The following is a 144,179-nucleotide window of genomic DNA, read 5'->3' as shown; positions in this document are numbered from 1 at the left end:
AAAACATTTATTCAATTTATTTACAAATCTCAGATACATTTAATACTATACAAATGTAGCCAAAAATTATTTTACGATCTCTTACCACCAGAGTATGCTTTAAATACAATAACACTTTGGTAACACCATGTAAGCGTCCTCTTTCCAACAACAAACAGTCATCAAAATTCCTTGGAAATTATATGAAAACGTTTATCAAATAGAATATTCAGGTGTTATTTAGATCTATATCCTTTACACGATCACCTTAGGTTATAATTAATTGGGTCCTAAATAAAATAACCCGACTAATCTATGAAATCTTTCAAAATTGCGATAGGTGGATGCTCTTCCTTGTGATATCACCCGGTTTATTCATTAAAAAGCTATGTGTGGAAAGTAATAAATATGCAGAGAGAATAGAACCTGAACTTTCCACAGACGATAAAAGTAGTACATCTATTTGAAAATTATTCATCATGCGAAAGGTTCAGGTTCTAGAAAGATAAATATTAAATTTGTAAATAGAAAATTAGAACGTAAACTTGCTATATTTTTCAAATGGCTAATTATTAAATAAGTTTTATTTAGAGATTAATTGTATAATTCAAATCTAGTTTGTGAAAGGTAAGAGAGAGAATGAGAGGGAGAGAGAGTGAGCTCAGGGCACGTCAGGGTAATCCCGAAGTTGACGGCGATCACGTCTAGTGGACAGATTGGAATTGGATTCTACTAATCCATCCTTCACTTACAGAAGAAACTCGGTTGAGTTTGAATTAGAGGATTAGATTTAGCAAAAAGCGCAGGACTAGAATATTGTTTCTTGTTTGTTTCTTTTGAATGTACAGTAGTTAAAAAGAGGACGTTGTAACAAATTTGTATTATTGTGACTATTTATTTCAGTTCTATTAATTTACCAATAGTTATTGCGCTGTGGAATATCAAATATCGGCAGAGGAAAGTATTAATCCGTTTCTATAGGTAAATTCGCTGAGTTTAAGAGATACAACTGGCTTTAGTAATCACTCATATACAATATCAAAACAAATTAGATTTGTCTATGTATTATTATACCTTGTTCATGCGGTGATTAATTAGTCAATCAATATGGGTATATGCTTTTGTTACTTTCCATTTCTTAAAATTTAAACTTTCCAGCGTCTGTAAATGGTAGTGATGGGCTTAGATGAGGGAGTTCCCATGACATGGAAATCCGCCTTATGGAAAGATGTATCAAGCACTACAGTCCTACTCTGAAAAGGGAGCAGATACATTCATTAACACATTGACAACTAAAGCTGCATCTACTGCGCCAGCTATCCTCAAATTGGAACGTGTCTTGTGACGCACAGAAGACGTTGCGTTCCAAAACTTTTTTGCAATATTTGTTCATTAAAGAAAGACGCTTTATTCACTATTTCTATCCTAGAGCGTTTGCCCCTTTATTAATCCATAAAATCACTTGACATAGTATGTAAAGGACCTTTTCTGTTACCTTATCAGTGTAGTTGAGCATTGTTTTTACTTTCAAAGCATTCAGTATCAAGCCTGGGCTAAGCAAAAATACAACGAATATCCACAACAATTTTGCTATTTTTTAATAACAATAAATACCATATACTATAAAATGAAGTGAAATATTCAATCTTTTGCTAACTATTATCTCTAAAACACTACGGCTGGTACACAAACGTACTAAGGAGTACACGCTATTTTGTCACATTTTAGTAAAATTTAGCTCTCAATTTTTTGAACTACAACTAGCTTCTTTAGAACTCCTCATTACATAATACTACTAAAACAATTAACTATTTTCAATATTTTCTTGGTAACGAATACGAAATCAAATATACGAAAACTCATAGTTTTGTTGATATGAGTTACAGAATAGGTTAGAGTATCTGCCATTAGAACGGAAATTGTTGAATTCACTGCCAGTTAGTGAGACGGCTCTGTTTGCTGTCAAACCAGAGGGAACAAATGAATCATTAAAAAAAGCAATGGAATGAGACTGTCGGTGCGGGAAGGGGAGGTTGCCAATTAGTTACTAACGGATGGAACAATATCTGCTCTGCATGAGATCATTAATTGCAAATTAATTTAAATTACTGCATACTGGTAGTGACGTCTATTTAGGCGAGTCGCTTAACATTTGAACTACTGGAGAAGTTTAATAACATTACATCATAAAACGACTACAAGATCAAACTTAGTGAAAATACCGTATTAGAAATTCAACCTATAAGTGTAAATATACCTGCTATCAATATTCACGTGGGGCTCGTATAAATTTTAAAAAAGTGTAATTTTTTAATGTTTTGTTTATGACAAATAAATGTTTGTATAAATAAAAATATATTAATCCCTACAATTAACTTTCACGTTCTTATCTTCACCATTTATCTCTTTGGGTCTGATTATAACATATCCCAAAATAGATTCAAAAAATAGACTGCTAGACATGCACGTTCATATATATCGTTCAAAATCAATACACTGATGGGCATACACGTTCATCGAAATCATTCTTGTCTATAATAAATTATGTTTCATATCAAATTTAAAGTTTGCAGATTATATCGATTTCGAAATATCCTGCTAATAATTATGCTATGTAAATTGCTCAGCTTAATTCCGTAGAGGGACATATCAATCATTAAACAGGCGTTGCCTAAGTATAAATGACGTTGTTTATGCGAGATTCTAGACCCACCTGAGATAATGTTCGGATACAGCAAATTTCACCGTGTAACTTCAAATTACATTAGGTATCTTGGAGTCTTTTCTCGATAAAGGGATGAGGATGATTTTTGTCTCTTAAACATACCATAATTGCTAAATATTTAGTAACATGGACTCTTAGTACTTAGCCTTTGTTGAAGCAATAATGAAAATGAGACAGGAAAAGGAGTATTGACGCAATTTCAGAAAAGTTTTAAAACTCAATGACTCCCAAGCAACTTGCACAGGACGGTATTGTCCTGTTATAACAAATGAACAAAAGGACCTCAGTGATATTTTTCTCCTCACAAGAGATCGCTTTTTAAACTGTTTATAATCTCGCCCACATTAAGAGCAGCTTTCGCATAGGTCTACGGACGTCACACTTAATTGGGCATATCTCCGTTCCTCATAATACTCATAAAATAACATATTTTGTCCTAGGCGACAGGTGCGCTAGTGAAACAGCTGATCATCATTATTATTACAGTTTCCTCGTAATTGCTTATAAACTAAAACTGTTTATATAACGTAAATCTGACCGCACCTTTTTTAAAGGAATTTTTAAAACAAAATATCACGCTTTACATGCAGGGGGAAAGGAACTGTGTACAGTAAAAAAAAAAGTTGTGTATGTCATGAAATATACAAGTTTTCAAATGCAGCAATAAGAAGAATCCAATTCATACTAAAACTAAATGTGCATATTCCCCGACAAAACATTAGGATGGTAGTAACATCTCTCAGCTATAATTTCAGCTCTACTGCATTCACTGTTAACAGGAAATTGCTGCCCTGATATCCTTTCTCTACGAGAATGAAATTCTTGCGAGCGCTCTAGTATCTTTTTGTTGTAATGATTTGTTTTCGCTTTCATCAAAGAATGAATTTTTCCACTCTTACTGAAAATACGTATTATAACCCAAGGTTACAAATTCAAATACTTGATTTTTAAAATAAAGATAATATTAATTACATTTTAAATGCCTAGGAAACAATCTTTTTTTAATTAATGTTGTTGTTTTCACATTATTAAACCCCCTGCCTAACAAGAAACATATCCGTGAGGTTTTGTTACTGGTCACTGAAACACCTTATGGTGACAACCAACACAAAATCCTGTAGTATCCTCTTTCAGACTCGTACCAAAAAAACTGACTCTACGTTGGATTTTAAATAAAATCAATAGTGCACTTTTTTATAACATAATAAAAATCTGCTTGCTTTTTTAAGTATCTAAATCCTTTTAAGACAGGTTATACAAGTAAGTGTGCCAATAATAGTAGGCAAAATATACATACATTAAAACCCACTTAGCCGGATTGATTTACCGTATGTGATCCGGATTAACGAAAATCCGGGTATTCCGAGATGTAAAACAAAACGTTTCAGATGAAAAGCAATTTATTTGTTATATATATAAAACTGCAAAAGAGAGCTGATTCATTATTTCGTGTTTACAGAAACTAATTGTAAGGTAAATCAATGAAATGCTTAATATACAAGGAATAGTTGTTTACTGTTCCATAAATTTCCTAGTCCCTCTTTAATACGAATGAAATGTTCAAATGAACTATGTTTATGCTGAACTAACAAATATAAACACATTTAATAATACGTTACCATACAATAGCATAAACATTACGAATAAATTATTTATTTTTACCTTAAAATTTTTTGTATTTGTACAAAGTTTTCTTATGAATGCGTTCTTACCAAGCGTGTTTAGTTTCCATAAATATTAGAAATTTACAAATGCATGCATTAACTATGGGGGGTGGGGGGGGGGGGGGGTGGGGGGGGGGGGGGGTGGGGGGGGGGGGGGGTGGGGGGGGGGGGGGGTGGGGGGGGGGGGGGGTGGGGGGGGGGGGAAAGTAGTTTTATACCTTATTTATTTTAAGTATAAACCAAAATTTATGGTAATTCTTCGTCCGTCAACTATAACAGTTCAAGATTGGCAATTACCTAATCTGTAATTATTCATAATTATGTTTATTTTATTACAATATTTCATAAGGATACTTTACAACTAATAAGATTGTATCATTAAAAATTGTTTTTTATGTATGGTTTATGAAAAGAGGTATGTTGTTATTAATAATCCAATAGTTCGCGTCATATCTTATTTTCGTGTATAACAGGTATTTGGTAATTAAGTTTCAAAATATCATTAAATATCAGTTTTAACTTAGAGCATATACGTATGTTTGTATCTATACAGAAAAAATGAAGTGTGCTTACAATATTCATTTATGTTTCGAAACCTTTAACAAATTTCAAGCGTCCACAAGATTTAATTAATCATAAGTTTAATTGTAATTTTTACTTAATGATTACCCTACTTGCGACATCTTAAATAAGGAAATGACAATAAAAGATCTAATTTGTAAATTTAGTGGCCGAATTAAATAACAATTAAAAATTCCTTATTTGAATGGCTGTGATTCAAGTATTATCTGAAGGTTTGTTAAGGATATTTGGAAATTCTTTATGAGAACCAACTAAAATAATTTTAGTCAAAGCATACATTTCAAGTATTATCTGAAGGGTTGTCTAAGAATATATTAGGAAATTCTTATATGTCCGACCAACTAAAATATTTTATGTCACAAAGATACATTAATGATTCAGTAAAATATTCTATTCACTTACATCGATATATTCAGCTTCTCTACACCATGTAATTTGTATTATATTAAATTATTTGTAATATTACGACATAACAAATGGTCAACTAAACCCCTTTTTGAAAATTAAATTTTATTTCAAACACTTTGGGGTTTCAATCTTATAAGCCATCACCAGAGTGAACATTAACCTCTAATTTAAATAATAAACAATACCAACAACTAAATATACACATGTGGACCATTTAAACAGATGTCAAAATTATATGACACATTTGTAATTTTCGATAAGTATTCTGGTATTAAATATTTTCATATTTTTTTTCAATGATAGGGTTTGCCTTATTTTTTTAGATTGCTGTTTAAAAATTTGTTGTGAGGATCATTGTTATAATTTACATAAATATGTGATTCTTCCTTTGTGTTTAATTTATATCTTATATAATGTTAATAACATAACATATTTTGTAGTATATATTACAATACTTTAGACAGGGACGTAACAATGCTGAGAACGTGACTTAGGAGTTCCTAAACACTACAACCTACCTAAACCTTTGTTTTGAATATTAAAATATTTTGATGAAATAATATCAAACTAATTTGAAACTCCTACTAGTTCTTCAATTTGTTAGCTTCTTTTTAGAGTTTGTTCTTAATGTTACTATAGTTTCTGCCTTAACATAATCTTTAAAAAATGAAGATAATTTAAAAAATGCTAAAATCATCAACAAATCAAATTCATATATGGAATTAGTAGGAAGGTTGATTCATCTTTGTTTCGATGACTCGAATTACTTGATTAAATGTATCATGTAATTATGGTACTTAACTAGAGTGAATATATTGAACATTGTATTTTTAATTATTCTCTAAATGCTACATACAATATTACTGACTAAAAAATTTCAATTAAGTTGTGAACACATAAATTTAATTAACCACCACTTTAAAATAATGATGTACTAAAAACACTGCAACTTTTTGAGGGTATAGAACATATTTAATCTTTCTCCGTGACCCCTCCAGATAAATGAGGTGTTCGTGGAAAGTTTTTTTAGAAATATAAACTAAGTGGCTTATTATTTTTTTGTAAGTTTTCAGTAAAACGACATAAATGATAAAAATTTAATTTAAACAATTCTTACTTAATTTACAACCATTGTATTATTATTTAGATATTAATTTAATAGTTTATTCATTTTTTTAATAATGACGTTGACAAAAATTATGAGTAAAAAATTACTGCACAATTGGGAGTCTTTTATCTTATCAACAGGTATCTAGTTTTCTTTTTTAGAAGACACAATTTCTAACCAATATTTTAGAGCTTTTAATGCAATAAATAACTTCTTTTTTTACATTACGTTTTATAAATAAAAACAATGTAAAAAAAAAAATGAGAAGCCTTACTTATTATGTTCGACAGAAAATTTAATGAACTTGGAAATACGCTTCTTAAAATTCCAAATTGCAGTTGGAAATACGCGTCCTTAAAACTCAAATTGCAGTTGGAAATACGCGTCTCAAAATCCAAATTGCAGTTGGAAAATACGCGTCTTAAAATTCAAATTGCAGTTGTACGCGTCCTAAAATTCAAATTGCAGTTGGAAATACGCGTCTTAAAATTCAAATTGCAGTTGGAAATACGCGTCTTAAAATTCAAATTGCAGTTGCTCAAACCATGTAAAGCCTAACTTTACTCAGTTTAAACATTTCCCGTATGTCATAGGCAAATTAAAAATTACCAATTAAATAAAAAGTAGTTCTTGGATTTTATGTTGATATAAAAACTTACTTGTGGTAGAGCCAAATCCTCCCAGAAAATTCGGTCCATGATATTGGCAGAACTGTATTCAAAAGGAATCGTTGAAGATAGACTCCGAACGGCTCAATGTTGTAGAAGAGGGTTTCGTTAATCCTGTATAAGGAACGCGAGATGGAGTTTTATTGGATACAACATCAAAGCCCCTATCATCTCATCAAAGCCTGGTCAATCCTTTACTAGTGGTTTCAGTTTAAATGTGCAATGTCCATTACAGTTTCTATAAACCTCTAAACGATATCCATGTAGAAGGCTGTGATCAAAGTGGGGAGACTTTAATAAGCGCGGCCTACACTTGCTATTCGGTTGTTTTATCGAATGTTTCGATGATTTTATCCTATGAATAATTTAATTGTACTTTATAATTTAATCTGATTATTTTTTCACGCTTTTAATAATCTAATCACGCCTACTTTATAATCTAATGTGATTATTTTCTTGCATGATTAATCGTACTCTATGATTTTACACCTGAAGAAGACAGGAAATACCAGACCACGAAAGGTCGTGTTTTCAGTTGTGTAATAATAACTAGGGTAGGTATCCTTTAATCATCTTGTCCTTAATCATCCATCATAAATATTAAAGTTTAAACCAACTACGTGATAAGTTTAAAATAAATAGGTTCATATTTTGGTACCACACTCTACTGGTTCTAAAAACTTTATTTTTAATGCTCTTTTGAATATGGATTTTTTACATTCTGGAATACACTACATGTTTTGTGTAATAATCAGCTCAATAAACCAATACGTACTCTGCGACATACGCCTAAATAATGTATTTTGAATGAACCAATACAACTAAGTATTGAAGGGTCTGACTGAATGTAACGAGAGGATTATCGCACAGACAGACAATAGGACAGAACGCCCTTTGACCTTTGACCCCAAAATCAATAGAGCTCTAACTTCAACTAAAAGGAACTTAAGTACCAAGTTTCAAGTCTCTAGGACCTTTCTATCCAGAGTTATTCCGTAGACGAACAGACAGATGGATATACAAACGATCTTCCGATCCCTAATAGTTCCTAATAATAATGTGCATTTACTATTTATACAAAATAATAAAATATTCAGATTTGTTTGTTAGAGTTTGTTTTATTATTCAATGAAAGAAAGAACTATTAAATTTCTTTAAAAATAAAGGTAGCTTTCGGATTGTACTTAGTTAAGTAAAAGGACTATTGGAACGAGACGTGACGCATAACTTGAGACATTTCATTAGTAAATGAACAAATAAACAGTAACTGCCTTTATAGGTTAAGGGTTGCTTTAGGAATGCACAGGGGTAAGTAAAAGGACTATTGGGCCGAGACATGACGCATAACTTGAGACATTTCATTAGTAAATGAACAAATAAACAGTAACTGCCTTTATAGGTTAGGGCTATTTAGGAGTGTACAGGGGTAAGTAAAAGGACTATTGGGCCGAGACATGACGCATAACTTGAGACATTTCATTAGTAAATGAACAAATAAACAGTAACTGCCTTTATAGGTTAGGGTTGCTTTAGGAATGTACAGGGGGTAAGTAAAAGGACTATTGGAACGAGACGTGACGCATAACTTGAGACATTTCATTAGTAAATGAACAAAAATAAACAGTAACTGCCTTTATAGGTTAGGGCTACTTTAGGAATGCACGGGTTTAAGTAAAAGGACTATTGGAACGAGACGTGACGCATGACTTGAGACATTTAATTAGACGTTATGTTATAATTTAATAGTCTATTAATAGTGAATAGTACATTTTGAATATTGAAATTCCGGTATATTCACTTGAAATTGATTGAACCTGAGGCGTCCACTTGGTGGAAAACAATTTGGACCCTAAAAGGTTAAAGAGTAAGTATTGTAATTCACCCCACTACCAGAGACTTCTTGAACGTCTATAATTAGCTGTGAGATGTGATAGCACTGCTCTTAAGTTTCAATTGGTTGTTTATAAACAAAAAGCTAAATTTTATTTCACATAACAGAAGCAGCAACGCTGATATTTAGCGTGTGAAAATATTTCAGCACTATTAATTCGACATTTTCTGTTAATTAAACGTTGGAACAAACGAAATGTAAATTGGACTTTAAATGTTGTATGGCGTGCGCAATTAATACTATCTCTTAAACTGTCAAATGGCGATTTTAATATAACTAAGAAATCTGGTAGTGGGTTTTAGTGAACGATCTTCAGCTTTTACCCAATGAGAAAATGTTAAACTTAACTTTTAAGGTTCAAAATGTGTTTTGGGTTATAAAATGTTCTGAATAAACTTAAGACAGTCACTGGTACAAACAGCCTTAAGAAAACTAATTTTTTAACTATAAACGCGATTTTAGCGATAAAAATTATGGATCTATTATCGAAAAGAATTTTATGACAAGCCTACATGTTGGTTTTATAAAAATATTATTTATGTACTTGTTCTTATGATTTCCGATAACGTTACATAAATAAGAATAACGTCAAGTTTTTTGTAAAAAAAACTATTTGGAAAGTGTGATTTGTGGTATTATCTTTAACTTTTCAAAAAAAAAACAATATAAAACAAACTTTTGAAAGTTCTACATCAATTATGATACAAATTACTTTACTATTCAAGATGTCAAAAAATGCACGGAATTTATTACAATATTTGAGAGAAATCCGCTTTTTGGTAATTTATACGGCCGAGTACATACATAAAATTCATTGCGTACACATCATTGTTAAAAAGTTTTCATTTTTTGCATCCTAAAATACATTTTCTTAACACAATTTATAAAACTCTATTTTGACGAAAACAACGCGGAGTTTACTTACCATATATTTTATGGAGAGAAAGAAAATGATTGTTCAGTATCTGCAATAAGTGTTGAAGGGTGCTGTAAGTGTGGTATTAATTAAAATACCTATGTATTATATCATTTGGTCACTGTATCTACACCGTAGAGTAGGAATCCATTTTATGTTCATTTGTCTATGACTAACATAAGGTATCGTGGGTAGCATGCCTTGAAGAGGATTTCTGAGATTGAAATTGTCACATGTCACGAATTCACGTTCATTTTTCTATCACTAACATAAGGTATCGTGGGTAGTATGCCTTAAAGAGGATTTCTAAGACTGAAATTGTCACATGTCACGAATTCATGTTCATTTTTCTATCACTAACATAAGGTATCGTGGGTAGTACGCCTTAAAGAGGATTTCTAAGACTGAAATTGTCACATGTCACGAATGTGTGTTCATTTTTCCATAACTAACATAAGGTACCGTGGGCAGTATGCCTTAAATAGCATTTCTGAGATTGAAATTGTCACATGTCACGAATTGATGTTCTTTTGTCCATCACTAACATAAGGTATCGTGGGTAGTATGCCTTGAAGAAGATTTTTGAGATTGAATTTGTCATATTTCACGAATTGATGTTCTTTTGCTTATCACTAACATAAGTTTTCGTGGTTAGTATGCATTGAAGAGTATTTCTGAGGCTGAAATTGTCACATTTCACGAATTTATGTTATGTTATGATATTTTAGTTCGTGCAATCAGTAATAAAAATCTTATTGACATTCTACGGAACTAATTGTTGAATACTGAATACAAACAATACTAGATAAAGTTTATTGTATTTTTATGACGTCTCTAAAATAATTATCGTATACCATGAGCCTCTAAATAAATCACAAGATCAAAACACTGAACTAGTAGTTTAAAAAATCTAATTTGGTATAATCTATTTGTGCAGAGTTTCTCAAATAAAGAAACCGTAAGCTCACTTCCCCAGCGAAGCGTAGGTGCAGGGCTCGGTTGATTATGGCCTGAGGCAAGTCAACATGACACGGGTCCTAATTTGTTATTTCTGCCCTGCCCTGCCGGAGTGGCATAGTCGCTCATACTCGTACACGGGATATAGCGGTCTTTATAAATCAGCTATTTCTGTCTCGTTTCCTAGTAAATGAGTTATCAAATGTTATTTTTTAACTCGGTATTGATTTATTTATATAGTTTTAAAAAATAATATAATAAATCATGGGATTTTCAATTCATAGAATTAACACTTAAGTGATTTACTGACGGGTTTACATAGTAATAATAATTCTTAATAATAAAACATCTCTTCTTCAGGTGTAAAAATCATAAAGTACGATTAAGCTTGCAAGAAATTATCAGATAAAACACATTGCGATGTAGACACTAAAGTTGAAGAAAAGTGTATACCAGATTTACTGGTACGTCATAACAGTGAAATGCAATCATAGTTCCAAGCTAGTTAAAGCGCAAACTAGACACTACTATAGTGTACAGCACAAAATAATGTAGCACACTCGTGTGAAAACACGTTGACGTATAATAAAAGATATTGATATTACGATACAAGCGCTGTAACAGGTAAATTACGATTACTGTGCCAATTTGTTTACTTTTTTCTTGCACACGTTTTTTTTATAAATTTACACCTGAAGAGAAGGGTAGATACTAGTTTTCGAAACGTTGCATTTTTGTCATAACTACAGCGAATGTACGTAATCCTGTTATTCCTTTACTAGTAGTTTTAAAATTAGTCGCAATTTATTTCCTGTTTGTTGTATATCCACAAACATAAATGATAAAATCTATAAATAGAAATTCTATGATGGCACATATTTAGCATGATAATTGTAATGGTAAAATATCATTTGACGAGGTTATAATACCATGCAAAGATTAGGTTACACAAGCTTATCCATTTTACTATTTTTATGACGAAAATACATCACAGCCTTCTACTTGGATATCGTTTAGAGATTTCTGGAAACTGTAATGGACATTGCACATTTAAACAGAAACCACTAGTAAAGGATTGACCAGGCTTTGATGAGATGATAGGGGCTTTGATGTTGTATCCAATAAAACTCCATCTCGCGTTCCTTATACGGGATTAACGAAACCCTCTTCTACAACATTGAGCCGTTCAGAGTCTATCTTCAACGATTCCTTTTGAATACAGTTCTGCCAATATCATGGACCGAATTTTGTGGGAGAATTTGGTTCTACCAGAAGTAAGAGTTAAGTTATAATTATGTATGTTTTGTGCTTTACTGATGGTTTTCCATATAAATGGTGAGTGAAGCTCTTGGATGAGGATTTGTACTTGAACCTTTATACTTTAAAATGAGTTAAAGCAGTCGAGTGCATGATCATCTTTTGAATTACATTCCCTCTTGAAAATTTTAAATTTTAGACTTTTTTATCCATTTTAAATTCTTTTTCTACAGTTATTTTTTTAACAATGAATGTTTGAAGGCATACCAATCTTTTTAAGAAAGTGCTTGTATTATGGGTAAAACATTGGGGTGTGCCTCGTTTCGAAAACAGTAGTCTAATATGGTCTAACATTCCTTCAGGTGAAAAACAAGAACCGCAGTTTACAAAACACACAAGTAAACGATAAGAAAATACTGCAAAGTATTGACAACTAGCATATATGTGTAGAGTCTATAATTCTGGATAGTTGTTATTTGTTGTAAAAAAATATTAGCCTATTATAAAATGTATTGGTTTGTGTTTAAAATGTAAATAATGTTCTGTTCAGTCAATGGGTGGATCTAACTGTAAAAGATACTAATACGTTATTTCCAATAATTTAATATAAGGAAATATTAATGAATAGTCTCAGAATGTACACTTAACTTTTTTATATTTCTCTTCTGTTTGATCAAACCTGGCGTTTTTTACAGAAAACTTTAAAATTCCTCAATCACTTATGAATTATTTTTTTGGCAATATTCTGGCACAGTGATGTTTATGAAACCTTATTATGCTGATCTCTTCCACAATTTTTATCATTTTATGATGTGTGTAATTGAAAAATGTCTATATACAACAAAAAATCGCCTAGTTAAAATTGTTATAATTTTATAAACCACAATGATGGGTTTTATTGACTAATAACAATATCTACGTACCTTCGTCAAACAGTTCAAACTGTAGTTATACATTAATATAGTGTCGACTTTTAATAAGTCATACTCTGGTGTTGGTGTCAATAAATATTAAAAGCGATGATGATTATCCATCTAAAGTGTCATAGTTTAAAACTCACGAACACAGTACAAACACAACGAATAAATAATTAGTACGAGAAACACAACATTTGATAGGCCTATCACACGCGAATATTAAACATGATAAAACATCACGGCCGGCAGAAGACAGGACAACTAGGTCATTTATTGACACTAGGGTTTTACTGATTTCGCTGTCGCGTAAAATTTTTAAATCGTAACAAAATATGTTATTTTTGGTGCGCGAAAACTAACCTATGATACGTAAGTCAAACTAATTTAATTTGATACTTGTCCAAAACGAGTTAGGATGAAGTCCAGGTCTAGGCCAACCCTACATGGTACTGAAGGTTGTTGTTCAGCCTCGTCGTCATCTAAATCACGATCAATTAGTACACTTTCGTCCTCAGAAATAGCAAAATCAGGATCAATATCAGCATTGTCACTATCAAAATCAAACAGTACGTCCTTAATGTTTTCATCGTTCAAAACAATTGCACTCGCCACGAATCGTTGGCGCCATTTTAGTTCATAATGAAAACTCACTTTACATGTTTCTTATTGACAACCAAATAATCATAATACATCTGTATATATTCCTAAGCGAACGAATTCAAAACAAATGTCAGCTGAAAATAAACACTATGCAGGTTTCCAACTACGCATCGTAATAATGCCGAAAGTAACAACATAGAGGAAGATAACTTGTCTGGTTATTTAAACCTCTTTCACAAGATCTAGAGACGTTACATCAAAAAAATATGGGTCCTATATGATATTTTTTTTGTTAGATATTCACGTTGCAACAGATGTCAGACTGAGTTCGCTTATGGACGACCCCAAAAGGTTAAGGAAAATAATAATTTCTCTGTCCTCTTTAGGTAATATTTGATTGTGTTTCGATTAATTTATATTTCACTCTTACACGCTGTTAAAATTAACTATTTTACAAGTTCAGCTATTAAACAATTAAATTAATTCGTTGGATATAAAATTACAAAATTGTATTTTAACAAACTAAACAAAAGTAAATCGGGTAAATACACACATTTTGTTGCTATTTGAATAAGATATCGTTTGCCTTTATAAGCAAAAAGTATTACTTTACCGAATTCACTTCCTCACTACGCTTTGTTTATAATTAATTAACGGAATTAATTCAGTTTTCGTAACTGATGGATCTACTTGGAGTATCTCCTGCTATGACGGTATTACAACATCGTAATTATTTGGTTTTTTCATAGGACTTATAAAATACATTTATCAAAACCAAACAGCCTAGAAGTAGCTCATCTGATAAAAAAAATTCCAAGACTATCTAGCCATAATAAAAGGTTTAAACTGTATATGTATTTCAAAAGTAAACTAACTTTCAATAAATCCTGACAAGTTAGTTACTATGAACTCTCGTAGTAGTTTCTTTGAACCACCGAAAACATAAAACACACGCTTCACTGGAACACTGTTTACAGTGCGATCTTACGGCGAGACGAGGAACTAGTATTTACTGCAGCGCTATATTAGCGAATTCTATCGACTGATTCCGGTTACTAATACCAATGAGACGTCTAGTTGTATCGTCTACACGTTTGACTTTTAAAATTGTTTCTTTTTTAAAAGAAGAAGTAAGTAATTTTTAATCTAAACTGTTGTCATAAAAAGACAAAAAGTACGCCACAACGCGTGTCCGAAGGTTCGCAAAGGCTGCATGCAAAATTTTAAGTCTATAGCTGCTAGCGTTACTACGTCACACGTTAAAATGTGATATGATAGTTCTCCGTTTGTTTAGAAATTTATTTACTGTGTGATTTTTTCGTTGCCATTTTGGTTACCCATAACACCAATGTAAAAGTGTTCACTAACGACCAGCCAAATAACATGGAGTGGTTATGTATGCACAAACATCGAAGATATATTTACTGATCGATGATAAATAGAAATTAAGCTGCACGCAAAATCATAAGTCTATAGGTCAGTTCTTTCTCGAGATGGACAGATAAAAATTAAAAGTTTTGCAAGCCTCTCAAGTGGTAGGAAGAATAAATCGAGTCCAAAAAGTATGTTTTGTGAAAATTTTCTCACATAAACACTTTTGAGTTTCAAATTTTATTCAAATCACAAATACAGCTAGCTATACAAAAATAAAATTATATTTGGACATTGATTTTGGAACGTTTTGTTATGTCCCACTTTTTAACCTAACCTAACCTAATATTTACCTATCTATCAGTTAGGGGCTTATTGTAAACGATAAATTTAGTTCACTTTTATATTTACGAGCACCTAAACCTATCACCTTGTTATTTACAGTAATGAATAAGAGAGTTTTTAAGTTGTTTGAAAACTTTCATTATTGTACTTCATTATTATTTAAATGCCTAGTTAAGAGGATAAAAAGGCTACATATACTTCACTCTTAGAATATGGGACAAATTGTTTAAATGTATAATGAATTTACGTCAATAGATTATACAATAATGCATTTATAGTCATAAAGGATAAATAGTTATAACAAGTTGTTGAACTGTTTGATATAAAATTTAATAGAAAGAAGTGCATGCAATGAGAAAGGAGCATCTATAATGTATTCAAGAGTATTTGTTTTATTGAACAGAATTATATTTCGCTGAGACTTTACTTTCATTTCATCGCCACAAGGCATACACTGCGGTTGACGTGTTAGTATATTGTACAAAGACAACTCCGTGACCTCATTGGATCTAATCAAAATAATATAGCTCTAGTTCAAAGTAATTATTACTTTGTGCGTGTTCTTAAAATTTAACATAATTCTAGCATACGTCAGAGAAAACGTCAAAGGGTCGCCATAGAAACCGTTCAGTAAAATAATGTTGTTCAAGTGGTAAACATAACCTTAATGTTCTAATTCACTTCTGTTTCTCGTAACGAAGTCTCGAGTTCTCTTCTTCTGCTACTTCCGCTACTATTGCTAGGAACGTTCAAGTAGGCAAATATTGGTAGCGTATAAGATTAGCGAAGTCTAACAAATAAAACACTGCAATATTCGTTGCATTTTACTCAAGATGTTTACAAACTCTGTGGTGACTTTTTTTTTTTTATATTTGAAAAGAAGGTGAACTGTAGGTCATATAGCATTATGGGTTGGCGTCGTTGGTAACAATTGATATACCTATATCGACCCCAAGTAATCAATAATCATATTTTAATTGTTTTCAAACAACTTTACATTGCATTTGCAAACGTCAATAAATAAAGCTAAAACTCTTACAGTTCACGCATTCGTTGCACGCATGCATACATTAAATTACATTCTCACATTCATAAATGGCTTCAGTATCGGTACTTAGTTACGAAAATTAGTGGTCCTAGCGGCGTAACATGAACTTATCTACAGAGTAAAACATTTGAGACACCAAAAGGTCCTTTAATCGAGCTTAAAACAGGGTAGATTATTGCTTTCAGGTAGATTATTAATGAATCTGACACCAGCTTTGTGGAGGAAGTTGTTCAAATGCCAGTGTTCTATGATGTTGCATTCTTGTAGCTGTCTCCACCTCTAGTATCATACCTGTGGACGTCTCTGGCTCGCACTAACTCATATCTGAACAGCAGCAGAACAGTCTGAGTGTGACCACATCAAGGTCTGGATTTCCCGGGAGGGTGTCCCATACCCGGAAACTGCAGATACCTAGGGGACTGTAGGGACTCTAGGGCCCTAGCAAACATCACTGACCCATCGGCTGCCCATCCCACCTGATCCCACTCTTTCAAGCAAATATTCGAACAATTAGTCTTCCTCGCCAGCCCTACTGTACAAAAGCTCCCTGTGAGCTAGGAGCACTATCTGTCCTGCAGCCATTGGTGTTATTTCCCAGAAACTGCCTAAAGAGGGGGTTAACATCCCCGTCGACTTGTCTGGAGTCTGGAGTGCTACTCAGATATAAAGCTTTATGGAGAAACTTGATTGATGAGAATCTTCTGTTTATATTCAGATATAATAGTGTATTTATAGGATGATATTTTATTTTGGATATTCTTCCATTGTTTTCACAGTTCAGGACAAAAATGGAGGGGTCGGGTCACTTTTAGATTTAACAGATTTAAAAATCTTTCAATGAATTTAGAATTCAACAAAACAACATTAAATCAATTGAGATAATTAAATTGTAATTAAACCTCATAATTAAGGTGGAAACAGAATAAAAGTACTCAGTCATCTAAAAATTAAGCACATATGATAAATAGTATATGATCTGAATTATCCAAATCCGACTACTATTTCGGAAGTTTAAAGTTGAAAAGAAACATAACATTCCATTGTATACACGTTTTAGCGAAGGGTTGTTGTGGTTCGATGGATGCCGATTATCCTAAATTGTTATAAATCCAGGTACAAAATAGATCGGAATGGATGCAGATTATTTCAAATTTCCCTAAGTCCAGGTACAAAGTAGATTACAATAGGTTTGATGGGTGCAGATTATCCCAAAATTGTCCTAAGTCAGCTACAAAATAGATCGCAATGGGTTCGATGCATGCAGATTATCCCAAATTGTCCTAAGTCAGGCACAAAAATAGATCGGAATAGGTTCGATGGATACAGATTATCCCAAATTGTCCTACGTCAGGCACAAAATAGATCGGAATAGGTTCGATGGATACAGATTATCCCAAATTGTCCTAATTCAGGCACAAAATAGATCGGAATAGGTTCGATGGATACAGATTATCCCAAATTGTCCTAAGTCAGGCACAAAATAGACCGGAATGGATTCGATCGATGCAGATTATCCCCAAATTGTCCTAAGTCCAGGCACAAAATAGATCGGAATAGGTTTCGATGGATACAGATTATCCCAAATTGTCCTAGCAGTCAGGCACAAAATAGACCGGAATGGATTTCGATCGATGCAGATTATCCCAAATTGTCTAATTCAGGCACAAAATAGATCGGAATAGGTTCGATGGATACAGATTATCCCAAATTGTCCTAAGTCAGGCACAAAATAGATCGGAATAGATTCGATGGATTACAGATTATCCCAAATTGTCCTAAATCAGGCACAAAATAAACCGGAATGGATTCGATCGATGCAGATTATCCCAAATTGTCCTAAGTCAGGCACAAAATAGACCGGAATGGATTCGATCGATGCAGATTATCCCAAATTTGTCCTAATTCAGGCACAAAATAGATCGGAATAGGTTCGATGGATACAGATTATCCCAAATTGTCCTAAGTCAGGCACAAAATAGATCGGAATAGATTCGATGGATACAGATTATCCCCAAATTGTCCTAAATCAGGCACAAAAATAAACCGGAATGGATTCGATCGATGCAGATTATCCCAAATTGTCCTAAGTCCAGGCACAAAAATAGACGGAATGGATTCGATCGATGCAGATTATCCCAAATTAACCTAAGTCCAGGCACAAATAGATCGGAATAGGTTCGATGGATACAGATTATCCCAAATTGTCCTAAGTCAGGCACAAAATAGATCGGAATAGGTTCGATGGATACAGATTATCCCAAATTGTCCTAAGTCTGGCACAAAATAGATCGGAATAGGTTCGATGGATACAGATTATCCCAAATTGTCCTAAGTCAGGCACAAAAATAGACGGAATGGATTCGATCGATGCAGATTATCCCAAAATTAACACTAAAGTCCAGGCACCAAAATAGATCGGAATAGGTTCGATGGATACAGATTATCCAAATTGTCCTAAGTCAGGCACAAAATAGATCGGAATAGGTTCGATGGATACAGATTATCCCAAATTGTCCTAAGTCTGGCACAAAATAGAATCGGAATAGGTTCGATGGATACAGATTATCCCAAATTGTCCTAAGTCAGGCAACAAAATAGACCGGAATGGATTCGATCGATGCAGATTATCCCAAATTAACCTAAGTCCAGGCACAAAATAGATCGGAATAGGTTCGATGGATACAGATTATCCCAAATTGTCCTAAGTCAGGCACAAAATAGATCGAATAGGTTCGATGGATACAGATTATCCCCAAACTGTCCTAAAGTCAGGCACAAAATAGATCGGAATAGGTTCGATGGATACAGATTATCCCAAATTGTCCTAAGTCAGGCACAAAATAGACCGGAATGGATTCGATCGATGGGGCAGATTTATCCCAAATTGTCCTAAGTCAGGCACAAAATAGACGGAATGGATTCGATCGATGCAGATTATCCCAAATTGTCCTAAGTCAGGCACAAAATAGACCGGAATGGATTCGATCGATGCAGATTATCCCAAATTGTCCTAAGTCAGGGCACAAATAGATCGGAATAGGTTCGATGGATACAGATTATCCCAAATTGTCCTAAAGTCAGGCACAAAATAGACCGGAATGGATTCGATCGATGCAGATTATCCCAAATTGTCCTAAGTCGGGCACAAAATAGACCGGAATGGATTCGATCGATGCAGATTATCCCAAATTTTTCCTAAGTCAGGCACAAAATAGACCGGAATGGATTCGATCGATGCAGATTATCCCAAATTTAACCTAAGTCCAGGCACAAAAATAGATCGCAGTATCCAGATTTAAATATCTATTAGATTGTTTGGTGGTGAAAATGTAAAGCCCTTTTTAGGGGTGTTCTATTAAAAAAGCATATTAAAATTGCATTTAGAATAAAACGTTTGGTGAAATATTTTCGTTTGAGGCAAAGTCCTTGGACGCGGTACAAGTATTGGTTTACCACTTGGATGTGACATAAACATGAAATGAGAACTAAAGAGCTTAACACATCAAAGCAACCTTTTAACCTGGAACTGGCAACATAAAACGATTCAATGTGTTTCTACCTTGGCGTTCTCTATATCAATCGAAGCTTACGCGACTTTTCAGTTTTGCGTTTTGCTTCTTTTAAGATGTCAGTGAAACTCAATTCTAGGACACACCCTCTTTTATGACACGTTTAATTCGCGCATCTGTCCTCTGTTATAACGACAGTATCTTCTAGACACGTACGTATAGGATTAGTTGCGTATTCGGTATTTACGTATTGGCCAAACTCATCATCTTACGTACAGAGAGGGAAAGGCAGGGTTATATCGATCTATTCCTTTTTTAATACACTAATTTAAAGATACGATGTGTTTACAGAGTGGGAGAAAATTATTAATTAACGGATTGAATCAAGCGCTTTGTTCAGTATCTGTGTGTGACATATTTTCATCAATATTTATCAATTATCCCTAGATTGCTTGAACCATATCTATAACCATACTTTTAGTTAATAACCAAACCAATTAAAGCTTCGCTGATGTAAATTTGCAATTTTATTTTCTTAACTATAACCCAAGAGAAAATTTGTTAAAAATTGAATTTTTGTATTGTATATTTATAAACTCGTAGTCAATGAAAGGGTAACAGGATTTGGAACATTTGCCATCGTTATAGGTTAATAAAAAGTAAAACACTTTGCCAGCGTTCAAAGTTTTAGTAATTTTATCTTTGTACGTCACTGTGTCTAGTACGACAGTAGCGTTTCCTTTGTCTGATGGTAAGATTTTGACTGTATAATCTTTCCCAAGGATCGATACAGCCCTGAGTTCCTCCTTATTGAGATTGGGATTTTTGGAAGGAATTTTGTTGAGTAAGAAACTGGTATCGCATCGAAGTAGGTCACCCTGTTCCTCAGATAGCTGGGAAACAGCCAACTCGATTTCAATAATTGATTAATTATTACGAAATTAAGAGCTTTTGAAGACTTATGGGCCACGGAAAAGTTTTATTATTTAGATAAAACAGCAGTTTCTGTTGGACTTATTACCCTAAATGACAGATTTTTTACATTTTCTGTATTTTTGCATCCGCGTTTTTGTTGTTGAGAGATAAATTCTTTGTTGGTCTGAGTTTTTCGAGTTTAGAAATTTTCTTTTTCTTATGTGAATCTGAAAATTTTACATCTGTTTTGGATGCTCTGAAGGATGTTAGTAAATTCACCGTCAATTAAATTTGTGAGGAGTTTTGTTTTAACTTCAATACTAGTTTGGAGGATGTTTTTTTCCAGGTGGTGATGAAATTCTTTTTTAAGTGAGGATTTAGACGCATGTACGTTATTTTCATAGCTTTCTTTCTGGAAAAAGGCGCTTTGAGAGAGAAACCCTTAGGCATTAGATTTTTATTTCTACATTTATGTAAAAAGGTTAAATGGTTGGAATGCTTAGTTGACTTGAGGTGCAAGTTTTCAAGTTCACTGATTTGTTTACTGGTTCCGAGTCCGTACCGAGAATCAATTTTTTGTTTAAAGTTTGTTATTTACGATGGAAGGTTTGAAAGGATAACAGGATTTTGGACATTTGCCATCGTTATAGTTTATAAAATGTATGACACTAAAAAATCGTAGTCAATATTTACCCGTATAGCAAATACAGTCTTTTCTAGAAGAGGATAGTACTGGAATTTTCCTTTACCAATCTATATTTTCTTAGATTAACGATCTGAATATCTAACCTAATGTAACAATTTACCACAATACTTCATGGTAGGTTGGAACTGTTTGTTTGTTTGCAAAAATGCCAGGCATGAGCCGGAACACTACAGATCTTGTAGTCTGTGTAGTGATAATCTAAGCTGAACTGGCTTACTTTTTACGGCATTTCCCCTATTTTTTGGTTAAGAAAAACTATAATTAGTTGTGGGGATCTTCTAAATCTGGTTCATTTAGGTCGATACACTCTCTCTACAAAATTCAAAGCAATGAATGAATTTAACTTAATTAATTAACAATAATTTTGTGTTATTTAATTATTAAAAGGTTTTGATTAAAACGTGTTTCTAACCATATAAATAAATTGGTTACAGTTTAAATAACTATTGCTCTGACATTACATTTAATTACCGCAATCCGCAGCGCACCGTGACGTCGAACCAATCAGAACACTATCTTAGAGCTTATTGTTATGGTCATAGGGTTGGTGCAAACAAGTAATTAAAATTTATAATTCCTAAAGACACAGGTTTGATGTTATTTCAATTTTTACAGTGTGCTTTGAAAGAAAAATTATTTTTGTCAGAGGGCTTTCTGTTGTTTCTTCGTTTCGGGTAGTCCGCTTCTCACCGGATCTTCCTGTAAATACACAACTGCTTAGCTAGGATTCCTATCTCAGATCAAGGAGTTTGAATTTGAAGCTCATTTGAAGGAGCTTGTTTAAGCTTCTTACGGAAATTACTACTAGAGTTCTTCGAAGTAGACTCATGAGAACGTTAGTAAGTGGAAGAGGACGAGTACTAGCGCTGCAGTGTTGAAAAGAGCAAGGGAGTACATCTTATCACTGCATGCATTGGATTAGAGTAAATATTAAAAGACGCAGCGTCGTGGTTATGAGTGTCTTTCTTATCTCTTAGCTTATTTTTGTTGATATCAACTTGTTGTCGTTCGTTCCCTTCTACAAGTATCTGGGATTTATATTTTTTATTGTTGTCTTCTTACAAACTGTAACAAGTAAATTACTTTACTTAAATCACTGTAGTTGTGAATTTTGCAATTGGTAACGAAACAAATTACTCCTGAATTTATGCAATAAACAGTAGCTGCAATTTATGCATATGCATATTTCTAGTTTAATTGAATACAGAGAGGAAATAAAACAGCCACAGCCTGAATCCCCTAGCTTTCATCATAGTCCCCTGCATTCACAAATTTATATTAGAGACTAAAATGTGTTTTAATATTTTAAGTGATGTTTTCAAAAAGATATTGTTTATCTAAAATGTTTTATTAACATATCACTTACTTTGGAGTACTTTGATTTTTCTCACAGCATTTTCAATGAATACTTTTAAGCCATTACCTTTAACCAGCTCATGATTTTAAAATAGACTTAAGGACTATGGTTCAGTGTGGCAAATTGTGGAGTGAAAATTTCAGAAATAAAAACAAAAATAAAGCTTGAAAAGTGATCAATTAATGTATTAAGAGGGATCTTTTAAAACATAGCGAAATGTTGCGCTGAAACACAGTAAGCTAGCTCTATTTATTATCATAGCTCAAATTAAAGTGGCCTCTTGTTGGAGTTTGATAATTATCCTTCTGCTGCGTAGTGTACACTATAGTAAAGTATAATATGTAGTGCCACCGATGAAACATGAATCGACTTGACATCCGCGATTATGGTGCAGATTGATGAAAATGTCGTACAGAAGGATGTACATGTTCATTCAACATGTAACCATTGAAACAATCTCCATTACACCCTACAAGCTGTGCGATTATCGCACAGATTTCTGAATTATGCTAAACCAATGCACCGATCTCTACCTCAATTGCATATTTTGTACCTTGACTCATATCACCAATCCTGTTACCATTGTTACAATGGCCACAACTATAATTAATATAACTGATTTGATTATAAATTTAATAATCTACTTTTGTATCCTGTCTGTGTGAACTAATGTCTGCCAGTAGAGTGCTACCATGTTGGCTAAACGGTTCATATACTATACAGGTACCAGAGTTTAATATACTATAGAGGTACCAGAGTATCCTATACAGTAATGTAGGTTAAACTGTTGTCATGCAATATTATAAAACTCACATAATCATATAATGTATTACTAAAGACAATTACCAGTGTTCTACATGGGTACCAGTAGGACAATGTGGGTTAAACTGTTGTTGTGTACTATTAGAAATCACATCAACCTATAATGTATTATTAGACACGGGGGCGTTATTGGAATAGCCCATGGGTGGTATATTTTCAAATCCACCTCTGCCTCTATGAGTTCTTATTCTGACTCATTAGAGCACTAGATTTTTAGGTGTACTCGTATGCTTGATTTTGATTTTGACGTACAATTTATCATCACCCTCTATTAATTTTATTTATCTCCCATTTTTGTGCATATTTAACCTTATTTCTTGTTTAAGGTTAAACGCCCGGAAAAAGGATAGATTCGTTTATATTGTAAGGAAGCATAAATCAGAACTAGTCTTTCAATATTACCTAACTTAATAACTGTTCTTAATTTTTGCTTTCTCTATTTTCTTAGTTACTAGATTTTATAACATTATATAAAACAAATGTATGCGTAGGTAATTGCTTCTGATATTCATTAGTACAATCTCTTCCCGTGGGGGACTGGCATCCTCATCGGCATCAGCCACTGTCCCAGATGGGATCGTGGGTGATGTACCATCCTCGTCTTGTGCTGCAACTTCTAAGGGAGTGGCAGGGCAAGGGGAGGAAGCCACCTTCCCTTATCACTATTCCAGTGACAAGGGTAGACAAGGGTAGAAAACCTTTCCCCCCTCTTGGTTTGGCCCTGAAATTGAGAGCAGTTACCTATCCCTTCCTTTCCTGATGTTCCCACCCCTACTTTACCAACAACCCCAGACTAAGGTGTTATGCGACCCGTGCTGAGAGTCTCGTGGCACTGGGGGTATATTCAGTGTCTTCAACGGACACCCAGTCGTAATTACCCTTATCTTCCTAATCGGGTCACTGGGAAGATGGACTGCAAACACCCGGTTCTCGTGGGAACAGAATGGAGAATGAAAAAGAAAATAAAAACAAAACTGAAACACAAGAGGTAAGCGAAACTCAACTAGAAGAGCTACCAATTGAGCAATTAAGAGTGTCTGAGATGACCCCAAAGGAGGAAGACAGACTTCTCTTGTCATAAGGCGAAGTTCGGCCGGAAGAGCCAAAAAAGAAGAGGTGGGAAGAGGAAAACCGAGCTCTGATAAAACCACACAACGAAGCCGGTTCCTCAAAAGGGAACTTGGTTGGTGTCGGGGCCCCAGAGCAAGGGAAAACTCATTCCGTACCAGCCCGCAGGGAGGTAACGACCAATAGAGGATGACAGCGGTGCTCCAGATAAACCTACACCACAGCAGAGCAGCTACGACAACACTCTGCCAGAAGATCCTGGCTGACGACATAGGCGTGGTCCTGATCCAAGAACCATGGACCGTTGGCTCATCCCCGTCGTGTGATGGGGATGAGCACCGCTAAAGGTAATTTGATATACGATTCTGGCAGTAACAACCCTAGAGCATGTATATATGTCAGTAACAAAATCAAATCACTAAAAATGGCACAAATGTGTTCTAGAGACACAGCCGTGACAGAGGTTCACTTGCAGACAGATGATGGCAACATCAGAATCCTGTTTGCAGCGGTTTACCTCCCATACGATTCTCCAGAACCACCGCCAACTGCGGAGATGAGGCGGATTGTGGAGTTCGGAACCCTTACGCGGAGGCACCTGATTGTCGGTTGTGATGCGAATGCCCACCACACCGCTTGGGGGAGCAGCAACATCAACAATCGGGGAGAGTGCCTCTTGAATTTTATAGTAGAATCTAACTTAGTTATTATGAATCAAGGCCGTAAACCAACTTTTGTACAAAGAAGAGGTACAGGGGTAAGAGAAGAGGTCTTAGATATAACTCTGGCTAGCAACTATATTGCAACTAAAGTTTTAAAGTGGAGTGTGCTAGATGAAGCATCTGCTTCAGATCATAGGTATATCACCTTTGACATTAGGTCGTACAAAATAAATGAGACCTATAGAAACCCAAAGAAAACAGATTGGGTAGCTTTCAATGCAGAGCTAAAAAGCAATCTAGTAAGGGAAAATGGGTATCAGGGGCAAGGGGTCGAGGACATGGCGAACTCTTTGCAAAACGCCATGAAAGAATCGTACCACAAAGCCTGCCCCGTGATAGAAAAAAACTCAAGGAAAAAAGCATGTTGGTGGAACCAGGGGCTGGAAACCTTGAGGAAAAACCTTCGCAGAGCATATAATACATGCAAACGTGCAGGGAACTGGGATAGGTACTCTGCTTCCCTAACAGAGTACAATAAAGAGGTGAGAAGAGCTAAGAGAAACTCGTGGAGAGAATTCTGTCAGAGTATTGATAAGGTACCTGACTGTGCAAAACTCCAAAAAGTCCTAGCTCGAAGCCCCATAAATGTGGTGGGTACTATACTTAGGGAAGATGGGACTCACACCAAGGATCCTGAGGAGACTCTTCAGTGTTTACTGAATACACACTTCCCAGGATCTTTTCAAGCCAGTGAAACAGTTGTTAGTGAATGGCGGCGAGAACCTAGAGATAGCTCGTCTAAGGAGGACTGGAACTGTGCAAAGACTGTTATCAACTACTTAGGGATAAAACGGGCCCTGGAGTCTTTTAAGCCGTTCAAATCACCAGGTACCGATGGCATTTTTCCTGCTTTACTGCAGGAAAGTGGGGACTTGGTGATACCTCTGCTTCTACGACTGTTTAGAACTAGTCTAGCGACAGGAGTCATACCCTCATCCTGGAGGACCTCTAGGGTTATATTTATTCCGAAGCCAGGTAAACCCTCCTATGAGGTTGCAAAAGGCTTATAGACCAATAAGCCTAACATCCTTCTTCGTCAAGACCATGGAGAAGGTTCTGGATAGGCATTTAAGGGACACAGTCCTCATCAACCGTCCCTTACATCCAAATCAACATGCCTATCAGAAAGGTAAATCTTGTGAAACAGCCCTACACTGTCTGGTTGGCAAGATTGAGCAAGCTATTGAACAAAAGGAAATAGCTTTAGCAGTATTCCTGGATATAGAAGGAGCTTTTGATAATACGAGTATTCACTCTATAGTGTCTAAGCTTACATCCAGGGGTACGGAGAAAACTGTTGTTAGATGGATAAATAACATGCTTAAGAGCAGAAGAGCACAGGCATCTCTGTGCGGAATCACAAGAGAGGTCAAAACGCAGCGAGGATGTCCACAAGGAGGTGTATTATCACCAAGCCTGTGGAACATAGTTGTGGATGACTTACTCTGGACTCTGAATGAACAGGGTATGTATGCTCAAGGCTATGCAGATGATGTTGTCATACTCATAAGAGGCAAGCATATGGTTACGTGTCTGGAAATGATGCAGAGAGCACTGGCCATTGTGGAGCGATGGTGTGACGAAGAAGGACTTGCAGTGAATCCTTCGAAGACCGTCATGATACCATTTACAAGTAGGAGGAAACTGGAAATCACACAGCCAGTCCTATGTGGGGGCCAGATACAGATAAGCAGGGAGTTCAAATATCTAGGAGTCAAACTAGATGATAAACTTCTAGTGGTAGAGAGGACTTTTAAGTCCTAACTTCGCCTCTGTAAATAAAGTCATTTTTCATTTTTCATTTTTTTTAAACTCACTTGGAATAGTCATCTGGAATACATAATCAGCCGATCTCAGACTACATTGATGATGGTGAGACGTGCGGTAGGATGCACATGGGGGCTTAGACCCGACATGTCACATTGGCTGTACACCAGAGTCATCAGACCAATGATGGTGTATGGCTCAGTGGTATGGTGGCCAAAAGTCCAACAGGTGACTGCCGCAAAAAACCTGTCAAAGGTACAGCGGTTGGCATGCTTGGGGACAATGGGCGCCATGAGAGGAACACCAACCGCTGCTATGGAAGTAGTGCTAAACCTCCCACCCCTAGACATATTCGTCATAGGAGAGGCTAGGATGGCTGCCTACAGACTGAAGTGCAATGGGAACTGGCATCATCACCTTGCTAGTAAGCACTCCAAGATCGTTGACATTCTCAAACTGAATATTCTAGAAATGATGTCTGACAGAATGGCAAAGGTTACGGACTGGGAAAAACCATTTCAAGTCAACATTGTTGAAAGGAAGGAATGGTCAAAAGGTGAGCCTGACGACATGAAGAAGGCTCTAACCTGGTACACGGACGGGTCAAAGACTCTGAAGGGTACTGGGGCAGGGGTCTGGGGAGTCAGACCTAGTGTTAACTTAAGCTTTAGCCTAGGTAAACTGGCAACTGTCTTTCAGGCTGAAGTTACAGCCCTTGCAGAATGTGCAAGAGTTAATGTGGAAAGGGGCTACAAAGGCAAAACCATCTACATTAGCTCGGACAGCAGGGCTGCTCTGCAGGCCTTGGGCAACCATGACTGTAATTCGAAGACAGTCTGGGAATGCCATAAGGTCATGAAATTGCTGGCGAAAACCAATAAAGTTATTCTAACTTGGGTGCCTGGACATAGAGTAATCACAGGCAATGAAGGGGCAGACAGTTGTGCTAACTTGGGAGCCAACTGTCCTCTTACCGGTCCTGAACCAACGTGTGGGGTCTCATATAACTTAGCACGTAGATCAGTTACCAAGTGGATGGTTAACAAACACCTACAACATTGGAGAAATACTGAGGGGAATGTACAAGCAAAGCGGATGCTCAAGGGACCATCAAGGAACATTGCAGCAGATGCCCTTAGAATGAGTAGAACGGAGATCCGAAACTGGTTCCAATGACTGGTTTTATTACAGGTCATTGGATATTCCGAAGTCACCTGAACAGAATAGGTATTCCAGTTCAGGAAACACTGTGCAGGAAATGTGGCGAGGCTGACGAAACAGCCAATCATGTCATATTTGAATGTCCGGCATTACAGAGCAAACGCTCAAGATCCCTAGGTGTTCTTATGCATACGGAAGAGGGGTTGGAACAGGAAAGCATTGTTCAGAAGATCTCATGGTTTTGTAAAGGCCTGGGATTTGATACAGCTTAAACCTGGGAGAGGGTGCACAATAAGCCGGATGGCTGAGAGGCAACTACCAGGCCTAGGAAACCTGGCCCTCTGTTACAAAAAAAAAAAAAAACTCTTCTTAAGTTTTGCTTTCTCTATTTTCTTAGTTACTAGATTTTATAACATTATATAAAACAAATGTATGCGTAGGTAATTGCTTCTGATATTCATTAGTACAATTCGTTTTTTTCTGTTAACTAAATTTATCAAGATTGTTAATCCAAGGATTCCCTTTCTTAAGTTTGTTTCAGTTCATTGGCATTGCTAATTGATGTACTAGGTTTTGTTTTACATCAGTATTATTTCTAATATGGTAAATGTTTTTAAACGGTTATTGCGTCATCTATTGTAAAAATTATACAGTAATTGTGTCACTTTCAGACTATATTGATGAAACACATGATAATAATATTTTTAAATGTCTTTCAACTAAAATCTTCAATTTTATTATCAATTTTAACTTTTTTACAATTATAAAATGATGGAATGGTTGAATTTATGAGTATTTCAATTTAAAACCTTTTATATAAACAGTTTTCAGCCTATCTCCGTGCGTTTAAATAGGAAAATTTCAAATTCAACTTTGAAAATTCACTGAAAAACTTTTTATGCAAGATAGGTTCAAGTGTACTGTGTTTTTAGTATGTAATTTTGAATATTTTAATTATATGAATAATTTTTTTTATCAAATTACCATGTTATCAATACTTGTCCGGGTGGTTCAACAAGTTGAACCACATGGGGCAAATAAGGCTAAAAAAAGGGACCAACCTCTACTTAAAAAATGTTTAGCTCTTGAGATTATATGACGGACATAGTGAGTTGGAAACGTGTGACTATACCATATCCAATATACAATATCTGTTATTTTGCGTTACGTGAAGAAAAACGGGTCAGGCCCAATATCTCCCTGCTATGTGGTTTTAAATATTCGTGATGGCTCGTAGGCGTCATTAAACAAAGTTGAGTTCAAGTTACCAAAATAGATTTTTAAAACGTCAAAAACGTCACTTATAACGTCATTTTCTGTAAACCGTTGGCTTTACATTATTAATATGTGTAAAAATCTTTAAAGGTCTTGAAGGTTTTGTAGTATAATTTGTTAATTACGTATTTCTAAAAAAACCTGTTTGCGTTTTATAAATGGTGTTTGCGTTTAGTGTTTTCTTCGGGTTAGCAAGTATTCTCTCTGAATTCTCTATACCACTGGATATTCTTTCCTAATTAGGAAGTTCATTAATGCTCACCGAAATTGTTTTAAACTTGTATGCTAATCATTGGAACTCAGAAAACCACAAGACGCATTGTACGGTTAAGCAGATTTAAGTACAAAGATCTACTTATCACTGCCTATAAGTACACGTGTGTCTTTGCAAATATAGTCAATCACTAAAAAGAAGTAATATACCACCCCCCCCCACCCCCCAACACATACTGCCCAACTCTGGTACTGATGACGGCATATTATGGATTGATCTACCCACAACTTTCTTACGGACTAACATTGTGGGGGGGGGGTGATGAAAAGGATGAAAACTTTTCTAGAATTTTCATCCTTCAAAAAAAGCAGTTCGAACAATTGCAAAACTGCGATGGAGAGAGTCGTGCAGGCTAGCTTTCAAAAGTCTGAAACTACATTACCTTGCCTCTACATCTTGGATACGTCTTTTTTCAAATGCAAATGCGAACACGTAAGAGGTAGTTATTTACACCTTTAAGTATGCTACTAGAGGCAGGGACGACTGCCGAACTGGGAGACACAGGACAATGGTAGCTCACGAGCGTTTGCCTTCTCAGGCAAGAGTTCGAATTGTCAACAACTTTCCGAACTCGATTAAATGTGCCCCTTATGCTGAAGGCATTCAAAGCTCGTCTAAAAACAACATTGATTATACACGCGTTCTACAGCATAGACGAGTTTATGGCACACAATTGGGAGGCTTCTCAATTGGTTGACTGACCGGGGAAGTAGTGGATAAATTCGAATGAATGAGAGAGAGTGAACCGAAAAATTGTACGTTTATATGGACTTCGATGCTAGAACGAATGGACAATTTAGCTAAAAAAACTGAACGATTGCTATAACATTTTGTATGTTTTGCCCAATAATAATAATATTTATTATTATTCCATAAAGATCCACAGATTTACCAATCTTAGGAAAACATATTAAAGCAGTAATAATAATTTCTAGATATACACGCAACAAGGGTATTCATACTGATCGCAGCTAACCAAACATCAAGAAACGACACAATATGGTCCTTATAATTAAAAGTATTATTTCAACTATGCAAATATAACAGTTTTCTCAACAATGGAATTAACTTTGTTGCCATGAAAATAACGGTTTCACATTAGTAAGACTTTTGTTATACATTTCAGTGGCTCCTTGAAACGTAATAAAGAATAATGCTCCCTGACAAGAAGATGCTTCAAGTTACCACAAGCTGCGAGCTCTGGCGCTGGATATGCTTCACACAACTACTGGACCTCGGACCTGCGTCACAGATGGTCGGTTTGGCTGGGACACTCTCCAGAACGATAAGTCCAAACAATATACTCTAGTGTGATTTATATGTAGTAAATAATATAGACTACAATGGATGCCGTCTTTCTATTGCTGCTGAGAAGTCTTGAGTGTGTGCGAGTGGAACTTGGCAAAAATAGGACTTGTATTCCGTTGCAAAGTATATACATACTAATACTTGTATGTATGTATTTAGAATCGAAATATTATTGCAATACAATGAAGATATGTGACATGTGATATGTATATCTCTACACATGCGGTTTTTAGGGTTGATTATTTTGTGTTGACCTATTTTGGCCTATATTATGTGGTTCATTTTTTATAAACTAGTGATAGTTTTATTAAGTGATGTTTTAAAGACAGCTGACACAAAACATGTTTATAGGCATTCCTGACGTATGAGTGTCATAATTCTCTAGTACAATGTTTCTATCTTAACCTAGATTTTAGTTACACTAGGTTGGTATAGGTAAGGATAGCCTAGGTTAGGTTAAGTATAAGGCCATGATCCACCTGATGCTCTTTTATACTTATAACCTGTTTTCTGTAGACGCTCTTACTATAATGGTTTGCAATATGGGTTATCTATTTACTCTACTCCCCTGACTGCCTAGCCTGTTTCCTATGACGGTTTACTAAAATGATTTATACCACTGTACCTTACAAACTCATTCCCCCAGACAGCCTATCTGTTTCTATAGACGCGTTTACAACTAAAATTATTTATAACAACCTGGTACCTACTGACTCTACTCCTGTGACAAGCCTAACCTGTTAGTATGGACGAGTTTAGTAAATTATTTATACGTACTGGTACCGGTACTGACTTCCTAACTACCTTTGACAGCCTAACCTGTTTCCTATGGACGAGTTTAGTAAATAATTTATTACCCACTGGTACCTAACTGACTCTACACCCCCGACTGCCTAATCCTGTTTCCCTATTGGACGAGTTTAGTAAAGTGATTTATACCACTGGTATCCTACTGGGGGACCTCGACTCCTGTTACAGCCTAACCTGTTTCCTATGGACGAGTATTAGGTAAATAATTTATACCACTTGGTACCATACTTGACTCCTACTTTCCCCCGACTGCCCTAACCTGGTTTCCTATGGACGAGTTTACTAAACTTATTTATACCATGGTTAAATACTGGCTGTACTCCCCTGACTTCGCTAGTCCTGTTTTCCTATAGACGCTTTTACTACAATTATTTATACCACTGGTATAACATACTGACTCAGCATTGTTTGTGCCTGACTGCCTAGTCCCTGTTTCCTGTAGACGCGTTTACAAAATTGTTTATACCACTGTTAAATACTGACACAGGCACCCATGACTGCCTTAGTCGGTTTCCAATAGACGCGTTACTAAAAATATTTATATCGACTGGTTAAAATACTGACTCTACTCCCTGAGTTGCCTAGTCTGTTTCCTATAGACCCGTTATACTAAAATTAATTATACCACTGGTTAAATACTGACTCTACGACCGCCCTGAGTGCCTAGTCTGTTTTCTAAGAACTCGTTTAGTAAAATATTATACCAACAAGTTAAATACAGGCTGTACTCCCCTGAACTGCCTAGTCAGTTTCCTATATACGCGTTTACTAAAATCATTTATACCACTATTTAAAATACTGGCTTACAACTCTACTTCTCCTCTACTACTTCTCTTACTGTACTACTGTTCTCTACTCTTCCATTACTTTACTATTTTTTACTTTTCCTGAATTTGCTTACTTTCTCTCTCTCTACTACTGTAACTGCTACTTACTCTTTACTTTTGCACTTCTCTTGTTACTTTTTTAGCTCCTACTACTGGCTGTTCACTCGCTTACTTCTTTTACTTTACTACACTACATGTTACCATAACATACTACTTACTCCTTACTTTTTACTACTTACTTTATCTGGACTTACTCTCTTAAGCTGTACTTTTTCCACTGCTAACTTTACTTTCTACTGCTCTCTCTCTACTTGAACATGGCTGTACTTTCGATACAATCTCTGACTCTCTGACTCCTGTTACTAACTCTAATCTTACCTCCTCTGTACTTTACATATTCTGCTACTCACTTTACTCTACTACTCTTACTTAAGTGCATCTCTCTCTTAATCTCTACCTTAACTCTTCTCTTCTATCTCCTCTTCTGCTACTTACTACTTACTCTTTTCTCTCTACTTCTACTCTTTACTTCTACTTCTCTCTGCTTTCTCACTAATACTTACTTCTTTTGCACTCATTTTAACTCGTACTGTTCTCTCTCTATACTCTTTACTCTCATCTTCTTACTTAACCTCTTCTTCTGTTACATATTCTCTCTCTGTGACTCTAACTTTACTTGTTCTTCTCTGCTCTCTCACGCCTGGACTGCCTAGTCTGTTTCCTATAGACGCGTTTACTAAAATTATTTAACCACTAGTTAAATACAGGCTGTACTCCCCCTGAGTGCCTAGTCTGTTTCCTATAGAAGCGTTTTACTAAAGAATTTAATACCACTGGTACCTTACTGACTCTACTCCCCCGACTGCTAACCTTTTCCTATGGACGAGATTTTTACTAAAATTATTTATACCACTGGATTAAATACTGGCTGTATACTCCCCTGACTGCCTATTCTGTTCCTATAGACGCTTTTTACTAAAATTAATTTATACGCACTGGTTTAAATACTGACTCAGCTCCCTGAACTGCCTAGTATGTTTTCCTGTAGACGCGTATACCTAAAAATTGTTTCTACCACTGGTTAAAAACTGACATCAGCTCCTCTGACTGCCTAGTCTGTTTTTCCAATAGACTCCGTTTACTAAAATTATTTATACCACTGGTCTAAATACTGACCTCTACTATCCCCTGATGCCTAGTCTGTTTTCCTATAGACACGTTACTAAAATTATTTATACCACTAGTTTAAATACTCATACGTGGCTGTACTGTCCCCCTGACTGCCGTATTCTGTTTCCTATAGACGCGTTTAAATAAAATTATTTATACCCCACTACCGTTAAATACTGGGCTGTACTCCCCTGACTGCTAGTCTGTTCCCTATAGACGCCGTTTTCACTAAAATTTATTTAACCACTAGTTAAATACTGGGTCTGTACTCCCCCTGAATGCCTAGTCTGTATCTATAGACGCCCTTTAACAAACAATGTATTTAAACCACTAGTTAAATACTGGCTGTACTCCCCTGAGTGCCTAGTCTGTTTCCTATAGACGCGTTTACCTAAAATTATTTATACCACTGGTTAATATACTAGACTACTGCTACCTCCCCTTGAGTGCCTAGTCTGTTTCCTATATACGCGTTTACTAAAAATTATTTATACCGACTTTTAGTTAATATTGACTGGCTGAACCCCTGACCTGCCGTAGTTCCTGTTTCCTGTAGACGCATTATACTATAATTGTTTTATACCACTGTTTAAATACTGACGCAGCTCCCCTGACAGCCTAGACTGTTTCCAATAGACGCCGTTTACAAAAATAATTATACCACTGGGTTAAATACTTAACTCTACTCCCCTGAGTGCCTAGTCTGTTTCCTATAGACGCGTTTACTAAAATTAATTTAGACCCACTAGTTAAATACTGGCTGTACTCCCCTGACCTGCCTAGTCTTGTCTTCCTATAGTATGCGTTTGACAAAAATTATTTAAACCACTAGTTTAAATACTGCTTACTCCCCTGAGACATGCCTAGTCCCCTGTTTCCTATAGACGCGTTTACTAAATTATTAATTACCACTAGTTAAACACTGGACTTACTCCCCTGACTGCCTAGTCTGTTTCCTATAGACGCGTTTACTAAAATTATTTTATACCACTAGTTAACAATCTGGCTGTAACTCCCCCTGACTGCCTAGTCTGTTCCTATTAGACGCGATTACTAAAATTATTTATACCACTATTAAACACTGGCTGTACTCTCCCTGACTGTCTAGTCTGGTTTTCCTATAGACGCGTTTACTAAAATTTTATATTTATACCACTATTTTAAATACTGGCTGTACTCCCCTTAGTGCCTAGTCTGTTTTCCCTATAGACGCGATTACTAAAATAATTTATACCACTTGGACCTACTGACTCTACTCCCCCCACCGCCTAAACTGTTTTTTCCTATGGACGAGTTTTACTAAAATTGATTTATACCACTTGGTTAAATACTGGCTGTACTCCCACTGACAGTCTATCTGATTTCCTATAACGCGTTTACGTAAAATATTTATACCCACTGGTTAAATACTCGACTCTCTCCCCGTGTGTCCTAGTCTGTTTCCCTATAGACGCGATTACTAAAATTATTTTATACCACTAGTTAAATACTGGCCTGTACTACCTCATGTCTGCCTAGTCCTGTATTTCCATATAACGCCGTTTTACTAAAATTATTTATACCACTAGTTAAATACTGGCTGTACTCCCCCTGACTGCCTAGTCCTGTTTCCTATAGACGATCTGTTTACTAAAATTATTTATACCACTATTAAATAATACTGGCTGTACTCCCCAGACTGCCTAGTCTGTTTCATAAATACGCGTTTCTAAAATTATTTATACCACAGTACCGTGACGACTCTACTCCCCCGACTGCCCTAACCTGTTTCCTATGGACGAGTTTACTAAAATTATTTATACCACTGGTTAAATACTGGCTGTACTCCCCTGAAGTGCCTAGTCTGTTGCACTATAGACGCTTTTTACTAAAATATTTATAAACCACTGGTTAAAATACTGACTCAGCTCCCCTGACTGCCCAGTCTGTTTTCCTGTAGAAGCGATTTACTAAAAATTGTTTATACCACTGGTTAAATACTGACTCATCACCCCTGACTTGCCTAGTCTGTTTCCAATAGACGCGTTTACAATAAATGATTTATACCACTGAAAAATACATGACTCCTACTCCCCTGAGGTGCCTAGACTGTTTCCTATAGACGCGTTACTACAATAATTATACCACTAGTTAAATACTGGCTGACTCCCCTGACTGCCTAGTCTGTTCCTATTAGACGCGTTTACTAAAATTATTGTATACCACTAGTTAAAAACTGCTGTACTCCCCTGACTGCCTATCTGTTTCCTATAGACGCGATTACTAAAATTATTTATACCACTAATAAATACTGGCTGTACCTGCCCCTCGACTGCCTAGTCCTGTATTCCTATAGACCGCAGTTTTACTAGAAAAAATTCATTTATACCCACTAGTTAAATACTGTGCGTACTCCCCTGAGTGCCTAGTCTGGTTTCGCTGTAGACGCGTTTACTAAATTATTTATACCACTGGTTTAAATACGGACTCTACTCCCCTGAGTGCTAGTCTGTTCCTATAGACGCGTTTACTAATATTATTTAAACCACTATGTTAAATACTGGCTTTACTCCCCTGACTGCCTAGTCTGATTCCTATAGACGCTTTTACTAAAATTATTTATACCACTGGTTAACTACTGACGTCAGCTCCCACTGACTGCCTATCTGTTTCCTATAGACGCGTTTATACTAAAATTATTTATACACAAGTTAAATACTGCTGTACTTGCCCCGAGTTGCCAAGTCTGTTTCCTGTAGACGCGTTTTACTAAAATTGTTTATCCACTGGTTAAATACTGACTCAGCTCCCCTGACTGGCCTAGTCTGTTTCCTGTAGACGCGTTTTACTAAAATTATTTATACCCCTGGTTAAATACTGACTCTACTCCCCTGAGTGCCTAGTCTGTTTCCTATAGACGCGTTTACTAAACTTTTATATAACCACTAGTTAATACTGACTCAGCTCCCCTGACTGCCTAGCTCCTGTTTCCAATAGACGCGTTTACTAAAATATTTATACCACTGGTTAAATACTGGACTCTACTCCCCTGACTGCCTAGTCTGTTTCCTATAGACGCGTTTACTAAAATTATTTATACCACTGGTTAAATACTGACTCAGCTCCCCTGACTGCCTAGTCTGTTTCCTACAGACGCGTTTACTAAAATGATTTATACCACGGGTTACGTACTGACTGTAGTTCACTGTCCGTCCTACCTGTTTCCTCTAGTAGCGTTTACTGTATTTTTTGTAACACTGATGTAAATCACTGTAGCTTACTTGTCTCAAAAGATTGAGTGAGTGTCTTGAGGGGCTAACATGGAGAGGTTCCTTTCTTACTCTAATATTTCTAGTTCTCTGTACCTAGAAATAGGATTATCGGTATCTGACTGTTTACCTACGTACGGCGAAGGGTTATATGCAATCGGAAAATGATTAGCTATGGTTTTTAATCACATGTCTAGTGTTAGGTATGATGGAATATCGTTATATCTATTTTGATATTTTTGTTCGTACACTCTTAATTACTTTTATTTTCAAAGAAAAGTAATGTGAATGCATGCTGGCCATCAGCCACATATGTGCAATATAGGTTGACCTGAATTGTGGAATAGTGTTCCTGATAAAATATTTTGGATACCTAAAATTTGACGAAACTGTTTTTAACTAATATTTAAGTTCACATTTCGATCGGTGTGAACTTGAAATTTTTAATTATAGCTAAAATGAAAGCTGCGTAAAACTAACAACTTTATTACTTACTGAAAGAAGTAGGATTAATTTAAAAAATGCCCTAACGACAGTTACTGAAGTTTTTGTTATCTATATAATTACAAGTGGAAGCTTGCCCATCGGTCCATGTACTGGTACGATAATTTGGTCACTTTTTACCAGTCCCATCGACATTGTACCGTATCGTCTCTCCACTTATTCTGTTTGACAAGATCCTCGCACAGGGCCAGTGGCTCATGAGACTGGGCTGAATGAGGCTTAAATAGAAATCGGTCTATCATAAAAAAAATCATTTCTGATCAGAGAAGTCTGTCTATTTTAATTTTCGGCTTTGTCAGATCGTTAGCGTATAATAAGCCCTGTACAAAGAAGTAAATTTACTCTTTAATACTCGAACCATCAATTTTTTTTTAATTTCTTAATTATGTAACTGGTAGTTTCTTAAGTGTTGGTTGGAATAGAATCCTTCACTTTCTAAAAAGTTAATATTACCTCCTAAAAAAACTAGTTCTCATGAGAAGGGTTTATATTTTATGTTTCGGTTTTTTCAGATCGCTGGCATATAATAAAAACTGTGCCCAGAAAGAAAGTCAGTGTTTAATACTAGAACCATCAATTTTTAAAACTTTCTTATTTAGGTAACTGGTAGTTACTTAAGTGTTAGTTAGAAGAAAATCCTTCTCTTTTTCTAAAAAAATGAATACTGCATCCTTAAAAACTAGTTTTGATGACATGGATTTCTATTGTATGTTTGGGATTTTAGCCAGATCGCTGGCATATAAAGAACGATCTAACTTATGTCAGTAATTGAAATAAGTTTTTTTTTTAATTTTCAGGCTTTTGAGATTTTTTGCTGGTTTATAATACTTCTATGTATAACATCCCAGAGGCTGATATCAGAAATTATCGCGTTTATATTATAAGCAGCCCTGAATGCTGAATGACTATATAGTTTAGCAGTATCTGAGTAATTTAGTGTACTAGTGGCCGGAGGCGCCACCGAAGCCCGCACTGATGATGACCAGGGCATTTCCGATCCGTATTTTCCTGAACTCAGATCACCTGCCAGATCGCCCAACGCTAAGATGACCTGAGAGCAAGTAGAGGTTATCTTTACGTTTGGTATTGCTAGAAACATACTTATGATAACCTAATCTAAACCTACTTATATCGCATAATAACAAGAAGTAGATAGGGAGTGACCTACTTCGCGCCGACATCGCTTCCTTTTGGGGTGGGGGGCCGAAAACAAAAACTGATCGTCACAATGACATGTCATTTTTTTATTTTAGGTCCCCAGTAAAAAAAAACTGTTCCAAAAATAGTGGTATCCGAATAATACCAAAGTACCGAAATGGTCTTATGGGATTTACATGTAACCAATATCCCTCTTTGGGACAGTTATAGTTTCTACAAGCGGCCTTATATAGTATATAGAACAAATCTATCCTTAATAAACCCAAATTCAGTAAATGACTAAGTTTTATAAATTAAATTAAGGAAAAGTTTGTTCTTATCTCTTTTCCAAATCAAATCATTACATGAAGTTCCTTTAGAATTAGGAGACTGAAGAAGCTGTATGAGATGTATTGAGTACGTACTATATAATGTAATAGATAATAGAGGAAAATCTACCAGTAAGTACTTTATATAATATACTATAATAGATAATAGAGGAAGATCTACCAGTAAGTACTTTATATAATATATATATATATATATATATATATATATATATATATATATATATATATATATATATATACATATACATAGGTTTAAATAGATAAGAGGAAAATTTAAAAAAATAGTTGTCAACTGTGACATGTTTGGCATCTCGGCTTATGTAAACGTATCTGTTAAATGGTCGTGCTCGCTTATGCGTTGACGGAATTTGTTAAAATAAGTACCGTTGGAATTGTTATAAAATTGAAAAATAATTGTATCTTGTAAAATTTTCTAACTTATATAAAACAGCTGACGCCTATGAAAAAACAAAGTGTTTGTTACTCTCGGCTTGTGCAAGCGAACCTTTAATGTTATCTTGCTCGCTTATGCACTTACAGATGTCGTTGAAACAAGTACCGTTGGAATTGTAATGATATTTCTTAAATAGTTGGTATTGGGTACATTTTTTATAACTATACAGGGTATGTTTTTCTTATTTTATTTTAATTATTTTCAACAGACGCCATTTGCTAATATTAAAAAAGAACAATTGGTTTTGTTTTACTTTTCTCTTATCTATTCAAACCTATGTGCCAAAATTGGTTTCCTTAACTTAAATAATTCTAGAGATAATAACTTTTTTACAAAAAATACTGTACATTGGTGGCTAGCGGCTCTACGAGACTTGACGTGTATATAGAAAATAATGAAATGATTATTACTATCAGCCACCGAACTTTGTGACACCCTTTTGTGCACACCCTATATATATCAATGACTGACCGACTGGTTTATCAACTCGCCAATACCATGAAAGATAGAGACATGAAATTTGTTACATAATTTATCTTGTTTCCCAGAGAGGAACATATATTAAAATTTTGAACGGGAGCTCTGCGATCACGTTCGGTTAAGTTATGCACAATGTTCGGTAAGTGCTTCAATGAGGACAATTGCAATACGATGACTTTGTATACAAAATCTACCTAAAACTTCTAGTATGCGTATATCCTAGCTACGCGTACACGTAAATGCTAGCTGATCCAGTTTATTCAGTACCCGCAAGTTTCAAAAGGTTTTGAAGTTTTATTGACAAGGAGCTTTTACTTTGCACTAAAGTTACAATATTTTGCAGTGTATTTTCGTAAAATAATACATTTACAGTTCCCAAATAGTTTTTGAAATAATGAATTTTTTATTCAATAATTAATGAATAAGAAGTAGTCTAAATTACGTTTCACTTATCAACGATAGTTAAGTTTCAAACAATAAATATACTACGAATAAACATGAACATAATAAATACTGATAATTACAACTATAAGACATTAATAATTTGTTACGCATATATTTCACTGTACAGTTCAAATTATAATTAAGATATAACTTTCATAATGTTCATTTCAACTATTTCAAGTAACTTTATACCCTGATAAAAAAACAGGGTTTTTAACTATTGAACTTCTTCTATTCTATCTATTTACCAAACTACGTACTTTTTGGGCTGCTTTCATATTTTCTAAACTTAAATTCTGCAAATTAATCTGAAAGTACCGGTATGATCATTTATTTATACGCAAAGCTCTTGAACTGTGTTTTGCGACGGACGAAGAATTACAGAGTAAGATTTATCCTACAATGTTTTTGTACTTCAGATTGGACGGAGCCTAGAACCCACAACTAGTACTCTGGCAGAGGATCCTTGCTCAGCTGCACATACAAATTCATCTGCAATTTCCCATTTCATCTGAAAATCCCACATTCATCTGGAAATCCCAATTTTGATCTTCGTATCCCAATTCCTAATCTTCCATATTTCAATCAGGCCGTTTATACTCCAGAGTCCCACAGCCTAATGATTAGTAGGTGTTTGTCTTCATCCCTCCCCCCCATTCTTGTTCCTACACTGAAACATATTTTCGTCACCTTCTCTTTGACCTATCAATCTCAATTAAAGAGTCATCAATATCGATTCATTTTTCAAATATTAAACATCCATTCACTTTTTAATATTTTTTTATCTTTATGTACATTTCCTAAAACCAACGATTCTGGATATTTCTTCTCTAATCTTCATCACAGCTACTCAAAATCCCTTCTATACATCCCCTGATATACATCCAATATCATCTTTGATATTTATATCTTTAGCTACTTTTCCTGAAAACCTACATTTCTGGATTCCTCATGCCTAATCTTCATCACAACTATTTAAAATTCCATTTAAATTGCGCCAAAAATCATTTTTAAAATTTGTTTATGTTTAGTTACGTTTCCTAAAACCTACATTTCTGGATTCCTCATGCCAAATTTTCACCACACCTATTTAAAATTCTATCTAAATTGCGCCAAAAATCATTTTTAAAATTTGTTTATGTTTAGTTACGTTTCCTAAAACCTACATTTCTGGATTCCTCATGCCTAATCTTCATCACAACTATTTAAAATTCCATTTAAATTGCGCCAAAAATCATTTTTTAAATTTGTTTATGTTTAGTTACGTTTCCTAAAACCTACATTTCTGGATTCCTCATGCCTAATCTTCACCACACCTATTTAAAATTCCATCTAAATTGCGCCAAAAATCATTTTTAAAATTTGTTTATGTTTAGTTACGTTTCCTAAAACCTACATTTCTGGATTCCTCATGCCTAATCTTCACCACATCTATTCAAAATTCCATTTAAATTGCGCCAAAAATCATTTTAAAAATTTGTTTATGTTTAGTTACGTTTCCTAAAACCTACATTTCTGGATTCCTCATGCCTAATCTTCACCACACCTATTTAAAATTCCATCTAAATTGCGCCAAAAATCATTTTTAAAATTTGTTTATGTTTAGTTACGTTTCCTAAAACCTACATTTCTGGATTCCTCATGCCTAATCTTCATCACAACTATTTAAAATTCCATTTAAATTGCGCCAAAAATCATTTTTAAAATTTGTTTATGTTTAGTTACGTTTCCTAAAACCTACATTTCTGGATTCCTCATGCCAAATCTTCACCACACCTATTTAAAATTCTATCTAAATTGCGCCAAAAATCATTTTTAAAATTTGTTTATGTTTAGTTACGTTTCCTAAAACCTACATTTCTGGATTCCTCATGCCTAATCTTCATCACAACTATTTAAAATTCCATTTAAATTGCGCCAAAAATCATTTTTTAAATTTGTTTATGTTTAGTTACGTTTCCTAAAACCTACATTTCTGGATTCCTCATGCCTAATCTTCATCACAACTATTTAAAATTCCATTTAAATTGCGCCAAAAATCATTTTTTAAATTTGTTTATGTTTAGTTACGTTTCCTAAAACCTACATTTCTGGATTCCTCATGCCAAATCTTCACCACACCTATTTAAAATTCTATCTAAATTGCGCCAAAAATCATTTTTAAAATTTGTTTATGTTTAGTTACGTTTCCTAAAACCTACATTTCTGGATTCCTCATGCCTAATCTTCACCACATCTATTCAAAATTCCATTTAAATTGCGCCAAAAATCATTTTTAAAATTTGTTTATGTTTAGTTACGTTTCCTAAAACCTACATTTCTGGATTCCTCATGCCTAATCTTCACCACACCTATTTAAAATTCCATTTAAATTGCGCCAAAAATCATTTTTAAAATTTGTTTATGTTTAGTTACGTTTCCTAAAACCTACATTTCTGGATTCCTCATGCCTAATCTTCATCACAACTATTTAAAATTCCATTTAAATTGCGCCAAAAATCATTTTTAAAATTTGTTTATGTTTAGTTACGTTTCCTAAAACCTACATTTCTGGATTCCTCATGCCTAATCTTCACCACACCTATTTAAAATTCTATCTAAATTGCGCCAAAAATCATTTTTAAAATTTGTTTATGTTTAGTTACGTTTCCTAAAACCTACATTTCTGGATTCCTCATGCCTAATCTTCATCACAACTATTTAAAATTCCATTTAAATTGCGCCAAAAATCATTTTTAAAATTTGTTTATGTTTAGTTACGTTTCCTAAAACCTACATTTCTGGATTCCTCATGCCTAATCTTCACCACATCTATTCAAAATTCCATTTAAATTGCGCCAAAAATCATTTTTAAAATTTGTTTATGTTTAGTTACGTTTCCTAAAACCTACATTTCTGGATTCCTCATGCCTAATCTTCATCACATCTATTCAAAATTCCATTTAAATTGCGCCAAAAATCATTTTTAAAATTTGTTTATGTTTAGTTACGTTTCCTAAAACCTACATTTCTGGATTCCTCATGCCTAATCTTCACCACAACTATTTAAAATTCCATTTAAATTGCGCCAAAAATCATTTTTAAAATTTGTTTATGTTTAGTTACGTTTCCTAAAACCTACATTTCTGGATTCCTCATGCCTAATCTTCACCACACCTATTTAAAAATTCCATCTAAATTGCGCCAAAAATCATTTTTTAAAATTTGTTTATGTTTAGTTACGTTTCCTAAAACCTACATTTCTGGATTCCTCATGCCTAATCTTCACCACACTATTTAAAATTCCATTTAAATTGCGCCAAAAAATCATTTTTAAAATTTGTTTATGTTTAGTTACGTTTCCTAAAACCTACATTTCTGGATTCCTCATGCCTAATCTTCACCACACCTATTTAAAATTCCATCTAAATTGCGCCAAAAATCATTTTTAAAATTTGTTTATGTTTAGCTACGTTTCCTAAAACCTACATTTCTGGATTCCTCATGCCTAATCTTCACCACACCTATTTAAAATTCCATCTAAATTGCGCCAAAAATCATTTTTTTTAATTTTTTTTATGTTTAGCTACGATTCCTAAAACCTACATTTCTGGATTCCTCATGCCTAATCTTCACCACACCTATTCAAAACCCCATCTATATCACACCCAATTTCATCTTTCCCTTCTTAATCTCCAATAAAATCTATATCTAGAGTGCTCCTGTTTCCAATTAACATTTATCTTCAACCACCTATCGGATTTCTCATAATTTTTTATTATCATCTGAATACATTTCCTGTTTTGTTTCAATCATTCCCATTACTATCCCATCCGTATAAATGCTGTATTGTCCCCAACTATCTATTCCCCCCTGGGTGGCCGGTAGTTTCTAATCACCGTATAAAAAAAATCCCCTTTCCAAGTCACATTATCATTTTTTTATTGTTCTTGTTTCAGACCACTGTCTTTCAGTGTTTATAACCAATATTTCCATCTTCTTCGATCCAAATTCACTCTTAATTATTACGTTCTTAAACACATTGTGTTCATGCTATTGTTTCTGATCCATAAAATATTTATCACTTTTTCTGTATATGTTTGATAAAACAATTTGAGGGCATTTCCTTACCATCCTTACCCCTTCATAAGACACCTCCCACCCTATCCAAACATTGCAATTATCTAAGCTTTTTGCGTAACTGATCCATTCCCAACTTTAGTCTTTCTCTTGGTCCCTCCTAACACTTCAGTTTCATATTCTATTTATTCACACTTTCTGTTTCTTCGATCATTTCTTCTCTATCATCTTTTAGAAGCCACAATTTAGAATCTTCTTTTCAACAGTTCATTTTCCGTTTCTTTCCGATTATCATTTCAGGCCACTCTCTAATCTTTGTTTTTTGTACATTTTTGTCCGCACTCCGTATACATTTCATAGTTTTTTGTACAACAATTCATTTGTCATCATCATTTCAGGCCACTCTTAATCTTTGTTTTTTTACATTTTTGTCCGTATACATTTCATAGTTTTACAATTTAAAATCTTCTTTTTCAACAATTCATTTTCCGTTTTCTTTCCGATCATCATTTCAGGCCACTCTCTAATCTTTGTTTTTTTATACATTTTTGTCCCGCACTCCGTATACATTTCATAGTTTTACAATTTAAAATCTTCTTTTCAACAATTCATTTTCCGTTTCTTTCCGATCATCATTTCAGGCCACTCTCTAATCTTTGTTTTTTTGTACATTTTTTGTCCCGCACTCCGTATACATTTCATAGTTTTACAATTTAAAATCTTCTTTTCAACAATTCATTTTCCGTTTCTTTCCGATCATCATTTCAGGCCACTCTCTAATCTTTGTTTTTTGTACATTTTTGTCCCGCACTCCGTATACATTTCATAGTTTTTTCGTAACCACTCACATAACATATCTTTGCTATCTCTTCCGTAAATGTGTTATAGTTTTTCCACGTAACCACATCCATAACATATTTTATCCCCTATCAACTTCCTCTTGTATTAGATACCTACTTCTTATAACATACTTTTAAAATGTTCTTACCACAACTTAACAAATTTTCACTCTTGTCCATGACCTCCTACATCACTTTTTCTAATTCTTCTTACTAGAACTACTTTTGGCCACTCACTTTTACGTTTTAAAGTTTTTTATCACTTTTCCCAATTTTTTTCCGACTAGTTTTTCGTACTTTCTTACCATTCGCATGCCATATGTCATCTATCCACACTCTTTATAGCGCTGTGCTTGTTTCCTGCGCCATACACCTATTTAACATTTTTTCCATTTCCCGTTTCGGAAATTCACCTGTTAGGATCACTCTACTTTACCTCCTTTGCCTACTTTTCCAATCTTCCCTGTAAACCTGCTCTTGCTGTTTGTTTCATAGCACTTCACTTCCCCTGTTTTATTGTTCCTGTAGTTTCTTCTTCATATCACTCATAATTTGATAACTCTTCCTTTTTAAAATCCTGTTACATTTTATCTTTCTCAATCCTCGGACTACTTTACATCATCCATGTTCTCACATTCTGTTACCTATTTCTGCCATTTTGCGATACATTTTCCTAATTTTATATTCATCCACATATTCTGTTATATTCGGCCTGTGTTTTAATTTCCATAACATATTTTTGAAGTATTCCTTCCCCCGATTAAAACCTTTCCTTTCAAAACATACCTTTACATCCATTTTCTAATTCTTATTTCTATGATCATTCAATCATTCACTGTGCTGTATTTCTATACTTTTTTCACTTACTCCTTCCAACCAGCTTGGATGCCTTCTTTATTTTGTTTATCTTTTCTCCAATGTTTCTTTAATTATAAAAGATCTTCTATGACATTTTTTTATTACCCTTTACCCTTTATTTCACAATTCTTATCATATTCCTTGGTCTTCACAGTGTTTCCAGTTCGTATTCCGCAATTTCTGGTTATATTCCACTTCGCTCCCATTCTTCATTTTATCAAACGTCTTCTCTATATCCTGTTTTCGTATTTTCAAAACCTTTTTCAGCATTACCTCATTTTTCCATAAGGTGCTTTCCTGATCATTCCACCAGCAGTTAACCCTCTTCGAAATCTCTGTCTTCCAATATATCGCCATTAAGGAGCTGGACAATTCTTAACAGGTAATTGTATAACAGTTATTTACTGTAAAGTAGTTTTATACTTATTTATTTTAAGTAAACAAATTTATGGTAATTCTTCGTCCGTCACTATACAGTTCAAGATTGGCAATTACCTAATGTGTAATTATTCATAATTATGTTTATTTTATTACAATATTTCATAAGGATACTTTACAACTAATAAGATTGTATCATTAAAAATGTTTTTTATGTATGGTTTATGAAAAGAGGTATGTTTTATTAATAATCCAATAGTTCGCGTCATATCTTTTCGTGTATAACAGGTATTGGTAATTAAGTTTCAAAATATCATTAAATATCAGTTTTAACTTAGAGCATATACGTATGTTTGTATCTATACAAAAATGAAGGTGCTTACATATTCATTTATGTTCGAAACCTTTACAAATTTCAAGAGTCCACAAGATTAATCATAGTTTAATTGTAATTTTACTTAATGATTACCCTACTTACGACATCTTACGACTTACTACTTACTTAGGGTCGACTTACGACCCTACATAAAGATGGACATGACAATAAAAGATCGAATTTGTAAATTTAGTGGCCGAATTAAATAACAATTAAAAATTCCTTTTAATGGCTGTGATTCAAGTATTATCTGAAGGGTTGTTAAGGATATTTGGGAAATTCTTTATGTAACCAACTAAAATATTTTAGTCAAAGATACATTTCAAAGTATTATCTGAAGGTTGTTAAGGATATTTGGAAATTCTTTATGTGACCAACTAAAATATTTTAGTCAAAGATACATTTCAAGTATGATCTGAAGGGTTGTTAAGGATATTTGGGAAATTCTTTAATGTAACCAACTAAAATATTTTAGTCAAAGATACAAGTCAAGTATTATCTGAAGGTTTGTTAAGGATATTTTGGAAATTCTTTATGTAACCAACTAAAATATTTTAGTCAAAGATACATTAATGATCAGTAAAATATGTCTATTCACTTACATCGATATATTCAGCTTCTCTACACCATGTAATTTGTATTAGATTAAATTATTTGTAATATTACGATAACAAATGGTCAACTAAAACCCTTTTTGAAAATTAATTTATTTCAAACACGTGTTTCAGTCTTAAACCATCACCAGAGTGAACATTAACCTCTAATTAAATAATAAACAATAAACAACTAAATATACACATGTGGACCATTTAAACAGATGTCAAATTTATATGACACATTTGTAATTTTGATAAGTATTCTGTATTAAATGTTTTCATTTTTTTTCGAAGGTAGGGTTTGCCTTATTTTTTAGATTGCTGTTTAATATGTTGTGAGGATCTTTTTTATAATTTACATAAATATGTGGTTCTTCTTTTGTGTTTTAATATAATATATAATGTAAATAATATAACATATTTTGTAGTATATATTACAATACTTTAGACAGGGACGTACATGCTGAGAACGTGATTTAGGAGTTCCTAAACACTATTTTAACCTTTGTTTTGAATAATAAAATATTTTGATGAAATAATTCAAACTAATTTGAAACCCCTACAGTTCTTCAAGTTGTTAGCTTCTTTTTAGTGTTTTATTAATTTTAGTATAGTTTCTGCCTTAACATAATCTCATAATAAAAAATGACAATAATTTAAAAAATGCCAAAATCATCAACAAATCAAATTCATACATGGAATTAGTAGGAAGGTTGATTCATCTTTGTTCGATGACTCGAATTACTTGATTAAATGTAGCATGTCATTATGGTACTTAACTAGAGTGAATATATTGAACATTGTTTTTAATTATCCTCCAAATGCTACATACATATTACTGACTATGAAATTTCAATTAAGTTGTGAACACATAATTTAATTAACACCACTTAAAAATATGATGTACTAAAAACACTGCAACTTTTTGAGGGTATAGACATATTTAATCTTTCCGTGACCCTCCAGATAAATGAGGAGTTCGTGGAAAGTTTTTTTAGAAATATAAACTAAGTGGCTTATTATTTTTTGTAAGTTTTCAGTAAAACGACATAAATGATAACAATTTAATTTAAACAATTCTTACTTAATTTACAACCATTGTATTATTATTTAGATATTAATTAATAGTTTATTCATTTTTTTAATAATGTCGTTGACAAAATTATGAGTAAAAACTTGCTGCACATTGGGAGTCTTTTATCTTATAAACAGGTATCTAGTTTTCTTTTTAGAAGACACAATTTCTACCAATATTTTAGAGCTTTTAATGCAATAAATAACTTATTACGTTTTTACATCTTTGCGTTTATAAATAAAACAATGTAAAAAAATGAGAAGCCTTACTTATTATGTTCGACAGAAAATTTAATGAACTTGGAAATGCGCGTCTTAAAATTCAAATTGCAGTTGGAAATACTGCGTCTTAAAACTCAAATTGCAGTTGGAAATACGCGTCTTAAAACTCAAATTGCAGTTGGAAATACGCGTCTTAAAACTCAAATTGCAGTTGGAAATACGCGTCTTAAAATTCAAATTGCAGTTGGAAATACGCGTCTTAAAATTCAAATTGCAGTTGGAAATACGCGTCCTTAAAATTCAAATTGCAGTTGGAAATACGCGTCTTAAAATTCCAAATTGCTGTTGGAAATACGCGTCTTAAAATTCAAATTGCAGTTGGAAATACGCGTCTTAAAATTCAAATTGCAGTTGCTCAAACTATGTAAAGCCTAACTATACTCAGTTTAAACATTTCCCGTATGTCATAGGCAAATTATGAATTACTAATTAAATAAAAAGTAGTTCTTGGATTTTATGTTGATATAAAAACTTACTTGTGGTAGAGCCAAATCCTCCCAGAAAATTCGGTCCATGATATTGGCAGAACTGTATTCAAAAGGAATCGTTGAAGATAGACTCCGAACGGCTCAATGTTGTAGAAGAGGGTTTCGTTAATCCTGTATAAGGAACGCGAGATGGAGTTTTATTGGATACAACATCAAAGCCCCTATCATCTCATCAAAGCCTGGTCAATCCTTTACTAGTGGTTTCAGTTTAAATGTGCAATGTCCATTACAGTTTCTATAAACCTCTAAACGATATCCATGTAGAAGGCTGTGATCAAAGTGGGGAGACTTTAATAAGCGCGGCCTACACTTGCTATTCGGTTGTTTTATCGAATGTTTCGATGATTTTATCCTATGAATAATTTAATTGTACTTTATAATTTAATCTGATTATTTTTCACGCTTTAATCCGTAGCCTACTTTACGGATTTAATATAATTATTTTTTCAAGCTTTAATCGTAGCCTACTTTATAATCTAATCTGATTATTTTCTTGCATGATTAATCGTACTCTATGATTTTACACCTGAAGAAGACAGGAAATACCAGTCCACGAAACTTCGTGTTTCAGTTGTTGTAATATATAACTAGGGTAAATATCCTTAATCCTCTTGTCCTTAATCATCCATCATAAATAATAAAGTTTAAACCAATTACCTGATAAGTTTAAAATAAATAGGTTCATATTTTGGTATCACACTCTACTGGTTCTAAAAATTTTATTTTTAATGCTCTTTTGAATATGGATTTTTTACATTCTGGAATACACTACATGTTTTGTGTAATAATCAGCTCAATAAACCAATACCTACTCTGCGACATACGCCTAAATAATGTATTTTGAATAAACCAATACAACTAAGTATTGAAGGGTCTGACTGAATGTAACGAAAGGATTATCGCACAGACAGACAATAGGACAGAACGCCCTTTGACCTTTGACCCCAAAATCAATAGAGCTCTAACTTCAACTAAAAGGAACTTAAGTACCAAGTTTCAAGTCTCTAGGACCTTTCTATCCAGAGTTATTCCGTAGACGAACAGACAGATGGATATACAAACGATCTTCCGATCCCTAATAGTTCCTAATAATAATGTGCATTTACTATTTATACAAAATAATAAAATATTCAGATTTGTTTGTTAGAGTTTGTTTTATTATTCAATGAAAGAAAGAACTATTAAATTTCTTTAAAAATAAAGGTAGCTTTCGGATTGTACTTAGTTAAGTAAAAGGACTATTGGAACGAGACGTGACGCATAACTTGTGACATTTCATTAGTAAATGAACAAATAAACAGTAACTGCCTTTATAGGTTAGGGCTACTTTAGGAATGTACAGGGGTAAGTAAAAGGACTATTGGGCCGAGACATGACGCATAACTTGAGACATTTCATTAGTAAATGAACAAATAAACAGTAACTGCCTTTATAGGTTAGGGTTGCTTTAGGAGTGTACAGGGGTAAGTAAAAGGACTATTGGGCCGAGACATGACGCATAACTTGAGACATTTCATTAGTAAATGAACAAATAAACAGTAACTGCCTTTATAGGTTAGGGTTGCTTTAGGAATGTACAGGGGTAAGTAAAAGGACTATTGGGCCGAGACATGACGCATAACTTGAGACATTTCATTAGTAAATGAACAAATAAACAGTAACTGCCTTTATAGGTTAGGGTTGCTTTAGGAATGTACAGGGGTAAGTAAAAGGACTATTGGAACGAGACGTGACGCATAACTTGAGACATTTCATTAGTAAATGAACAAATAAACAGTAACTGCCTTTATAGGTTAGGGTTATTTACGAGTGTACAGGGGTAAGTAAAAGGACTATTGGAACGAGACGTGACGCATAACTTGAGACATTTCATTATTAGTAAATGAACAAATAAACAGTAACTGCCTTTATAGATTAGGGTTGCTTTAGGAATGTACAGGGGTAAGTAAAAGGACTATTGGAACGAGACGTGACGCATGACTTGAGACATTTCATTAGTAAATGAACAAATAAACAGTAACTGCCTTTATAGGTTAGGGTTATTTAGGAATGTACAGGGGTAAGTAAAAGGACTATTGGGCCGAGACATGACGCATAACTTGAGACATTTCATTAGTAAATGAACAAATAAACAGTAACTGCCTTTATAGGTTAGGGTTGCTTTAGGAATGTACAGGGGTAAGTAAAAGGACTATTGGAACGAGACGTGACGCATGACTTGAGACATTTCATTAGTAAATGAACAAATAAACAGTAACTGCCTTTATAGGTTAGGGCTAGCTACTTTAGGAATGCACGGGTTTAAGTAAAAGGACTATTGGAACGAGACGTGACGCATGACTTGAGACATTTAATTAGACGTTATGTTATAATTTAATGGTCTATAGTGAATAGTACATTTTGAATATTGAAATTCCGGTATAATTCACTTGAAATTGATTGAACCTGAGGCGTCCACTTGGTGGAAAACAATTTGGACCCTAAAAGGTTAAAGAGTAAGTATTGTAATTCACCCCACTACCAGAGACTTCTTGGACGTCTTATAATTAGCTGGGAGATGTGATAGCACTGCTCTTAAGTTTCAATTGGTTGTTTATAAACAAAAAGCTAAATTTTATTTCACATAACAGAAGCAGCAACGCTGATATTTAGCGTACGAAAATATTTCAGCACTATTAATTCGACATTTTCTGTTAATTAAACGTTGGAAACAAACGAAATGTAAATTGGACTTTAAATTTTGTATGACGTGCGCAATTAATACTATTAAGAGATACTGTCAAATGGCGATTTTAATATAACTAAGAAATCTGTTAGTGGGTTTAGTGAACGATCTTCAGCTTTTACCCAATGAGAAAATGTAAAACTTAACTTTTAAGGTTCAAATGTGTTTTGGGTTATAAAATGTTCTGAATAAACTTAAGACAGTCACTGGTACAAACAGCCTTAAGAAAACTAATTTTTTTAACTATAAACGCGATTTTAATGATAAAAATTATGGATCAATTATCGAAAAGAATTTTATGACAAGCCTACATGTTGGTTTTATAAAAATATTATTTATGTACTTGTTCTTATGATTCCGATAACGTTACATAAATAAGAATAACGTCAAGTTTTTTGTAAAAAAAACTATTTGGGAAGTGTGATTTGTGGCATTTTCTTTAACGTTTCATTAAAAAAAACAATATAAAACAAACTTTTGAAAGTTCTACATCAGTTATGATACAAATTACTTTACTATTCAAGATGTCAAAAAAATGCACGGAATTTATTACAATATTTGAGAGAAATCCGCTTTTTGGTAATTTATACGGCCGAGTACATACACAAAATTCATTGCGTACACATCATTGTTAAAAATTTTCATTTTTTGCATCCTAAAATACATTCTCTTAACACAATTTATAAAACTCTATTTTGACGAAAACAACGCGGAGTTTACTTACCATATATTTTATGGAGAGAAAGAAAATTATCGTTCAGTATCTGCAATAAGCGTTGAAGGGTGCTGTCAGTGTGGTATTAATTAAAATACCTATATCATTTGGTCACTGTATCTACACCATAGAGTAGGAATCCATTTTATGTTCATTTGTCCATGACTAACATAAGGTATCGTGGGTAGTATGCCTTAAAGTGAAATTCTGAGATTGAAATTGTCACATGTCACGAATGTATGTTCATTTTGTCCATGACTAACATAAGGTATCGTGGGTAGTATGCCTTGAAGAGGATTTTTGAGATTGAAATTGTCACATGTCACGAATTCATGTTCATTTTTCTATCACTAACATAAGGTATCGTGGGTAGTATGACTTGAAGAGGGTTTTTGAGATTTAAATTGTCACATGTCACGAATTCATGTTCATTTTTCTATCACTAACATAAGGTATCGTGGGGAGTATGCCTTAAAAGTGAAATTTCTGAAGATTGAAATTGTCACATGTCACGAATTCATGTTCATTTTTGTCTATCACTAACATAAGGTATCGTGGGTAGTATGCCTTAAAGAGGATTTTTTAAGATTTAAATTGTCACATGTCACGAATTCATGTTCATTTTTCTATCACTAACATAAGGTACCGTGGGTAGTATGCCTTAAATAGCATTTCTGAGATTGAAATTGTCACATGTCACGAATTGATGTTCTTTTGCTTATCACTATAACTAACATAAGTTATCGTGGGTAGTATGCCTTGAAGAAGATTTTCTGAGATTGAAATTGTCATATTTCACGAATTGATGTTCTTTTGCTTATCACTAACATAAGGTTTCGTGGTTAGTATGCATTGAAGAGTATTACTAAGGCTGAAATTGTCACATTTCACGAATTTATGTTATGTTATGATATTTTAGTTCATTCAATCAGTAATAAAAATCTTATTGACATTCTACGGAACTAATTGTTGAATACTGAATACAAACAATACTAGATAAAGTTTATTGTATTTTTATGACGTCTCTAAAATAATTATTGTATACCATGAGCCTCTAAATAAATCACAAGATCAAAACACTGAACTAGTTTAAAAAAATCTAATTTGGTATAATCTATTTGTGCAGAGTTTCTCAAATAAAGAAACCGTAAGCTCACTTCCCCAGCGAAGCGTAGGTGCAGGGCTCGGTTGATTATGGCCTGAGGCAAGTCAACATGACACGGGTCCTAATTTGTTATTTCTGCCCTGCCCTGTCGGAGTGGCATAGTCGCTCATACTCGTACACCGGATATAGCGGTCTTTATAAATCAGCTATTTCTGTCTCGTTTCCCTAGTAAATGAGTTATCAAATGTTATTTTTTAACTCGGTATTGATTTATTTATATAGTTTTAAAAATAATATCATAAATCCATAAGATTTTCAATTCATAGAATTAACACTTAAGTGATTTACTGACGGGTTTACATAATAATAATAATTCTTAATAATAAAACATCTCTTCTTCAGGTGTAAAAATCATAAAGTACGATTAAGCTTGCAAGAAAATTATCAGATGAAACACATTGCGATGTAGACACCAAAGTTGAAGAAAAGTATATAACGGATTTACTGGTACGTCATAACAGTGAAATGCAATCACAGTTCCAAGCTAGTTAAAGCGCAAACTAGACACTACTATAGTGTATGTACAGCACAAATGTAGCTACTATAGTGTACAGCACAAATGTAGCTACTATAGCGTACAGCACAAATGTAGCTACTATAGTGTACAGCACAAATGTAGCTACTATAGCGTACAGCACAAATGTGGCACATGAAAACACGTTGACGTATAATGAAAGATATTGATATTACATAAATATTATTGATATACAAGCACTGTAACAGGTAAATTACGATTACTGTGCCAACTTGTTTACTTTCTTTTGTTTACTTTCTTTCACACGTTTTGTTTTATAAATTTACACCTGAAGAGTAGGGTGGATACTGGTTTTCGAAACGTTGCATTTTTGTCATAACTACAGCGAATGTACGTAATCCTGTTTTTCCTTTACTAGTAGTTTTAAAATTAGTCGCAATTTATTTCCTGTTTGTTGTATATCCACAAAAATAAATGATAAAATCTATAAATAGAAATTCTATGATGGCACATATTTAGCATGATAATTGTAATGGTAAAATATCATTTGACGAGGTTATCTTACCATGCAAAGATTAGGTTACACAAGCTTATCCATTTTACTATTTTTTTGACGAAAATACACCACAGCCTTCTACTTGGATATCGTTTAGAGATTTCTGGAAACTGTAATGGACATTGCACATTTAAACAGAAACCACTAGTAAAGGATTGACCAGGCTTTGATGAGATGATAGGGGCTTTGATGTTGTATCCAATAAAACTCCATCTCGCGTTCCTTATACGGGATTAACGAAACCCTCTTCTACAACATTGAGCCGTTCAGAGTCTATCTTCAACGATTCCTTTTGAATACAGTTCTGCCAATATCATGGACCGAATTTTGTGGGAGAATTTGGTTCTACCAGAAGTAAGAGTTAAGTTATAATTATGTATGTTTTGTGCTTTACTGATGGTTTTCCATATAAATGGTGAGTGAAGCTCTTGGATGAGGATTTGTACTTGAACCTTTATACTTTAAAATGAGTTAAAGCAGTCGAGTGCATGATCATCTTTTGAATTACGTACATTCCCTCTTGAAAATTTTAAATTTTAGACTTTTTTATCCATTTTAAATTCTTTTTCTACAGTTATTTTTTTAACAATGAATGTTTGAAGGCATACCAATCTTTTTAAGAAAGTGCTTGTATTATGGGTAAAACATTGGGGTGTGCCTCGTTTCGAAAACAGTAGTCTAATATGGTCTAACATTCCTTCAGGTGAAAAACAAGAACCGCAGTTTACAAAACACACAAGTAAACGATAAGAAAATACTGCAAAGTATTGACAACTAGCATATATGTGTAGAGTCTATAATTCTGGATAGTTGTTATTTGTTGTAAAAAAAATATTAGCCTATTATAAAATGTATTGGTTTGTGTTTAAAATGTAAATAATGTTCTGTTCAGTCAATGGGTGGATCTAACTGTAAAAGATACTAATACGTTATTTCCAATAATTTAATATAAGGAAATATTAATGAATAGTCTCAGAATGTACACTTAACTTTTTTATATTTCTCTTCTGTTTGATCAAACCTGGCGTTTTTACAGAAAACTTTAAAATTCCTCAATCACTTATGAATTATTTTTTTGGCAATATTCTCACAGTGATGTTTATGAAACCTTATTATGCTGATCTCTTCCACAATCTTTATCATTTTATGATGTGTGTAATTGAAAAATGTCTATACAACAAAAAATCGCCTAGTTAAAATTGTTATAATTTTATAAACCACAATGATGGGTTTTATTGACTAATAACAATAGCTACGTACCTTCGTCAAACAGTTCAAACTGTAGTTATACATTAATATAGTGTCGACTTTTAATAAGTCATACTCTGGTGTTGGTGTCAATAAATATTAAAAGCGATGATTATCCATCTAAAGTGTCATAGTTTTAAAACTCACGAACACAGTACAAACACAACGAATAAATAAATAGTACGATAAACACAACATTTGATAGGCCTATCACACGCGAATATTAAACATGATAAAACATCGCGGCCGGCAGAAGTCAGGACAACTAGGTCATTTATTGACACTAGGGTTTTACTGATTTTGCTGTCGCGTAAAATTTTTAAATCGTAACAAAATATGTTATTTTTGGCGCGAAAACTAACCTATGATACGTAAGTCAAACTAATTTAATTTGATACTTGTCAAAACGAGTTAGGATGAAGTCCAGGTCTAGGCCAACCCTACATGGTACTGAAGGTTGTTGTTCAGCCTCGTCGTCATCTAAATCACGATCAATTAGTACACTTTCGTCCTCAGAAATAGCAAAATCAGGATCAATATCAGCATTGTCACTATCAAAATCAAACAGTACGTCCTTAATGTTTTCATCGTTCAAAACAATTGCATTAACTCGCCACGGCTCGTTGGCGCCATTTTAGTTCATAATGAAAACTCACTTTACATGTTTCTTATTGACAACCTAATAATCATAATACATCTGTATAATATATTCCTAAACGAACGAATTCAAAACAAATGTCAGCTGAAAATAAACACTATGCAGGTTTCCAACTACGCATCGTAATAATGCCGAAAGTGACAACATAGAGGAAGATAACTTGTCTGGTTATTTAAACCTCTTTCACAAGATCTAGAGACGTTACATCAAACAAATATGAGTCCGATATGATATTTTTTTGTTAGATATTCACGTTGCAACAGATGTCAGACTGAGTTCGCTTATGGACGACCCCAAAAGGTTAAGGGAATAATAATTTCTGTCCTCTTTAGGTAATATTTGATTGTGTTTCGATTAATTTATATTTTACTCTTACACGCTGTTAAAATTAACTATTTTACAAGTTCAGCTATTAAACAATTAAATTAATTCGTTGGATATAAAATTACAAAATTGTATTTTAACAAACTAAACAAAAGTAAATCGGGTAAATACACACATTTTGTTGCTATTTGAATAAGATATCGTTTGCCTTTATAAGCAAAAAGTATTACTTTACCGAATTCACTTCCTCACTACGCTTTGTTTATAATTAATTAACGGAATTAATTCAGTTTTCGTAACTGATGGATCTACTTGGAGTATCTCGAACCAAAACTCATATTCCTGCTATGACGGTATTACAACATCGTAATTATTTGGTTTTTTCATAGGACTTATAAAATACATTTATCAAAACCAAACAGCCTAGAAGTAGCTCATCTGATAAAAAAATTCCAAGACTATCTAGCCATAATAAAAGGTTTAAACTGTATATGTATTTCAAAAGTAAACTAACTTTCAATAAATCCTGACAAGTTAGTTACTATGAACTCTCGTTGTAAGTTAGTTTTTTTGAACCACCGAAAACATAAAACACACGCTTCACTGGAAACACTGTTTACAGTGCGATCTTACGGTGAGACGAGGAACTAGTATTTACTGCAGCGCTCTTATTAGCGAATTCTATCGACTGATTCCGGTTACTAATACCAATGAGACGTCTAGTTGTATCGTCTACACGTTTGACTTTTAAAATTTTTTTTTTTTTTTTAAGAAGAAGTAAGTAATTTTTAATCTAAACTGTTGTCATAAAAAGACAAAAAGTACGCCACAACGCGTGTCCGAAGGTTCGCAAGGCTGCATGCAAAATTTTAAGTCTATAGCTGCTAGCGTTACTACGTCACACGATAAAATGTGATATGATAGTTCTCCGTTTGTTTAGAAATTTATTTACTGTGTGATTTTTTCGTTGCCATTTTGGTTACCCATAACACCAATGTAAAAGTGTTCACTAACGACCAGCCAAATAACATGGAGTGGTTATGTATGCACAAACATCGAAGATATATTTACTGATCGATGATAAATAGAAATTAAGCTGCACGCAAAATCTCAAGTCTATAGGTCAGTTCTTTCTCGAGATGGACAGATAAAAATTAAAAGTTTTGCAAGCCTCTCAAGTGGTAGGAAGAATAAATCGAGTCCAAAAAGTATGTTTTGTGAAAATTTTCTCACATAAACACTTTTGAGTTTCAAATTTTATTCAAATCACAAATACAGCTAGCTATACAAAAATAAAATTATATTTGGACATTGATTTTGGAACGTTTTGTTATGTCCCACTTTTTAACCTAACCTAACCTAATATTTACCTATCTATCAGTTAGGGGCTTATTGTAAACGATAAATTTAGTTCACTTTTATATTTACGAGCACCTAAACCTATCACCTTGTTATTTACAGTAATGAATAAGAGAGTTTTTAAGTTGTTTGAAAACTTTCATTATTGTACTTCATTATTATTTAAATGCCTAGTTAAGAGGATAAAAAGGCTACATATACTTCACTCTTAGAATATGGGACAAATTGTTTAAATGTATAATGAATTTACGTCAATAGATTATACAATAATGCATTTATAGTCATAAAGGATAAATAGTTATAACAAGTTGTTGAACTGTTTGATATAAAATTTAATAGAAAGAAGTGCATGCAATGAGAAAGGAGCATCTATAATGTATTCAAGAGTATTTGTTTTATTGAACAGAATTATATTTCGCTGAGACTTTACTTTCATTTCATCGCCACAAGGCATACACTGCGGTTGACGTGTACTAACACGTACAGTATACAACGTGTAGTATATTGTACAAAGACAACTCCGTGACCTCATTGGATCTAATCAAAATAATATAGCTCTAGTTCAAAGTAATTATTACTTTGTGCGTGTTCTTAAAATTTAACATAATTCTAGCATACGTCAGAGAAAACGTCAAAGGGTCGCCATAGAAACCGTTCAGTAAAATAATGTTGTTCAAGTGGTAAACATAACCTTAATGTTCTAATTCACTTCTGTTTCTCGTAACGAAGTCTCGAGTTCTCTTCTTCTGCTACTTCCGCTACTATTGCTAGGAACGTTCAAGTAGGCACATATTGGCAGCGTATAAGATTAGCGATGTCTAACAAGTAAAACACTGCAATATTCGTTGCATTTTACTCAAGATGTTTACAAACTCTGTGGTGACTTAGGTTTTTTTTTTATTTGAAAAGAAGGTGAACTGTAGGTCATATAGCATTATGGGTTGGCGTCGTTGGTAACAATTGATATACCTATATCGACCCCAAGTAATCAATAATCATATTTTAATTGTTTTCAAACAACTTTACATTGCATTTGCAAACGTCAATAAATAAAGCTAAAAATCTTACAGTTCACGCATTCATTGCACGCATGCATACATTAAATTACATTCTCACATTCATAAATGGCTTCAGTATCGGTACTTAGTTACGAAAATTAGTGGTCCTAGCGGCGTAACATGAACTTATCTACAGAGTAAAACATTTGAGACACCAAAAGGTCCTTTAATCGAGCTTAAAACAGGGTTGGGTTGTTAACATGTTTTATGCTTTCAGGGAGATTATTAATGAATCTGACACCAGCTTTGTGGAGGAAGTTGTTCAAATGCCAGTGTTCTATGATGTTGCATTCTTGTAGCTGTCTCCACCTCTAGTATCATACCTGTGGACGTCTCTGCCTCGCACTAACTCATATCTGAACAGCAGCAGAACAGTCTGAGTGTGACCACATCAAGGTCTGGATTTCCCGGGAGGGTGTCCCATACCCGGAAACTGCAGATACCTAGGGGACTGTAGGGACCCTAGGGCCCTAGCAAACATCACTGACCCATCGGCTGCCCATCCCACCTGATCCCACTCTTTCAAGCAAATATTCGAACAGTTAGTCTTCCTCACCAGCCCTACTGTACAAAAGCTCCCTGTGAGCTAGGAGCACTATCTGTCCTGCAGCCATTGGTGTTATTTCCCAGAAACTGCCTAAAGAGGGGGTTAACATCCCCGTCGACTTGTCTGGAGTCTGGAGTGCTACTCAGATATAAAGCTTTATGGAGAAACTTGATTGATGAGAATCTTCTGTTTATATTCAGATATAATAGTGTATTTATAGGATGATATTTTATTTTGGATATTCTTCCATTGTTTTCACAGTTCAGGACAAAAATGGAGGGGTCGGGTCACTTTTAGATTTAACAGATTTAAAAATCTTTCAATGAATTTAGAATGCAACAAAACAACATTAAATCAATTGAGATAATTAAATTGTAATTAAATCTCATAATTAAGGTGGAAACAGAATAAAAGTACTCAGTCATCTCAAAAATAAGCACACATGATAAATAATATATGATCTGAATTATCCAAATCCGACTACTATTTCGGAAGTTTAAAGTTGAAAAGAAACATAAAATTCCATTGTATACACGTTTTAGCGAAGGGTTGTTGTGGTTCGATGGATGCCGATTATCCTAATTTGTCCAAAATCCAGGTACAAAATAGATCGGAATGGATGCAGATTATTTCAAACTTCTCTAAGTCTAGGTACAAAGTAGATTACAATGGGTTTGATGGGTGCAGATTATCCCAAATTGTCCTAAGTCAGGCACAAAATAGATCGGAATAGATACAGATTATTTCAAATTTCAATAAGTCCAGATACAAAGTAGATCGCAATGGATGCAGATTATTCCAACTTGTCCTAAGTTCAGGTACAAATTAGATTACAATGGGTTTTGTGGGTGCAGATTATCCCAAATTGTCCTAAGTCAGCTACAAAATAGATCGCAATGGGTTCGATGCACGCAGATTATCCCAAATTGTCCTAAGTCAGGCACAAAATAGATCGGAATGGATTCGATCGATGCAGATTATGCCAAATTGTCCTAAGTCAGGCACAAAATAGATCGGAATAGGTTCGATGGATACAGATTATCCCAAATTAACCTAAGTCCAGGCACAAAATAGATCGCAGTAGCCAGATTTAAATATCTATTAGATTTTTTGGTGGTGAAAATGTAAAGCCCTTTTTAGGGGTGTTCTATTAAAAAAGCATATTAAAATTGCATTTAGAATAAAACGTTTGGTGAAATATTTTCGTTTGAGGCAAAGTCCTTGGACGCGGTACAAGTATTGGTTTACCACTTGGATGTGACATAAACATGAAATGAGAACTAAAGAGCTTAACACATCAAAGCAACCTTTTAACCTGGAACTGGCAACATAAAACGATTCAATGTGTTTCTACCTTGGCGTTCTCTATATCAATCGAAGCTTACGCGACTTTTCAGTTTTGCGTTTTGCTTCTTTTAAGATGTCAGTGAAACTCAATTCTAGGACACACCCTCTTTTATGACACGTTTAATTCGCGCATCTGTCCTCTGTTATAACGACAATATCTTCTAGACACGTACGTATAGGATTAGTTGCGTATTCGGTATTTACGTATTGGCCAAACTCATCATCTTATGTACAGAGAGGGAAAGGCAGGGTTATATCGAGCTATTCCTTTTTTAATACACTAATTTAAAGATACGATGTGTTTACAGAATGGGAGAAAATTATTACGGATTGAATCAAGCGCTTTGTTCAGTATCTGTGTGACATATTTTCATCAATATTTATCAATTATCCCTAGATTTGCTTGAACCATATCTATAACCATACTTTTAGTTAATAACCAAACCAATTAAAGGTTCGCTGATGTAAATTTGCAATTTTATTTTCTTAACTATAACCCAAGAGAAAATTTGTTAAAAATTGAATTTTTGTATTGTATATTTATAAACTCGTAGTCAATGAAAGGGTAACAGGATTTGGAACATTTGCCATCGTTATAGGTTAATAAAAAGTAAAACACTTTGCCAGCGTCCAAAGTTTTAGTAATTTTATCTTTGTACGTTACTGTGTCTAGTACGACAGTAGCGTTTCCTTTGTCTGATGGTAAGATTTTGACTGTATCATCTTTCCCAAGGATCGATACAGCCCTGAGTTCCTCCTTATTGAGATTGGGATTTTTGGAAGGAATTTTGTTGAGTAAGAAACTGGTATCGCATCGAAGTAGGTCACCCTGTTCCTCTGATAGCTGGGAAACAGCCAACTCGATTTCAATAATTGAAATTATTATTATTACGAAATTAAGAGCTTTTGAAGACTTATGGGCCACGGAAAAGTTTTATTATTTAGATAAAACAGCAGTTTCTGTTGGACTTATTACCCTAAATGACAGATTTTTTTTACATTTTCTGTATTTTTTTGCATCCGCGTTCTTGTTGTTGAGAGATAAATTCTTTGTTGGTCTGAGTTTTTCGAGTTTAGAGATTTTATTTTTCTTATCTAAATCTGAAAATTCTACATCTGTTTTGGATGCTCTGAAGGATGTTAGTAAATTCACCGTCAATTAAATTTGTAAGGACTTTTGTTTTAAACTTCAATACTAGTTTGGAGGATGTCTTTTTCCAGGTGGTGATGAGCAATTCTTTCTTTAAGTGAGGATTTAGACGCATGTACAGTTATTTCGATAGCTTTCTTGCTGAATAAAGGCGCTTTGAGAGAGAAACCCTTAGGCATTAGATTTTCATTCCTACATTTATGTAAAAAGGTTAAATGGTTGGAATGCTTAGTTGACTTGAGGTGCAAGTTTTCAAGTTCACTGATTTGTTTACTGGTTCCGGGTCCGTACCGAGAATCAATTTTTTGTTTAAAGTTTGTTATTTACGATGGAAGGTTTGAAAGGATAACAGGATTTTGGACATTTGCCATCGTTATAGGTTATAAAATGTATGACACTATAAAAAATCGTAGTCAATATTTACGTGTATAGCAAATACAGTCTTTTCTAGAAGAAAAGGATAGTACTGGAATTTTCCTTTACCAATCTATATTTTCTTAGATTAACGATCTGAATATCTAACCTAATGTAACAATTTACCACAATACTTCATGGTAGGTTGAAATTGTTTGTTTGTTTGCAAAAATGCCAGGCATGAGCCGGAACACTACAGATCTTGTAGTCTGTGTAGTAATAATCTAAGCTGAACTGGCTTACTTTTTAGGGCATTTCCCCTATTTTTTTGTTAACAAAAACTATAATTAGTTGTGGGGATCTTCTAAATCTGGTTCGTTTAGGTCGAAGTAAGATTTATAAACTCAAAAATAATTCAAGGCAATGAATGAATTTGAACTTAATTAAAGTTAACACTAATGCCATTCGTTATTTTATTACCCTATTAAAACATTTCAATTGAAAACGTTTTTCTAACCATATAATTAAATTGGTTACAGTTTAAATAACTATTGCTCTGTTATTACATTTAATTACCGCAATCCGCAGCGCACCGTGACGTTGAACCAATCAGAACACTATCTTAGAGATTTTTGTTATGGTCATAGGGTTGGTGCAAACAAGTAATTCAAATTTATAATTCCTAAAGACACAGGTTTGATGTTATTTCAATTTTTACAGTGTGCTTTGAAAGAAAAATTATTTTTGTCAGAGGGCTTTCTGTTGTTTCTTCGTTTCGGGTAGTCCGCTTCTCGCCGGATCTTCCTGTAAATACACAACTGCTTAGCTAGGATTCCTATCTCAGATCAAGGAGTTTGAATTTGAGGCTCATGTTTAAGCTTCTTACGGAAATTACTAGTAGAGTTCTTCGAAGTAGACTCATGAGAACGTTTGTAAGTGGAAGAGGACGAGTACTAGCGCTGCAGAGCTGAAAATAGCAAGGGAGTACATCTTATCCACTGCATGCATTGGATTAGAGTAAATATTAAAAGACGCAGCGTCGTGGTTATGAGTGTCTTTCTTATCTCTTAGCTTATTTTTGTTGATATCAACTTGTTGTCGTTCGTTCCCTTCTACAAGTATCTGGGATTTATATTTTTTATTGTTGTCTTCTTACGAACTGTAACAAGTAAATTACTTTACTTAAATCACTGTAGTTGTGAATTTTGCAATTGGTAACGAAACAAATTACTCCTGAATTTATGCAATAAACGGTAGCTGCAATTTATGCATATGCATATTTCTAGTTTAATTGAATACAGAGAGGAAATAAAACAGCCACAGCCTGAATCCCCTAGCTTTCATCATAGTCCCCTGCATTCACAAATTTATATTAGAGACTAAAATGTGTTTTAATATTTTAAGTGATGTTTTCAAAAATATATTGTTTATCTAAAATGTTTTATTAACATATCACTTACTTTGGAGTACTTTGATTTTTCTCACAGCATTTTCAATGAATACTTTTAAGCCATTACCTTTAACCAGCTCTTGATTTTAAAATAGACTTAAGGACTATGGTTCAGGGCGGCAAATTGTGGAGTGAAAAATTCAGAAATAAAAACAAAAATAAAGCTTGAAAAGTGATCAATTAATGTATTAAAAGGGATATTTAAAAACATAGCGAAATGTTGCGCTGAAACACAGTAAGCTAGCTCTATTAGTATCATAGCTAAAATTAAAATGGCCTCTTGTTGGAGTTTGATAATTATCCTTCTGCTGGGTAGTGTACACTATAAGTATAATATGTAGTGCCACCGATGAAAGATGAATCGACTTGACATTCGCGATTATGGTGCAGATTGATGAAAATGTCGTACAGAAGGATGTACATGTTCATTCAACATGTAACCATTGAAACAATCTCCATTACACCCTACAAGCTGTGCGATTATCGCACAGATTTCTGAATTATGCTAAACCAATGCACCGATCTCTACCTCAATTGCATATTTTGTACCTTGACTCATATTACCAATCCTGTTACCATTGTTACAATGGCCACAACTATAATTAATATAACTGATTTGATTATAATTTTTAATAATCTACTTTTGTATCCTGTCTGTGTGAACTAATGTCTGTCTGTAGAGTGCTACCATGTTGGCTAGATGGTTCATATACTATACAGGTACCAGAGTTTAATATACTATAGAGGTACCAGAGTATCCTATACAGTAATGTAGGTTAAACTGTTGTCATGCAATATTATAAAACTCACATAATCATATAATGTATTACTAAAGACAGTTACCAGTGTTCTATATGGGTACCAGTAGGACTATGTCGGTTTAAACTGTTGCCATGCAGTGTTATACCTCACATCATCCTTTAATGTATTACTAAAGACAGTTACCAGTGTTCTATATGGGTACCATTAGGACAATGTCGGTTACACTGTTGCCATGCAGTATTATACCTCACATCATCCTTTAATGTATTACTAAAGACAGTTACCAGTGTTCTATATGGGTACCAGTAGGACAATGTCGGTTACACTGTTGCCATGCAGTATTATACCTCACATCATCCTTTAATGTATTACTAAAGACAGTTACCAGTGTTCTATATGGGTACCAGTAGGACAATGTCGGTTACACTGTTGCCATGCAGTATTATACCTCACATCATCCTTTAATGTATTACTAAAGACAGTTACCAGTGTTCTATATGGGTACCAGTAGGACAATGTCGGTTACACTGTTTGCCATGCAGTATTATACCTCACATCATCCTTTAATGTATTACTAAAGACAGTTACCAGTGTTCTATATGGGTACCAGTAAGACAATGTCGGTTAAACTGTTGTCGTGCACTGTTAGAAATCACATCAACATATAATGTATTATTAGACACGGGGGCGTTATTGGAAAAGCCCATTGGTGGTATATTTTCAAATCCGCCTCTGCCTCTATGAGTTCTTATTCTGACTCATTAGAGCACTAGATTTTTAGGTGTACTCGTATGCTTGATTTTGATTTTGACGTACAATTTATCATCACCCTCTATTAATTTTATTTATCTCCCATTTTTGTGCATATTTAACCTTATTTCTTGTTTAAGGTTAAACGCCCGGAAAAAAGGATAGATTCGTTTATATTGTAAGGAAGCATAAATCAGAACTAGTCTTTCAATATTACCTAACTTACTAACTGTTCTTAATTTTTGCTTTCTCTATTTTCTTAGTTACTAGATTTTATAACATTATATAAAACAAATGTATGCGTAGGTAATTGCTTCTGATATTCATTAGTACAATCTCTTCCCGTGGGGGACTGGCATCCTCATCGGCATCAGCCACTGTCCCAGATGGGATCGTGGGTGATGTACCATCCTCGTCTTGTGCTGCAACTTCTAAGGGAGTGGCAGGGCAAGGGGAGGAAGCCACCTTCCCTTATCACTATTCCAGTGACAAGGGTAGAAAACCTTTCCCCCCTCTTGGTTTGGCCCTGAAATTGAGAGCAGTTACCTATCCCTTCTTTTCCTGATGTTCCCACCCCTACTTTACCAACAACCCCAGACTAAGGTGTTATGCGACCCGTGCTGAGAGTCTCGTGGCACTGGGGGTATATTCAGTGTCTTCAACGGAGCCTCCTGGGAACCAGGGGACACCCAGTCGTAATTACCCTTATCTTCCTAATCGGGTCACTGGGAAGATGGACTGCAAACACCCGGTTCTCGTGGAAACAGAATGGAGAACGAAAAAGAAAATAAAAACAAAACTGAAACACAAGAGGTAAGCGAAACTCAACCAGAAGAGCTACCGATTGAGCAATTAAGAGTGTCTGAGATAACCCCAATGGAGGAAGACAGACTTCTCTTGTCAGAAGGCGAAGTTCGGCCGGAAGAGCCAAAAAAGAAAAGGTGGGAAGAGGAAAACCGAGCTCTGATAAACCCACACAACGAAGCCGGTTCCTCAAAAGGGAACTTGGTTGGTGTCGGGGCCCCAGAGCAAGGGAAAACTCATTCCGTACCAGCCCGCAGGGAGGTAACGACCAATAGAGGATGACAGCGGTGCTCCAGATAAACCTAAACCACAGCAGAGCAGCTACGACAACACTCTGCCAGAAGATCCTGGCTGACGACATAGGCGTGGTCCTGATCCAAGAACCATGGACCGTTGGCAGTCGTGTGATGGGGATGAGCACCGCTAAAGGTAATTTTATATACGATTCTGGCAGTAACAACCCTAGAGCATGTATATATGTCAGTAACAAAATAAAATCACTAAAAATGGCACAAATGTGTTCTAGAGACACAGCCGTGACAGAGGTTCACTTGCAGACAGGTGATGGCAACATCAGAATCCTGTTTGCAGCGGTTTACCTCCCATACGATTCTCCAGAACCACCGCCAACTGCGGAGATGAGGCGGATTGTGGAGTTCGGAACCCTTACGCGGAGGCACCTGATTGTCGGTTGTGATGCGAATGCCCACCACACCGCTTGGGGGAGCAGCAACATCAACAATCGGGGAGAGTGCCTCTTGAATTTTATAGTAGAATCTAACTTAGTTATTATGAATCAAGGCCGTAAACCAACTTTTGTACAAAGAAGAGGTACAGGGGTAAGAGAAGAGGTCTTAGACATAACTCTGGCTAGCAACTATATTGCAACTAAAGTTTTAAAGTGGAGTGTGCTAGATGAAGCATCTGCTTTAGATCATAGGTATATCACCTTTGACATTAGGTCGTACAAAATAAATGAGACCTATAGAAACCCAAAGAAAACAGATTGGGTAGCTTTCAATGCAGAGCTAAAATGCAATCTAGTAAGGGAAAATGGGTATCAGGGCAAGGGGTCGAGGACATGGCGAACTCTTTGCAAAACGCCATGAAAGAATCGTACCACAAAGCCTGCCCCGTGATAGAAAAAAACTCAAGGAAAAAAGCATGTTGGTGGAACCAGGGGCTGGAAACCTTGAGGAAAAACCTTCGCAGAGCATATAATACATGCAAACGTGCAGGGAACTGGGATAGGTACTCTGCTTCCCTAACAGAGTACAATAAAGAGGTGAAAAGAGCTAAGAGAAAACTCGTGGAGAGAATTCTGTCAGAGTATTGATAAGATACCTGACTGTGCAAAACTCCAAAAAGTCCTAGCTCGAAGCCCCATAAATGTGGTGGGTACTATACTTAGGGAAGATGGGACTCACACCAAGGATCCTGAGGAGACTCTTCAATGTTTACTGAATACACACTTCCCAGGATCTTTTCAAATCAGTGAAACAGTTGTTAGTGAATGGCGGCGAGAACCTAGAGATAGCTCGTCTAAGGAGGACTGGAACTGTGCAAAGACTGCTTTGGGGGGGTGGGGGGGGGGGGGGGTGGGGGGGGGGGGGGGTGGGGGGGGGGGGGGGTGGGGGGGGGGGGGGGTGGGGGGGGGGGGGGGTGGGGGGGGGGGGATAATATATGAGTATAAAATGAGCATTATGTTCACTTTAGAATCTTTTTAAATTTTGTTTTTTTTTGTGGTTCTTGACTTTAACTACTATTTATCTACCCGATGATTATTTATCAACTACGGCTAGGTGATTTTAGGTTTTGTGATCAAGTTCGGTGAAGTCATTTGACGTAAATGCTACCATGAGAACCGAACTCGCACCGAATAGTTGGATTGTGCATATAAACGTCAACTTACAAAATTGTGTGAATTTATTGTTTGTAGACATTAAAAGTTTGAAGAGACTGAACGATTATTACGAACTGTTATTCAGAATTATATTGGGAATGATAAACTAAGTATGGACTTTGAATAGTTTGGGTGAGTAGTTAGTTTAAAAAACCTTGTCTACAATACACAGCCATCCAATATTAAACACAAATCTTTTTCGCACAACTCACTCCGATAAAGATAACAACGCTTTAACGCACATGTATTGACACATTAAGATGAGAACGAAGCCTGGTGTATGTTAGTCTTGGTACTAAACGTAAAACTGAACAGATGTTTGTGTGTAAAAGTTTTGTAAATCCCAAAACCCGCTCGCCACCTTTAACAAATCATTTCTTTTACGTCTTGTATAATAATTACAACTATTTTTAAATTGATAGTCAATATTTCATTTCATATGTTTATAATAATTTGATTTTGTAATTTGAGTTCCCTGTCTGATATCTTGATAAGCTGGGGCTGAGTTACACACCATCGCTCAAGACGTAGAAACAGGTTATTGCTCCCCATTGGTTCAAGGCCCATTTAATCCTGAGATACTTGACATGGCCTGATCAGATCGGCATAGGTGTCTCCTGTGCGCTGCCCGGCCCCAGTTGTCTAAAATGAGACCTGGTGTGCGGATGAGCGTCTCAGGTTTCTATCTTGTCCTGGATGTAAAGTTTAAATATATTCGAATATACACAGTTTCCAATTGTTTTATAAATCACAGTTGTAGTGCACTAGCCTTTTAAAGACGAAGGTGGCGGGGGTCATCCTCAAGACCCTCCCGTGAAAACCCCATTAGATTTTATGAGAGACCGTTAGGCGTTAGGCCCATGACAATATGTGGATTCCTCCCTGTGACTACTTAAGTCTATGGGGGGTGGGGGGGCAAGTTCATCGTGCTGTGAACCGTTTATATATTCCTCTGTTATTTTCGCCTGCAGGTGTCCCATACATATCCTGTGCCGACCACGAGATGCCTTTTTCGAGTATAAACGATATGACGAAGTCAGTAATGTGCGAGCGACGTTGGTGAGAAATATTGTTCCATAATAATATCATTTTTCAGTCTCCTGTTGACCGGTCCCAACCACGACTGTTTTGTTTTCTTTAAAGAAAAAAATAATATAATTAATTCTTTATTGATGTTTCTATTGACTCGAACTAGTCCTAAATGTCTTAAAACAAATTCCAATCAAAAAATCGATTACATCACCATAATGAATTGCCGATATTGGATTGCATTTATGTTTATACAATATATACCCTGGAAGTCCCTTACTTTTGCCGTGTTATATCAGGTAAGAATATTCAAGTCGTTACACTGTTTTTGAAGTAACAAAAGAGAAAAAATGATGACTGGATATGAAATAGATAAAAATTGCTTTGGTGATTATGTATGCTACCCATATATTGTTTTGATGCTTATTCTGCTATATTAAATGGGTTGCGTTTAAATTCATAAAAATAAAATCTTAAACCTATTATTTGTCCTTAAATAGAACTAATGTTAAAAAATAAATAGTTACTCCCTTGATGGAGGGATTTAAAAAGAAATAATGACTCAAAACCTCATTTCAAAGCAAACAATATTCAATAAGTTAAGTAGAAAGAAATTAAATGTTTGTTAATTCATCGCATAGAAAATGCATTTTTGTGAATAAAATCTATTTTTTCGGCTATTTTTTTCAGTTATAGAACAATAATACAAATAGACAATGATCTAAACAAAATAAGGTCTTTTTGTCGTTTCACTCCTTTTCCATTTTTCTAAATGTTGTCTATGACAATGTCGAAGCTCTAAAAGTTAGAAAACTATATTAATCTGAACACCGCTATTTTTACTTTGTTAGAAAAGAAAATCCTATAGTACAGGTTAGCTATTGTACATTATGTACTATAAACTTTTGTCAACCTGGGTATGCCTGTGGTCTTAATCCAGATGCTTAGTTGAATCCCATATGCAAAATGAAATAGTTGAATCCCATAAAATTGTCAACGTACCCGAAATGGCCATCATGAAATTTAATCCTGCCATTGCCCACCAGTCTATATCGAACTCTTCGTGCGCAATCTTGAAAGAAAAACACTCTTCTCTACTCAAGAAGACCTATTGATTTTGTTGATATTGAGTTTAAGCTAAGTTCATCTTCCGCTTAGCGCAGTGTTTCAAATCTGTCACAGACTTGAATCCCCTCGAATCCTGGAGTCCACGTCCGTACGATCTCCGTCGCATATTATTTAATTCTACATATGGATGTGGACTCTAAATTCCATGAGTTATGTTCAGTTACCCGTCAGATTTGAGACGCTGCACTGGGAAAAATCTAAATTCAAAACTCGCATTGAAGTTTATACTAACCTCCATATATGTGTTTATGTGTATTTGCATTTTGTATATATATAAGGTCAGAATAAATGTAAAAATTAAAATTCTAAAACTTTAATTACTGTGATAGAGGTAAACCATGGCGGAACAAATAAATTTCAGAATAAAACTTTCAGTAACACACTGAGTAAAAGCATTTGAAATTATCATACTCTGTTGTATTGTTTGGTAAGACATCCGTTACGTCGAATTCCTGCAATCTACGTTGTTGTGGCACCCATATAGAATTAATGGGGTTTCTTAGTAAAGATCGTTTAACTAAGTGCTTGGGCTAAAAAATGAAAATTAACGATGAATGAATGAATGGAATGTTTATTGTCCATATTACATCTTACAAGATCCAGCTATGCTGGTAAGACAGATGACATAGTCAAAATTTCGCTTTTTTTCCGGTCTCCCATCGTTAGTACTAATAGATTTAACAAGATTCTAGATAAAATGAATTTGCTAACAAATAAATAAGCTCTATTATAAATAACAGGTATTAATAATTTTCAACTATGAATAAATTAAACTATAAACTAATTAACAGTATTAAAACCTATGGTCCAAACATTTAGTTTTTTGTAAAGGTGCATTCCTGAGTCATGTATAACATTTAAAATTGTAGTACAAAACACGTCATAAATTGTAATAAACAATCATTCATTAAACCTAAATTAAACAAATAAAAATCAATAAAATTAGTTAAATTAATTAATCAAATTAAACACAATACATTTGCTAAAACAAATAACAAATAAAACAATAAAATTATAGTAAAACAATAAAATTAATAAAACCCATGAATAAATTCTAACAATAACAAATTGGTAACAATAGTAACAGATATTCAAATAACAAATAAATGGAGATCAGATTTATTGAATTTTGATAATTATCAATTAAAATTAAGTATTTTACTTATAGAAAACAAAAAAAGGGAAAAAAAAAAAAAAACCCCCCCCCCCCCCCAATCTTCATAACTAAATGATTATTAAGTTTTTGTCATTTAGAAAAATTCGGAAATCTCTTTTGTAGTAAGCCTTTTTTGACAAAACATAAACTTTTTATTCTAATCTAAGAATTCAACTATGTGTCCAATGGTTTGTTTGAAATTTGTTAGGTGGTATTTAGATATATAAAGCAGTTTTGTTTGTAAAGTTTAATACCCATATAATACAAGACTTTTTTTCAAATATGGCTGTGGTGTGTACACGGATATATATAACAAATTTGGTAAATTTCTAGTATTGTGTTGGATGAATAATTTTTTTTTCCTTTTGAGAAAACCAGTTCAAATTTTGTATGACTTGACTCGAGTAACATTTGAGAAAAAGAAAAAAATGATAATTAATGGTATGGAGGAATTGATAGTTTTTTTTTTCCCTTCTCTTCCACTACATAAATTAATCCCGTACAGGGGAGACCCCCGAAGAGCATTGTGGTATGGGTATACTTTGCGTATGTACAAACTCATGTATAAAAATATAACCCCTATTAATCCGGAAAGTATGTTTTATAGTAATGTAAATCCCAAACAAAAGGCAACATTAACTACTTTAAATTAAATTGAAAGCACTAACACCTGCTGTGAAATTCAATTTCATGTATAGTTTTATTGTGTTTAATTCGAAAACTAAAATGATATATTATATTTTAATACTTTAAACAATAATATAATTCTTTCAGCCCGTATTTAGGATAAGTTTATAATTTGAAACTGTGTGAAAAAATAAAAACGCCATTAAGAATTGATCGATTAGTAAATACTAATGAAATGCCTATTCTCTTAGCATAATCTTGTAATTTCATCTGAGTTTGTGGTAAAAAATTGTAAGACGCCTGTTTCATCGTTGCAAGTTCCATCTTCCATTTTTTCTGACACCTGATAATACGCCTTGACGGCGTAGTTGTTCTACAACGATAAAACCTATGTGAATTTGAAAGTGGACCCGAAATTGAAAGTAGCAGTGCCGCAGTTGTTTATTTTTGCCAACGGCTGCAGACAGCCACAACGGCGCGCCAACATAGCTGTGACCTAACGTTTTGGGGGGACACCAATCTAATTTTATTTGCTGTTCCAAATAAAAAACTTATGTGGGGTCCTGGGGTCAAAACCTGATTCCAGAGTCTTACAGGGTGAACATAAGACAAGAATTGTGGAACGAATTGTATTTTTCATTACAACGGCCCAGAATCTTCTTATGAACATTGAGGTATTCCCTTGGTATCCGTGATGGTATCTAGATCGAAATCTCATTATTATATTATATTGGATTGTATGCCCTTTATAAAATTGTGAAACTAATTTGGAACCCGATCATTATTAGTGGGAAAGTTTTTATAGTACAACGTTAATTTTTTCCCTATGGAAAAGGTTTATTATTTGCTATGTTGTGCCTTATTAAAGTGGTAACGATTAAACTTCAAAACTCACCTGGTGGCTACCAGCAAAAGATAAAAGTTATTCAAAGCCAACCTTATAAACTGCATTCTGACGAAACAGTTTTTTATGTAATATTAAAATCTAACGCATAACACTATTTTGAAGGCGCTACGTTATGAAATGTATATTTGTCTTTAAACAAAAAAAATAAGAATAATGTTTATGGTTGAACTTAGATAAGCTTGAGTGTCAAAACACTTTTATTAGATAAAGCACATGTACATGGTACATTGGCTATTACATATGACACCCAAGTTTTTCCTTGATCCGTGGCAAAAAAAAAAAAAACAACAAGACATACTCTACTCTACATTGCCGTTTAGAAATATGATTCCACTTAAAACCAGAAGATGGTCATACACAGGTAAAAACTTATACGAAAACGCCGTGCGAAGCCGCATACAGATAGTATTATATAGAAAATTGGAAATGAAGAGTGTTAGTAATCACCAACTTACAAACAAAACATCCAAACTCTAAAAACTCGAGAACGACGGGATGGATCTTGGATAATTTAGGTTTTTGAGAAGATATTAAAGATAAAGTACTACCTATAAAGAAAAAAAATATTAATTTAAAACAGGTGAGAAAAATATGAAAAGTGTCTAGAAGTAATTGTAATAAACGATAATGTTTTACGAGACGAAACAAAAGACGAAAAAAAAAGACCATATCCAAAGTTGACTATGGACCATTTAAAAAACAGCCTACATGAACCCATTCCCCCCCCACACCCCAATTCAAAGTCAACACAACATAGCCAAAAAAACTGTTTAATATTTTTTTTTTGTTGACAACACTAGGTCAGCTGAAGTTCACACAAAAGTGAGATGTTGAATTTATGAAAATTTTTTTTTGGGAAAACAATCGAAAAATCGTATAGTGCTTTGATCGGTTTGTATGTTTATACAGCAGTGCAAAGACAAAGTTTAATAAATCAATTTTTTGTTTTAAGGGATTGCTCCAATGCACGAATAAAACCACATCTAATGCAATTGAAAATAATATTTTAAAAACAAAACCGTGCGTGTTTAAAAACCCACCTTGATGAAAGAAGGGTTTGTGAAATGTTTTAACCAAACAAACATAAGTTACTTCGACAACTGGTTGTCCTCCCGTAATAAATATGTATACTGCAGTTTTCAATACAGGAAAAGCAATGGGATGGCGCTCTCGTTCCCCTTAAATATCAAAAGCAGAAATACATACAATGCGACAGAAGTAAGATGCCGTCTTCAACTACAAGTAGTCTGTAGTTTTAAAGCTTACGGTATGCACCATATTTTCTTGAGAATGTTGAAAATTTAACCGTTTGTAATCTGTAACTCTTTTGGGATCCGCAGTAAAAAAATAAAACTTTTCAGTACGTAACTTAAGTTTATAATAATTTTTCTTTGTCTGGAATAAAAAGCAAACTATCACTATAGCACCAATCTGAAAAAAATCCTAAAGGACATCAGTTTTTTAATCGAAAGTTTGGTTTTTTGTTGGAATATATTTTACCTTGATTCGGGACACAATCAAAACTGCCAACTATAAAACTATAAAATGGGGGTAACGCGCTAAAAATACCGTAAGCGCTAGAAAAATGTAAAACTGAACTAAACGGGACGGGAAGTTGACAGTTTTTGACAAAATTTTACTTTTTGATATTTAATAACGAAAATATCATTCTTATTTTTATAGACAAGTGATTACCTAAAATTTTACAAATTTTAAGTGGTACTTTTTAGGTCTCTCAAACATGGATAACTGAAATAATATGTTACTGATATATCTACTTATATTATTTAAAAGATTAGCAAGGGCTCCAAAACCCATTTACATCAATCATTAACATCATAAAAGCTTTTCAACGTCAAAAAAGCAGAAAACCCGTTGTTATGGATTTTGAAAATTGCGTGTGTAACCTGCTAGTTTGAAAAAATACATGTAATACTGGAAACGTATAATACTTAAAAAACAAAGAAAATTAAAAATTAATTATGTTAGACCCATAGTTTTGCAAACTATGTAATAATTAAATAGTTACATATTATAGCAAGGCCGAGTGCTTTTGGGCCTTATTGGTGTTTCTAATTAGTTTCAGTTGCCATTTGGTTTTTGATATTTTTTAAAGGTGAGATATCCCCTTTGGTAACAATATTTAAAATCAATGTTTACAAAAAATCACAAAAACCCGTACATTTGGTTATATAACACATTTTGAATTAGAAGAACATAACCCTAAAATACTTTGTATCTGTAAAAATTACTACATTTTACTATAAGTTTCATATAACCATATAATACAATAGAAATTCCGAACTTCCATCCGAACATAAAGCTAAAAACCAAAAAAACAAAAATATACCTTGTCCTCAGCTAGCTTTTTGCATATTTTATCCAAGCTCTCCAAGCCCTCGAGTGCTTTTTTTTGCTTATTGCAAAATTAAAAACAAACTAAAACAGAAAATTGAACCACCTCGGTTTTGTTTATAATTTAAATTTATTTTTTCAAAGGAGAAAAAATATATTAATATGTTACCTTGGAGTTTTGTGCATAACGTTTTTTTAAAAAACCTCAATTCGTATTTTAATTTTTTATTAATTTATGTGAGTGTCTTATAAAAAGAACGTTTTTCAAGGGAAAATTAAAATGAGAAGTTTTTTTACCTAACTCATTAAAGGCAAAGTTAGGGATAATGCTAAGCCTGTCTATTTCTTCTTCTGTATCAACGCAGATTTGTAGATTGTATGAAAACTAATTAGTTTTAGTCCGCCCGTTATTTTAATAATAATCACCTGATTCCATACACCTATCATCAAAGAATTTCTAACTAAGGACATTTAAAAACTGATGAAAGCACACCAAGCAAGTTAAAAAAAAAAAAAAAAAAAAAACGGTTGTCCCCCTCACGACTTTTTTCGATCGGGGTCCCAAGTTCCCACACACCAAACCTTCCAACACTACTCTGGGGAAAGGGTTGGCAGCTGTTATAACTAAGAGGTCACGCTTCTTTGCTCAACCCTTGTAAAAATAGCTATAAATTTTACACAATTAACTACTGTGTTTGGGTTTGCAATTTAGATCTCTAAACTGAAACAGGCCGTCATAATTTTGAGTAAAGATCCCTTATTTGAAAAATTCCTAAAGGCGGTGATAATTTTACATTATGGCCAATAGAGTTATGGCGGTAAATGGTTTGAGGTATTGTAATTATAACCTGATATAGTCCTCTCCAGCTAAAGGAAATGACGTCAGCTTACAAACCACAGCTACACCACCTCTCATAACAATCAACTCACAAGCTAGGAGATAAGTTTTAAAAAAGCCGGACACGGCGCCGTTTATATTCAGAGGTGCAGGGGCGGTACCGCCGATAATTGACAAACGTGGTCCCCCATAAAAATTGGCACCGCTTGTTTGCGACGAACAACACCGCCTTTAAATCTGAGGAAAACAACAAGCATATTTTCGTAATTAAGTAAGAGAAGAGCTTCATGGAACCGTTGGCGACAGGACTGCAGAAAAAAAAATCAAGCTCGGAGTGTGATTCAATGCTTTCTTACAAATCAGAATATGACCAGGGAGGGAACGAAACCGAGTTCGAATTTCATAATCCACAAACCACAGAAAGAAATAAAATAAAATATGTCCAATCGGAAAGTAAAAACTATAGTCCCATGATATCCATTTTCTTTTAAAAATCTGGGGGAAAATTAATTTGAGCATCTTTTCTTAAAACCAAGATGAGAAACAAATAAATAATTTTCAATAAGATAGAAAAAAATAAAAAAAAAAGACTTATAACAATTATGATTTACAATAAAATCAACAATTATTTTCCTTGAAATATCAATAAAAATACTATTTAAAAAGTTGAAATTATGAGAATTAACCAATGAAAAAATGGCAAACTAAGCATAAAACAATACCAAAAATTATTTATTACAAATGTACAATATTAACAATAAACTAAGAACAAAATTAAAACAAAAAGAAATGACTACATAAAATAACCATAAAGAAAAAGTTTGAATATAAATTTCATAGATTTACACATATACATAGCTAACACAATATTTTACTTCAATTGTATTTAACTTCAATTCATCAATAGTTATTTTGAAGTTTGAATGGTAAACGAAATAAACGTGGACACAAAAACAAAGCAAAACAATATAAAACCTTGAACATATGCAAATAAATTAAAATCAACAACCAAAATTATTATCTATTTGAAAACTAACGAAAAATGGTTTACCTTTAATTGGAGCCAATAACACCACCACTGCAACTATTATAGTAACCCAGCGTACTAAAATTTAAACTTTAAAATATTGCCCCATAGTTGTTTCTCATTACTTTTGTAGGTATATAATGAAAAATTTTAAAAACATTTCAAACCTTATACATAAATATATTGGGTGGGTGGGTGGGTCCCTAAACAGTTGTATGGCATGATCTAAGTTTGGTTTGATGAAAAACTTACAACACAAGACAACAAATATTTTATTTGGATTTTTGAAAAATATCTATATCTTTATAATTTAAAACAAATAGGTTTATAAAAGAAAATACTATATAAACATTAATAAAAATCAATATAAGAATCAGAGACAAATTCGCAATGGATTTATTGGAATGGTTTCTAAATAAATTATGAAGAAAGATTCGTAGAAAGGTGGTGTAAATTACATCTTATGTGGTCAAAATGTGGAACTTGCTAAGTAAAGGTTTTAAGAAATTTGTTCCCAAGTTCGTCTTTTTCAATTTTTAATTTATACATAAACATGTAATACATGTTTTTAAGACGTACTCATACTACCAATATATTTTTCAAAGAATATAGGTTGTAAAGTGAAACGGAGCGGACAACTTTTGTTTCTGTGAGGGTATAGTAATTAACGCGCCAATATTCGTGAGACAAAGTATTTATGCGAGGATTTAAGGACGAATGAGGTCCCCGAGTGGATGGTGGACAATAGGACTATGTCTCATCGGAGGGTCCCCCCCCATGGTTGCCCTAAAGGAATTCACAGGCCCCTTACCACAATACATACAAAACACTACAAACGTACTTAGGTTTGACGCCCATTAATCTTTCCTGAATGTAAAATGAATAAAGAAAAATTGTTTAATTACGGCTATATAAATTGAAACAATTTTCCTGAAACATTTTCACATTGAATGTAATAAAGCCCAATACACAACAAAAAATAAGCAATTGTGACCAATAATCAAATCATTAGAATGATAGCATTAATATTTTATCATACTTATATTTGCCAAATTAATTGGAATCGTCATTTCTTGATTTTAATATGACGAATTTACATAAGTAACACAAAATAAGAATGAAATAAATAACGTACTAGATGAAACTGATGCAAAACAAATCGGTGAAGCATTCGATAACAGTCTCTAAACTAAGAGGTGGGGATGTGCGAGAAAGATTTCTCCTAACCCCCTCCCCCCAAAAATCAAGAACAGTAATAAATTCGTTATTTACATCGGGAATTCACAGACATGTTGCAATTATGTTTCAATCTCTAATTTATCCAATTCTTTATATATTTTAAGAGATACTGTAAGTCTCTGGTAAGGTGTGGTTTCAGTATTATCACCCCCCCGCCCAAGTGTGCAAGTCCTAGTTACGGCTTACTGGTCGATGCTTCAGAAGAGCATCACGAATAATTTAGGTGATTTGAGGTGCGCATGCGCGAGTACTTGAGTTGCGGGCTCAGGGGGCCCATCCGCGGAGGGGCCCCATAATACTTCAGGGAACCACGGTACCTTTAGAGTACAGATATCTGGTGTGTTTGTATTTGACTATAGAATGTTCAGGCATCAGCTGTGTAGCGAAGTACAGGAGGCGTTTTCACTAGTAAACCTATATTAGGCCTTCACAGCTAATATAAATATATTGTTTATATTATAAAATTTATGGCACTTCCTGCGGTACGCCCATTCCTATCGAGATCCTTTGAGGAAGAAATTAGGGCACTAATTCTCAAATCATGTCTACCCTAGAAAGAAAGGGGAGGAGCTCTGAATCCGCTTCTCCAGTCAAAGCAGGAGAAGGGAGTGGCAACTCTCTTATATGAGGCTTAGCAAGGATAACATCTGAGGTTAGGGACACGATCACACCAACCTGCGTCTGTCTTTCGCAGTAGACCAGACCTTACAGGAATTACGCTTGCCACACCAAGAATATTGGTCATTTGCGGTTAGTGTTGTGCCGCTCCTGAACATCCTTAGGTTGCCCAGATTTAAGGGACACATCGGCTTTTGCTGGAGAGCGCAACTGTGCCCAGTGCCAGGTTTCAACTGAATGTATAAACTAGCCAGAAATGAACCCTGCGGGGTAACCTCAGCCACGAATACAAAATCGGGTGGTTAAGGTGCAATACTGACACTGACTATCGAACCGATAACATCTAATTAAAAGTATTACAATAAACAAAATTACCATGTTTTGTAAAATCAGTTTGCAAATTGGTACGTTTTATAAAAAATAAGATTACTTTACGCGTAACTAATTTCAGTGTTTGTAGATTTTTAATCACAAGTTAACAGCGGATGTAAATAACACTTTTGAAATACAGTCAAATTAAGGACCATTTACGAGTTTTTTTACATTGTAATTAAGACAAATTTCATAAAATAGTCTTAACCCATATGTTTTTTTCGCTTTAGAAAGAAAAAGTAGTATTTAAAAAAAGTTTTTGTAACATAGTGAAATTTAGATTAAAGATCAGTGGTTTTTTATATATTAAAAAAAATAAATCACTATGGCCACCCTTTTAAGAAATATTAAAAGATTTAATCAAAAATCAATGATTTTTTAATATTCGTTCAATACAAGAACAAAGTTAGGGTAGTTTAATAAAAAACGCAACTATGCCGTATAGCTTGCTCTAAACTAAGATTAAAAATTTGCATTAAAAATTTTTGATTTTGTTTTTAGCTGTAGAATAACACAGTATCTGAAAATGAATAGCAGCCTAACCTATTTGTTACACCGCAAAGAATGTTTGTATATTGACATATCCGGCAAAAGCTGTAGTGTGCAGTATCTCAATGAGTTGTTATCAGTTGAATAAAACCTATATTATCAGACGACCAACACTATCACAGTGCGTTCGTATCCAAGTTAACTTACGGGCAACCCGATACTACTTGTAATTCATTATTCTTAAGGAACCAGTCACCACTCTTGTGGCAGTTAATATGACTTACACTCAGGAGGCTCCTCTCTCAGATCTTCATATACATTACCTCACTTCAGAAGGATTTATTTCGCGTGTTCAGTTAATTGAAATTTTAACATTATATTAACTATTAACAAAAATGAAACGATTTATAGTAGCCTGTAATTCTACTATGTGTTGAACGGTATATGGTAATTAGTTAGACGTTATACACGGATTTGTTGAAAGTAGTAATTGACTTATTTTTAGCACACTAAAATAATTTAGTAAACTAGACTGATGTTACATTATAATACCGCCTAACTATTAAAGGCTTATAAATTTAAGTAGCACTCGTTAATATGCAATGAAAACACTTTCTAAGATTTCAACCTCACATGAAATGATTACCTGTTATTTCATCGTTTCGATACGGTTTTAGTCAACACACACAGCATGATTTAAATTAATATGAGATAATTTTTTATGCCATTGTTCGGACTTTTCAAATGTTTAGCAGTGGGACTCGGTTAGCGGTTTTTTTTAGAGGAAAGTTAAGTGTTTGTTTTTAATAATACGGTAGTAGCGTGACAATTAGGAAAGCACATAACTGTTAAAAATGCTATTTTGCCGTCTATCAATATTTCACGTTATGGCGATAGGAAAGCGAATTGATGAAAGATATCAATTAATAATTTGTAATTGCAGTTGAAACTAATAAGTCACGTCTTAGTTATAAAACTTTAAAGTTTAGCTTCCAGAACCTTGGACTTGACTCTTGAAATCTCCAAAAAATAGTCGGTGACGAAGAACGTAAGACGCTCAAAACAAAACCCCTCCCCCCGCATCGATTACAATCAAACAGACCCACCCAAATTTCCAGGAGATCATGTCAGTTTCAGATGACTGCACGTAAGACAAAGCCCTTCCCACCATAGCTGTTTTATGTTTAGAACATTTAAATCGTACTTAAACCGGAGTAATATTTTATCCTGGACATTTTGAGATGCACATGTCAGTTAAAGTACAGTAAGTCGAAAACATAAAACAGTTAAATATTAAAATTATACAGTCAAAAAAACTCATAATTATTTTCTCAACCGAATGCAAGTTTTTAGTGGTAAAATTTTGAATAAAATAGTGCAAACTGAATTAAAATTTTCGCGACGCGACGAACTTTCTATAAACATACAAACGTTTGCCACAAGCCAGTGCTGTTTGGAGTCTGGCGTATTCTCTGGGTTAATTCATAAAATAGGTTAAATGTTCTGCAGGGAAGCGACAAAAGCTGTTGGATATGTCAAGTTTGCCACCGTGTAGTGTTATAATTGATTCGATTTCACGGTGTAATTACAGGATGTTCCTTTACGTGTTTTTTTTTTACAACTGGTAACTTTTATTCTTCGCGTTTACAACTGTGTAAGTAAGCAAATATTTTGTGATCTTGTACTTCTTTTTTGGTAGAGTTAAGTAGTCTTTGTATCATAATTTATCCAAATAAATAGGGGATACACATTATCAAATTTACAGTTACTTTATCGGAATATGTACGGAATATGTAGTCAGAAATACCTGTTGGTACGACAGAAATTGTTTTCTCTTTGATTTAGTTCATAATTATATTACGTAGTGTGTATTAGTGAATTTAATACTGTTAGGTTTATGTTTAATACAATTTAAAAGTAAGGCTAGGTTGCCGTGCTCCTTACGGTAACCGAGCCAACCCCCCGGCCCCGCCACACCTATCCTCCTCGCCTGGGCCCCTCCCCCTCTTGACCGAGCCCTTACCGTAGACTAGTAACTTTTCTAAACTTATCTCGCAAATTTAGTTAATTTACTTTAATAATTAACTTATAATATTAGGTACATATGAAATAATAAATAATTTCTCTTAATAGTGTTTGTACATCAAAAAATGTAAAGAAACAGTAGGGGTTTTTACAAGTATTGAATTTATTAGTTTATGGTTCTTTTCGATTAAATGATGTATGTAATATGTGCGCTCAAAAAACAGTGAGTGGTTTAATTCGAATTTCTCTGAAATCCTACTGCAATTTCTTTATTCTCACTTATTTCTGAGGGTTTCTTTTTTAATGATAATTTACCTGTTTCCAGGCCAGTTTTTAAAAATTGGCCTTGTCTTATTTTTGTTTATTTATGTGTAATAGGGTAGGTACTCTAACTATGGTCACCGAATTTCGATAAATAAGATGTTTTTTTTTTTCATATTTTAAAGGAATAATTGAATCACAATCAATTTGAATGGTTCGAGAGCGGTGACTACTACCGGTTTTAGTTTAATTATAATTTCTAAATATTTCTTTGTATGTAGTTTTTAGGAATTATTACATTAAATTACTACATTTTTATTCGGTGACAATAAGAAGAAAACCAACCCCATTATAGATTCATCTTCAAGTAAAACTGTGTGTCGCAGTTTAAAAACTTGGATACAAATTTATATTAAGTTAATTTTTTTTATTAAACTTACAATTAAATTCGATTTAAATACGGCTTTGCTACTGCAATAATTAGTAATTAATACGCGATTTTAATTTGAAACGCATTAGTCTCGAATATGAAGCGATCACCCAAAAGATGCGATTTAAAGTTTCGAAATTGTGCAATTATAATACTGATCTGATCAGAAATATTTTTACTTTATATTGATTATTTATTAGTATGAAATTTAACTTTTAAGTATACTTAAACACAAGAACCCAACGCACCCCAACGCCTACTCCTTATTTGTGACATTATAAGAGTTGAAATATCACAAAATAATTTGATACGTACTCAATATCTGGTGTTCGTACATACAGTGGTATTACTCTAACATGTATTATTATTGTGATGTAAATATCTGTCTCCCAGGACTCTCAGCAATGTCATGACTTTTTGTCACTACTTTGCATTGATTAAAATAGAAACTAACTTTCAATACTTAGACCTACTCGTTAATTTCCAGAATTTCTAATTTTTATCGCTATAAGTTGTTTTACAGATGTTCCTAGTACAACAGAGATAATTAGATGGTACAGATAAAGCCATTTACATGATTATACAATAAAACATTAAATAACTTAAACTATTCTCCCATCATGATTTGAATAGCTTTCTAATGATTTTTATTTTTGGTTTTCTACATGGTTTCATAATTACAAATTGGCATGAGTAAAGAACTGGATTAAATTAACGTAAAATTATTAACTAAAAAAACTATAGGTAAGTTACTACGAATGTTTGGTACCATTAAAGTGCCCACGGAAATTAGCAAGTGCTCTTTATTACTTGAAGTGCAAACTCAGGGCGCTGCCCTTTCTCTCTTCTTTTGAGAAAGTGTATTTATACGAGCGCCTCACATTATCGGGTTATCACGCTCAGGTACCTGGCTGGTCAGCGGGTGGACACTCCACTATTTCTTTCGTATTTCGGAAGTATAGTTAGGAGTAGTAGTTGGCTGGTTAAAAAGCCGAAGTAACCATAACGTTTCGAGGATTGGAATCTACCCTCTTCATCACATGTCAAGGACGACCACTAGATTTTAAGCATGCTATACAAAAAATTAAATGTTGAAAATGTGTAGCGCATGAGACTTCACCGTCATTGTTAAAACTGTGGGAACGTTTTAAATTATTTTTCAGTTTTCCAATTATGACAAAATTCTCTCCAGTCTGTCTTTCTGGATCGCAAAATTTTCAAGAACAAAACTGACTTACAGACTTTGAGAAATTTTGCATAAAATTTAATCTTTTTTACTTCAATATGTAAAATTTTCCATCTGAATGTTTCAGTTGTGGGCCTTAATTGTACTAAATATTTAATCGATCACCTTAGAGTAAGAAGTGTTGGAAAACCGTCTTTTATTTAGTGTAATGAATATCTTTTCATATTTACACGCGAAATAAATACATAACTTTAATTTTATTACGGCCAACTTACACTAACATCCACATTTTTGTGTTTTTTTTTTAGGATATTTAGGATATTTTATTTCACAAATTATAGAGAATGCACTCAATATTGAACCTGAAGGAAGAGCAATCTGTAATGGAAAAAATTAATAAGGTTGTTGGCTCAAAATTACTGAATTCAAACGGTAACGAATTGGAACGAGTTTATTAATTATTGTTCTCGCCCATTTGGGCTTGCCATTATTGTTCGCTAATTATTAGTTTCGATTGAGTTTTCGGGTCCCACATGATAATATCGTTAATAATTATTCTTAATTTTATACGAGTCATGTCCCCCCAAAGCTTATCATAAAGCCTTTTCTTCTTAATTATTTATACACTCGATGCACCTTTGAACAGATCCTTAGGAGGGTACACTTCGGGAAGGTTATATACTACTATTTGAACCCTAAATTGGGTAATCAGCAAAACCTGATGCTACTTAAATCTGGGACTAACCTTTTTAATGTCTTACAATTTCTGTCTTCGTCAACATATCGTACTCGAGGTAGGCTGTCTTTATGGATAATGGGAAAACCAAACGAACAAATCCAACTCAAAAAATTGCAGGATAGAATTATCAGCAAAATTAACTCGTAGAGAGTCGTGTAAGGAAGCTTGTTGGGGAGTTGGGCTTTGCTGACTGCCTTGATTGAATATTCTTGTCGGTAATGTCTTACTGCAAATTCTATATGCGCTTTGATTCGCGATAGTGATGTTCCCCAATCAATTTTAAAACCGGAACCCAGGGACAAATTTTAGAATCGACAACATAAATGATGCCATCTAAACACCTACCACATCCAGTTGGTGTCAGACTAAACTCTAAAAAATCTGAAAAGATAATATTTTATCATTCTTAAAAGTAACTTAAAATACTCGTCTCAAAACGGTTTTGATGTCCGGTACTTGCGTTTTATACTCTGTTTGACTTATAATTTATTAATAGCGAATGGGATATTTGCAAAGAATAACCTGAATTGAAGGTCCGCTGCAGCTCGTTGTACTTGAGGTGAATGAACGAGTATGTACAAATTTGTAAAATCTGAATTCACTAGTCGTGAATTGTCTCCGCATAAGGGGCCTCTTGCTATTTACAGAAATTCAGTTGACATATTGCGGATACAGAATGAATTATGTGATATGTTGTATGTGTATGTCGTGAACAATTGGGTTGTTACTTATGCCCGGAGCATACACGACCAATGCCAAAATGGACTGCTGAAAGCAGTGACCACCTAAATTGCTCTAAAATGTGGAACAAAGGAGGTGCCCAATATTAGACCCCACTTGCAGGACTCACTCCTATCACCTCCTCTCAGTCTATTCGTATTTAGATCGTTACTTACCTCAGATTATGTTACATGTGACATAATATATACATAAATAATAATGGGGCACGTTTTTCATCACGGAGTTTCAGTTTGTATTGCATGACTAGAGAACTCTTATTAAACGTGTAGATTGCTCTACTAACTCATGAATTCCACGTGGGTTGTATGTTTAGGTCTCCATTCTCCCATATTCTGCGCTAATGAGACCTTCAAACAATTATGCGCGGCAATCCAAATAATAACTACCTAAACCTTCCAGCCTTTCCTTATAATATAAAACAGCTCATGCTTACTATGCAAAATATCAGGAGTTGTTTTATTCTCATAATATTTATTGTAAAAGGATTAAATGCTCTTTATATATTGAGATAATTGATACATAACAGACAGGTGGTATTAAAAGTATTTACCGGTTGTACCACATTTTTAAAACAAGGAAAATAGTGATACAAAGAAAACAACCTGTGATACCTATGGGAGTACTCTTTCGCTGATTATTTAATTTCTTGAACGTTGATAGTGCAAAGAGAATATTCAGAATTTAGCTATCTTCCTTAGATTGTATAATTATATCACTATAATATGGGTATGCGTTTTGTAATGAATGATGTATAATGATATAGACTTCATCAGCCTGCGGTTTATTTCAGGAATATGAAGTATGACAAAATCTGATGAAATTGGATGTATCAATTACCATTTATGAGAGGATAAGTATGTTATGTATTACTCCATAGTGCACCTGCAATAGCATAACTCCATATTGTTCCATAGGTTTATCTTATTGCAATTGGAGCTTTTGCAAGTCCACAAATTTTTAATTAATGAGTTATTGTTAAAAGCTCTATTAGTCTACTGCCCATATCAGACATATTAATATGACGAAAATACAATGGATAGATATATACTAGCATACGAGTCAATTATAAACCAATCTTCACAAAGGAAACCAATCACAGACCGTAATTTTTTATATGTTTTGCCATTGAACAATCCTTAATTCAAACTCCCTGAGGTAATCTTCGTGACTTCGCCAAAGACGTGCCAGAAGAATTAAGTTTGCTACCTCGTACAACGCTTAGAGCGTAGGCTCCTCTTCTTATGGTCCTATTTGTTTTGGCATCGCGACAGTCCATGGCTACAGGTGTGTCAATGAGACGGAGAAAATCTAAAATAACCTTCATCTGTGATTTTTTTTCTAATTGACTGCTTTTATGTTGATCACGCATGACTCCTCAAGGTTTGGTTGGACTCACCAAACTGTGTGCAAAAATAAATTTGTCTTTGCTTTGCTTATCTCGTCCCTATTTAGTTTTCGGCTGGTCCATTTTGGCACGGATCGTCTATGATCCGGATATGTTGCCAAATAATCCGGCGGCAAGAAAGCAAATAATCCTGAAATTATAAATTTTTCCCTCATTAAATTACTCTTTAAGAAGATATTTGGTTCAACTCAAAGTGTGCAATAATGCAGTTGTGTTGGCTTATATTTCCTTACATTTAGTTTCTGACTTCGGCTGGTCCATTTTTGGCATGGATTGTCTATGATCCAGTGTTTTTGTCTGTATGGACCGCGAGGATATAAAAGACATAAGGAACAGGACAATGTATATAAATGTTGTTCAAATAGCTTATTTGAACCTCGGTGCTAATGTTTGGAGAATTCCAGCCCCTAGTTCAAAATAATCTTGGGCTCACATAATAAAGTTTTCGTCATAAGTTAAATTTTTTATTTCAGGAATTGAATCTTGTTTTTCTTTTTACTCTTTTCTTATGGTTATGAATATTTCTTGTAGAAAGGTATATTTTTAAAAATGAAGGACGCAGTAATATCGCAAACATACTTGATAGATGAAGCCGTGGTAGAAAAAAGATGAATAACTGTGCATTTATGTTTTTTCAACTTTTCACGTTATACCCTTATTTTATAAATATATTTCATACTTTTATTTCGTGTCGTTTAACTAGTATAGACCAGTAAACATATTTTATTATTTTTTGTAACAAAGTTAAAACTTTTAACGGATCTCTCAATGGGTGATGTAATTGGAAAAGAAATTTGGTCTTATATACATAAAGAGTATCTGGATATATTGTCCTGAGCATGTAAAACACGCATGTGATGCACTGAATTACACTCAATAAGTGTTAAAAGAGCTGTTTGTGGTACATGTTCAGTGTATTTATAGGAAGGGTTGGAGGTAAAATGTAGAGGAGATCAAGGACAGAGATCGTAACTAAGCTATTTTGTATAAACCGGACTGTCAGGGGAATATGGCCGGTATAAATCCTGAGGTTACGCTAACCTTGCTGAGTCAGCAAACTGTTTGATACCTCTGCTACCCTGGTACTACCTGGAGATTAAGTCTGTTATGTTTCATCGTTGTGTGTAGCATTACAATTACGTTTGATCCATTACATGTCGACAAGGGATTAGTAGGTTAGATAAGTAATGAAGGTCGGGGATTGCATATTCATTTTTATTTATGCCACAATGTAATAAAAAATTGTTTGAAGTAGGTCATGTTCTTCACGTTTGGAGAAATTTCTAAGTAAACAATTTGAATCAAAGATTTAATCGAATAAAGTGGATGAAACCAATTACAAAATATTAAATATTCAAATTAATATGGCTAATGTATGTTTAGTCAGTATAGTATGAAACTAAAGTTTCTGTCAGAACAAACTGATGTTTTACATTCTCTTGGTGTAAATCCGGTTTCATTATGCTTGACTACTTACATTTATTCCAATTCATAGTCACACTCTACTTTGCTGATTACGTTCGTTGACATTGATTAAGAGGTGTGGGTAGGGTAGGTAATTTGTTCAGCTACGTACAGTGTGAAGGACTTGTACTGTGTGGAATCACATAATTGTGTGTGAATCTTGTTAATGTCATTACTACATCTACAAGGGTTGCCTTTTAATTATAGAACTTAAAATGGATACAGCGTTTTGCATGTACAAGTGTTACGCTTAGCAATTATGTGGTATAAGTATGCCCTTCGGGTAGTACATTACGGAGAATGTACTCTCATAATTGTAAATGGATTTAAAACTATAGGGGAGCTGAAAACTATCGTGCGATGTGGTAATGTAATTTATAGGAAGATTTCTAACTGCATAATTGTAGCATTTGCGTGCAAGGTATTTTTCATCTTTATCTGTTCATTAGGACTGCAACCAATAATTCTCAACAGAACTTTAGCTGAAATTTTTGGATTTTCTAAAAGGCAATAGAAAAATAACAAAATCTACAATCTGAAGCTGATATCTGGACGCAATAATACTCCCAGATTGCCACAAACATTTTTCTAAGCCTAATCTTGAAGCTCAAAGGTTACATGTGCTTTTTGTTAAAATCGACTTGGACATTCTAAGAAGCAAATCTCAACTAAAGACGATTCTTGAGCTACTTTTAACCAAAAGGCAGCCTAAGAGCAAAAAGACAGTATTCTACCCAACTACTTGGAAGTATTTGAGTTGGATTTCAAGCAAATTTAGAATTGGACATTCGTGGGGAAAATGTTAAGTTGGAAAAGCTCTTCAGCAACTTTCGAAAAAAAGGCGTTCACAAATTATAAAAGGTTTTTACGCAATTACTCTTGGAGCACTTTACATTAAGTATTTGAACAAAATGTTAAACAGTTAAAATTCCATGAGTATATTTATCAGAATGTGAGAGAAACTGCCACATATATTTTGTAAAGGACGGTTAAATTTACCTTCTGTCATATTGAATCTCCAATTAGAATAAAACTTTAAGGGAATATCTTATTCACATACATGTAGAATGCTTTAAATTGCAAAGGGATCATCCCTTAGATTGTTTTGCTGTGATTCAAGTATTTTGATGCCGAGTTCATGGCCGCTTAAAGCTGTTTTTACGGTTGGTTTAATTATTTAAAAATTAATGGTTTTTACGTTGCTGAATTTAAGGAGCTACCTGACGAAACGAAAAATAGAAACAATTTTAATGTTTCAAATTGCGGAATTCTATGTGGCCGAACCAAATTATGTGAATATTTAATAGTTTCACCTTTCGCTCTTTGTGCCAGGCTGCTTTTAATCGGAGATATGGGACCACAGTAAATATGTTTAATGGTAGGGTATGAACCTTTTGATAGCAATTTGAGGCTATGTAATATCCTTGTTATTTAATATGAGATTGGTACGTTGCGTAATTTCATGCTCAAATGTTTCAAAAATATGTGTCTTAAGCACCAAACCATTTAATAATTAAAAGCCTATCTCTTATTATTGGTGATCGCAAAACTTTGCTTCTTCTACTTTTTATTGTTGAGCAAACCGATTGGACTTTAGTAACCAAAACCTGTTAGAGCCAAACACTCAGTCTGTCACGCGATAAAGAATGAAAAAACCCTTTAGGATTCTGGTCTTACAATAATAACCAAGGCTAAATTTGATGGAAACTCTAGTACAAAGTACTGGCGGCCGTCATTTGCTTTACAGAGTGGACGGTAACAGATAAATCGTAACCATGATAAATAAAGGGACAGTTGTCTCACAAACACGCCAGGCTCTGTTGTTACGGTATGAAGCACCCCTACAGCTATCCAGTAATTAATTGGCGAGACGCTGAAAATATGTCCAATAGTTCCTCAAAGTGATTATACCACCAAACATTCTTAGTGCTAATTATCAGGTTCGTTGTAGTAATCCAACCAATCATGTGAATTGCTAATGTAAGTAACTAGTGCTGTTACTTTCGTATATCGGTATTTATTTGTGTGTTGAAAATTACGCTATTCTTGGTATCACGCGTGATCAGGTTCCTAACCATTTCGGCTACTCAAAATCGCGTCAAACAAGGGTCGCGATAACCTGACTTAGCTAAAGTACTCAATTGTCAATACATCTTAGACAGCCACTGTGAGTATGGCGAGGCAACACTGCGGTAATTATACTCGCTGCAGATTAATATAGCTGTGTCTTGGTGTAAGTGTATCTCAGACCACTGAAATGGTTTACATGAACCAAGATCCCTAATTAAGAATCGTATCTTACACGTTTTTCCAAAACTTGATTTTTTAGGTCGACGTTACATTAAAATGTTTTTGTTCGTATATTTTACTTAGACTTGGCAGTTTAGCGAAACCTATTATACCAGGGGCCAGTTATAGTTTTGTTTGTTCTGTCTGTTTTTGCTCTTTATAGTAGAAAACGAAATGACGTATGGTCTTTGCAAGGGGTTCCATTTTTTTAGAAGCAGTATAGAGTTCGGGCGATGGTGGTATTGTATGTCAATCCATAAAATTTTTGATGAGTTGTTATTGCATCATATGTAAATTCATAAAATCACAAGTTTATAGTTTAAAGATAAGAAAAATATAAACCACGATTTGGTCCCAAAGACGATTAATTTCATGTGGTGAGTTGGTATAACACAGAGTAAAAGGTAGCTCTTATTGGACTGGCGTCTTGCGAAGCCTTTTATTTGAATCACTATAACTTGTGATTATAAGTGCTTTTGGGAAAATTTCATTTCTGAACTTCACTCTTGTTGCAACGATATCTCGAAGAACGAACATACCTGTGAACTTGATACTTGCGTGATGCTTAAATTATTTAAAGGGGACATAAAGGTCGATGATGGTGAATGTAACATCATGGGTTTAGGATGGTAAAGCAAATTTGTAAACAGACTAAGCCAATAGTGTTTAACATGTTATAGATAGATTAGTTTAGACTTGAAAACGGTTTTTCGCGCATTGGAGATGAGGGGTTTGAGGGAGTGATGGTGGGTGGGGTAAGGGGAGTGGGGCAGCAGATGCAGCCAGTTGACTACTACCATATAGCTAGATATTGGTCTGATGTCCGTCTAGGCTTTCATTGGACTCGGTATCATTATACTCGCGTACCGCTTCTAGGATTTAATTTATACGGCGTTGTTATGTTATATTATTTCGTTAGTTTATTAAGATTTGAAACCAAAGTGATTTGCGGTGTCCATTTTAAGCACGGGTTATTTTGAGCCACGCTAGTGCACGATAGTATGCACTTCCACTCGTGAGCAGACAGAATCCTGAATTCGGCGCTGATCAGATGGCCGCGCCATGCGTACTGCGACATTTATGCACTGCGAGCCAAGGCCTCGTTTCACTTCTAGGTAACCTATCAGTTGTTTTTGGTAAGATTTATTTTGTTATTAATACTTTGCTTATAGTTTATCAGGATCCTTCGGATACCCCGTTGTATAGGTATAGTGTATATTGGGACAAAATTAGAGTTCAAACCATTGTGTTGCGTCCCTCTATGGGATTTGGCAGAACGTAGCAAAGCATACTCAGAGTAATACTAATAAACTTGTAATTTTAATATTTTGCAAAGCTATCACCAAATGGTCGTGTACCTAGGCTGTCTGCGCTTTTTTCCTTTGGTTACCTCGAAGAACAAATTTGTATTATTACGTCATTCTAATATTAGGCAAAATGGTCATGAGTGATGTATGCATGTGGTTGAGCTTTACGGAACCCGAACTATCCGCAGAGTGTTTCTTTGGTGCCTTAGACCGGCTTGAAGTTTTTTCATTCTATCTAGGGGCCTATAAAATTCCTTTTCGCGTCTGATTTGTCTATTTTTATATATCTGTCAGCAAGACATTATAAAAAAATGAAAACGGAACCTTGTATTTTTTAGGGTTATATGTTAATTTACTTTTTAAAACTCTATGTAGTTTAAATTGGTGTGCCATTTATTACTATCGTGACAAAAAAAGTTTTTTAATTTGACACTAAAGATAAGTGTGTTGTATTTTATAATTGTATAAATATGTTTAAGATGACTCACATGCAGACTAAACTGTATATCTCCTAAAGTCATCTATTTATTTTAAATTTATCTAAATTTAAGTATAATTTGTACCTATTACATTACAAATAACCTACACTTAGATGGTAGATATTATAGAGTTCTTTTAAGTTTATGCTAAAATTAGAACGCATATCACTCTAATATTTTAAGAACATATACAAACATTTTCTCCTTGAGGACGTCGGATATTTCAGTTAAGTGGGTACCCTCTATAATTGTCTACATCCACCCTTTTGATTTTAAACTTTTTGAACTGCGGAATTGCTTTTGAAGGTGAGATAGTTAGAATACCTCTAACACCTAAACTATTAATCTTTAACCTTAATTGGTATGAAAAGTGTTGGACTTTACCGTTTTTGAGAATTGTTTTCAAACTGAAACCCATGCTTCTCTGTCAGGAATTTGTTATTTCTGTATTTACAAACTTTCTCAAACACCTTTGAAACTGAATTTAAAATCTTCTCGAGAAGATCCTTGTTGTCTTATCTTTGGTCTATTTTTATTTGTGGCTATTATTAATAATGTCAGTATAGGACAGAGGCATTTAAAATGAGAGCATGAATTTCAGCATAATAAATTTTATGAATCACAGTGCTGTAAATGAATAACACTAGAAGATAAAGGGCTAAATGTTTATATTATAAGCATTTGTTTTAGCAAGTATGGTCATAGTTCTTAAAAGGTATGATTTGTATTTATTACTAATTTCCACTTTCCAATTTGCTTAAATTTATTCAGTCTTATGTGAATTTATTTATATTCAAGAGTTTGTATTTAAATTGGAAGACAAAATATAATACATGAGGGAATAAAGAAGTTTTGTTGTGGTCTATACCTTATTATTATTATTATATTAATAATTCATTTTGATTGTTGAATACTATTTTGTGCGCGAAATATTGATAATAAATATGTCGTCAATAGAAATAGGTTCATTATAATTCGCCAATGGCAAATGTAGTTTATTTGTTGCGGTACAGTTCGACTTTTGATTATATTCAACTTTAGTTGGATTCGTAATTTTTCACTAAACAACATATAAAAAAAATGGTAATGTATTGTAATTTAAATGTGCGATGATGGTAAAATATTGAATTCGAATATTAAATACCTCGGTGATGTTAATGAGGTAACTGTATATTTTATATTTACTTTTGTTAAGTCACATTTTCTTAAAAGTTACTTAATTGAAAGTGCGAGCTGATATTTAATTGCTCCTATGAAGTGTTCTCGACATACAAAAATAATGTTACATAACTAAAACACTCCCTTCATCGCGCAGAATATAAGGATAGGCGCTTTCGATGAAATGAATGCAATGGGATGAAATTAAGTAAGAAATGAATGAATAAATGAATTTATTAAAGAGGCCGGTAGTGGGGCATAATGTACTATCTACCAGACTCAACCTCAAAAATTCGTGCTCTTAACTGTTATTTGTCTTACGATTTCATTTATTACGGCAGGCCATGGTTATCATTACACCTCATGTTTTTTACATAAAATAAATTGTCGCTTTTAAATGGCTTCAAATTTAAACATCGATATGACAATTATTGAAAATGTGTGTTTATTATTTGAGAGACTTTTTAAAATTGTAAAAAGAATTCGACAATTACAACATCTAAGAATATATACATTTGAGTCTCGCAATAGTTGTATATTTTATTACATTTACAATTTTCGCTTATACATTACTAATACAATTATTTCAATACTCAATACAATACAATTATTGGATATTTCTTTTTTTACAATCTATTTACATTACTCAATGTAAATACAATTATTTACATTCTTTATTGTATGTATTAATTAAAATATATGATTAATTTATGAGATTATCTGCTTTTTATTTTATTTATGTTTTAACTTAACCAGTACCTACTGCCCTCCTCAGTATATACTAAAGTTTATAATTATGGCCCATTGATAATTGAAGCTTTGTGTTCTGTGTAAATATGTTTTTTTGCCTAGCAGATTTTTGTTTTGGTTCCCGATCAAGACTAAATATATCAAAGATCAGAGAAGCTACTCATGTTGAAAAAGGTACGAAGATTAGATTTTATATATTGCTCTTTCCATTTATTATAGTAAAAAGTTTTATCTTTATTTTAAATAATTTTAGAACTTTTAGATCTTATGGAATTGATCATTAGTTCAAAAGAAAAGTTCATCTAAAAATCGTAGCTCTAGTTCTTGTCAACTGCTTCAATTGGTCTTCGAGAGTCACAATTCTGAGGCTTCTTATGTTTATAGGACCATGTCTATAAGGGTAATTTAGTAATTATGTCCTTACCACTGAAAATCTAGAATGGCTTGGTATGTTTTGGTTACCTATTCAAGACTAATTTACTCACTTAAATGTAAACTCAATTTTGAAAAATAATAAATCTAAGTGTTTTTCATTATACAGTTGCTTACATTTGAAAGGATCATTAAATTAATACAACACAACTTTAAAGACTGATTTTTTCCACTACTTTAAAGCTATGGAGCGTAGCCTTAAGGAATTTTTAGATATATAAAAATATGGACATTCAATCGGTTGGGTTAGTTTACGTTGTGATAAACATAACAAACAAACAAAAGGACTTTCGAATTGATAAATATTATTCCAGGATTGGGATTACTGAAGGCTCTGTGAGTAGGGGACGAGACAATGATTTATGGTTGACAGTTTCAACCTTATTCGGATTTTCCAGTTCTCCTCCATTGGTCCTGAATCCGAAACTAGGTTTATGGAAAGTTTCCTTAGGTCATAATAAATGAGAAGTTGAGATTTAGCTAAGTGACTCCGTTATTCATTCAACGTCTGATTGTAAGGTATGTACACCCCAGTGAACATTGGGCAGCCTCTACATGGAGCAACAATCAGTCGAAACTCTACCGCAAACGCACACACAGTTAGAGTTTCAACTGTCTCTGATCTGTTTACAAAGTTTTGCCAAATAGCTACTTATGTGTATAAGTACATATAATTATATTTAAAAACATTTGATACAAAATTTAAACCCTAACGAAGATTGTTCAACCTGGTTCATTTTTTTAGTTTGGTATATAAGGTTGTCTCCTTACGTATAAATCATGAATGGAATAATTTAAATTGGAGTTTTTTAATTGCTTATCATGATTCTTTTGTTAAAACTTAAACCCAGGATTATTTTATAACAGTTTTAACAACGAAAAATATCAAAAGTTTTAGGTATTTCTTTATAACAAATTTGGAAGTTCTTTATAAATGTAATATTTTTGATTCTTAGAATATTCCTTAGGTGATTTAATGTCATTTAGATGACTGTTAGTGATGGATGTGCTATGTTGGTATGCATAACTTTTTCTTAGACCACGTAGGTTTTTCGATTATACATACTTTGAAAATCTTGAAATTTTTCAGTTATCACTATGAATATTTATTCTTTAGTAAACATATCTAAACCCTAAACTGTTTAGAGCTAATAATGCATTCCGTTTACAAAGGTGAGTGAGAGGAGGTTGGAGTTACATTGCTATTGGTTAAACCACAACCAGGCTGCCGGAGAAAAAAATCCGCGAGAAAAATCATAACAATAATAAAAACTTAAGAAAATCCGGTTTTAGAATTTCCAAAACGTAGGAGCATTCGAAATTCCATACTAATTTTCGATAAGTTTAAAAGATACCATTAGAAAAATTCTGCATCAGATTATATATCAGCTCTATTTTTCACTTAATGGTATATTTATCGGCATTTTATGAGCATTTCCTTACATTTAGTAAAGTTCTTTCATTAATAAAACAGTTACAATTTATTTAACAGTAGAACTTCATTGAGGTGTTAAATCACTATGTATTAATATGCGACATTGTATGGACTTTATCTTAATAACTACTAATACATATTGTACATACACATTGAATCCTTGATGAACCAGCGATCTCTAATCTTGTTTAAAAGATGTTCACTATTAATACATATACTTCTTGAAACCCGCCAGCCTGATACACGATCAACAGAAGAGGGAGTGACTTGTCAGGTGTGTCGGCAAGTTTGATGAAGCGGAAAGTTAGCGAAGAAACATGGTTTGGTTAGAACAGTTCGGCTGCAGGAAATTATCTGTTGACGGGACTTGCATGTTGAGAGGGGTGGTGAGGGGGTGAGGGTAGCAGAAGCACGTGTGAGTCTATGGGGCCTCATTGATAATTTACCCATAACAGCTAATATTCTATTAGTTTAGCACTGCATATGAACTAATGCAGAGTGATACAAATGATGATAAGAAATTTGTTGAATTATAAAAAACTTAACTTAGTTTTGTGGTTAATAATAAGAATTTTGACCTATTCAATTAATTAATTTTCTGAATTTATAAAATTGGGATTTTTTTTCCATTATCCACAGTCAAATTTCTATTAAATTATATGCCCGTCTTAAGTTTCTTGACTCTAACTCAAACTCGCTAGCTTTATAAAGTTGTTTTTGTAAAAAAGCCATAAATATTGTATGCGTTCTGTACGATCTTAGTCTCACGACGATCACGTTTTATATAGTGTTGAAACTTTTTTAAACAAGAAAATATGGTATTGTATTAAAGAAATATAACATATTAATAGTATACGTGTTATACTATATATTCTATATATATCAACATGCAAAATACATCTCATGAATGCTTGTATTAATTTATTTTCATATGAATAATCTAACATTTGCAACATTACCAGTACAAAAACTATAAATTTTTAATGACTTTCTATTAGCTTGTTAAAGCAAATTTATACATAATTTTATCATTTTTTGTATTAGAATGCTAGTTTAAATCTATACGTTTCTATTATTGGCAGTTTAAATGGTGTTAAGTATTCTTCTTGGACTTAAGATTACTTTTTTGTGTTTAAATGTTGAAACTCAAAATTTATTTTAAATAGGCAAGTAGATTGTGGAGCTTGATGTGATGATCTGTAAATATTGACAAATATTAAAATTCACTTTCTTAAACTTTTGGGCAATGTTTAAACTTAACAATTTGTGGTTGTAAAGCTTTGAAACGAATGAAGAATTGTCTTTTATTGGTTTTGTTTTGCTGCTCTCTTTGACTGGACGGCTCAAATGAGTTTTGCAGCGTGGTCAGAAAATGCGGAGGAAGCGTTAATATTATAGGGGGTTACGATTGATACTCAAATATGGGTCAGTTTGAATAACTTTTAAAAACAAAGTTTTATGATTGGTAATTGTCTTAGGCGGTGCACATCTCGAATCAAAATTGGTTAGAATTATTGGAAATTAAATTAATCTCGTGAAAAACTCCTTTATTAAACTAGGGATAACTTATATACCAGTTTACTGGAAAGAAAGTATTGTTAGCGGTGCTATTGGTTTTTACACGGTCGATTTTGGCATCCTTTCGGCTTGTGCCCATAGAAATTATCGCTCTTTAGTATTTGCTTTTACTAAGGATGTGTTTTTTTAAGAAGTGGTCTGAACTTGGAGGCTACCAATAATTGAAATTGATAATAATGAATACCTCTCTTAAACCCCTGCATCTGTCAACTCCTTGACTGCTTTATAGCAAGGTCCAACTTTTTGCCGGTTTACGAGGGCATGCTCTGGGTTAGTCTCCATTATCATACTATTAAATTATTAAACACAGGAATAGTATTTTTGAAGTCTTAAACACATCTTAATCAAATTTTGAGGGTAAGCTTTCTAAGGATCGTTCAAAAGTTCTTGTTTTTACGAGCTGTTGTTGTTTTCGACGTCGCATTAAGTATAAAGGCATACTGCAGCGGTTAAATTGAGCTTCATAGTGTCAATAGTCTGTCGCTCTCTAGTATACCTACTCATGTGGATGAGTAAACAGTTTCTAGTTTGATTGCGAGTTGGATTGGTTATAGGCCTACACGCAAGCTGTTATCCATAGGAATTACATTAATAAGTATATTACTTTCTCAACTACTGCAACCGGAAATAGCCATTGTTCAGTGTAATAAAAAAAAACGTTAAAACCAGCTGTGGATCTTTAACTGATGAAGTATAAACAATTTGTTAGTGATAATTATATAGTATAACAATATATATTTTGAAAGGAGTTTTATAACCATTTTAGCCAATTATTCCACTCTACAAATATAACAAAATAAGCTAAAAGACGTTGTTTCACGATTTTATCGCAAGAATAGACAGGTAACAAATTATCTGCATAATTAAAAACCAAGCAAACTGGAGGCAAATAAATGTTGGAACGAGACCTTTACCAGCGTCGAGGTTTATTACTCAAAGACTCGTCCACTGCAGTAATCTAAAGTATTGTTTAACTCATTTATCTTTTCCATTGTTTACTACTATTTTAATGTTTAATAATATGCACACAATAATTCATAATATTTATGTGAGTTTTGATTCCATTAAAATGTAGTGTGTTTGATTGACTTTTAGTACCGCATGGAGACTCGCGTAAAATAATAATTTCATAAATAGTTACACTTCATGAGACTAATAAAATATAACGTTTAACGTATAATTTTTCTTAAAATATACCATTCAAGAAGAAATAAGCAATTAATTTTCTCCAAATGGGTTCAGTTTCTCTTGATTATATATTGCTAACATTGTAAGTAAACAACTTTCCTAAGCAAAGGAGTATTTTATTGCTGCCTTAAATAACACTCGAGCGTGCTTATATAGAATATGTTGTTTCATGCTCAAAACTACAAGTCCGTTAACAAAGATTCAGATTCTTTTCTATAGATACCGTTTGGATATGGAGATAGAAATTGAATTTATACAGACCCTCTAGCGTGTCAGCCACTTTGCTGTAATAAATACGATTATTTTATTAATCTGATCATTTATGAACAATCGAGATGCTTCATATTTGTTTGGTGTAATAGAAAACCTGAACGCAGTTGTATGCTTGAACCTTTTACTGTGATAGTTATGAAACTTAAAAAATAATGTTATTTCAGTATCAGCCTTAAAGTTTACGCTGTAAACTCCTTATCTTAATGTAGGCGCTGGTCTAAAACAGCGGAGTCAAAGTTGACTTAAAAAGCGTGCCGGCTTTGCTATCTAGTGTTACATATTTCACACAACTTATCCGGTTACATATATTTTTATGGTACCTGAAAATGGTATAAACCTTTTTTTTTGTTACGAGCGTAATGGATGCACTCGTACACTAAGCAGTGGGGGGTCTGTATTAAAGTAATAGCACTCAATCACATACTGTACGAGTACAGCTGTCATATGGGTCTAGTACGTCAGTGTACGCACGACTTATGCCATTGTGGTTGGTAGACCGCTGCACGAGAGAGATATGATTGTAAGTGTCAGACATCAGTTAAGAAACGAGTAATTAATTCTCTCTCATTCGTGGATTCATTATTTATGATTGCAGTCCTATCTCTCGTCCCACAGAGTATATGAGACGTACTACAATGGTACAGTTGGCAGTGTTATGATGTAATCAACAAATCACATTAACTGTACGAGTTACTGCTGTACTGGAGTGTACGTCTGTGTACAGCACGACTTATGCCATTGTGCGTAGGTAGCGGCGCAGAGGAGATATATCTTGTCAATGTCGGAATCAGTAGAATCTGAGTTAATATATCTTTTCCTACGTGGATCTATTATCTGATTGGCAGTCCTATCTCGTTCCACACAAGCTATATGCAGATCGTTTACTACAATGTTCATGTTGGCATGTTTATCGAAGTAATCACACAACCATACTTACGTGTACGAGTACAGCATGTTCTGGATGTGCGACGTCAGTGTACGCACGACTTATGCTTGTGGTTGGTTTGCGGCGTGAAGAGAGGATATGCTCGGTCTCGAGTGTCGGTGGCATCAGTACAATGAGTAATTATCTTATCATATGTGGATCATATTATGATTGCAGGTTCTATCTCGTTCCCAACAAGTCTATGAGACGTACTACAATGTACAGTTGGCAGTGGATGAAGTAATCACAACATATACTGTACGAGTACAGTCTGGTACTGGAGTGTACGCATGTGTACGAACGAAACTTATGCCATTGTGGTTTGGTAGCGGCTGCAGTGAGAGTATATGATTGTCGGTGTCCTGGTTGACATCAGTACAATCTGAGTATATGATCTTACTTCCCACATGAACGTAGTATAAACATTGTATGTTCGCAGATTCACCCAGTCCTGACAAATATGTAAGTAATTGATTGTTTTTTGTTATTGAGAATGTTTTAAATTTTTATGCATTGAAAAGTAATGCAACATTAGACATTAAATTTATTGCAATTGTCTTCATATTTAAGAAAATACACAGTTATAGTTTGTTAAGTGTATTCCAAAAATATTATTTTTAATCAAGGTAGATTCTTGCCTTTATTGTCGTTTTCTAGTTTTTATTTAGAACAGTGTGAGGGCCGATCCCCGTTTTTTACCTTTTATGTGCTCTCGTCATTGGCCACTGGCCTTTTTTGAGGGTTACTTATTATTGACAAAAAAGGGGGAGTTCGCTCGCTATAGTGGGCCAACAGAAACTGATAAAAAATGCAGGATCACAGGAAAGGTATTTTGACACATGCGCTATCTAAACTTGACACCTGGAATCCACCTCTCCATCGGCTTGCCAACATGTGCGGAAGTATCAGGTGCACTATTTCAGTTACAATGAAAATTTGGCTATAAGAGATTACATTTAAAATAATCTTGCCAAAATACTCGCCCCAAAAATGAACTGAAGTAATTTTTCATTAAAACGTGTTTATAGATTTTTAGACGATTGCTGTTTTGGTTAGTTAGAATTTTTTGCCTATTAAATATAACTATTTTAACTAATATTTTAAATAAATTAAGTTCTCACAATGTAATAAAGTAACGGATGCTAAGTCCTTTAAATATTATTCGCATATATTTGTCTAGTAAAATTTAATTTTGACAAAAATACCACATAAAAGAGACCATGCAATATTTTGACAAGACCTTTAAACAACAACAAATGTTTTTTGTACTGGTAATATTTAAATAAATTTAAGAAAGCTTTTCAGTTTAATTAGAAAATTTAATAGTATCTTATTAGATTTTACTGTAGTCTTTTGCTTAGCTTAGTTGTTAGTAACAATCTAAGAGTTTGGGAATGGTATGATGGAATTCTTTTTTATTAACACACTTTGTTTAATTAATTAACAAAGCGATTATAACACTAAACATACTAGCCTAGGTTTAACTAAGATTATTGATGGATTTTTAAAGTATCTTATATTACTAGGTAGTTGTGATAAAATTCCTATGGACACATAGTTATATTGGCAAGTGCTAACACAATTATATAAAACATTGAAGATTAACAAAAATTTAAATATTCAAGATGTTTTACAGTCGCCTGTGGCACAGTAGTACAGGATAATCGAAATATTGAACAATAAACTAGGAATTTACATTTTATAAATCTTAAAAGAACGAGAGTGGAAGGTCTCCAATTTTGTTGTAAAATTGTAAAACACAGTAGTTGTTGGGTTCTTAATTCGCAGGCATGGGGACCAGTGATTACTCTTGTTAGGTTTTTAATTTACCCTCTATTATGGCTATACGTTGTTCCACGTGAGATCGATGTGACACGCCCTCGCTTTGGTTAACTTGGACTGAGCAATCATCTTCATACTAACTTATTAGTATCCTATTACTTGACCGCGTGAAAACAGGTAATGTTACAGTTTATTGAATTGTGTTGATTTATAAGAATTTTTATTTTTTAGTGATATTAGTGTAAAAAGAAGTTACTAATATCACTTTGCAACTGCAAAGTATAAAGAATACGTTTCCTTCGTCAAGTTTCTTGGACCTGAGCAATAAAACCTTCTACATGAGTTAGATTATTTTATTACTTGGACCGCGGGAAAACGGTAATTTTACAGTTTATGCTATAGTGTTGATTACAACGAATATTGTTGTAAAACTTGAGTTACTAAATTTCACTTTGACTACTGCAATATATAGAATACCGTTCCCTTCGCTTCTAGTTACTTGGATGAGCAATCAACTTCTACTGAGTTATAATTATTTTTTACATTGTGCGGGGAAAACCGGTAATTTTTACAGTTTATGCTATAGTGTTGATTACACAGAATATTGTGGTAAAAAATTAGTTTAACTATTTTCACTTTGACTACTGCAATATAGAAAGAATACGTTCCCTTAACGCTCTAGTTACTAGGACTTGGAGCAATCAACCTTCTACTGTGTTATATTATTCTATTACTGGACCGCGGGAAAAACCGGTAATTTTTACAGTTTATGCTATAGTGTTGATCACAGAATATTGTGTAAACATTGAGTTACTAATTATCACTTTCACTACTGAAATTATAAAGAATAAGTTCCCTTCGTTCTAGTTACTTGGGGAGCTCTGAGCAATAACCTTCTAATGAGTTATGTATTATTATATTACCTTGACCGCGGGGAAACACCGGTAATTTTACAGTTTTATGACTATTAGCGCGTTGTTACACGAATATTGTGTATAACAAGGAGTTACTAATTTCGCACTTGTGATACTGACAATATTAAGAATACGTTCCCTTCGCTTAGTTAATTGGACCACTCTAAGCCTACTCTCCACCCCTCTGAGCAATCAAACATTTACTGAGTTATATTATTCTATTACTTGGACCGCGGAAAACCTGGTATAATTGTACAGTTTATGCTATAGGTTGATTCAAGAATTCATTGTGTAAACATGTGTTACGAATATCACTTTGACTACTGCAATATAAAGAATACGTGCTCCCTTCGCTCTAGTTACTTGGATCATGAGCAATCACCTTCTACATGAGTTATATATTATATTACTTGACCGCGGAAACCGGTAATTTTAAAAGTTTATGCTATTGTGTGATTACAACGAATATTGTGTAAAAAATAAAAAAAACAAAAATAAAGTTACTATTATTCACTTGGACTACCTGCAAATATAAAGAATACGTTTCATTCGCTCGAGTTACTTGGAACTGAGCAATCAACCTTCTATCTGAGGTTATAGTTTTATATTACTTGACCGCGTGGAGTAAACCGCGTAAAATTTTACAGTTTATGCTATAGTGTTTGATTACACGAATATTGTGTAAAAATTGAGTTACTAATTATCACTTTCACTTCTGCCAATATCAAAGAATTCGTACCCTTCGCTCTAGTTACTTGGACAGAGCAAATCAACCTTATACTGAGGTTTATTATTCTATTACTGACCGCGGGAGGGGAAATCCGTAATTTTACTGTTCTTTGCTCTTATTAGTGTTGAGTACAAGAATAATTGTGTATAAATACATAAGTTACTATTATCACTTTGACTATCTGCAATACTAATGATTACGTTCCCTTCGCTTCTAGTTACTTGGAGCTGGGCAATCATACTTCTACTAAAGTTTTATTATTCGATAATTGACCGGCGGGGAAAACGGTTATTTTACAGTTTATGCTATTGTGTTGATTACCCGAATATTGTGTAAACAATGAGCTTAACTTTTTAATACTCACTTTCACTCTGCAACATTAAAGAATACGTCCCTTCGCTCTAGTTACTTGGACTGTGCATCAACCTTCTACTGAGTTATAAATTATTCTATTACTTGACAGCGGGAAAACCGGTAATTTTACAAGTTTTATGTATATAGTGTTGATACCACGAATATTGTGTATAAGAATGGTGTTACTAATATCACTTTGACTCACTGCAATATAAAAGATATTACGTTCCTTTCGTTCTAGGGATGTTGCAGTTTATGTATGCCTCAGTGTGATTACACGGATATTGTTTAAATAACAATAGTAACATTATTTTTTAAATACTACCAATAAGTTGTTACACGTGCGACTTGATGGAAACACGCCCCTACGCTTTGGTTACTTTGGTCTGAGCTCATCAATCTTCTACTGAACTTATAGTATCCTTTATTTACTTGACCGCGTGAAAACCGGTAATGTTACAGTTTATTCCATAGTGTGGCGTACACAATATTGTGGTAAACAATGAGTTACAATCACTTTGACTACTGCATATAAAGAATACGTTTACGCTTCGCTCTAGGGAGTTTACAGTTTATGCCAATGTGTTGATTACACGGCTAATTGTTTAAATAATACTGTAAACTTATTTTTAATACATACATATGTTGTTCCATCAGTGGACTTGTTGGAAACACGCCCCTCGCTTTGGTTACTTTGGAACTGTGCAATCAATCTTCTACTAACTTATAGTATCAATATTTACTTGACACATGATTACTGTTTTATGCCATAGTACTTATTACACTGATGTTAGTTTATTAATAAGCTATATAATATTGTTTTCAATACGGGACTAGTAATAAGTTTATCCAAGTCAACTTGATGCTTGCACGCCTCGCTTTGATTACTTGGATATGAGCATTAATCTTCATGCCTAAGTTGTTGTACTCTATTACTTGACCATGAGACATCAGCAATGTTTCGGTTTATGACAATTTGATTACAAAAGTTATAGTTTATATCAGTATGCTACAATTATCATTCTTGTACCAATGCATACGCGCAATACCGCTTGGTACGTTCTCTCCGGTTCTTTAGACTGGCAAACATCTTGCTAAGTTATTAGTATCCTTTTACTTAGCATTGTGAAAACGGTATAACGCAACAATTTATGTCCGGTGATTGATTACAAGGTCAATTGTTTTATTTATACTAATGTCAACTTGAATACTGCAACACACGCTAACAGTTGTAATTCTATTAACTGTATTTTTCCAGACTTTAATGGAATTTAGTATTCTGATACATTACAAAAATTTACAATGGTATTGTTAGTTCTTTTTTTCACGTTATTACAGATAATGCAATAACTAAGTATATTATTGTACTACAGTGTAAATCCTGATAAACTTATCCCTTCAATCTTTGATGAATTTGTCCGTTTTAGCATTAAAATTTCGTAATTTTATATACTATATATTTATATATATATATATATATATATATATATTTCCTAAAAATCGTTTAGTTGTTATTGTTATTAAATAGCTCCGTAAATCAATGATTTTGAGTGTTCAAATACAATTACATTGTGTCTTTTTTTTTGTTTATCTACTTGTACTGATTATAAAAAAAATGTTCAAACTTTTTAAATGAAAATTTAAACAGCTGTGTGGTTAGTTTTGTCTTTTTTAACACGGAAAAAACATATATGGAGCAGAAATTTTAAGAATGTATTAAAGATATTTTTTGTAAAAAAAACGTCTAAGAAAAGAAGAAAAACTAACTTTAGACTAATAAAAAAAAATGGAAATCACAGCAGTTTCTCATAGTAAGTGTCAATATTCTTAAATATTTTAATTTGATGTCTATGATCTCCTTTTCATAGGAAATTTCGAGCAATTAGCCAGGCTCTTTACATTTCAGGGCGATTGTCGGTGCATGGGAAAGAGAACTAATCCTAAATTAGGTGCATATTGTATAAAAAATTAACGTCTTCAGAAAAAAGGACCAAGCCAGTACACACACGGTCTTGGATTACAAAAACCGAGTAGTATAAAATTCAATCAATGTTTCGGGAATAAACTAATTTAAGCACAAGCAAGTCGAAGCAATAAAATTGTCTATTTCGTCAAGACGTAAGCTTTGGACTAAGATTTTATAGGTTTTAAAGATAAAGGAATATTAAAGGACGAGACATATAAAAATTGAGATAATTTGTTGAATTTACTCACCAATCTTTCAAAGTCTTCAGGCTACAAAAATTAGAAATGGTGTACAAAGTCTATTTTTTCATTCCGTAGATTTACTTTTTCATCTGTTATTCTGGGAAGGCAAGTTTAAAACACAAGTGTAAACATAAAAAAAAACTACTGCAAAAACAATATTATTGTTTTATAATCACAACAAAATATTGCCATGACAAAGTATTAAGGGCCATAAAGGCTTCAACCGTTACGCATACGCCACCTCCACTAGGTCACGTGTGTCAGATGTAATTTCCTGCAGGTAAAACTCGACTGAACTTTCAGTTTGGAAAGTTCCAACTAGAATTTGGAAATCCATCAGGTAAGCTAGAGCGGTGGCGTTCAAATGGTTGTTGGGAGGATCTAATTTAAAAGCAATAACAATCCCCTAACTAGCTATAAACGTCGGGTTAATGTCCCCGTGTTTGGGTCGGATTTATGAGTGAATCGCTTCCAAATCAAACGGTGACTTCTTTTTTTACACAGCATTTTGTGTACTTCTATAAGTTACAATTTACGTTAGTGTATATTTCGTTTCTAATAAGTTAAACATTTGAATATGTTGTATGGGAATGGATTACTAATTAAGGGGTCTTAATGAATATTTTTTAATTATAGCCGTTTATCCGCGACTTCGCAAGCAAGGCTTTTCACGTGTACATGGACTTCGGGTTGAATAAATGATATTTTTCAGGACGCCAATTTTGAGTTTTTTCTTGTTGCTTGATGGAGAGACTCTGTCAAAAGTGTATATTTTGGCCTCGTATTTATTCCGGTCTTTTTTTACTTTTTGTGCCTTATCCTCGTAGTTAGTTTTGTCTTGTTTTCCCAATCAATTAAAATACATTAGACAGATCTGAGAAGAAGACTGTTCTATTCCAATAGATAACAGGGGTTTCTTTAACAGTGTTTAACTTTTAGATTTAGAACTTATATCAGTTACTTTTTTTTAATATAAAATTTATATTTGCTATAAAATTATAGGTTGAAAGTGTATGTTTAATAAAACTTTAAAATTCCTGTTATGAGTAGATATTTTCTTATTCTATGCTCAACAGCGGTTCCAGAAAAAGCTGGCTTAATGATTGTTGTTGCTGTTATGATTACTCTATGCTTTCACACCTTATTAAATTTAAACAAATTGAAAAATATTGGTTAAATTAAATAAAAAACATTCTAGTTGTGATGTCTTTTAAAACTATGTTTACAGGGAACAAGTTTTGATTTCATTTAACTGGCTTTTTCAGATTAATTACTTCGCAACTGTAGAGATAACATAGAAATTTCCCACTTTATGGACCATTGGGCGCTTAGCCTCGGCGGTATTGTCTAACTCTGATTTATTCGAACCAGGGGACGTTTAGGATTTTCCAGGGAAATTTTCAGTACAAACGTTGATAGTTTACGCTGCGAAAGCCCAAACAAAACCAAACAATAGCACTTTAGCATTTATATTATTATTAGGATAATGATTTTATTTATGCATTGATTAGGGAACGCTGTAAAATAGATTTGGTTTGTTAAGGAGGTTAATAAAACTTATACTATGTATTTGCGGTTGGCAAATGAAGCGCCTTTGCTTGGAGTAATTTACATGATGAGGAGGCCAAGTTACTGTGGGTACTCTTCTTGATGTATCGAGGTCAAAAGCTGCATTCTACCGTGCATAAGCAGTGGGGAGGGATAAAGGACTATAGTCACGGATTGTGAAAACTCCCTTGGATAACAATTTGGATGATTAGAGTAAAGCCAATCCTTCCGAAGGAACCGCACTGATTGATGGATAATGATGAAGGCCAGAATCAAGACTGCATTGGAGTCAAGTCCTAGGGTCATCGTTGTGTAGAGGAATTGGACGTTTTGTCAATATTGACATAATCCTTGAGTTGATTATGATATTTGTAGACAAGACTTTTGGTATCAACACTCCTGGAAATGTGAATAATAGGATATCGTTCTAACAAACTAATCAATACATGGGTCCATTGAGGATTTGGATTACAGTTTGGTATTGCAAAAATAACCAATCCCAATCGATTCCTAAACATGAGGTTCATCCCAGTGTATGGTATTTTTTAACGGGTTTTCCAGCCATCATGTCTAAAATTTGAAGATATATTATGGTTGGACCTTTTAGAAATACCAGTGTTTTTATGAAGAGGAAATTCAATGTTTCGATGGTTTTTTTCCTGTGGGAGTTGTTAGAAGAAGTAGTTTGGTCTTTCACCTAACGATTTAAGAAGTATTAAAAAGGTGCTACAGAATAAACATTAAAGGTTCAAGGTCAAAAGATATTCCAAACGACAATCGGCCTTAAAATCCCTTCTCTATGATAGACACTACAGGAACGTTTTCATTGGAAAGTGTCTTCAAGCCAAGGCTCCACATTGGAAATTTCTCGTAGAACAATTCATAGACTTTCAAGCCAGCAGTATGCATTCTTCATAGTCTGGTAATTCCAATATTGGTATAGTGCTAAAGAGGATTATTACATTTAGGGGTTACCTTCGAGGAGAGACCACAGTTCGCCAATCGCGCGTGGTGTTCGCCTGGTCACGTTGGCCTGTTTCAGCCAAAATGAACTGACATTTTTGGACACCTTAAAAACACCTCCCTTAACGCACCTCAATGCGACCAGGCCTACCTAACAAACGGTACCCTGCCGTAAACCATAAGGAGGAGTGAAAATCACAATATTGTCTTTTTTATCTCTTTTTCTTCTATAGATACGATTGATTGACCTGACTTATGTTGTTGCTTTATCCTAATAAACATTGATCTATGGAATCGCACTTTGCTTTCTACCCTTTCCTCAATGCTCTCAACGTTTAACCCCTAACTACCGTAACTGGCATCAAAGATTTAGCATAATCAATTCGTCACTATCGATGTTAAAAAAAATGTGTTTTACTCTTCCACTCAAAACAAATTGACACTAGAGTCCCGGACCATTATTTACAATAGTGTAATCCAAAGATATAAAAATGAGGTTATCTCTTGTTCTCTTTGTTTAATTGTTTGCTGATGGTGGTCAGGGATTATTTCGGACTATTGCGTTTAGTGCCATGCTAAGACAGTTATAAAGGGTCAAGTGAAAACATTTATCGTCTTGTTATATTGTAACGTTTACCAACTGGAAAATTCCCCAAAACTTCCGTTGTTGTTTTAATTGGCATTGTAAGCTACTTGGTGATTAAAATAACCAACGGAAGGGGCACCACTTTGTCGTTGAACAAACTTTAGGCTCTAAACCATTTCCAAAGTCAAGATGTGTAGATAGAATGTAATGTGCACTGGTCAACTAAACTTCTGGATTTGTAATTAGTGCGGGGACGGTTGCTCTAGCTATCCAGGTTGAAAGCTCTTTAGAAAACTGGTTCGTTCATTTTCTGATGTACTTCGTTTCGAACCCCGAGATGATACTTGTACTGAGTTATAGAATAACCTCAGGATTTTTTCTGAGATTAATTCTGGCCTATATTCATGACAGTATTACGATTATAGTTATCTAATTTCTTTTGAGAAGAAAACAGTGTCTTTTTTGGTTTCGTTTTATCGCTCATTTTATTGTTGTAGGTACTATAACAGTTCTAATGCTTCATAAAGTACGAGAACCTGTATTAAAGTCATGGAGAACATTGAGTCAATTTAAAAAAAAGCAAATTTAATAGCTTTGTGAGAGAAAGAATTAAAATAAATCAAACTATTCTCTCGGATTTGTATTTTCTACCTATATATTTATTAGGCTAAATACTAACAATACTTTTTGCTGGTGCAGTGCTAGTTACTATCCTTAGTTTTAACAATCATGAAGGTTATTTCTCTTCAAGTTGTAGTGCTTTAAACACTCACGAAAGCAACAAATAAAAAAAAATTGATCTAAAGACTGACTGAAGTACATTTATTTGGCTTGTTCGGATTTTACTCTTGCTGTAAAATAAAGTAATGGCGTCATTTTTTACGCAGGCAAAATTAGACTAGAAGCCGCCTCTCTATCACTTAACCTGTGGACCACCTAATGCTTAAAGGTGACTTCCGAACCACCAATCAATGGTACAGAAGGCGGGTCCCCTTTGCTTGCAAGGACTAGGATCGCTCAAGCGGTCACCCATCCAAGTAGCAGCAGCACGCTCGGACGTGTCTTGAATCGGTTATACTTGCGCTAAACACTTGTAACCCGTACACTGCGCCCCTTGGCGATATTGCTGTGAAATGTTTGCCTAAACAATCTGAAGATAATAATTTTTCAAAACATTTAATGTTAAAACGTAATTATTAGAATTTATCATTTAAATAAAAGCTATATCATAACAGGGTTTACACTTTTATTGATTATTGACTGTTATTTTTATATTTATTACAAATAAATGTACTTGTAGCTCACAAAAATGGTACGACCTGTATAAAAATATCGCACTAAGAATAAGTCACATCTGTCGTGACCGTAACGTGATATGCCGCTCCTGGACATCCATAAGGTTACCCAGTTGAAGTGGCACATCGGCTTTTGCTGTACCCACTGTGGGTTCAACTGGAAGGTATAAACCAGCCAGAAGTGAACTCTCTTGGGGATATAAAATTGGCTTACAAAATAAATTATAAAAGCGCGGCAGACACCATGTGAACTAGTTTCAACTAAAGCAATCTATTTTGTGTCTTGGAAGGTCACAGTTAAGAGAATTTGGCTAAGAAATTTAAAACAATACGACGAAACGTTTGATCACACATTTTCTAGTAAAAAGGAAAATTTTATATCAATGAATATAGTCGGTTTAGAATTTGTACTATCTAAGCAGAAAGATGAAACATCATAGGATACTCTCTATATATGATGAGCAATATGTCACCCATCACCAGAGTTAATCATTCAATCGTCCTAATCGACACTATGATTGATTGGTGGGACGAACCGTGCTCGGCAGTGAATAAATAATATTTCCCTTAAATAATAGCCAGTACTATTTCCAGGTTTGGTTGGTTATCGGTTTCACTCCATTATGGAAGTGATTTCCACCGAACAACCCAACATGACGTGTTTTCCATAACGACATATACAGAGTGTCCCGTAACTCTCCGGACTAAGGTATACCACGTTATTGTTAAGGTCAAGACAGACACATTTTACCATATGAATATATGTCTCCGATGCTTAGTTTCCCATCTGTCTCTCTGTATGTGGTTTTTATAAAAAAAATTAATATCTTAAAAAAATTATTAATTAAATTATACCACTCGATTGTTTATGATAACAAGACCAATTAATAAACAATATATCATGAAGTTATTTTTAGTATTTTCAAAATGGCTACCATTAAAACTTTTAAAATTTGAATATATTAAGAACCTGCAATTTTTCTCAAGAATTAGAAGAATGGTTCTCAGAGGTTCTCCGAGGTTCTTAGTGAATAGCCAACAAAACCAACACTGAATAAACGGCAGCTCTCAATATGGGCCATGTCTTGTCAAAGTAAATCTGCTCTAAATCAGCATTAATATTCGATTTAAATCACTTTTGTGTCATTAGATTTGTTATAAAACATTCTAAAAACTGGTTTACTAGTAACTCCTGGGAAAAAAATTGCAGGATCCTACGATATTGAAAGTTTAAACGTTTTAATTAATGGCCGCCATCTTGACTCTAAAGCTAATTTCAGTAACTGACCTTGTTATCATAAACATTTGAGCCAAATTTGGTATAATTTAATTTATTAGTTTTTAATATATAATTATTTGTTTTAACACATACAAACAGACTGTTGGAAAACTAAGCATCGCAGACCCATGTTCATATGGTGAAATATGTTTGTCTTGATCTGAGCAATAACGTGGTATACCTTTGTCCAGAGAGTTACAGGACACTCTGTATTTTATATGAATTGAATTACACCTGAAGTTTACAGTACACCTAGAAATCCCCAATCTGCTATATCAGTAATAGCGAAAATTATTCAGTTACTAAGTTTAACTGTACCAAATTAAAGTTACACTATTATAGTCATAGCATCCTAGCTTACTGCAAACATTTTATGGTAGTATTTCACTGTATCACCCCACCGAGGTTTGCTTGTTTTAACAAGAATGGACGAATTCTTTAATCAATATGTCAGTTAAATATTTATAACCAACTGAATTGTTATTAATAAACTCTAGAAAATATTAAGTTTAAAGTACTGAAAAAACAATTGTAATCTACTCTTTTCACTTTAAATTAGTAATTAATATATTCTTTAACCAAAATTTAAAAAAGAATTTAAAAACAGGAAATTACAGGTGTTATTTTTTATTTACTTTTTAAGAAAATTTCTCAACAAATCATAGTAGATATTCACGTTACTGGCAGTGTATTTTGTGATAGATTTAATACAATATGTTGATTCACTGTGTAAAAATTTAACACAGCTTACAATAATATCTAATAAGACAACTTAATAGCGATGTGTAAAAATATATGAAACATAATTTTTGACTTAATTTTGTTAAGTTTTTACAACGGTTAAAAATACACCATAGATCTCTTATATTGTTTGAGCTGTAATAAGTTGCAATATTTGCAAAAAATCTTATAATTATGAAATTTACTACTTATTACTTCATCCGTACATTGGTTGACAAAATTGAGACTTCTAATAAAAACGATCTCGCAAAAACGAAAAGGGGACATTAATGAATTTGCTATTAAATTTCATTTCATGATAGAAGTGATTTCCACCGTTGATTCACCTTTTACTCTGAACAAGCCAATATGGATGAGGAGTGTTTTCCATAACGAAATATGTCTTATATAAATTAAGTAGAAAGCTATTTAAGAGATCCTTGATATTAATATGAATTTTATCTTGATGTGTATCCAAGTGGCCGCACCTTAGAGGGGTTCGTTCAAATTTGGAATGTGTTAGCGTTTGCTATATATACGACATTTTTATAACTAGAATGTTTATTACTTTCTTAAAAATACTTCTCTATATAGTTTTTAACTATTACAAAATGTTTTTATATAAAAAAATCAGTGCCGACTTAGATTCTAAGCCAAATGTTACGTCACGTAGTTAGTATAAGCAAATATTTAATTTGAATTCTAAAATAAGCATTTAGTTTTGTTAAACTTTGCTATTGATTGTAACTACATTAAATAATTCCATTTCAACATTTCTTCAAAGATTTTTAATACTAATGTTCCAGATCTAAAACACAGTTTTCTCAAATAGACCCCTTAAAATAATTGCAATTAAAGAGTTGTAATTTATATACTGTTTGGTTAAAAAACTACAAACCATATCTTATTAAAATAATTGCCATTGTTACGAAGAATATTCATTTAAATATAAACTGGCCAATGGGTACCTAAAGAAAATCCCCATAATGATTAATTGATTGAATAGTCAATATATTTATTTATAAATTCTTGTGAAATGTAACTATAATATTACTGTGCGAAAGGAAGAATTGGTGTTCTTATTTAGTTTAGTAACCATTAACAGATTGTAAAATCAGTCAGCTTAAGTAATGTAAATATTAAAATAATTTGTAGTAAATATAGTTACAGATATGAGTATTGTTAGTTTCGTAAATAACACACGGAATATAACAGATTGTAAAATCAGTCAGCTTACGTAATGTAAATATTAAAATAAATTGTAGTAAATATAGTTACAGATATGAGTATTGTTAGTTTCGTAAATAACACACGAAATATAACCGATTGTATAATCAGTCAGCTTGCGTAATGTAAATATTAAAATAATTTGTAGTAAATATAGTTACAGATATGAGTATTGTTAGTTTCGTAAATAACACACGAAATATAACAGATTGTAAAATCAGTCAGCTTACGTAATGTAAATATTAAAATAAATTGTAGTAAATATAGTTACAGATATGAGTATTGTTAGTTTTCGTAAATAACACACGAAATATAACTGATTGTAAAATCAGTCAGCTTACGTAACGTTAATATTAAATAATTTGTAGTAAATATAGTTACAGATATGAGTATTGTTAGTTTCGCAAATAACACATGGAATATAACCGATTGTATAATCAGTCAGCTTACGTAACGTTAATATTAAATAATTTGTAGTAAATATAGTTACAGATATGAGTATTGTTAGTTTTGTAAATAACACACGAAATATAACCGATTGTATAATCAGTCAGCTTACGTAATGTCAAATATTAAAATAATTTGTAGTAAATATAGTTACAGATATATTGACCATTGTTAGTTTCGTAAATAACACACGAAATATAACCGATTGTATAATCAGTCAGCTTACGTAATGTAAATATTAAATAAATTTGTAGTAAATATAGTTACAGATATGAGTATTGTTAGTTTCGTAAATAACACACGAAATATAACCGATTGTATAATCAGTCAGCTTACGTAATGTCAATATTAAAATAATTTGTAGTAAATATAGTTACAGATATGACCATTGTTAGTTTCGTAAATAACACACGAAACATAACTGATTGTATAATCAGTCAGCTTACGTAATGTCAATATTAAAATAATTTGTAGTAAATATAGTTTACAGGTATATGAGTATTGTTAGTTTCGTAAATAACACACGAAATATAACCGATTGTATAATCAGTCAGCTTACGTAATGTAAATATTAAAATAATTTGTAGTAAATATAGTTACAGATATGAGTATTGTTAGTTTCGTAAATAACACACGAAATATAACCGATTGTATAATCAGTCAGCTAACGTAATGTTAATATTAAATAATTTGTAGTAAATATAGTTACAGATATGAGTATTGTTAGTTTCGTAAATAACACACGAACTATAACCGATTGTATAATCAGTCAGCTTACTTAATGTAATATTAAATTAATTTGTAGTAAATATAGTTACAGATATATAGACCATTGTTAGTTTTGTAAATAACACACGAAACATAACCGATTGTATAATCAGTCAGCTTACGTAATGTTAATATTAAAATACTTTATAGGAAATCTAGTTACAGGTATATGGACCATTGTTAGTTTCGTAAATAACGCACGAAACATAACTGAGTGTATAATCAGTCAGCTTACGGAATGTAAAAATGTTTGCTAAAATTAAAGTTGAAAGGAAAGGAGGTGAAAACTGTTTTAAAACTCGGTATTAAGATGATTACTTCCAAACGGCTGCTCTTTTAAAATAATGTTCCCGGTTTGTGATTTGTCGCCCCCTGCTTCCTCAGTCACTTTGTGGTCGGCACAGTTATACTGTGCTTACATTTCAGCCAGTAAATCATCAAGTTTTTATAATAAACGTGCTTAAATAGGAGCTGTAAGTACATTTTAAAATATTCATTTGAAAATATATTCCACGCAGTGTTTTTAAATGGCTATTAAACTTTCTAGAATCCTGTATAAAAGAACAAACGTAGTAAGTATATTGGTTATACACGCATATTTGTGTATAAAAACATATTAATAAAAAAGTTAAGAACCAACTGTACTGGTGGTTATGTTGATTTTAACCCCCATAAGAACAATGTTTAACCTCAAACACATTTAATTACTCATTTTTAATCATAGAATCAAGTTACTTAATACGTATTTTTTTTTTTAGTTTCTTGATGGTTCTATCTGTTATTCTCAAAAAAATCCATTTTTTTTATTCTTTGTTTAAATATAAAAACGTTATAGAGATTAAACATTGTTTTTGGTGCAATTTTAAAAACCCAGGCTTATGTACACTATTGCTGGCTCTTAAATCAGTTTTCAAATTTAAATTACTATTTAAATTATTAATCATAGTATTAAATATACTGAAATGTATTTATACATTTGAGTACGATAATGGAAGTTGTGTGAAGGCAGCAGGATTTTGTGTAAATTTGGAATCGTTATATGAAACAAGGACAGTACTATTACATTTCTAGATCTGTAATCTTATCTCTTCCTCGTGTAGATAACTAGTTATGTATCAGGCATAGACTGCAAACTAGGGGAAAGAAAACTAAACAAAAATAAAGATATTGTCCGCCGAACTCCATGCATACTATATCTGAAACATAAACTTAATCAAATTAACTCTAATTATTATTAACACAATTAAAGAACACAGGTCAAACTATGTTTGCCCACTGCAACAGACAGATACAAGATGATGGAAAATCAGGAACGAGGACGGTCTATATTGTATTGGTTTGTTGTCAAGAGTGACTCAACATTTATTTATTATATGTCTCCATTTTGTTTGATTTTCCTTCTTTTTTAGTTTGTGTAAAGTATTGGTAATCAAAGCGGTCTAATTTTCCACTACGGTTAATTGGGAGGGTTGTCTTCTAATTGGCGGAAATATTTATTTACCACACACCAAAAACTTGTTGCCTGTCAATAATTTGTTGGTTATACAAGGGCTGTTTTTTTCAGCCTCCGATCTCCCGCCATGAAGGCCAGTCACGTGGCAGGTCCGCGGTGTGCGCAGTAGTCGATCGCGCATCTTCCCCGCTACATTTGTCACCGTCGAGTTGTCAGTTTAGGCTGAGCTGCAGCCGCATAACCATGGCCACCTCTATTGATTTTCCGGCCAAACGTGAATTATGGAGTTTTATTCATTTTCTACAAGCATACGGGAATAGTGCAGCAGAAATCCATTGGAGCATGTGCCGTATTTATGAAAAAACATTATGAATGATGATGTACGTGAGTGGTGCAGAAAGCCAAAGATTTTGATTGACACCATACAAAATTCGCCGAATGGCTTTAGATTTGACATTTCTCGAATCGATCCTTGAATTTGAGATTCGGCCATCTTTAAACTTTTGACGCGATTTACGCTCGTATTGTTATAAAGAATTGCGAGTGACAAGACATTGCTACATTTTTCATAAATATTGATATACACAAATATTGTGCTGATAAAAACACAAAAACTAATTTAATAATTATTTTTAAACTGACGTAATCAGACAGTCACCCACAATCCAGATGAAAGTTACAACTAGTTTAACTATAACCTTTAGAACGAGGAGATCAAGTAATACTGACATCAAAACACTCAGGATGATTTACCTAAGATAGAATACAGGGCAAGCTTTTGATATTTACTTTTCACTTCAAGTTGCATTTCAGTTATATTGGCCAAGAAAATGTCAGAGTGTGTTTACATTATGTTGTGCTTTATTTGGAAACTCCTTGCTTTGCGTGAAGGGTATTTGTATATTTGGAAGGTATAGAAATAGATTTTGAAAATTTAGTAAAATCGTTAAGTATAAATAATTAAATATAAATAATCTTTTCCTTGTACCTTTAACACATTCACTCCCAGAGCTTACGTAAGCTGTCAATGTTGCTCAGTTTAAGACTAGACACTGTGCCACTTGGAAGCCTAAGTGTTATCGCTGTATACTATGAACGGAGTGGTGTTGATATATAAAGAGTGAAATATATTTTTGTAAATACTCAGGATATGCAAAAATGTCGTGAATATGTGAAGCGTTTTGAGCTATATTTCTATATTTGTTTTAATTTTTACAATTTTGTGGATTTTATTTTATAAGAAAGTAAAAAAAGGGGATTTTAATATTACGTAGATTGTCAGACGGTAGGTACTCCTTTGGCAAGTCTGTTATTGTTAATTAAGGTTAATAGTTCGATTCTGAGTTGAGCTTTTGTTGAACCGGTTCTTTTGTCCAACTATTACTGAGTTTTGGTTGGTTCAGATCAGGAAATCTGTATGCTAATTTGCTGGTACGGCTGGGCCAACGACAGCTCAGGGATGATATAATTAATTATGGAGGGGGGATATTTAAACCAACGCTTCTCTACTTCCGCCCGTTATACGAGTGCGCGAATCTTTGTCTGTCCGTTCCTTGTGTTTCTCAAAAAAAATGATTATGGGAAATGAATTGTAGTTACACAAGACTAGATAATAGATTTATTAAAGTAATTCAGTCAAAAAGTAGGCCATTAGAAGAAAGAAAATTTGTATACACTATATTTTTTCTGTTTAAACAAAGGATTAATATCATTTTTATAATAGTTCAGATTTAAACTGTTTGTAACTAATTTTGGTAATTTTTTACATTAATAAGAATTCACTTTGTAGCATGTGGCATTTTAATTTTAAAAATTAATTGAAACACAACGAGAACAGGGCAAAACCTTGCAGTTTGAGTTTGGCACGAGGTGCAAAATAGAACTTTGAGAATTATTTAATTAGAATTCGATTGATAAAGAAGCCTTCATTTCATGTTATTTAAACGTTGATTTCATTTGAAAAGCCGACTTTATTTTTTATTAAGAAGAAGGACAAATTTGATGGTAATATAACGATTGAAAATACGACAGTAAAGTGTTTTAATATTGAGTTTTCCAAGTGAAATTACATTTTTAACTGACTTTGAACTCTGAATTTTATTTAAATAATATTTCATAGGCGTAGATATAGTTGGTGTTCAATTATTAAGCATTGCTCAGACATAACTAATCAAAAAAATATTGTTATATACCAACTTGGAGAGTTTATTACAATTTAATACTTAATATTTATTCAGTATTTTGTGACCGATAACCCAAATGGTTTTTAATATGATGTACAAGTATTATAAATTATATGAAAATTAAGTCCTGAAAATTAAGACATTACTCTCCAATTTTGTCGCCTTCAGCATATAGTTGGCAATACCATTATTCCATTGTTTTTTGCATTTCGACTAACTGCAGGCGCAAAGCAAAATCATTTCAAACTGTCCCTAACTACGTAATGGCACAATGGCCATTGTAATGTTTCTTAAAAAGAACTTTTTGAATGGTTTTAAAATAACGTTACGGTTTTACGGTTTATCATCATATGTACCGTTCTTGTACGGCCTTATTAATTCACTAAGTAATATGTGGTTCTGGCAAAGTTGTTGCTAATGTTGTGGTTCTAAACTGTGGTAAATATATTAAGCCGTTTGAAGTCCGACACAGTCAGAAAAGTGGATGAGTAGATCTTCTACCTTGTAATAATGGCCTAAAATATACTAATTGAAGCATATTACTAAATGTCCAATAAAAACAATAGTTTTCCATATGGTTTATTTTTTGGACGAGGCCTTTCGAAACCAAAGGTTTCATCATCAGGCGACTTTATATATCATAGCTATGGTAGGAAGAGTTGACTCAATTGACTCCTGAAATCTGGAGTCTAGTTCGTCTGAAGAGATAAAAAAGAGGTCGGCAACGAATAAACTCAAAATGAAGTCTTTACATCATTTCCGACACCAAACTACACAATATAGTGCAATCTAGCTGAAGAGGTATTCTCATTGCCTCATTTAAATTAATAAATACGGTGTAAATCCTTTCCAAACAATCAATTTTCGAGTTAAGTTAAGCTTAACCTCATTTAATCAGTTGATAGAAACTAAGCAATTGTCCATTAGTTTAGCATTCAGTTGGCGTTGGACACAAACAATGTGACCAGCCTCAATTCATTTTCTAGTTCCTTGCAGACAAAAGAAACAAATGTTTTATGCGAATAGATAGAAAACCGCTCTAGATTTATTCTACCGACTTGTTAGTGGATGTTTCATTTAAAAAGGTATACGTGCTAAGCTTGCTTATATGGAAGAAGGTTTAAAAGAACAGAAATATATGATTTATTGAAAGCTTAGAAATATTGCACTATTTTCATTCATTGGACTTATGAGTTTCACACTGAAAAATACCACGGATTATAAAATAGAGCAAAAAAAAAAGAATACTAACAAATACTTAATGGGGATGCGGGGTCTATTTATAAAGTACTGTTTTTCTTTGCTACTAAACTATCAAAACTGTTACTCTTACAATTATTCATATGTTTAGCAAAAGGGCTGATCAACATTGAGTATTAGTGTCATTAGTTTATTATTGTCCTGTGAGTCTTAAATGTTTTTGCTGCGCGTTCCAAAAATGAGAATGACAACATAATGGAAGTTTATCGTGATCTTTTGGAAGGTATTAAAAGAGATGCTGATTGTCTAAACCACGACATAACCGGTGACGAATCTTTTATTTTTAGTACGACCCAGAAACAAAACGTCAGAGTAAAGAATGGCACACTTTAAATTCACATCATCCCAAAAAGGCAAAAATTAGAAAATCCAAAGTCAAAACCTTGTCGATTTCTATCTTTTATACCAAATAGATTGTCCATAATGAGTTTTTTCCCTGCATGGCACTTTATAACAATACGTTTATCGTGGAGTCCTTAAAAGGCTGCGGAAAAAAAATGCGCGTGAGACCAACTGAGTGCTGTGTCATGACAATGCACCATGCCACAATGCACCATGCCACACTGCATTCTCAATTACTGAGTTTTTTGACCAGAAGAAATATTCCTTTCGTCCCTCAACAACCCTATTCTACCGAACTGAGTTTTCGTTACTTTTTCCTGTTCCCTAAGCTAAAATTCCACCCCAAAGGTAATAAACCAGCATTCAGGCGTTCGTTTTCCTACATGTGTCCACATCTGTTTAATCAAATTCTAAAGAACATTAAAAAATAAAAACCTTAAATTATTTTTGCAATGCTATAAACTAATTGGCTACTTATACAAACTGAACAGATAGATATACACAACAGATTAGTCTAAAATATTCTTAATTGAATTCTTTCTTTTTCTTGTTTGCAAACTAAAATTCGTTCCAATTTATAAACAATTCTTTTATTTTAATGTACTTCTCTTTTAAATAGTAACCAATAAAACACTCCAATGTTATAGAATCTTAATACTATTGCAATAGTCTAAAATGTCAAGATGTATTGTAATTATGTAAAATTGTATTAGTAATTGTAAGATTTAAAAGTCTTCAATATACTTAAGAGTTTCATATCTTTTATGTATATTTAAACATAGACTAGTAAGTAAAAATAATATTGACAACAGTTTGAATTTATGCTCTTATCATCATTAATGTATTTATCTTTAAGATGTAATTTTAGTAAAATGTAGTAAGAAACTTTCAATACTACCGCAGTGATCTGCACATCTATTCCTCATCAGAGAAAACCGGACTGTTATCAAACCTTTCCTTGTCTATTGTTTTAGTTTATCTAACCACGCAACTTGTTAATGTGGTTAGATTATATTCAATAATAATCTTGTTTATAAAGTCTGTATTTTTCCGGAATAAATTTCATTATTCCACTATGTACTAGTTATCTATCTCTTTTTTTATCCTTTAACACAATGCACTTAACTTTAATTTGAATCCATTTGTGAGAGAGACGTCACGCATCGGCAGTAACACGGTTTGGTTTAAGGGATCAAGCCGTGGTTCAGAATTGAAAGGAAAACAGGTCTAAATGTGTGTGGCTGGAACACTTGTTATCAACTCGGACCACCTTGTATTGTACCGACTCACCTTTTATATTATGTGTGATAAGATCTTTGCACAGATAATGGAAAACTGAGGCTAAGACGGATAAATACATCTCCTTCCCTTAATAATTTCAAAAACCAAGTATTTATTTGATTAAGGATATTTTTAAGTTCACGTATTAAAACAACAATTTTTCATACTTTGGGACAACATTTATTTAATTTTATATAAAAAAAGTAATAAATAGGAGAATTTAAGAATGTAATTCAATGTAAGAGGATATATGTTGGTTTGTAATACTTCATGCAAGAGTATTTGCTAAATATCAGAGTCATAGACAGCTCTGATTAGGCATACCAGTATCATAGACAGCTCTAGTTAAGCATACCAGCGTTACAGACAGCTCTGATTACGCATAGCGGCGTCATACAGATATAGCTCTGATTAGGCATACCAGTAGCATAGACAGCTCTAGTTAAGCATACCAGCGTTACAGACAGCTCTGATTACGCATACCGGCGTCATACAGATATAGCTCTGATTAGGCATACCAGTATCATAGACAGCTCTAGTTAAGCATACCAGCGTTACAGACTGCTCTGATTACGCATACCGGCGTCATACAGATATAGCTCTGATTAGGCATACCAGTATCATAGACAGCTCTAGTTAAGCATACCAGCGTTACAGACAGCTCTGATTACGCATACCGGCGTCATACAGATATAGCTCTGATTAGGCATACCAGTATCATAGACAGCTCTAGTTAAGCATACCAGCGTTACAGACAGCTCTGATTACGCATAGCGGCGTCATATATAGCTCTGATTAGGCATACCAGTATCATAGAAAGCTCTAGTTAAGCATACCAGCGTTACAGACAGCTCTGATTACGCATACCGGCGTCATACAGATATAGCTCTGATTAGGCATACCAGTATCATAGACAGCTCTAGTTAAGCATACCAGCGTTACAGACAGCTCTGATTACGCATAGCGGCGTCATACAGATATAGCTCTGATTAGGCATACCAGTATCATAAATAGCTCTAGTTAAGCATACCAGTCGTTACAGACAGCTCTGATTACGCATAGCGGCGTCATATATAGCTCTGATTAGGCATACCAGTATCATAGACAGCTCTAGTTAAGCATACCAGCGTTACAGACAGCTCTGATTACGCATACCGGCGTCACATATAGCTCTGATTAGGCATACCAGTATCATAAATAGCTCTAGTTAAGCATACCAGCGTTACAGACTACCCTGATTACGCATAGTGGCGTCATATATAGCTCTGATTAGGCATACCAGTATCATAAATAGCTCTAGTTAAGCATACCAGTCGTTATAGACTGCTCTGATTACGCATACCGTGGCGTCATACAGATATAGCTCTGATTAGGCATACCAGTATCATAAATAGCTCTAGTTAAGCATACCAGTCGTATAGACAGCTCTGATTACGCATAGTGGCGTCATATATAGCTCTGATTAGGCATACCAGTATCATAAATAGCTCTAGTTAGGCGTATCAGTATCATAGACAGCTGTAGAGAGGCATACCAGCGTGCGTCATATGCAGGTCTGATTAGGCATACCAGCGTCATAGACAGCTTTGATGTAGCATATAGTGTCAGAACACGTACAAAATACTTGTGATTCTTTTTTTAACCTTAGAAAACAATAAAATATTATGACTCAGACTGTAACTTGTTTAATGAAGTTGTATTTGAAAAAATACAGTGTGTCCATAAAATATGGAAAATATAAAAAACCTTAAAGATAACTTATCTTTACAAGTTTTAGTATGTGTACATGAAATAAGAGTGTTTTACAGTTTGGCTAGTTTTAAATTTTCATCTTGAATTCGCCATCTTAGATTTAGGTTTAATTTTTTGTATACGAATAGGTGATATTGATTTCATTTGTATTTTTACTTTGAGTTCAACGTTTTTAAACAGTTTTTCAATATCTTCATCTGTTACAAAGTAATTTAAATAGGTTTTATTTTTACGGCTTTTACGTAGGTTTTGGGCTTAAATGTTTAAACCTCCGTTCCACATCCAGCACTTATATTTAAACCTTTGACCAAGAAGTAATATTAAACATATATGTTCTTTTACCAAACTGTTCGATTTTTACTATCCGTTTTTAGCTATCCTACTCGAGACTAGTAATGTACAACCGGTTTATGTTACGGCATTGTTAGTGTTTACGCCTGCCTGTCTAAGTTTCAATCTTTAACAAAAATTTGTTTCAAAGTAACGGACTTTATAAGATTGTAGTAACAAATTTCATATAAATTTACCTGCATAGTATTAAATTGATATACAAAACAAAACCTAGCTAAAAATTGGACCACTGTTATCTCATTTTGGATTATTTAATATAAGGTTTTACAGAGGATGTTTGTGAATTTGAACAGTATATGTGAATTTCATACATAGATAAACGAACTTCACAGACATTTACTCTAAGTTTCACATGGCTTGTAGTTTTGTTTTAGCTATAATTGTTTTTTTTTTTTTTTTTTTTTTTTTTTTTTTTTTTTTTTTTTTTTTTTTTTTTTGGCCTGGAGTTACAAGATGGCCTCTATTTTAAAACAAGGAAAATATATTTTTTTTGTTGTAAAAACTTACTTGGATAAGACAACAATCCAATGCAAAATTAAAACTCTATCATCTATAATTTTTAATATAATAATATTATTATACATAATACTAAGTTATGAATCTTAATATTAATTTAACAAAAATACATACATTCAGACAGACACCCAATAGACTACACATAACACTAGTGGTTTTGTTGATACTTAATTTTTTAGTAAGTTGAGAACGGCCATCCTATTTTCAAAGAGCTATAAAATTCTATGTTATCAGATATCATTATTCTCGTATAGTCAAAATCTTCAACAAATGTATATCTTAACTATTTATAATAAGTGTAAAACTTTAAACGTAAATTTTTAGAAATAAAAGCATTTTATATTTTAGAAATAAATGATACGGCAAGCACTAAAAAAAATGTTACTACGCCGTTCAGCCGCGCCGTGGCGCGAGAATATTTTCAGCAACTCCATATCTTGAAAGTTAGAAAATTTATTTTGATCCCTTGAAGTGGAAAATATTAACACAATAATCAGGCTTTTCCGAATAAAATACTTAAATTTAAAAAACATATTGTATTCGAGCTGAGAAAAAAATTCGAAATCACAGCAATCCAAATAGCTTGACATTTCTAGCCTACTGAGGTTTAGTTTGACAGGAACATTTCAGTCAGTCGCATGCCACTATATTACGTTTCTTTAATTATTAGATATCTATATCAAATTATAACTATGCCGTTATTAATATGTATATATAATTATGCCGGGCATTGTATACGACAAAAATATTTGATTTAAGACTGTTGAGATCTCTTATAACAGAAAATAGCATGAGTAAAATTAATTATTTTCATTAAATTTTGAAGATGTAATGATCTATTTATTTTACTTATATACGTCATATTCTACGTTTTATGTATAAAGTTTGGTTATACGGTGGTTATAAAATTTGTTTTAGTCCGTTTTTTCGTTATCAAACCTATATTAAATTTCATAAATAATAAATCCTTTAGAACTAATGCAGACGTTAAAATTTAAACTTTAAAACAACTTCCCTGACGACTTAAGAAACAAAAACAAATTTTTAACACATGACGTAGCTATGGTAGGAAAGGTCGACTCAATTTGAATGTTGAGTTTAGCCTAGTCTGTTGAATTTTCCAGGAGTCAAGTCTGAGACAGCGTCAGATATCAGACGCTGCAATAAAAAGGAAGGTGAACTGGAGCTAAACCCAATATTCAAATTTCCAATAACTCCACGAGAAATTTCGGGTATTCAACATATCAAATTATATAATTGATTAACCAGGTCCTAATAAAAAGACTGAGGATATAGTGTATATAGTAGTTATTACTTCAAAGTGTGGCAATGGTTTTTAAATTATTCTTGACTTTTAATGCTTTTATAAATAAAATAAATGGCATACCAGTCATCCTTTACATGCATAATGTAAAAATCATATAATTGTAGAAATTTCTCTTTGGCCCTGATTTTAATAAGCCCAAAACCCTGCATGAAATGCAAAAATTCCTCTTAGAAATTGTTAAAAATCTGGTAGTTTCCATTTGTGTTTATGGAATGTATCTTAAAAGGCTTGGATATTTTTTTATATTTAATATGCCAATCCATTATATTAACCATCTTAAGATAAAATTTTATTTTTTTTAATTTGGAACAAAATTTAGATGATTAGCGAAACATCACTTCGGTCGTAAAAACCCTCACAGTGATATTGATATATTTTTTCTTATAGAAATTAATTAAGCGAGTAATTAATTACTAATTAAATAGAATAATTTAATTTAATTTAATCAATTACATTTTGCTGTGTTATAAAACAGTAATCTTCTTACTTCCTTCATATATTAGAGGTTTTATTCCATATTGTCTTCTCTTTAAGAAATTCTAGCAGCCCCTTGAGCTTCTTTCGGGTAATGATTGTTTAAATTAATTTTTACTTGTAATCATTATTTTATTGGATGGCGAATGTTTATTCCAGGTATGGCTCAAATAATTTGTTATCCATTTGATAGTTATTAATTGTTAAATTGTAATTTATGAGCAAATAAAAGTCATGATATATTGAATTAAACAATCTTATAAGTAAAAATGAATATACAAAACATTGACATTTTTCCAACAAAAGACAAGAATGTCGCACATATTTATGATAAGACTCAATTTTACAAAACAAAAAATAAAGTTCAGCGTATCATATATTTAAAACTAAAACTTTTTAATAGCGCCAGTTTGTAATATTTTACTACGTATAATAATGAAAAAGAATCGAACCCATATAACGAATTGTGGGGTTTTGAATGAAACCAACTGCTAAAAAGACTAGAAGACTTAAACAAATGTAGGAATGTTTCTTGTTATATACCGAGTACATCTGAACATTTTATCTGTCACATTTGATTACAATCTCTCAGTTTGTTTGGTTACAACCACTTTTTATCCATTTCATAGCTGGTTAAAATGTAATTTATGAGCAAATAAAAGTCATGATATATTGAATTAAACAGTTTTATAAGAAAAATGGTTTCAAAACACTTTTCTAACATTTTAAAAGACAAGAATGTCGTAGATGGTCATGATAAGACTTTACTTTTCATTTTAAAAATTAAAAATCAGTGTATTATAGCTTTTAAATAGCATCAGTTTGTATACAATCAGATATAAATACTGAAAAAATGAAACCCCCATAAGGAATTGCTGGGTTTCGTACAATATATCTTTTGAATGGAAATTTTTAAATAGCACCCGTTTGTAATATTTTGCTATATATACAACCGGGTTTTGAATGAAATTAGCTGCATTAAAAAAACTACAAAAAAGGAGAAACTTTTCTTGTTATATACCATGCACATCTGTTTGTTTTATTTGATTCGAATCTGTTTGTTTGGCTACAAACAACTAAAACACACGCGCTAGCGCGCGTGAATGTCACTGCCTTTCTGTATTGGGGTAGGCCCAAAACTGGTGTATCGTTTAAGAATTAAAATTATATATTTTACTAAATTTACTTATAAAATTCCTCTTTCTTATGCACCATGTCCATTCCTATTTGGAAATTTTCCAGATAAGTTTAGCCTATAAATGGTGTGAAACATGTGAACAACCTACTCCATGCGTTGTGCTTACGTGTGTTATGATACCTGCAACCAAGCTGAATATAAAGACAACCTTAACACTAGAGCGTGTATTGTGGTAGACGTGGATCAAAATCGCTGAGTTTTAAAAGTAGGCTGTTCTTAATTTACTATTTTCTTGAGCAAAATCTAAAGAGGTATAATTATAAAACTGGTTTTATTAAAGCATTGTAAAACTTCAAAAATTGCTCGGAACCTAACGGATGTGAAGGAATTGTTTGCCTAGTTTATCGGACAGTATTTGATACCGAAAGAATAAAGATAAGCCAGTTCGATTCTTTCAATTCTTAGAAAGATGATACGGATAAGACCATTATACTAAACGATATTTTACTTTTACAATACTTTAGAAGATTATGTATGTTAATAAATACAACTTGTAGTAAGAAATCATTGTTCTTTCTTTAAAGTTATAAAACAGAAATTTTAGATTAAAAGGAAGACAATAGGAGAAGAGTATAAAGACCAGTAGGTGCCTTGTACCTTTATTTTTTACTTTTTAATATTTTCACAGAAAAAGTAAGGAATTGTAGTAAAAAATTGAATGCACTCAATAAAAATATCGTCAATTACAAATGATTAATTTATTGTTATTCTAGAATCGACGATAAATTTATCTATTTTTGTATTTTCAACAACTCTTAAATTTAATAAATTTCAAAGCCACATAACTATTTCGTTATATTAACTATTTTGAAAACCATTCTCTTGATTGCTATTCTTGAAAGAAGTGTCTTGCCTTTACTGCAGAGTAAACTTTTAAAGTTGGTTTCAGACTGGAAAATTTATAAATTCCTCTTTTCAATAATTAATGGTGTAAATTTTGAATCAGTTAAGGGTGCTAAAGCCTACTGAGAGTTTAGGGTGATACTTCTCGACGGAAATTGATCAATGGCTTTTTATCGAAAGATCGGAAGATTTTGGACATTTCAGTAATTCATCTGAAAACGAAATCTGGAAGGTTTGCAGTATAGTAGCATTGAAATGGCGATGCGATCGGGAAGAAAATAGGAGAAGAGTATAAAGACCAGTGGTGCCTTGTACCTTTATGTGAGGGGAGGAGGTCAGAGAGAGTGCGACCGCGGAGTCACCGTACCTGGAGAGCAGGAGTGTCGCCTCGCACTTCCGTACAGTTGGCGGGCAACGGGCCGATTGACGCTGGCTGCCACCCCCGACCGACCTACCACCCCGCCGCCACCCCCATTGTTGCCACCCCCCGCCACTAGGACGCGCTCTGTAATTTTGCCAACTTAAAGAAGTCCAGGAGGAGACGTATTAGAGTAGGCATGTTATAAATCTACTCTCAGAGACCTTCATGATCCTTTTCTTCACAGGGGAATTCTTGCAAACATTATATAAAAACATGCCAACCATACCATTTCCAGTTGTGTGTCAACAAATCAACTTAAATAAGCTTAAATCAAGCTTTAATACTTTTCCTATAGATAAATAACCATTAATTAAATTAACCACGAGATATAGGGTTCGAGTAAATTTTTTAATGCAATGACCCATATTTTACTTAATTAAAAGAAATTACTGATTTCAAAAATACCATATATGTTACACTTTCCTTGTGCTTTTCACCAAACAAATAATAAAAAAACTCGTTTTTTGAATGGTCGTTTGATGAGAAATTTTATTTTATTAGTCGGATGGTTGGTAAGCCTGACTGATCACTTGATAATATTGCAACTGCACTAATTATTGCTGAGATCAGCTGTTACAAAATAATCTATTCATTGTTTAATGAGAGGTTTTTAATTTCAATAATTGTAGGAGTAATGAATGAAAATCTAAAAGAATTCCATTATAATATTTAAAAACTAGAATAAATTTCATGCAAATTACAATATAGGTACTAATAAGAGAATTGTGCTAGTTTGAAGATTTTGACCAGAAATGGTTTTTTGAGTGAACGACGCAACCACTAATTAACTTATCTTCGTTGATTTGTTGGTCTTGTTATTACGCACAACTTTGTCCAATTAGACTAATGTTTGCTGTATCTTTTATGGTTTCAAAGATCCCTTTAGTGCCAATACAATTTGGATACAATGCAAGTCAAGAAAAACGATACTTATGACTTTGAGAAAGAGATTATAAAGCATTTTAAATTTTTGAACGGTTTGACAATAATGTCTCCTGCCATCAGTACAGAAAATGGCGGACATCCCCCGAGATAATAATTGTTGATGGTCATAATTGCCTGAGAGTATAAGTACGGTGACCAAATAATTCCCGGAGTAAACCGATATATAAAAATTGTATCCCCCACACTCCATCTACTAAATGGCCAATCTTTCTCTGGATGGAAAAACAATTCTTTGATTCATTCCTGGGGTTACAGTACCTGTTGTAATAATAATATTTCATGCATATTACCCCAAACACTTATTATTAATTATATAATATTATACTTATAGCTTTTCAAAAGATGGTGAGGTCTTACAATGTATGAAATTTAAATACCTAAATATTAAAAATATCCAGCACTTCTTACAGACTGGCTTGTCCTTAGGGGAACGGAATATTTACTTATAATAATAAAACAATTACAAACAGAGGCCTTATCAAAATCAAAATGCTCTCATATTTGATAAAGTTCCATGATTATTAATAAACTATTAAATCACTAACCAGTTTCTGCACTGTGCAGCTCAATACAATAATATTAATTTGTTGTTAACCGCACACTACTAATTAATACGTGAGTACTAACTAATTAACAGATATAACTCGACTAACTTGACTGATATGAGCTCTTAACAACGTATATTATTTTTACAGAAGCGTGTTATTATTTCTGTATGATTAGTCTTGTTACAAGTAGACTACATCACCACACTTAAATTGCAGACAAGTCCATGAATTTTAACTGCTTGTTAAAAAATCAAATGTACTAATCTGTAGTGTGAATATACATAAATAAAATGGAGCGATATCTCTAAATTAATTTATTAGATATTAAATATTATAAACGTATTTTCATTTATGTATTATATAGAAACATTTGGTGGTTTCAAACGAGTCTGACTAGTTGCAAGTCCGTTATCTTCATAGCGATAAGACATTTGATTGTTGAACTGATAATGCTTTAAAACTGATTCTTAGCCGTTCACAAACAGTTTGTAACTCTTACCACATTATGTGTCGTAAAATTAACACTCTTTGACCCAATTACTTTCTTAACTTAACTGTTTAATAACCAATCGGATTCCCTGAACTAATACGATTGAATTAAATAGTACATACCATGGTACATTTTATGGTACATTTGATATTTACATATGTGTTTAATTAAATGATAAATGAAGTACGGTAATTAATTTTAAATTAACAGAATCGGTCATGTATTTCACTCTACTACTACTTGAAAACATCATTAATTTGATGAAAACTCTCCATGCAATAAATAAAATTTTATTTAAGTTTTATAGCAAAAATTTGATTTTATTCCTGCTAATTTTTTCTTTTGCATACTTATTACATTCCATTATTTTAGACATTGTTAGCAGAGTACAGAAAAAACTACTTTGATATGCACTTTTAATTAATACTTACGTTAAAAACTAAATTGGTTTGGCTTTTACGTTAATTTTAATTTCTATTCAGTTTTGTCTACTTGAGATTTTACAACCGCAATAGCAATGTCAGTTTCTTTGTTAGTTATTTAATTTTTTTTTTTTATCTTTAAGGTCTTATATTTATATACTAATTAGTACAAAGCTGTTTTTCACACTTTTTTGCAATTTTGCTCCACCACTAGAATTTGTTGCTTTCAAAGCTATTTTAACAGATAGTTATTTGATGTAATAAGAAGATTTAAAAATGGAAACGTTGAAACAAACTTATGCATTCGAATGTTAAGTTGAAAGTTTACAATGTGTAAGTATTTAAAACGGGGTTTAAACCCATTTAACACTGCGTTTTAAGTCAAGCGTAGCTTTCAATAAAACACTGTTACATGATGTGAGGTATAACCACCTATTTAAATTGTCCTTACAATGTGGTATTTCATGTCGTACAAAACTTACGTTCAAATATGTACGAGTATACTGATTTCTTTTAAAATTTAATAAAACATGATATATGAGCTGTAATTAATTACGAAGTAATGGATTTCATGTGACATTTTTATTTGGTTTATTTTGTGGTTATATTTTCATATTATAGGACTTAACTGGGCATTTAATTTGAAAATGTTGTTAAATCACGCTACTCTCAGATTGGAATATAAGTAAGTTTTTTAACATTATTTTTATAAATCCAATTTTATACTGACCATTATGAGATGTTTATTCACACGTGCCTAATAGGCAGCGTGCGATAAGGATAAAATGAGATACATCCAATGACGCAATACGCATCATCTTCAAACTACCTCGGAGAAACGAAATCTGATCCAAAGTTTCAAGAAATCTGAATTAGTTCTTGAGACATTTTGCGGAAGCAGTAGACAAATTTGGCCAATTCTCTGATTAATAGACATCACTAATGCTGAGCCAAAAGAGTAAAACCTTACTTCCACGTATTTATTTATTTGAATTAAATTTAGCAAAATACAACCTACTGTTTAGTTACAACTAACGCTATTTTGGCTTGTTATGACACTATTTTCACCTATAAGTATTAAAAGCAGAAACCCAAACATTTATGAACTATTAAAAAAAAAAAAAAAAAAAAAAAAAAAAAAAAAAAAAAAAAAACAGATTATGTTTTAACAATTTGGTTTCATAATAGTCCCAATAAACTAAATAACAGTACTTCCTGAAAGTTGCTTTCCTTCTGGAAGGATGTTAGCAAAAGGTGATTAGTTTATATATGATTTTGGTTTTAATATTTATTAAAACTTGTGTTTAAAAAAAACTTTCCAGAACATGTACACATTTATTTTTACTGGAATCCAACGAGCATGATACGTAAATTGGTACTATACATTTTATACTACTAACAGTAGCTTTTCCGTGTACAAGCGGCAGTACAGATATTATAGAGGCAGTGCCAATTCGTTCCTTTTGCCTGCGTATTGGTTTGAAAAATTCACCACCAATGGTACACACCGTCGTCAAAAAAACGTTAAAGGTACTGTAAGGGAGTTTGCACATTATTGGTAACCGTTATCCATGGTGGTCATTGTTCAGGTTGAGACTATAACTCTAAATTAATTTTCCAGTTGTAATCTTTATTATTTCCTAATTGCTGTAGGTATAGCTGTTTTAGATAACAGATATTTAAGTTTACTTTTTTGTGTTTTGTTCTTTAGAAATATTGATCCTAAGTCCACATGGTTTATCATATGTTGCCGACGGATTGTCTATTTCACTAGACATATATTGTTCCAGTGTAAAACCATGTCTCCAGGCTTAAGGGTACGATGTTAATTCCGAAATTATCTTCTTCCCCTGACTCTTCATCGGTAACATCACCAGTAGCATTTTCAGGTGGTAGCAAAGTTATATTTACTCCATCTACCGACATGGCATCATCGTGTCCTTCAAGGGAATCCAGAACTTGATGAAAAGGAACCAGCCTTCTTAAATAAAATAGTTATAATGAATAATGTTACCATTAATAATAACTGACCAAATAGTTATTGAAATATATTTAATGTTACATATAGGCTACATGTATGAACTGAAACCTAAACAAATGAATGCTATAAAACACGTTTGTAGGAACCGTTTGTTAGGTAGAATAAGGAATATAGGTATATAGTTAACTTCCTTCTGAAAGGAGTTTCTAAAGGAACATCATCTGGTTTAGATGTTATGTCCAGAAGCAACAGTTTTTACATTTTTACAGTTGGAGGAATTTGGCTGTGCTCGTAGGGCCCAAATACTACCCTTTCAACAAATAAACGCTATCTGTGTGGCGGGTTGCGTTTACGTGCTAGCCGCTGAGATGAACGCACAACAATCGCTTTAACGACCTTAAACTCACGATTTCGATTTGCAGATTAGTATTGACAAATACGTCATTTTCAAAAACACGTTAAACAATATCATAACAACTGAAAAACAAGGATAAGTCCTATTATTGCTATTATTTGGTATTATCTTATTGTTTAATTCCACCACAATCAGTACTGTCACAAAACAGACTGATTTTAGCGAGTGCAGTGAGTTATTTGGGCCAATACGATTCCTGAAAGGAGGGTTTTAACCATGAGTCACAGGAAATGTTTTCGGGACGCAGCGCATAACGCTACCCCGCCACCCCTCCCGCCTATCACCACACACTCAAGGTCACGTGCGCAGCTAAAGTCCTCGAACTGTACCTTGTATCATTTTATCTACGAATACAAAGTTGAAAAAATTTGAAAAAAAAATAAATTTTTATTCCTCATCCGTCCACACAGAGTAAAGTCAGAATCATATATTTATTAAAAACAGCCTTGACAACAGCCTCATGTAAGACATGAGCTTTTTTTAGATTATCAAATATTTTTAATAAAAATTTCTCAATTATTGGAGCGTTTGTTCATAAATTAAGCGTTTGGTTTCCAATAAGAAGAAGCTGGTAAAACGTACTTTATATTGTACTTTACAGATAAAAAGTGTGGGTCGAATCATTCATAATTAGTAATATTTGTTTCAAGTTTCATTCATCATCACAAGAGGTTGAACACATAAATAATGATGTAAATCTCTTATGTGTTCAGACACACATAAAAGAGTTTTTTCAACTTTTTCCCGCGGCCGCTGAAAGTTATAACAGCCGTGTTACGACTACTCAAAGTCTGCTCTGTGTTCGCTCCTGATAAATCCACTTTTTTGATCTGCATGCTTTCATTTGCTTCTGTATTGTTATACACAATACATTCAATAAATGAGTAACAAAGCCATGAAATTGAGAAAGCGAACAATACTATATACAACATATTAATAATTTGTTGCTTACAAAGACGCGAACATTATTTGGATTCCAATTATTTGGTTCAATGAACTAAACGCAATGTTAAAACGAAACAAATTTTAATACTTTTAGTTTTAATACTCCATTTTTTTTCTCTCATCTGCTCACTGGAGGTAAATTGATGTTTTATTTTCGTTTTGTTGCAAGAACATATCATGCATGGACAATCATATTACTGTGAATACTTATTTAAATATTTAGTATGGATTAATTTAATTTATTTCATTTTATTATTGCATCAACGATGCAAAATCTAAATAAGTAGCAGATTTGTCGCAAAATATGCTGTAAAATAATATTTTCGTTTTTGACGGTAACTTTTGTAAGCAAACAATGGGATCAATGTGGCAATGGGATAGCCATTATCATCTGTATGAGCAAACTAAGGTGAAAAACTTTCAATAAATTCCATCTCAGAGAATACGAATATATGAGTTACATACACGTATGACTTATTTATATTAATATATGAGTAATGAGTGATTAACAATTTTAATATTGTCTTTTAAAATTTATTAATTAAATTACAAAATAGCATAAAATTATTCTAGTTAATATAATGTTTCTTAAGGATTAACACATTATTTATTAGTCTTTGTCATTCGAAATCAATTTAATGAAGGTATTAATTTTGTTGTGTTTATTATATTTTTGATATCTAGCATTCATTGAAATAATCTAGAGTATTTATAAACAGTAACTATTATAAACAGTAACTATTGCAGTAGTTGTAGTGAGTAGTTTTAAACAGCACTATTGTTTTGTTTGAAGATATATCCATTACATATGTATACCTGTAAAATCCGTCAACGCATTAGCGAGCACGACCACTATAAATATATAGGCTACTTACACAAGCCAGGAGTGCCAAACATGTCACAGTTGAGAGTTATCAGTGTTGTTTGTTGCTCCTGGATTGTGCAAGCGTACCTTTTAGAGTGGTCTTGCTCACTTATGCGGTGATGGATTTCGTTGAAATGAGTACCGTCGGAATAGTTATAAAAATTTCAAAATGATTTGTATCTTGTAAAATGTTTCTACTTTATGTAAAATTGCTGATACCTATCAAAAGACAAAATGTTTGTTGCTCCCGGCTTGTGCAAGCGTACCTTTAAAAAAGTGACTGTGTTCGCTTATGCACTGGCGGATTTCTTTGACACAAGTACCGTTGGAATCTTAATGAAATTGCTCAAATAAATTATACCTGGTACATTTTTTATAACTATATGGGTTTTTTGTTATTTGCCTTTAAATATTTTCAGTAGACGCCATTTTGTTAATATTAAAGAAAATAACACAATTATTTATTTTTATTTTCTCCCTAACCTATTCAAATTTATGTTCCAAATTTGGTTTCTTAGCTTTAATTGTTCTAGAGATATTAATTTCTTTATAAACATAAAAATGGCGGCTAGCGGCTAAACGGCAAATTTTTCAAACTATATTTATAGGACATTTTGTGCTTGAAATGATGAGTAATATCACCCACATACGTTTTAAACCCCTTTTGTGAACACCCTGTATACTATCACATACTGCGCACAACTCAATCAATTGTAAAATCTTCACGAAAAACCGGTTTTCAAACACTCAATAGATAGTGAATAGAATAATCCACAGATTGGGATTCCAGAAACCGTCTAAAACATGTGGACATATGTCACACAACATCTGTCTGTAATTGACTACACATTCCAAGCCCAATTACGAACAGTTCATGTTCATATCATGTGATACTGTATGCAGCTTGGTAAATCCCCCTAAGTAGTATCTCGACATGTGAATAACTCTCGATTACACGTTTGCCCTCTGACGTTTATAATTTTCTCCCCACTATGCAAAAAGTATTTTTAATTGTTGGTTTTATTCTTTTAAGGAAAAATGTGTGATAGAAATGGGATTATATACCGCTATTTGCAATTTTGAACGGCGACCATTATGAGATTTTCGGTTTTTGAAAACATGCGTTTTAGTTTGTCTTGAAAAGTGTTAACATTTTTAGTGTATAAACTATGATATACTAAATAAAACGTTTGAGACATTTGTTTAAATAACCAATAAAATGAAGATGCATATTGATTATATCCTTAAAATGAGACATTTCCCATTATTTTACATTACAAAATAAGGTGGTAAAATAGTTTGAAGATAAATTTGCTTTTATAAACATAAAATCTTTGGCCGATATAGGATTATTAAAAATTCTGAAATTAGTGTATTCTAGTCTTAACTCTGGATAGCCCATATATCTGGCTGACAAATTCAAATTGATCTCCGAAACAAGCGCAAGAGAGACAAGAATGGCCTCATCAATACTTCTTATTCCTCACAACCGAACTTCAACTTACAATAAATCATTTGTCGTTACTGCCTGTCGAGCATGGAACTCACTTCCTAACCATATTAAGTCAGTAGGGAGTCGAAAACCGGTTTGCAAACCTTACTGAAAGCTCAATTGCTAGAAAAAGATGTCAGCGATGGGTTAGTAGGGGTAGATCTTGGAGGACGGATGGGGTACTAATGAATGAATGAAACTATTCTATTATATGAAAACTATTTTATACGAAACTATGAATGAACTATTCGTATTATATTCTTGAAAAGCTCGTTGTCATATAATTTTGTTTCATTTTAAATGTAGTAGTTTTATATAAATTAATAAATATTATTGTATTAGGGTTGATTGTAAGATGGCCCTAAATTCACCCTTTTGTACATTATGAATATGATAGATATAAAGTAATTTGATTTGGTTTGAAAATCAAGATGGCCGCCAATACAGGAGATGCTTCTACATCCAAGCAAAGTAGTCAGTACAAAAACACTACTATGGACACACATGAACCAAGGATAACAATAAGAACATTACACGTCAAAAACAGCGTACACCTGCAAGCATAGAGCTGATAAACAACATCAAAGATAAAGAAGAAGCATGAATTACGTGTTCTTACAATACATTGACATTGTGTCATAGTTTTTCATTACAAAATATGATGTTTTTCGTTTTATTACATTTTACAGCCAGCAGCATTTTACTAAATATATTTTACCTAATTAATTTAATTTTCTATCAACAATTTAATCACGTACCTATCTAAAACATCATTATATTCTCATTGTTATACTATTGGTATAGTACATTGCTAAAAAAAGATTTATTTAAACTCAATACACAACCAGATATAAAAGATTAACTTGTAGACAACCTTATATTTAATGTTACTGGTGTCAACATATTAATTATGCTTTCTATGAGTACTGTGTTTGTCCTCATAAAATCTCTCTCAAACACACTCTTAAGTACTATAACTACAAACAAATTGAAAATAGTGGTAAGGTTAATGAAACGTATGGTTGTGCTGCCACAAAACAATGTTTACAAAGATCAGTTGATTACATTTGTCAGGCTCTTTCAATTAATATTTCGCAATTATAGAGGCCAAGATGGGATGTTTTTGCTACTTTAAAGGCCAATGGGGCGTAGCCCGGAAGACTTTTCGTAATAAGTAGAGACCTGTCTTAAATAGTTGACGTGTGAAAACAAAAAAAACCAAAGGCATTTTCGCATTTATAATATTATTAGGATTCATTACAGAGGTTAGTAAACATTACCTCCGGTTACATAATTACTTTTTCGTTAATGTTGGAACTAGCCAATGTGGTTAAAGTTTAATGTGATATATTTTTGACAGTATGAAATGGACTTAACCAAGTTAACGGTTAATGGCATTGTGACAAAAGTAAAATAGTATCCATATGTGTAAAAACAAGGAGCAGGGTTGCTCCATGGTTTAACAATTTTGCAAGACATTCTCAGGTTTATCGTTTAACTACTGAATGTTCCTTTCACTCGAAGAGCTGGAAAAGGTTTATTTGTGTTCTGAATTGACTCATAGACTTGAAATTTTACATAAAGAATTTATGTTTCTCACTGGAAAATGCAGTTTTCATGGTTTTAACAGACGTAAGTGAATTTAGTGTACAGAACATGTTACAAACGATTTATAAATTTTAAAATCTAAGTTTATGTCCTTAAGACGGTTTCAGATAGTTAAAGTTTAATACTCCACGAATCCGCTAAGAAGTTAATTCGCTACGCGTTTACCAGAGTTTCTCCCGCGGGATGATGACAAAATCAGATTTCTGGATATGCGTGTGTCCCTCTGTACACACTATTACTTTCTAGTGAGTTAACACAGAGTTTTAACACTTTTGTAAACTCCACCCTTGCCACCTTCATACGGAAAATTAAACGGTAAACATCGGCCCATTTAAAAGTTAGTCCGGGTCAGGACGTTTTTTAGTCAGACGAACCCGAAACTTCCTTCTCTAGTACGAAACCTGTCGTGCCTTTAACCTTGTAGTATAAATTTCCAGTGATCAAATTGGAAAGAAGTGGAAAAAATTAAACAAACAGGGAAATATTTTACGTTATTGAATAAATGTATTTTATTAACACTAATAATAACTAATATCAACATTGATATACAGCAGTCGTAGGTGGTTGGTCGGCGAATGCAGACCTATTGTGACCTGTATTCTATCGTTCAGTTTTAATAATTAGTGTTGTTTTTAGTTTTTTTTTTTATTAAGTGCATTTTTTAGAGTTAGTGAAGTTGACACACAATTATGGTGGTTGTGATTACTGACTTCTGGACCGTATAAAATACAAAGGATACAAGGGATAGTATCCTTGTCCACACTCCGTGATCCCTGTTCGACCTTCAAGAAAGGGTAATGCTGTTCTTCAGGAGCAAATATGAGGAATTTATAAAGCTTCTCTCAAATTAGAAACTGCAGCGTTGTGCCTTCCAACTTTTCTTAATGCTGAATGAAAAGATCAATTTTTTTGCCGGAATAAATCTATTCTTCGGCTCTGGCGCTTCTCGTTCCATCCAGTGCCGAGCTGCCTAAAGATCTCACTTTCACTCAGATAAAAAATATAGCAAGACAAGCCACAGGAATAACATGTTAGATTCAATTCAAGAACAATTTAGAGTTTTTGTAAAAAATGTTGTTAACACCATAATATGATATATTCTTTGTTTAAAGTTTATAATTGAGGATTGAAGTTTAACAAGGATAACAGGATTTAGGGCATTTGTCATCTTATGTTAAGAAAATAACACTGGTTTCAAGGATCGCAATCCATCCTCTTCTTTAGTTTTCGAAAACCCTTTAGACATCAGATTAAGCGTACAAAAAGATTAAAGTGTGGCAAAGAACTCACCAGAGTCTTAACTGATAACGGAACACGTATTAAAAAAATGTAAGTCCAGACTGATGAGAATTTACCCAAAAAATGTTAGTGCACTTTGCACTAAACGCACTAAACAATATCTTTCACCCACACCAGTAAATGGTATACACTGAGAGACGGAATATGTATGTGTTATTACGTATAAATCTGGTCTGTGTGTCTATTTGTCTCTCTGTACGCACAATATCTTGAGATCGAAATGACATACAGACTTGAAAGCTTGCATGAAGATTTCTACATAAGGAACATTAATTTGGTTAATGGTGCAAGTAAATCCAGGGGATTTCGCTGAGTCTTAAGAGATATTTGTACATTGCTTTTTGGTAATCGTGATGGCAGCAAGAAAATTAGAAACAAATTTGTAATCAACCTTGAAAACAAGGATATAGTATTGTAAAGTGTAATATTTGGTGGGTTAAGTTGGTAAGACCTTCGTTACATTCCATCGGATCCTTCGATAGTCCGTTGTTTTTAGTTTGTTTGTATATCAATCAATCAATCATTTTTTTATTGCAATAGACATGTATAACATGTATAGCAAACGTCACTATAATAACTAAAATTTTGTCCACTCTCCCCACATCAAGATCACACTCATACATACAAATCCGCATTCACTCATCGCACTTCCATTCGCCAATTTCCCCCCACCTCCTCAGCCAAAGTCAATCTCCCTGTTGGGTGGTTCTCCCAGTTAAAATGCCAAAAACTCGGCCACATTGTAAAATGCTTGTGACACTAAAAAGCTTTTCAACCGAGTTTTGACCGCCTGGGGGCGATGGGTGCATTTTTTGATCACATTGGGCAGGCTTGTTGATGAAATGCACACCTGCTTGTGAGGGCAGGTGTTCATAAACCCCCGTTCTGTGTTGTCCAGTTCGGTAGTTTTCCCTGCCTCTAGTCTCATACGAATGAATGTCTCGGCCAGTTGTTAAGGCACACTTAGACATACAAAACAGCGTCGTTTCGCAAATGTAAGAGGACTAGGCAGAGTCAATAGCTGCAAATTTTTGAAGGTTTCTCGGCAGGACTCTCGAAAATTCAAATGAGCGATTATCCCGAACCGCTTGTTTTTGCAGTTTGAACACTCTCATCAACTGGTTGTTTGCAATGCACCCCACAATACTACTCCGTAGGTAAGGTGGGGGTATATCAAACCATAGTATGCCGTCATCAAGACCTGAGTAGGGCAATATTTGGCTAAAGACCTCAAGACATAAATGCCTGAGGACAATTTTTTTGCAAACATGGTCGATATGAACATTCCATGTCAACCCCCGATCGAGGTGTATTCCAAGGAATTTGATACTGTAAACTTCTTCCAGAATGGAATCTGCCAACATGATGGCAGGGTCACACTCTGAGTCTACAGATCGAAGAGAAAAGTTCATGGCGTTGGATTTTTGTGTGTTTGTTATGAGATTGAGGCTGTTGAAGTACCTGAACACAGTTGTTGATATCAACAAAAGATCGTTCTTCCAACAAAGATTTTGTCTTTTCACTGAAACAGAGAGTCGTGTCATCAGCATACTGCAACAATTTTTCCATGTAGTAGTGATGACCAATGTCATTGACATAAATGAGAAACAAGATTGGGCTGAGGATTGATCCCTGAGGGACTCCATAGTTCAGCTGAATTGGTTGGGATTGTTGGTCTGAAATTTGGACAACTTGAGTTCTGTTGCTCAGAAATGATCTGAGCCACAAGAGTGGCACGCCTCGGATGCCGTAGAATTCCAGTCTCTCGAGCAGCGTTTTGTGGTCAACACAGTCGAATGCCTTAGACAAGTCGAGGAACACACCGAGGGTGGACCTACGATTTTCAAATCCCTCTACAACCAAATCGACCAGACTTGCTACCAACCGCGTTTTACTGTCGATTTACCCTTTCTGAACCCGAATTGGTCTTCTGAAAGTAGGTTGTGCATATTCAAATACTGTAGCATTCTTGACAAAAAAATCTTTTCAAACAATTTTGCTTATTACTGGCAAAATTGAGACAGGCCCGGTAATTGTTTGTGGAACTGGGGTCGTCCTTTTTGAAAATTGGATTTACTTTTCGCGAGTTTAAGGAGTGTGAGGGGAAAAACTCCTTGGTCAAAAGACCAAGTTAATTAGAAGGGTTAATGGTCTCAAAATGTGCTTAGAGCATAATTTTAAAGAGACGCATTGATATCAAATTGGAATCATTTGAACTTTTGGCTGGGAGCTGCTGAATAATTCGTTCGAGCTCTTCTTCAACGACAGGCGCATATATACGAGACAAGATAGAGTTTGATGATGGCGCATGCCATTCCATGGGATTGGGCTAAGCGTTAGCAAAGCCTGTAACTGATGTTGATATGTCGGGAATTAATTAAGGTATAAACTAGAAATTTTGCATGCAACTACGGTGACGCTTGTTACGCGCGACATTCTATTTTATATTGTATGTTATTATATTGGTGTAGTATTAAATTTGTTATGAAAAACCTATACTAATATTAACCACACACCAAGTAGTATTCTACAAAGAATAAATTATAGAATTCACAGTGTACAACAAAATAGAAATAAATGAAAGAATGCAGATCAACGAAAAAAATGTTCAGGATGGAAACAAACCAATACAGAGAGGACTTAGTAGTTCAAACACGTCTGATGTAACTTTCTGTGCTCGCGGGAAAAAGTTTGAAAAAACTCTTTTATGTGTCCCTGAATATATAACAGATTTACGTATGGATATGTTTACTTGGGGTTCTTTTGATTTGTAATATTGTTTATCATTTAGTACTACTCCTACAAGAAGGGTTAATTTGAAACCTCACATAACGCGTTTGGGTAGATATCATATACTTCTGCTAGTGCAATCACAGTCATGAATAACTTTCTGGGTCTTTTATTTTCATCAATCACGCCCCCTAAAACACAAAACAGCTATAATCTTAATATCTAAGTATGTATTTGTTTGGGATTGTTTAATTTAACGCGTGCTTGCCTGTGGTGTTTAATTGCCATATACAATTTTATACATTCAAACTTTACTTTAATCTAATGTAGTACTTAAAAGTCTTGGATAATTTTGATAACAGTCTCAATAAATAAAAGGTTTGAAGATTTTGGCCTTTAATAGTTTTAAAAAGGAATAGTTATTGATCAGTTATTAGGCATTATTAAGCAAACTTCACTTTAATCAGAAGTAGTACTTAAAAGTCTTTGATAAGTTTGATAGCAAGTCTCGATGAATAAAAGTATCAAGAATTTGGCCTTTTATAGTTTTATAGTTTTAAAAAGGAATGGTTATTTATCAGTTATTAGGTAAATTATAAAGCAAAGCAAAATATTGCTTCATAAAACTTACCAAACTGTCGTCTTTTACATGATTGTTTATTATCTTTAAGATACCAGATGATAGCCGTACAACAATCTGGGAAGTGAAAGATAACAAAAAAACAACACCACACAAGTGACTTTGTTTACTGATGTAATATCTAACTGATTTCAATCAAACGAAGTCTATTTTGTTGAAACATTGTGATGTATACAAATTTATTTTTAAAGTATTACGATTGCGTCAACATAAAAAACATTAACGAATAGTCCTAACATCACTATTATATGAATTAACCTCCAAACCTTATAATACGTCTTTAGTTTGATACTTTTAAACGACGATCACTCTCGTATTTTTGTTCTAACTGCAATGAAAGAGATGTTTTTAAGTCAACTGATAAAATATACACATACAGGACTTAATAATTTAATTATAGTAAAATGCGAAAGCAAGTTTATCCCTTCAATATCAAAGAGCCTCATTAGATATTTAGGGAAACGTTCACACAGAAACGCGGGACACGATTATCCTCTCTCTCGCACTCGTGTCACTGTTTGTTTCGGTTCTTTACGTTTCGGTTGTACCGTTCTAACTCGATGCTTCATTTCAAAACAGTCGGAGCTTCACGAGTGGCTGCGGCTTGTAAAGTGTTTCAGCTGGAATTCAATTATCGTTTATTTCTGCTCTTCATTTCGACCCCGCTCGTTCTCTCGTTAAAT

Source organism: Homalodisca vitripennis, chromosome 1, assembly GCF_021130785.1.
Source record: "Homalodisca vitripennis isolate AUS2020 chromosome 1, UT_GWSS_2.1, whole genome shotgun sequence".
Taxonomy (NCBI): domain Eukaryota; kingdom Metazoa; phylum Arthropoda; class Insecta; order Hemiptera; family Cicadellidae; genus Homalodisca; species Homalodisca vitripennis.
Note: the sequence above shows the minus strand (reverse complement) of the source record.